We start from the raw sequence: 144179 nt of genomic DNA on the forward strand, positions 1-144179 counted from the left end.
TAAGAAATATTTCCCCATCTTAAAGTCACAAAGATATTCTCCTGTATTTTCCTTCTTAAAAACACAAAGATATTCTCCTATATTTTCTTCCATTAGCTATATGATTTTCCCTTTCATAATCAGGAGTATACTGGACTTTAATTTTGTAATCAATATGAAATAGGAACCCAAGTTTATTTTTTTCTTCATATCAAAAACCTGGCTTTGACCACAGAGTTCTTGCCTTTGTTTGCAATCCTTAATCTTTTTTTTTTTTTTTTTTTGAGACGGAGTCTTTCTCTGTCCCCCAGGCTGGAGTGCAGTGGCGCGATCTCGGCTCACCGCAACCTCCACCTCCTGGGTTCACGCCATTCTCCTGCCTCAGTCTCCCGAGTAGCTGGGAATACAGGCGCCCGCCAACACGCCCGGCTAATTTTTTGTGTTTTTAGTAGAGACGGGGTTGCACCGTGTTAGCCAGGATGGTCTCGATCTCCTGACCTCGTGATCCGCCCGCCTCAGCCTCCCAAAGTGCTGGGATTACAGGCTTGAGCCACCGCGCCCGGCTTGCAATCCTTAATCTTAACTAAGAACTCATTATCTACCATGCACCTTTGCATTTTCTCTGTTAGTTAATATTTTCCACTGCTTGGCTTCTCTTTTTTGTCCTTGTGCTAAAGGAAGATACTGTCTGAACTAAGGTATTAAAAGGCACAGGATGATATCAGGACCCTGCTGTCACAGAGAATAGGTTTCTTGCAATTCAGGAGTGTGCAGCCTGCCAATTTTCAGTTAGCACCTGTGCCTCCTATATAGTCAGTGGAACATGTGCCATCTCAACACATGGGGATCAGCAAGGAGACAAACATTATGCATGTGGGTGAAGACCAGTTCTTAGCTTTTGTTCTTCGTGTTGTACTTGTTTTTATAAATCTAGACTTGGTTTTTAGATAAAGAAAATGACATTCTTACAGAGCCAAAAAGGAAATTCAAGAGTTGCCTTATTTTGGATTATTTGAATATTTTTGTTATCTCTTTTATCTCTATTATTGGCTTATTACCTAAAATTATTTGTTGGTGTTGCTTTCAGATTTGTGGTGTCTATTTTTAACTTATCATGATCTACCTCCAAGTAACATAGCACTCTACATATGTCATGAAAACACTGCAACAGTAGGCTTATATTTTCCCCGTAAGATTTTTTTTTTTTTTTTTTTTTTTGAGATAGAGTCTCGCTCTATCACCAGGCTACAGTGCAGTGGCATGATAGCTCACTGCAACCTCTACCTCCCGGGTTCAAGCAATTCTCCTGCCTCAGCCTCCTGAGTAGCTAGGACTACAGGCACATGCCACAATGCCCAGCTAATTTTTGTAGTTTTAGTAGAGACAGGGTTTCACCATGTTGGTCAGGATGGTCTCGATCTCTTGACCTCATGATCCACCTGCTTCGGCCTCCCAAAGTGCTGGAATTACATGCGTGAGCCACTACGTCCGGCCTTCCCCACAAATCTTTGTGCTATTATCATACATTTTACCTCTAAATATGTTATGTAGAAGTTGTAAACCCCACAATATAGTTTTTGGTTTTGCTCTAAGCAGTAAATGTTCTGATATAGAGAAAATGCTTTTTCTGCTTTTAACCACATATTTACCATTTCCAGTGCTTATCACTCTTTGGCATAGATCCATGTTTCCACAAGGATCATTTTCTTCTGAAGGACTTCCTTTAACATATCTGGTAATAGAGGCCTACTAATGTTTTTTAGCTCTTGTATGTGTCTGAGAAAGTCTTTATTTTTCAAAGACATTTTCACTGGCTATGCAATTCTGTTTTTCAGTACTTTAATGATGTTTCCCTGCTGTTGTTTGGCTTCCACTGTTTCTGATGAGAAATATGCTGTCATTCTTATCTTTATTTCCTATATTACATAATATGTCTTTTTCTTTGGCTGCTTTGAGAAATATCTAATGTAAATGACAAGTTGATGGGTGCAGCAAACCAACAAGGCACATGTATACCTACGTAACAAACCTCTGCGTTGTGAACACGTACCCTAGAACTTAAAGTATAATAAAAATAAAAGATATAAATATAAAATAAAAAAATAAAATGTTCTTATTTCATTTTTAAAGCAATTTTATTATGATATGCTGTGGTATAGTTTCCTAATGTTTCTTGTGCTTGGAGTTTATTGAATTTCTTGGTTCTTTAAATTTATAGCTTTCATCAAATTTGAAAAATTTTAAACTTTTGTTTATTTAAACATTTTCATCTTCCTTCTCCCAAGTTTTAGGACTCCTATTATTATCTGTATGTTATGTGGTTTGACGTTTCCCCATAGCTGTATGATTCTCTGTTTGTTTGTTTTGTGTGTGTGTGTGTGTGTGTGTGTGCGCGCGCGCGCACGCATGCTCCATATTGGATAGTTTCTATTGTCTTATCATCGGTTTCACTACTCTGTCTTCTGCAGGGTCTAATATGTGGTTAATTTCATTTCTTGTATTTCTTAATTTCATAAAGTATAGTTTTATATTTAGAATTGAAAATGAGTCTTTCAAAAACACTCTTCATGTCCCAGACCTTTTGCTACCTTCTTGTAGTCTACATCTAAGTATTGTTTAACTGCTTATTTTTCCAATTCCTTGCATGACTGGCTATTTTTTAAATGAATGTCATATATTGTGAATTTTAACTTGATGGATCCTGGATATTTTTGTGTATCTCTAAAATTTTTTAGCTTTGTTATTGGGCACAGCTAAGTTACTTATAAACAGCTTTGACCCTTTCCTTTTCAGGACTGTTTTTGGTTTTATTAGGCAAAACCAGAGCAGCCTTAATTCAAGGATTAATTTTGATCCCATTACTCTTCTACATACTCTTCTTGATGTTCCATGAATTATGAGAATTGTTTACTCTCTTTGATTGGAATACAAACTATAACTATTCCTGGCCATATGTGAGATCTGAAGGGTTGTTCCTTTTCTTCATTTTGGTAGTTTTGTTTCATCATGGTTAGTTTTCATACACACATTTGCTGATTAATACTCAGCTAAATAGCCAAAGGGATTCTTCTGCATATATCTAGAGACTTACCGTGGAAATGTCTGGATACTTTCCCCTGAGAATTCTACCCTGTTAGCCTGCTTGAGTTCCTATTTGTCTGCTCAACTCTGGCAGACAATCAGGCTCCACCTGGTGTCCCTTTCCCTGAGCTGCAGCCTAAAATCTCCAACCTTTCAGGAATCTGGGGAAGTTATAGGGCTTGTTTGCATCTCCTTTCTCAAAGAACATGTGCTGCCAGACAACCAACCGTTAAAATTGTTGTTTGATGTATTTTCTTTCCTACTTCTTGTTATTGTCGCAGCTAGAAGGTAGATCTGATCCATATTCCTGCATTGTGACCAAAAATTACAACAATAATCTGAGTTACTAACAGTATACATCGATCTCACCCCAGAGTAAGATGGGGAGCTGAACTAAGCTTTCAGCATATTGACAGGAGGCATGAACGCCCTTCTATCCAATAACTCGTATTGAAATACTGCCCTACAAACACAAAGAAATAACCAGGCTATGAGTGGAGAAAAAAGGAATCATAACAGTGCTTTTAAGCTATAAAAGTGTGGCCTCTAAATCCACAATACCCATATGGCATTGCATTATTAGTGCAAGGTAAGTACAGTTCAAGGTAGAAACAATTTGTATGTATAATGATGAATATTTGGTAATCACAGACAGAACAATGCACTAGGACAATAAATCAAATATAAGCCTGTATGATTCTGAAAAGAGCCTGAAAACTTGGTTGTATTATAGGGAGACTTGACAAAAATACAAAGACATGAGGAGATTTTAACACATTTCTATAAAATTATGAAAAAAACCCCAAATTAATAAGTGTGAACAATACAAGTACCAATGGACATATAGAGTGCTTACAGCCCATAAGAAAGAGTTAACATTATTTTCACGCATGTGTATATGAAACATACATACAATTTTTGGGGGGCTGAACCACAAAGATAGTATGAATAAATTTCAAAAATTAGCGTCTCATATATACTTTTTTTGAACACAGTCAATAAAAAAGTACTTTTGGAAATAAATTTGTAAAGTCAATTGTTTATGAATTAAAGAAGAAATCACAGTAGAGATTTAAAATAGTTTATGTGAGATATTAATTTTTGAAAAAAATTCTTGATGTAGTTAAAACAATACTTACAGACTACAATTTATATGTTTTAAAAGTAGATGAAAGTGTTCAATTTTATAAGCAAGAGGAAATAATTATATCAACTCATAATTATATCAACTCAAATTTTACTGTTTATATAGTAAAATAAAACTAAAATTTAAAAACTAAAATAAAACATATATTTGACATGATCATCAAGACAAAAACCAACGTTAAGTAAAAGATACACATCTCTGGTAAGATTGAGCAAAAAGGAAAAGGAAAAGCAAAATAAACAATAATAAGAATGAAAAATTGATGCAACTATAGTCATAACAGATCAACTTTAAATCATAAAGACAGTATGAAATAGACAATCATTAAAAAAAGTTACTACAATAATAGTCACACACACCCCGACAGCCACACCCATTGATCATATTTGTATGTAATTTAAACACCTAAAGTAAAAAGATGTGAATTTATTATAAGATATTGAATTAAAATAAATGCAGGAGTCAATAGGATTACGCAAACAAAGGGAAAGTAGGAGAGAAAGGGAAGCACTTAAAATTTGAATGCCAGCTAACAAAAGTAGAAGAAATTTGTAATATCTAATGCAATAGTAATTGATTCAGGCAAGAATCATCAATAAATGATAAAGCCATTGAGAATATATTCTGGTGGGGAGGAGGCTATTTACCCCATCTCAAATATCACCCTGCAGATTACTTTTTAATTGCAGTGGGAAATATGTACACTGACATCATATAGATCACTTTCTTAAACAAGTGATGTAACTTCACCAACTGAAGGAGAGTCTGACATTATTTGACTCTCATGCAAATAAAAAACCAAATAGTTCAAAGCATTATTTATGTATTCTTCCCATAAATGTTTAGCCTAAATTTAACCATGAGAAGGGTAAATACTGAATTTGAAATATTTTACAAAATAAATTAGAATATTATTTTCTAAAAATTCAATTTTTCAAAAAGCAAAGGAAGGAAGAACTCATAAATTCATTGGGACCCTTCTGTATTAAAGAAGACTAACGAGTCAATAACAATGCATGAATCTTCATTATCATATCTTGGATCATAAAAGAAATCAGTTTTATCTTAGACACAATTGAAAATATTGCATATGAGCCCCATATTATATGATATGCAATTATCATTGCCTTTATGGGTATGACAATGGCATTGCAGTCAGGTAGAGGAATGCCCTTTTTCTAAGAACATTTTGAAATATATAGCTGAGAAATGTCATAATACTTGCAATGTATTTTCAGATAGTTTTGGAGAGAAATGGACTGAGTGAGACAAAGAGAGAGAGTGAGAGCACAAATCTATGGCAAAATGTTAACAATTGAAACTAGTTGAAGGGTTTGTAGGTGATCTTTGCAATACTGCTGCAATCTCCTTATCAATTTGGAAATTTTCCATATAAAAAGTTGGTAAGGAGGGGCTTTGTCAAGTCCAGATGGTATTACAAACAAGTTTTATTGAATCTTTAAGAATTTTGAGTGAGAAAATATTTTCAGAAATAAAGTTTCCATACTAATTTTATAATGTGAGCATAATCTTGAAACTCTACTAGATCAGGACAGTTTTAGAAATTCAAATTTTAGTATACTACTATCAACATAGATACAAAAATGATATTTGATAAAACATTGTGAAATTACAACCAATAGTCCAATAAAAAATAGTATACTATGACCAAGTAGGGTGTATCCCAAATGGACAATAATATTTTAACAGTAAAAAATTGATTGATCTATTTATCAAATTAATAGATTAGAGAAAAACCTTGTAATCAACTAAAATTTCCAGAATATTTTTACAATATCGATCTAAACAGCAGGTAAAATGAATGAATTAGATCTGTATACATCTTTATGGGAATATCCCTGAAACATAATACTGAGTGCACCAATCAATTGGAGAATGATACTTATCCTATGATACACTTGTGTGAAATTCAAAAATAAAGAAAAATCTATATTATGTTATCTGATAGATATATTCACAACAAATATATACAAAAAGAATGTTGAGAGTATATTCCCTAAATAAAATATTATAATGGCTTCCTATAACTCCTAAGATTAATATCAGATTCTTTACTACAGGCTCTAGGAATCTGCATCATCTGATTTTCGCTGACATTTCTAGAATGGTCAAATATTAATCTTCTTCTAGCTCTCTGCTCCAGCCTCACCTGACTTCTTCATTCATACACTCGAATGTGTCTTGTCACAACTCACAATTGAGACTTTGCATATGTCATTTCCTCTTTCTGGAGTATTTTAGCTCTATTCTTCCTCCTAAATAACTTATCTTTCAGCTCTCATCCCATATTCAGGAGACACGAGGTCAAATTCCATCATTTTTCTTTATAACATTTCATACCATTCTTTTCCTTTTCTTTTTTTGGAAACAGGGTCTTGCTCTGTCTCCCAGACTGGAATGCAGTGGCACAATCATAGCTCAACCTCCTGGGCTAAAACAATCCTCCCACCTCAGCCTCCTGAGTAGTTAGGACTTCAGGTGCATGCCACCATGCCTGGCTAATTAAAAAATAAAAAAATCATAGAGACAGAGTCTTGCTCTGTTGCCCAGGCTGGTCTCAAAGTCCTGGGCTCAAGCAATCCTCCTGCCTTGGCCTCCTAAAGTATTGAAATTACAGGCATGAGCCACCGCACCCAGCCTCTATTCCTTCCTTTGAGAGCACTATATCAGTTGTTATTTCTCACTGACTTACGAGGTTTTGTGATTAGTATCTATCCTCCCATTAGGCTTGTTCTCCCCACATAAAATCAGAGATGACATCTATTTTGCTAAGCATCATATCCCTAGTACCTTGCACAGTTCTTGACACATTAAAGGTGCCTACCAAATATTTACTAAATTAGTGAATGAATTGGCAAAGTCGTTTCTTTCGTAGGATTCTCTTATTTTGATCATGATCCTGTTGAAATAGCCTTCTCTTGATAATTCCACACTTTCATTTATCTTTTCCCTGTGACTAATGCAGTTTGATGTGGTTTGGGCATCTCTACTTGAGTGACAGGATATAGATACTATGATTGAGAGTATCCTCTAGAAGTATGGGCATTGAAGCATTTAAGACCAGAGGAAGGGATATGCTAATCTTGGCAATATATGTCAATATATGTTAAGAAATTACATTGAAGAGTTAATAAATTAAATTGTATTAAGAAGTAGAATATTTAACAGAAAATATCCCTGCAACAAAAATTAGAATTTAAATATGCATTTCTCCATGCCCATATTATTTATGAGCATATAATCATCACTTTTCCAGGCGTAAAAATGGCTTCAGTGTTATTGCATGAATATGGATCCACATACACACACAAAATGAACTTTTAAAATATTACCAAGAACCTTACACACACCATCTTCATCTGTGTAATAGTCCTTCAGAGGAAGGTATACATTACTATTACAATGTTTACAAATGAGTAAATTACGGGGCAGAGGAGTTGAAAAACTTTCCCCAGGTTATACAGCAGCAGAGTCAAAAATAAAATCCACATCTGTATGACTACTGAGCCCTAGTTTGGTATACTGCAAGCCAAGGATATGAAAGTTTTGCTGAAATTAATGAGGCTGGAATTGTATATGTCATGTTTTAATCTAAGTCAGTGTTTCTTCAAATTTGATGCTGCTCTGTGAAAGATTCCAAAATCAAACAAGTTTTAGATATGCTGCATGTCATATTCAATAGTCCTCCCTTATTTGTGGTTTCAGTTACCTGTGGTCCTCAGTGATCTGAAAAGATTACATGAAAAATTCCAGAAATAAACAACTCACAGGTTTTAAATTGTGTGCTGTTCTGAGTAGCATGATGAAATCTCATCCCATCCCTTTGTCTAGTGTATTCATGCTGTGTTAGTCATTTTGTAGCTAGCTGGTTTGGTTATCAGAACTTGTCACAGTATGTCAGTGCTTATGTTCAAGTAACACTTCTTTTACTTAATAATGGCCCGAAAGCAAAAGGATGCTGGCTATTTGGATACGGCAAAGAGAACACATAAAGCACTTTCTTTAATGAAAAAGTGAAAGTTCTGTATAAATAAGGAAATTTAAAAAATCGTATGCTGTGGTTGCAACCTATGATGAGAATGACTCTGCTATCCGTGAAATTGTGAAGAAGGAAAAAATAATTCATGCATAGCATATATTGTGTTAGTACTATCAGTGGTTTCAGGCATCCACTGGGGATCTTGGAATGTATCTCTCATGGACAAGTGGAAACTACTTTACTCAAAAAGTTCTGAAATAGCTTTTTTTATTGCTTAACCCAGCACTTCTAAAAACATACCTGAACAGGGAAGCTATTCTTGGAAACTGTTCCAGGCTAGAGGGAACTATAAAGTTTTTTCTTCATTTTTTTTTCTAATGCAAACCTGTGTCCTAGGAAGACAAGTTTTTGTTGTTGTTGTCGTTGTTGTTATTTCAATAGGTTTTTGGGGAACAGATGGTGTTTGGTTATACGAATAAATTCTTTAGCGGTGATTTCTGAGATTTTGGTGCACCCATCTCCTGAGCAGTGTACACTGTACCCAAAGTGTAGCACAATTTTGATAGCACTCCCTGTCCTTTCTCACCTCATGCTTCTGCTCAGGCTGTTCTTTTGGCCTGGAAGACCTATGTCCTCTTTGTGATATGTGGTAAATTCTTATTTACACACTAGTTTAAATGTCACATCATCTGTGAAGCCATCTATTAACCCTTCAATCGCATGCCCATATATACACAATAAGCACTAATGAGCTCTAATGTCATAAAATAATGTGAAAGATCCCTCACCTTTAAAGAGCATCTCCTATGTTTAAACCCAGCTCTAAACATTGCAAATTTCATTTCTCATTTAATACTTACAACAATTACGTATTATTATCTTATTTCCCTCCAGTTCACATATCAGTTCTCAGATTCTCTTTCCAGGAAACTCCTCTAAGGAGATGGTTACGTTGCCTGATTCACTCCTTTCCTCAACTTTTGCTTGAATACATTCAACTAGGCTTGCCCCACCATTCACCAAAGCTTTTCCTGTCTAACATACCAACAGCCGCTACATTAATGAATTCAGACAGAGTATCAGTCCTCATTTATTTGAATTATCAGCAGCATTTGACAAAGTTGGTCCCTTTTTAGAAGTTCAAACCCATTCTTCACTTTTCTTTCAGGATGCTGTACATTTCTGGTTTGCTTTGTACATCACTGGCAAATTTTTTTATGGTCTACTTTGCCGGTTCTTCTCATCTTTACAACTTCTATATGTTGTCCTGCCCCAGCCTTTGGCAGTAATTCCATTGGTGATTTCATCAAATTTCATGTTGGGCATTATGGCTAAGAGGACAGGGCTTTGCACCAGGCTGTCTGGCTTTCAATTGCAGCTCATCTAGTTTGTTTGATGTGTAACCATGGGCTAGTGATCTATCTCTACCTTTCTATGTCTACCTCTATTTTACCTCATCAGTAAAAGTAGGGATTATAGCAGTACCTCAGTCATAGAACTATTGTCACATTACATGATGTAATGTTTGTAAAGAGCATAGAATAATGTCCAGCACTATATGTTTTTGCTGATATTATCTATAATCTAATGACTCATAAAACCTATCTAGCTGGGATTTCTGCTACAAACTTGTGAATCATATATCAAACTACCTATACAATGTCTCTACTTGGAAGTCTAATATATATCTCAAATTTATTATATATAGAATGGAAAGTCTTATCATCACTCTTAAACCAGACATGCTTAGTAAATGGCAACTGCATCCAGTTGCATATGCAAAAAGACTCAGATGCTTCCTTGATTCCTTTCTCTCAGACCATCCCTCCATCTGTCAAATCTAGATTGTTCTGACTTCAGGTTTTCCAGAATCTTGCTACTTCTCACCTCAACCATTCTAATCCAAACCCCCAGGATCCCTCATCTCAATAATTGTACTAGCTTAGTGCTCTTCTGTGGACTATATCCAACACAGCAGACTGGTTATTTTAAAATATAAGTCAGCTCGTATCTCTCCTCTGCTTCTAGGCTTCTGTGACTTTTTACCTCACTGGTTAAAATCTGGAATTCTTACACTGGTTTATAAGAATTTACCTAATCTGTCCCATCACTCCCTTAATCTCTCTAATCTCGTCTACAAGTTTCACTTCTTGAAGTCCACTCTCACTGCTCTGGCCCCCTCACAGGTCCTGTGGGAATCTAGAGGTGGTCTTCTCTCAGCCTCCTTGTGCTTGCCATTCCTCTGTCTAGTGTGTTATTTTCTAAGGCACCTGCGTGTGTGTGTGTCTTATTCTTTCAGATCTTTACTTAAAATTCACCTTCCCAAGGTCTTTGCCTACTCTATTGAAAATTGCAACTCCACTCTACGACGGCCCCCTTTTCTCCTTATTTTTTTCTCTGGAGCCCAGAATGATCTAGCACAATATGGTTTTTATTCGCTTTTTGTTTTTTCAACTCTTCCTTCCAGAACATAAGCTCAATGAGGGGAGGAATTTTTATTTCATCTGTTCACTGCATATCTCTGGTATTAGAACCTCCAGCACATATTAGGCACTTAAGCAATAGTCATAGAATGAATTACTTCCTTCTCATAAGGGATAAAGAAAGTGAAGCTCATAGAGACAAATCATTTTCCTTGACTATCCAAAATTTACCCAAGGATCCAAAGTCAAAGCACAGAATTAGAAGACACAGGTCAGCATCTAGGCTACACATACAGAAGGAATAAGTAATTCATAGAAGATAATAATAGAATAGCCAAATGCATACTCTTCTTCTCACTAGAAGGGATTTCCCTGAGAATAGGAGCAGTTTTAGTCATCTTTATAACCTGGCACCTAATATAGTGTGGGAATCACAGAAGCAGCGGTGTGCTGGAGCCAGCTCCCCAAGCTCAGAAGAGTGGGTTGTATGCTCTCTTCCAATCCCGCTTTTTGTGACATATGTTGGTAGCTTGGAATTGGCCTTACTGAGAATACTTACACCACGGAAATTAGCAAACAAGTCAGGGCTTATTAAATATTTACCTGAAAAGCACTGCAAAGAAGATAGTTAAAAAGATATATATTGCTGTATGAGTGAATGAATCTTGAGTAAAATGTATAAGGTAGATATTATAGTCCGAGGCATCTTTTAGCATACAGGTGCTGTAGATAAGGTGAAAAGGTCAAAACTGTTGATCGATAACTTTCAATGAACATTACAAAAACAAACAATAACAAATAAAATCTTTGATATAGAATATAGTTCAATTTCTTACTCCATAAGCTCTATTTAGCTAGAGCTCTCTGTCTTACCTATGGGATAATAAAAAATAAGGCTAATATTTCCTCCTAAGTATAGTATCCCACATAATGTATATTCATTTTGTATTTTATCTTTATGTGTCCATGAATATACATAATTTTTCCACTAGACAAGTCCTTCTTAAATATTTTTAAATCACCATTTATTTTAAGAAAGTCACCTTCATATAAAAAGGTAAAGATATAAAAAATATGCATACAATTTCCAGAGGAGCACAGATCTTCAAAATACCATTCCACCCTTGCTCCCACCCCAACAAATAGGCTCCAGGTTAAGAACTCTGCACTTGAAGTAGAGGATCCTAGGGGCAGGCTATTTGTCTAAGTTATTGCCTATTCCCAGCATGTGTCTGACATACTGACACTTAAAAAAAGAAAATAAAGAAAAAAAAAAGAAGACTTGCAGATTGAATAAATGGATGGAATGAATAGTTATTTTAGTTGTTTCTTAGATCTTCTCTTTCCCTAAACACCTCCAATTTTGTCAACTACTTTTTATAAAGCATGATTTTCAAAACCTACAACTTCTGGATCTCCCTCCTCTGATACTCAATGTTCTTGATTTTGGAGAAAGTCAAACTATTGCCTCATTCCCCCAAACTCAAATACAGAGTTATTGTTATAGTTTATGATTCAACTAATGTTCCAGGCAACATTTCTTTAATCACTCACGATCCACAGTGATCTTTCATTTAGCTAAAACTCTAGATTCTTTTCACCTAAAAGACTAGAGCTAGCTCCTTCTATCATTCTATTGCCCTAGTGGACTTTTAAATTTTACTCTCTATTTTTACCATTAAATTCCATTGTCAGTTTCAACCACTGTTCTAGCCTGTGAAGCTCTTTGGAAATGACATAACATAGTTGTCAAAACTCCCAGTTAGAGTCATTCCCAAATGTATTCAATATGTCTTATGTGTCATCAAATAGTTCACTAAAAATTACTTTAAGAATAATAGAAGCCAGGGACCTCCTGCAGTTTTACAGTGAGCCATTAATCAATATTGTTTGGTAGGAAAGATCTATCACCTACAGATTCAGCAAACTACTTAGCTATTCAACCCACATTTATTCATCCTATCCACAAGGAAATCTTAGGAAATTTCAAATGTGCTGTTGAAATCCAGGGGATTTAGATGAGGCATGGTACAGTCTGTTATTGTAACTTTTCCCTGAGATACTGTTGTATACACCTCCTTTGTGCTTTCATAAAATTTTGTGCATGTCTCTATCATAGTCTTTACCACAATGTACCCTGATTTTCTTTTGCATCTGTCTTCTCGAGCACTGTGAAGTCCTTGGAGAATTAATCTGTGCCTCCTTTATCTCTGTATTATCAGAACTTTATGTGTAGTAGTTAATAAATATTTGTCAAACAGATGAGTAAATAATAGGAGTCTCATATTGTACCTTAGGATGTGAAAATCTGTATAAAATTCATAATTTTCTCTGGACTTATTCTAGGAAGCAAATCACTAAAGATGATTCACAACAATTTGGGAGAATAGAGGAGCCAGTTCATTTCTTTGTGCCTCACTTACAACATTCTTACTATTTTAACTTTATGCACATATGGAATGTGTGACTTGGTTTTATAACAGAAAGACAATTTTATCCTTCTTAAGCTAAAACTGTACATGCTATTATGATTATTTCTGTTTTCCTCCTTTTAAGCTAAAACCGTACACGCTATTATGATTATTTCAGTTTTCCTCCTTTATATGTAATCTTTTGCATTTCTTTCTAAAAGGTCAGAAACAGTATCTCATTAACACTTCAGAAAAAATAGTTGCCAATGTTTCCATTCATAGACCTCATACTTGGAGTGTCTCCTTTAAACCTATATGAAAATGATAAAATGCCACAAAATCACAGTGTTCCTGAATATGTATGCACTCTTGTATATAAAATTTACTTCAGACTTTCTGGTGCTTGCCTGATAGTAATAAATTTATTAGTGTATTTAGAATATAAAATGTCATCATTTTATGCCTGCCTTTTGACGGCCAGACACTCATCAATTTTTTTCCAAAGCCAGATTTCTATAAGGAGACACTCATTGATAAAATATCCAGTGTTCCTGTACAGAGGTTGAGTAATTAGTTTCTACCACAGACTGGAAACCTCAATGTATGGAGAACAAAATAACCTTGTACATTATGCGCAATCTTTATTAATTGAACTTTAAGCTCGCCCTTGAGATTTTTACGCAATCTGCAACAAAAAGGTCAATGGAATGGCAATGAATCTTATTGTATTTATTAGTTCATTTTGCAAATGCTAACATTGGGTGAGAATTGATTCAATTTATCTGTGATCTAATACCAAAGGACTATTCATTTAGATTTACTTGGAAAATAATATACCCAAGGGAAATCAGAAGGAACATTTGCAATAGCAATGGTCGTACTAGAGGTTGACCATGATTCTCATTTCACACCATTTCTTAAAATTATCAAAAAGTGTCTTCAAATGAATTATTACTTTGAATTTAACACGCACACACACCCACACACACACAGATATATAATATTTAAAATGCTGTTCTAGGCTCCTAGGGTACAACATAAATAAAATAGTCAATGTCCTCAAAAAACTCACAATCTAATGAGAAAACAGAAATTTGAGAATTCATTCATTATAGTACAAGGTAAAGCAAAGGAAACACTTTGATGTCAATATGAAATTATCTATGGGAGTACAGACGATTTAAAGATGAAACTTTATAAAGTGAGAAAGATTTCACTTATGTCTTAGATGATTAGCAGAATTTCACAAGTTTTAATGGAGATATTAAGCAAAATCCCAAATATGGACAAGAACTCTGGAAATAGCTAAAGAAATTTACAATTATGGGAAGTGGAGAACAGAGCTGTATGACTGAGATATGGTGAGGAGTGATGATCGATAAGCCAAGAAATAAAGACGCGGGTTAGAATTTGAAGAACTGCCTTTCTTTTCCATGTTAAGTTGTCAGGTAGTGAGGTACTACTGAACAGTTTGACCTTTGGAATGGGTTGAGTTAAACCTGAGTGTCTATGTTTTAGAAAGTTATCATTTGTGACAACACACCGGTGTAAAATCTGTAGTTTTCTTAATATATGTGAAGATACTCTTGGCTGTGACAATGGATTAAAAGGAAGGGAAAGATAAATTAAAAGTTAGAATTAGGACTTACTGTTTGAATGAAAATGGAAGTTTAGGAGGCATCAGGATTAAAGATGGCATCAGGATTTCTACTTAGTACTATTGAATACATGTGTAATCAAGTGTGAATTATTAAACAAAACTAGATACTTCATATCTGATTATGTAATTACTATTTAATATTTTTAACCTAAGTGTTCTTAATTCTGCAAAGAATTCTAAATTTAAAATGCCTAAGTAATCTTTTTCAGTTCATGCAAATATAAATGTGTGGGCATGTTTGTGTGGGTGTCTTGTTTTACTGAAATGTCTTCAAGAATAATGTTTTAGGGAAAAAAAATATTAAGAACATAAAAATGGGCCAGGCACGGTGGCTCATGCCTGTAATCCCAGCACCAAGGCAGGTGGATCACCTGAGATCAGGAGTTCAAGATCAGCCTGGCCAACAAGATGAAATCCCATCTCTACTAAAAATACAAAAACTTAGCTGGGTGTGGTGGGGGGGTGCCTCTAATCCCAGCTACTCAGGAGGCTGAGGCAGGAGAATCACTTGAACCTGGGAGGTGAAGGTTGCAGTGAGCCAAGATGGCACTCCTGCACTCCAGCCTGGTCAAACAAGAGTGAAATTGTCTTAAAAAAGAAAAAAGACATAAAAATGTACATTTTATTACATGTTCAATTATTTCATTAAGGAGATCACAAGTTTCCTCCTTGAGGAGACAGGGAAGTCTTCATTCTTTTACATACTCCAATTCTGGAGACAAGATTTCATTCCATTGCCCAGGCTGGAGTGCAGTGGTGCAATCACAGCTCACTGCAACCTTGACCTCTTGGGCTCCAGCTATTCTCCCACCTCAGCCTCCTTGGTAGCTGGAATGACAGGCATGCACCACTATGCCCAGCGCTTTTTTTTTTTTTTTTTTTTTTGTACTAGAGACAAGGTCTTGCTATGCTGCACAGGCTCACATTCTCCCTTTCTACCTGGTCAGTGTCACCAGGAATTTATATCATTTTATCCTATGATGATTAGAAAATGTTTATATATGAAGATATATTTAATAGTTATTTATTTCATTTGATATCACATATGGATATGTATGCACGTGTGTGTAAAAATATGTGTGTAAAGTCTCAAAAAATAACCTGTGGGTATTTCAATAAAACTTTCCTGATTGGTCATGACAATTGCATGCAGATAAAAACTTTCTAATAGCACGTCTTCACATAGAAGTAGGTAACAATGTTGTTGAGAAATCGTTATTTCTTAAAAATTATGTGCACTAATGTAAATGTTCATATGTAGATGTAGGTATTTAAAAGATGGCATATATTATAAACATATTTATTACAATGACAAGTAGGAACAATATATCAGAAATTTTACATATAAATACAGCACAAAATTTACCTGAGTTTTAAAAAAAACGATTATTAGGTCATTGCCATTAATTTAAAATAATAATTATGTTTTGTTTTTTACTGAGATAATTTTCTAATTTTTACTTCCCTTTCCTTTTATTTGAGTCCTTGGATATGTAATTGCCTTGATTTTTTTTTTGGCCAATAAAATTTTCATGTCAGGTGCTTCTCTAAGAGGTGTTATAAATTTTTTCTCTCAAAGCTGACCCAAAGGGGCCATGAGTTCACTTTTGAGACACACTTTGCTACAAGACAGTCATCTTATCTTAGAGTTGTATGTGTAAACTGCCTTAAGCCTATAACTTTACTTATAATCACATATGATTCATTGGATTTGAAGTTCAAGCCTCTTAATTTTCTTTTTTTAATCAGCTTTTTCGGGTTGAAAATCCTAAGCTCTAGATGTAGTTGAGTTTGATACCCACATCAAATATCATGTAGAAATTGTGTGTTTTCCCCCTATATACCTAATTTGAAAAGAAAATATCTTCCCGTTACACCAGAGAGAATAGTTTAAACTTAGTTTCCTCTCATGCATCATGCTACACTGGAATGTGTGACATGCTGTGCCAATAGACATTACATATGGAAACAGAAGAGAACTTTGAAGAGCTGACAGAAGGCTAGAGTGACTAAAGCAGACTGTACAAAGCCAAGAGAGTAGTAGGCAGGTCCAGACTTCCTTGGTCTTGGGCTATTGGAAAAGAGCAGTCAGAAATAGACTTTAAGGACTTCAACATCAGCTAAGTGAATAAGGAATGGCCAAATGCTTGAATGGGAAGTAGGGGAGGAGACCAGTGAATATTTCAACAATATTATCATGCAACAGCATTATTTAAGATCATTTTAAGTTCAGTCAGGGCAAATACACACACACACACACAAACATATACGTGTGTGTGTATATGCATATGTATGTATTTTCTAGACACTTTCCTTCTTCCTTTTTGCCCTAAATTTCCATCTCTCAGGTGAACAGAATTCTTATTCTGCCTTCTTTATATGCAAGAACTCAACACTATAGCATCCCACTGTTACCTCAACTACTCTCCTTACCCAAATTAAAGTTAAATCTATGAGGAGTGTGTTAATTTCCTAGGGCTGCCATAATAAATGACCACAAACTGGGTGGCTTCAAACAACAAACATTTATTCTTTCACAATTCTGGAGGCTGGAAGCCCAAACTGAAGGTATCAATAGTGTCAGGCTTTCTCAAATGGCTCCAAAAAGAATGCTTTCTTGCTCCATCTTCTGGTGGTTGCTAGCAAGTTTCTTGGTTTGTGGCAGCGTAACTTCAATCTCTGCTTCTTCTTTAATAGACTTCTTTCTGTGAGTCTGTGTATCTCCAAAGCTCTCTCATATCACCAGTTATTGGATTTAGGGCCTAACCCTCTCCTGTGTGATTTTCATCTTTTTTCTTTCCATCTTTTCTTTATTGAGGTATATTTGATGGATGAAAATTTTATAAATAAGATATACAGAATGCTTTTGATATACATATAGGTTGTAAAATAATTACTATATTAAAGTTAATTGGTGGTTCCATCTTAACTTGATTGTATTGGCAAATGATGTATTTCCCAATAAGGTCCCATTCACAGGTACCAGGGATTAAGACTTCAACATGTCTTTTAGGGGTGCCATAATTCAGTGCACAACAGGGGGCTAATCTCAGCTAAGTGTTTAGAAGGACAACCACATTATCTGATTAAATCGATTTACATAAAAGTCAGAATAACACTGCCTTTCTAAGGAAGAAGTTTATAAAACAAATGTACTGAATAATGTACACACTGTTAAGGGTAAGAGCATTCCTGGTACCTGCTTTCTCTCCAGAGCTTTCAACTCTCCACCTTCAGTAAACTCAAGGCCAAGGTTATATTTCTCTACCCATTTGCCAGAGTAGATCAACTATGAAATGAAAAGGATACTTAAGCAGAAAATTTAGGTTGTGTATTTTATTTCCTTTTTCTTTAGTAATATTTTCACTCTTAGAGTATTTTAATATTATTTGACCAAATTATATGAAAAATGGCTTGATGCTTTATTTTAATTTTCCCATGTTAAGACGAATTGAGATCTGCATATTTGCCATACATGGTCCATATATGAAGGATAGATATAAAATATATGAAGGACATTGATGAAAAATGTTGGCAGTAGAAAACTACCCAAGTGTAAATTATTTATTTTTGTTTTGTTTATTTATTTCTTTGAGACGGAGTCTCACTCTGTCGCCCAGACTGGAGTGCAGTGGCACGATCTCGGCTCACCGCAATTTCCACCTCCCGGGTTCACGCCATTCTCCTGCCTCAGCCTCCCGAGTAGCTGGGATTACAGGCGCCCACCACCATGCCCGGCACATTTTTTTGTATTTTTAGTAGAGATGGAGTTTCACCATCTTGCTCAGGCTGATCTTGAATTCCTGACCTTGTGATCCACCCGCCTCGGCCTCCCAAAGTACCAGGATTACAGGCATGAGCCACCATGCCTGGCCACACAAGTATAAATTATTTTGTGTAGTTTTCTACACAAAATAGAAGGCAGGTACAGATTTTTTGGCAGGTACAGATTTTATTTTTTCCAAAATACATTCTAAGTGTGTATTAGAAGAACAAATAAGAACAAAGATAAAGAGTCATCTAGAGGCTTCATATCAGGCAATCTGGGTTCTTCTGTGCTTACTTAGAGTCAGATTTATTCACAGTGGTGGAATGCTCACGCCTCTAAGGAGTAAGTTCAGAAGAATGTGGTACGTTTATTTAGGCTATTAAAATCGTGAAATTCAAGTTTTAAAATGATTCAAAAGGAGATAAATCTGTTTTAAAACAAAATGCATTTCTTTGTATGCAGTGAGTCAGAGTACTGCTTTGTGGTAAATTGCCCTATGTTCTGAACAATATAATGTATTTCATTTTTTAATAACTCAGTTTATTTGTAAACCATGTAGTATTAACACATAGCTCAAACTATTGTATTTAATATAGAAATTGCAGTTAAAATTGGAGTGGACTCTTTTTTCTTTCCCAGAACATTAATTGTTTGAGGAGAATTTAACAAGAAATTCTGATTTTTAAAAATCCCTCATCAGTGTAAGCACACCTTTACAAATAAAAATCATATTATTCTAAATTAAATTGCCATGGCATAAAATAGCCACTTAATATTTTTGCTAGGAATAGTATGTCTTCTTTGTTGATCACAAAAAACATACCATGCTAAATTTTATCATTTGATTATTGATTTCCCAAGAGCCCTTTGTCTAAATGAAAAGCTGTGTCTTAAGTTTTCTAATTAAAATTTATAGTGATAGAATTATTTTTCATGCAGTTAATTTATACTCAAGAAAACTTTTAATAGTTATTTAAATAATGATAAGTTTCTATAGTCTTTTTTTCTTCAGTTGTTTTGAACACTCTGGAGCTGATCTGTTATTTTTCACAGCATGGTCCCCAAATATCTGCAACAAATTCCTCTAAAAATTAGGAAAATTGTTACATGTGGAAATTCAGGATCTTACCCATACCTATTATCAGCATCTCTGGAAATATACTTCATAAATATCTGTTTCTAATATGCCATTAGATGATTCTTATGCCTCTTAAATTTTAAGAACCCAGTGTTAAAGAGAACAAACCAGTGTATCCTAACCTTTCCAACATTAGTGATCTCTAGGCTTTGTAGTACACTGGGATAACCTGTTCAATGAATGTCAGCTTCTTGTAGAAGTCATCCAGTGGTCAGGAAAGAGAGAAAGCCTGAACTGCCTCTTACTACCCCTAGAGTTCTGGAGTTCTGAGAGCCTGACTGAAGATAGCAGGCAGCATGTATGGAGCTATATCAATGAGAGTGAGCCCAAGATAAATCATCACAATCAATCAACCCTTCCTTCCTTCCTTCCTTCCCTCCTTCCCTCCCTCATCTTCTTAATGCTTTCTCTATTTTTGTCAGAAGAATGGGGAGAGAGGGTTGTTGGGAGAAGAGCAACAGCATATCAAAACCCTGCTTTATCTTATCTTGACCTCATTTAACATTCTTAAAAACATGTGCTTTTGAAAGGAAGTATTCAATTTTTTTCTTGTTATTGCCATAGACAAAAAATTAATAAAGAGTAAGAAGTGTTACCAACTGTCTGTCCCTGGCCTACTTTCCCAATCCCAGTTCCAAGAGGCAAGTCCTTCTTGGTGGGTGTGACTGATGGTAGATAAAAGTGTTATACAATCTTTGTCTGACTGTACCTCTTATCTCCTATCTTCAGATCCTTCTTCCTGGGAGGATTTTAACACCTAAGATGAGGAATTAAAACACCATCTGAATAAGTATGAACTGCATTGCAGTCTTTGGGAGCAACACCCAGAACTTAGCCCAAATCTTATTCTGTCCATCAGAAGCTCCCAGGCTGCTGACTGGTCTGTCTCTCCCAGGCCTGTTACAAGAAAAGTCAGGGCTTATCATGCATCGGTTTAATTATTCCAAGACCCTCTTAGAGCTAGAGAAATGAAGAGATGGAGTGCTTAAACTTGATTGATTTGATTGAAAGACACAAAGTATCAAAACATTTTTCAGACATATGTCTCAGTGAAATTAAAAAATAAAAAAATTCATTTTGGTCTAAACCAGAATTTGGTAAACTATAGCACTTTATGTATGTCTGCCTTCATATTACAAAAGCAGAGTGGAGCAGATGCAACATAAATTGTATAATATATGGGTACCTATAGGACATCTTTGACTTTGCCTCCTGGCCTGCAATGTCTAAAATGTTTACCATATGGATCTCTAGTGCATAGCTTTGCTAACCTCTGGTCTAAATCAAAACATTCATGATTTATTTTCTCCAGCATCTGAAGGCAAAATATGCATCCACTGTATTCCATAAAAAATTATTCATACATGTTTTAAAACTTGCATATTTTATTTTCATATCACCTAACATAAGACAACCATAAATGTGTAGGAACAACAGCCTTAGCCCCAACAACTACAACAGCACCTATCATAATAGGGATTCCATAAATGTTTTGATTAAATAAGTCTTTAAAAATATATGTACATTCTGCATTGTATTTATGATATACTGTCTCTCTATTTTAGAATAAATTTCATTTTCTCCAATCTTTGAGTAAAATAGATGCTTTAGGAAGAATGTACAATGAGGTTTCTAGTACTGCTTAAAGCTCAGGGGAAGAAGCTCAAGAATTTGTCCTAAAGTGTGCAAGTTTTAAAAGAACAAAGCAGCTTTCCCTTCCCCGAAATACATGTTGAAAATATTTCCATTGATAAAATATATGTATAAATTTGGACAAACCTATTTCAAACATCTAGTATAACAATTACTAATCTTTATTCCAAGCGTAAGTGTATTTTAAGTTCTTAAGACATTGATGTTTGTCAATGGTCCTAGGCATTACTAATTCTGTCGCCTGCAGCAACTCACCACGTAGAACAGACTATATCATTCAAGGCTAGCCTTCTACAGAACATTCAACCCTGTTCAACTCATGAGGATCTACATCCTATTCACTTTAACTACAGAGTCAAGACAGATCTTTCAAGGCAGCTAAGTGAGAGAGCAGGAATGAGAAGAAAGCACAACCCTTGAAAGAGTTCAGATAATGAAAATAAACAAGAGCTGTAGAAGCAAGTACAAATCATGCACGTCTCTCATGGCCACTCCTTTTTTTTTGGTCAGATAATGCAAAGATATGGACCTGGGGAGATGACCTTTAAATTGTCTAGCCCAGAATTTGTTCCACAATAAAATACTTAATAAATGTTCATTATTTCCCTCCCTTCTTCTCATTCATTCTCACTTGGCTTTGTTCTTTTCAGTCTAGGATTCTTATTCATATTTCTACCTAATGTAAAGAGCCAACCAACATTTTTTGGACTGCAAGGGGGAAAATTTTCTTTTCCATGTACATTTATGAAAAAGGAATTCTTTAGAGCCAAATCATCCCATGTTGTATGCAAGAGGCAGACATACCACACCAAGAATGGGCCTCTGGAATCAATCTGTCTGGGTTCCAGTCCAGCTGTACCACTTACAAGCTGAATGACCTTGGACAAATTGCTTAACCTCTCTGTGCATCACATTTCTCATCTCTAAAACTGGAATAGTACTACTTCATAAGCTGGTTGACAGGACTGAATGAGAACATATATGCATAGAACCCTTAAAATTGTGCCTGTATACAGTGAACACTCTTTTATCACTAGGTGTTATTATTACTAGCGTTAATGAGAATCAAGCTCTCAGCATGACCCAGGGGCTCTCCAGCTCACCTCCACTGCCCTGTGCATGTCTTCCATTACACTCTCTACCACTCTGTTCCACAGAGGCTATATTACTTTTTAGTCCCAAAATGATATTATCCTTGTTATGCTTATCTTTGCTCGTGCTGCGGTGCCTCGCTGTTATTCAGCATTAACTTTGCATAGCCTATTTTCCATTAAGCTTCCACCTTGTAAAATAGAATGCCACTACATTGTACCCAAAGCCAGACACACACACACAGTCCATTTGTACACAGACAGTTAATTTCTCTTTTTCCCCTTCCACTTCTAGACTGTGAAGATTTCAAGGGCAGAGAGAGAGTGTTAGGAACCCTTATGGCCATAACCCCTAGCAACTCTCTGTTACACAGAAGACATTAGAAAATGTATGTTGAGTTAAAAAAAGCTTAAAGGCCCAGTCATAAAATTTTGATTTCATAAAATTCTACTTAAAGTACAGCCACAGGATTTGGCTCCATGACCTCTTTTGGCAGCAACGCTCACTTATTATCATAAACAGCACATAGTACTTGTCATTATTTTTCAAAATTCAATGTCCTTTAATCTCATCTGGTCAGCTGAATTAAGAAGTTTGCTTCTATTAATAGAATTCAGTTTTCAATATATCTGATGTGTTTCTAACAACACCATTCAGAGTTCTCTGAAGCTTCTTTTTAAATAAATAATGCTCCATTTGGCCATTTCTTTGTTCTTTTATATTTATAGATTGTATAGTGTTTTTCTTAATCATTTGCACTATCTTTAATTCAACAGCAACTGAAAACAATTATATAAAACTAGTGTGTCTCCATATTTTTCACCTTTGGTGAATTTTTCCCCAAATTTACTAAAGTATCTTGCATAAAGATCTAAATTTTATTATTTAAACTGACCCTTCTCTACAAAAAAATTATTCAACAATGATTCAAAAATGATGACTCAATGATGCATTTGTGTTTGTGAAATGACCATACTAATTAATTGGATTTAATACTTTATTCAAATATATCAAATGTATTCCAAATCCAAACACTTATTTCCACCAAACCTAACAACCACCATTGTCTCTCAATTCAAGGACAGTAATAACCTTTGAACTGGCTACTGCTTCCAGGCTTGACCCTCTATTGTCAACAGGACAGTTGAAGTGATCATTTAAAATTGTATTCAGATCATGCTAGTTCCAAGCCAAAACCCTCTTGTATCCATTGCACTATAAAGTCTAACTCTTTACAATGGCCTTTGAGGTCCATCAAGACCTGCTGCTGCCTGGCTATCTTACCCTCCCCTCACACCCACCCCACCCACAGTGCTCTGGGTAACTATAGCTACAGGTATACTGGGGTGTTTTTCTTTTTTGTTTGAACAAGCAGTGCTTGTTACTGTCCTGGGCCTTTGCACTTTGTGTCTACTCTCCTTGTAATGCTAGATCTTGAATATAAGGCTGAGTCATTGTCTTCAACTCACACAAGACCTCCTTCATGAAACCTTCCTTTTCTGGCTGCTTCTCTTCAGTGGGCCTTTCCAGTCCCACTCAGGTGCTGGCACCTCTCAGTCAGTTGTTTCTCAGCTCTGTCTCTTCTAATGGCCTTGCTAATTCAGCCTGCTCTTGATCTTGGTGCTCAGATTCCTCAGAGTCTCTACTACTTTTCTCTTATGACACCTGGTTAAAGCTGTGAGCCTCATAAACCTTTTTGGCAGAGCCATTTTGCTCATAGACGGCCCATTTATCCCCCTGAACTTATTATCCATATTGCATGATAGCTAAAGGAAACTTGAGATTGCAAAGTGAGTCTGTCATGCCACAGGGCCTCCTTGACTGCTACTTGGGATCCACATGTTAGCCTGGGATTACTCTGCACAGTAATGTCCTCCAAAACTTGAAAACAAAAACCCTGAGCATCCCCTCAACTTAATTAAGAATTTCGAAAGACATATCCCCTAGAGGATTGGCCTTGAGAAGCTGGGAAGAAAAAACAAGAGCTGTGGCAGCCACTTTTCTCTACCACTGTGCTCTTTCTCTCCACCTATTCTGGCATTTCTCAAAAGAATGCCTGAAGGCTTTTTTCCTATTGTGCATTTTTGAAGGGTATCATTCTGTTGCCAAGGCTGGAGTGCAGTGGCATGACCATCTATAACCTTAAACTCCTGGGCTCAAGCAATCTTCCCACATCAGCTTCCTGAGTAGCTGGGACTATAGGTATGCACAAATGTGCCTATGTTTAAAAAAATTTTTTTTTTATAAAAACAGGGTCTAATTATGTTAGTCAAACTGGTCTCAAACTTCTGCCCTTAAGAGGTCCTCCTGCCTGGGCCTCCCAAAGTACTGGGATTACAGGCATGAGCGACTGTGCTTGGCCTGTTCTTTCTACATGATTTGAAACTCCTTTATACAAAATTCCGTGCAAACCCAGTCATTTATGTTTGTTGACAAACATCGAGATGAAAAGTAAAAACACTTAGTGAATCATCTTAATGTTTCATCTTTAAGTTACTAAGCATCTGGGTCTTAGCAAGACATCTAAATAATAAACTAACCCATCAAGGAGGAAGAAACTGAAGGGCTTTCTAAAGACTGATGTTAAACTGTACATTATGTGGGAGTTTAAGTCCCTTTGTAGGTCACTCAGGACTTGCTTTATGAATCTGGGTGCTCCTGTGGGACTGTAAACTAGTTCAACCATTGTGGAAGTCAGTGTGGCGATTCCTCAGGGATCTAGAACTAGAAATATCATTTGACCCAGACATCCCATTACTGGGTATATACCCAAAGGACTATAAATCATGCTGCTATAAAGACACATGCACACGTATGTTTATTGCAGCACTATTCACAATAGCAAAGACTTGGAACCAACCCAAATGTCCAACAACGACAGACTGGATTAAGAAAATGTGGCACATGTACACCATGGAATACTATGCAGCCATAAAAAATGATGAGTTCATGTCCTTTGTAGGGACATGGATGAAACTGGAAAACATCATTGTCATTAAACTATCGCAAGGACAAAAAACCAAACACCGCATGTTCTCACTCATAGGTGGGAATTGAACAATGAGAAATCATGGACACAGGAAGGGGAACATCACGCTCCGGGGACTGTTGTGGGGTGGGGGGAGGGGGGAGGGACAGCATTAGGAGATATATCTAATGCTAAATGACGAGTTAATGGGTGCAGCAAACCAACATGGCACTTGGATACATATGTAACAAACCTGCACATTGTGCACATGTACCCTAAAACCTAAAGTATAATAATAAAATAAATAAATAAATAAATAAAAACTATACATTAAAATAATGCTTTAAATAACAGAAATTGAGTGTCTTTTTCCCACCTCTACCCCATGGCAGGCAGATGCCTTACCATTGTAGGAAGAAAGACATGTAGAAAAACAAAAGAGAAAAATGTACTATCATTATTTGACTGGCTTGGACACAAATATAGGGAATGGAGAAAATGATTTTCTCCCTACACATAATAGAAAAAGGGAGATAGAGATAATAAAAAGTAAGTTCAAATAAAACATTATCAACAAAAGTAATCAAAAGAGTAGCTCAATTACTTAAGTGTGATTTATTCAGCACGCTGAGCCATTAAATTATAACCATGATTTGGGAAACACACACACACACACACACACACACACACATAAATCTGAGTTACCAAATAGATAAAATAACTCAGGCCACTTCCTGGCCCTCATTATTTGCTCTCATTCTAGAAATAATTCTAAATCCTTGATTTTTCTGACTTCTCAGCCAAGGTCTTTTTGAAAGCATCAAATCAGATGTTGGATGGTAAAAACAAAAACAAGAAAACACTGGTACAATGAAGGCAAATGTTGTGACAGCAAATAGTAATATATACATGTATATATGACAGATGTTTGGGAGCCAATTTATATGGATGTCTATGCCTCTTCTCTAGTTTTTATTTAGTGATTATTTTGATCTTTTATGTGCAGAATTATAACCAATACACTGCATACTTTATATGCAATATTGTGTTTGTGGTTTTACTCATTTAACAATCCTAAGACAGCTACACACAGTTTCGACAAATAAATTAATTTTCTCTATATAGCATTTTATTATTTTTTCTAATTGGGACCTCTAATAGTATTGAAAGTAGATAGTTAAGCAGAATAGTCTTACAGACAACATCCGGAAGCCATGTGCAAGTGAAGATTGTAATAATAAAGAGGAGACACTTTGAAGTTAGGTTTGGATTTGACCCACAGCTACAATACCTTCCAGATTCTTAATATGTACCAGTTGTCTGAGTTATCAGAACCTTTTAAAATGAGAAAAGTAAAACCTACCTTACAATAATGCTTTCATAATTATATGACAATCATACACACCCACAAAAACACTAAACAAATGTTACAAAATATAGACAAATTTCTTCATTTACAATGTCTTATACATTTGAAAAAAAAGAACAGTTAGGTGATATTTGACTTTTTAAAGACAAGACAGATCCATTTCTTCATGTTTGTATTATCTTTAAACGTGTTTGAATCCAATATCAAAGTATAAGGGGGAAAAGGTACTAAATTCAGTGAAAATTAAATCATTTTTCTTTCAAGCATAGTCCAAGGCTATGTGGAAATCCACAAAGAAATCAGATTGAATTTTGTTTTAAAATCTACTGCTTTAGGAAAGAAAAATGCAAGTGTTTGAGGGACATAAAATCAGAACAAAACGTGTTGGTGTGTGCGCGCAAGTGTGTGTGCATGGGTGTATGTAATGAGAACAAGATACTTAACAAGTATGTTTGGTTAGTGCTAAGTGTAAGAAGCCCCTTGGGTCTGTTCTATAGCAAAAATGCATTTTTTTGACAGAGGATAAGCTTATATAACATACTTCTGGTGGTATTATCTTAAAGAGAAAACTGAATCTGCCCTTTATAATACTTTAAGTTATTCCATAGTTTAAAGATAATTGTTCTTGATTGGGCAAAACATCCAAATAATAGCATTTACCTCTGTTTATACTAATCATGTATGTTGGCTGACATATATCACCATTAAAATGACAGATGTTTAGGCAAATCATCGAATTATTTGATCTTTATTTTTCTAAGCATTCAGATAGCTGTATACATCCAGAGGATTTAGCAACTTCTTTTGTTAGTTTGTTTTTTTTGTGCCATGGGCACAATTTATTCTGTAAATGGGAAACTTTAAATATATTTAATTATCAAGATATACTCACTTTCTTAGAGTTTCAACTATAACCTAGAGCATTCATTCTTTTTAATGATATTTCCCTTATTATATATTGTAACCATTTAAGCTATTCAATAACATTTTTTTTTTGAGACAGAGTCTTGCTCTGTCACTGAGCCTGGAGTGCGGTGGTATGATCTCGGCTCATTGCAACCTCCATTTCCCAGGTTCAAGCGATTATCCTGCCTCAGCCTCCCCAGTAGCTGGGATTACAGGTGGCTGCTACCATACCCAGCTAATTTTTTTATTTTTAGTAGAGGCAGGATTTCACCATATTGGCCAGGCTGGTCTTGAACTCCTGACCTCAAGTGATTCACCCGTCTTGGCCTCCCAAAGTGCTGGGATTACAGGCATGAGCCACTGCACCTGGCCATCAATAACATTTTTCTAAAATTTAACAGAAATCACAAATAGATATCAGCAAAGAACACAATAATACAGAAAGATTTATCTTTTTATCATGCATTATTTCTTTTAGATTTCTTTTAGATTTCTTTTGGTTATCTAGCTACATATATGTAGTACATCCAGTGCATTTAACTAACATACTTCTTTATTTCTCTTTCTCATCAGGTTTAGAATGTAATAACTCAAGGATTTGATAATACAGTGAAGTAGTATAACAACTGTCTATGTGCTTCCCATGATATGTTCTCTATATTGTAAGTATATATTTACTTTCTCAATCTAGCTTGATTGTGGGAGAAATGTGTTCAATTAGAACTTATAGATGACTTATATTGTTTCAGAAAATTTTGAACTAAAACTCATCCAAGTTACAGAATTATTTCAAAAGGTTAGCTTCTATGAGGAGATCTTTTGTAAACTTAGTTTTAACATTCTATCAAAGTTAAACTTTAAAATAATTTTCTGTCATGGTAGGTAGGATAATATATCCATCATGTCTAATCATATTTTAAAATAAATCTTACAGTTAATAATCTTAAAATTTCTATACTTTTTGTTTTCTAGAAAAAAGTAAATAAATATTAGACATGGAAAATTTTATGTTCTCAATATAATTTGCAATCTAATTTTAAATTTAGGTCAATTTCTTTTTATATTAGTTATCTTTTGAACATGGGTTTTAATTCGGGGTAGATAATGCCTATACCAATAAATCATTCTTATACATGAATATAAGAATATATTGACTATATATATTCATATATATGTAATTTATTTAATAAGTTAAATAAAAAAGGAAAGTGGTCTTTGCACAGATGTGAACCTCTTACTGTTCATTTCACGTGATTAAAAAATAACGAAGGAGGTAGAATTCTGGGATACTGTGCTTTGTTTTTGAGTTAAGAAATACTACAAAGCAATAAGTGTTACTCATGTCAGTGAGAAAGAAATAAAACAGCCCAATCTCTTTTCCTTGGATCAAAGCAAGCTATGAACTGGAGCCCATCATGAATCTGCAGTGTCCCTACAATTTAAGGCATATTTAGGGCGTCAGGAGATGCTGTTCCTTAACAACACCTAATACCGTCAGACCTAGAACCCCTTCTCAAGCTTTACTCTCTATTCTCTTCAGCCCTTGTTTTGCTGAAGCTCCTGTCTGAGGATATAAAGCTGTCAGAGAATTGGAGGTGGTGGTGGATAGGTTATTAACATCCCTGTTTCAGAACTCTGAGTGCATTGTGACACAAAATATGATTTAATACATATTTTATAGCAGTGCTATCTAATAAAACTATAATGTGAACTGCATATGTTATTTAAATTTTTCTCATGGCCACTTTTTTAAAAAGTGAAAAGAATCAGGTGAAATGAGTCTTAATGATATAGTTTATTTATTTAGCCCCGTACATTCCAAATATAGTTATTTTAACATATGACTAATGTAAAGAAAAGAATGAGACAATTTGCATTCTTTTTTCACACTAAGTCCTTGAAATCCAGTGTGTACTTATAGCAAATCTCAATGCAGATACTAAAGTTTTGTTGAATATACTTGATCTATACTTAGACTTCATAAAATTTACAGTTGAAAAAGTAGATTCACAAACCCAAATTGTCCTACAAATATTTAAAAGTGTTCCAATAACTAAATCAAGTGTCAGTTTTTAAATTTGAATTGATAATCATCTCCTCAATGACACTAGCTGTATTTCAAGTGCTCAGCTGTCTCATGTGGCTGGTAGCTTCCATACTGGAAACTCTGCTCCAGGAGACCACTGATATAATGCTTCGGTTCTGCTACCTAATGAATTTTGAAGGCCAACTTCAGACCACATCAAAGGAGCATATGACTTTAAAATTTCAATGACAGAAAAAGTCAAACCCTAAACTTATTACTTAAAATGGAGTTTTACAGAACCCCATGTTTATGAGAAATTATAGAGAAGAAAATATACCAAATGTGTAATTCTAAGCTATATACATGTTGGAATTTGGGGGCTTTTTATTTGCTTCCGTGTACTTGCTTTGTTGTAACTAAAGCAATTTGCTGATCACAGCCCTCCCCATTACAATGAGTAAATCAATAAAAAAAAAAAATCTAACATTCAAAAAAATTGTTCCATCAAACACATTCTTAAAAGAATGAAAATATAGGCATCAGACTTGTAAATCATGTATCTGATAAAAGATTTGTATCCATAATATATAAAAAACTCTTAAAACTTAATAAGAAAATAAATCTAATTTTCCTGGTAAAATATCTAAGCTTTACCAAAGAAGATGTATGGATGACTAATAAGAATATGAGGAGATGTTCACTAAGGAGATACAAATGAAAACCACAATAAGGTGCCAGAACATACCTGTTAAAAATGGATAAATGAATTAAAAATCTAACAGTATCAAATATTCATATGCATGCAGAGCCACAGAGACTCTCATTCATTACTATTGGCAATTCAAAATGGTACAGTCACTTTGGAATGTACAAGTTTCCTATGAAGTTAAATGCTTACTTAATGTATGATCCAGTGATCCCATTCCTAAGTATTTACCCAAGTGAATTGAAAAACATTTTTTGATGCAAAAAAAAAATATGGGAATATTTACAGAAACTTTGATTTCAATTGCCAAAATGTAGAAATAACTAATATGTTGTCTTCAGCTGGTAAATGAATGAACAGACTGTGGTAAATCTATAAAAGGGAATACTATTCAAATATTTTTAAAAGAGAATTATTGATTTATGCATATCATGGATGAACATTTTAGTGCATCTTGCTAAGTGAAAGAAGGGAGGCCCAAATGACTACATATTTAAGATATATAATTCAATGTATCTTAAATTCTGAAAAAGCCAAAACATAGAGATGGGAAGCAGATCAATGGTTGCCCAAGTTAGAGATATATTGAGTTGGAGTTATAAGAGGGCTGACTGCAAAATCATTAATTACATGAGGAAATTTTAAAGGTGATGGAACTGTCCGTGGTGCTGGAAAAATTACCGTGCTCATCAAAACCCATAGAACTCTACAACACAATGAGTAAATTCTGCAGCATGCACATTAAAAAAAAAAAGAAAGAAAACAAATAGGATGCAATATCCCAAAATGGGGTGGAAACAGTGACAAGTGAACCTAACCATCTTACAAATGTAATATATAAGCTTACTAACGGTGATGCAGTCAAAGGATCTAGCCTATATTTTGGAAAACAGTATTTTGGAAGGAAAAAATCTGCAAAGGATGAGGCTAACTATAAAAAGAACTATACATAGACATTGTATTTTAGTTGATTTTTTTCAAAGGAGTGCAGGTTAGCAATTATGAAAGTACTTTGCATGTGCATTAGGGTGGAATGCATAAGTAAATAAATTATAGATATTGGGAGATAGGTTTCACATTGCTAGAGAGAGAAGTTATAATCAGCAAAGACAGATGGCTAAAATTAACCTTGCATTGCTAGATTAGAGATGTAGATATTAATTTGTGAATCTATTTTTATTTTAAAATACATAGATACAGAAATGGGTCTACACACATAACATTTATTAGCTCTATCTACTGAAAAGCTTTAGAAGCAGTGATACCACATTAGCAATTAGCATGCCTCATGCCCAAATTTTAGTTTCATGCTCAGAGTTTAGAGGTTTCTGTGTATACATCATAATGCTTCAATCTTAGAATGAGCATGGAATGTAGGAAACTCAAATAGCATGCTTTATTTAAACACAAGAAAAGTCTCTGAGAGTTTAAGTGACTTGACTGGAATCAGCAGTTTGTAAAGGATAGAGCATCTACATAGAAAAATCTTACCTCTTAAGGTAATCTTAACTTTTGTACCACATCAAGAAGTCTACACTACATGGAAATATTCTTATTTGTTAAATTATTTGTTTTTAATTTCCAGAAATAATCAAGCTCTTTCTCTTAATTTTAATAAAATTCTGGCAATTTTATATCATTAAAAAACAGTTATTCACATTTAAATTCAAAATTTTTACCTGAAATGTCTGCTTCCTGTTGAGCTTCAAAGTCCCATCTAGAGTCCAGGCACGGTGGCTCACTCCTGTAATCCCATCACATTGGGAGGCAGAGGCAAGCAAATCACTTGAGGTCAAGTGTTCAAGACCAGCCTGGCCAACACAATGAAAACCCATCTCTACTGAAAATACAAAAATCAGCTGGTGTGGTGGTGCACACCTGTAGTCCCAGCTACTGGGAAGGCTGAGGCAGGAGAATCGCTTGAGCACGGGAGTTGGAGGTTGCAGTGAGCCAAGATTGCACCACTGCAGTCCAGCCTGGGCAATAGAATAAGAGTCTGTCTCAAAAAAACAAAACAAAACAAAACCAGAAAGTCCTACTAGACTGGGAAATCATTATTGCTAATTTATTTCTGTTATATTGGACACACATACGCTTTCACTTTAAGGAAATCCTGTGCAAGAACTAAAAAAAAGAACTACAAAATATAGTCATGCACTGCATAACATTGCAGACAATGATTGACCACATATACAACAGTTGTCCCATTAGATTATAATAGAGCTAAACAATTCTTATCTCCTAGTAACTTTGTAGCCATCAGAACTTAGTAGCACACAACTCACATGTTTGTGATGATGCCGGTGTAAACAAACCTATTGCACTTCCAGTTGTATAAAAGTGTAGTACATACTGTACAATTACATAAGGTACATAACAATGTTAATAAACAATTATGTTATAATTTATGTATTTACTATATTTTATCATTATTTAGAGTGTACATCTACTTATTTAAAGAACTTAATTATTAAACAGCCTCAGGCAGGTCTTTCAGGAGGTATTCCAGAAGAGGAGATTGTTATTATAGGAGATGACAGCTCCATGAACTTTATTGCCCCTGAAGACCTTCCAGTGAGACAAGATATGGAGGTAGAAGACAGTGATATTAATGATCTTCACCCTGTGTAGACCTAGGCTAATGTGTGGGTTTGTATCTTAGTTTTTACAAAATAAAAAAGGTAAAATAAAAAACAAAAATATTTAAAAATAGGAAAAAACATATAGAATAAGGATTAAAGAAATTATTTTGTACAGCTATGCAATGTGTTTGTGTTTTAAGCGTGTTATTATGAAAACACTCAAAGACTTAAAAATATTTTTAAGTCTATAAAGTAAAAAAGTTACAATAAGTTAACATTAAATTATTGAAGACAGAAAAATCTTTTTATAGGTTTAATATAGCATTTGTACAGTGTTTATAAAGTCTACCGTAGTGTACAGTAATGTCCTAGGCTTTCACATTCACTCACCACTCACTCACTGACTCACCTGGTGCAACTTCCAGTCCTGCAAGCTCCATTCACGGTAAGTGCTTTATACAGGTGTACGATTTTTTTATCTTTTATACTGTATTTTTACTGTACCTTTTCTATGTTTAGATATGCAAATGCCATTGTGTTAAAATTTCCTAAAGCATTCAGTATAGTAACATGCTATAAGTTTGTAGCCTAGAAACAATAGCTTAAATGTGTAACAGGCAATACCATCTAGGTTTGTGTAAGTCTGCTCTCTGATGTTTGCACAACAATGAAATCACCTAACATCACATTTCTCAGAACATATTCCCATCTTTAAGTGACACATGACTGTACATAAAGTGTTTTTTACTGCAAAATAATTATGTCTCACAAAAGCATTCATCATGTATTTTCTTAAATAACAATCTTCCCTGCTGCAATTTTGTTAGATTTATACATAGTATCTCAGAGGAAATAAAGTCATTTTATAAAGCCAAGCTAATCTGTGATCCTTTCCTTTAATACCTTCATCACTATGCCCATCTGCTGCAATTTTTCTAAGTAAGTGTGATCTCATAATCCACACAGTTTTAATATGAAGAAAATTTATAGCATACTCTTACTAATCAATAAATCAAGCTTTCTCCCTATTGCTTTCCAATCACAATGATGACTTCTAAGGGAGCTTATTTTATTAGGTAATTTGAAAATACTTTACTAGGCTATTTGAGGAGCTTCTTGAATATGAGGGGATTATTAACAATAAAAGAAGATACACCCAATAGAGAAACAATTTCTATACCTTCAGATAATAGTATAGTAGGTATAGGAGGCAAATGCAAAATCAGTGTGATCCATTATATATTTAACCCTCATTTGTTATCTGTTACAATGCATAAACATGTTTTGAAAAGATTATCAAATCTATTTGAATTTTCTACCATATTTAATGTTCAGAATTCTCATTATTTTATTTTTTCTGATTTAAAGTCCTTCTACCATAGTAAAAATCTATTTTATTTGTTTTGTTTGCTTGTTTTGTTTTTGTTTAAAAGACTATTCAGAAGAGTTCCTTTTTATAAGACCACCTTTTTTTTTTTGAGACAGAGTCTATGTTGCCCAGACCGGAGTGCAGTGGCGCGATCTCAGCCCAATGCAAACTCCGCCTCCCGGGTTCATGCCATTCTCCTGCCTCAGCATCCCCAGTAGCTGGGACTACAGGCGCCCGCCACCACGCCCGGCTATTTTTTTTTAATTTTTTTTATTTTAGTAGAGATGGGGTTTCACCATGTTAGCTAGGATGGTCTCAATCTCCTGACCTCGTGATCCGCCCTCCTCGGCCTCCCAAAGTGCTGAGATTACAGGCGTGAGCCACCGTGGCTGGCTGGCCAAGACCACCTTTTTTTTTTGTACTAAGACTTTCTACTATTCTGCCTGGTGAATAACAGGTACTTGAAATATTTGCGGTTTTGACTTCTAAACAAAATAACATTAAGCACTTTTTTTTTCAGTTAATTTTAGGAGTAATTAGGGTAGCCTGGAAGAAATCACGTATGGGAGATGCTCCAGAGCTCCACTGTTTGTGATGACCATTCAATATGCAACATAAAATGAGTCTTGGTGGTGTCTCAAATCTTTCTCCTCCACAAGGAGAAGTAGATGGAGTATAGATGGATGCATGGGTGGATAGAGTAGGACAAATAGATGGAAAAATAGTTGGATTGTTCTCACACAGACCGTCCAATATCTTCCATACCATGGACAGTGTTTTATCCTTACTTGTTTCTAGGAACTAAGAAACATAGATGGTAATACAGAATCCTATGGAACTCCAATGATTTCAGAGAAAATTGAGGATACAGTATTTTCACCCTCTGCACCCAGAAGAATTTACTGCTTTATTTTGGTAACTAAAAAATTAACAATAATTTACTTTTGCCTTGATAGTAGGGTCAAAATCAATGTCTATGGAAGACTACCTATAATAGTGACTACTTTAATCCTTTTCTCTTTTTATCCCTTATAATGATATATCCTTACTTTCAATATGCAGATATAAACAGTTCTAAGTATATGCTTCAAATTACATGCTCTGGGGAAAGAATTAGTCAACAAAGATGTCAAGAAAATCTGAATTTATTATTTTCTTTTTTTTTTTTTTTTTGAGACGGAGTCTTGCTCTGTCGCTCAGGCTGGAGTGCAGTGGCACAATCTCGGCTCACTGCAAGCTCCGCCTCCCGGGTTCACGCCATTCTCCTGCCTCAGCCTCTCTGAGTAGCTGGGACTACAGGCGCCCGCCACCACACCCGGCTAATTTTTTGTATTTTTAGTAGAGACGGGGTTTCACCGTGGTCTCGATCTTTTGACCTCGTGATCCGCCCGCCTCGGCCTCCCAAAGTGCTGGGATTACAAGCGTGAGCCACCGCGCCTGGCGAATTTATTATTTTCAAATTGTTCTTAAGTTTTATTTTTAGAGACTATCATTTCCCTATAGCTACTCTACAAAGAGACAAGAAAACACTTCACAGTGAAGTAACCCCCCTAGGAAAAACACTGTGGAGTGAATATTTATGTTATCAAGTAGTTAGAATAAGTAGAGGCAGATAAAAATACCCTAAACTTTTATTTAAAACCATGCATATTAACCCTGTGGGCTTTCTTGCTATCCTTATAAAGTCAATTATCACTCTGTAGGTTTTTGAATTTTAATTTCAGTTTATTTTAAACTATGTTGTATTTCTTCATATTAAAAAATTAATCTTCTCTTTTACTTTGTATGTTCCATCATTCCTTTTTAATTCATGTCATTTTGTACTCTAAACACAGTAGGATGCTAATTTAAAATTTGTGACCTTAAATTCATGTCGTTAAAATCCCCCAAATGAATATAGTGATTCATCCACTTTTATGTTTGAAATATAATCTGCCTTAAAATAAATCTCTATGTTGCTAAAAGGTAAAACCTAGTATATGCCTTTTGATTTTATGAGAGCACAAGATCAAATCTTCATTATACTCAGAGCTTACACTGAAGATGGAAAGCTGCTTTATATGATAAAGTGAGAGAAACTTATCAGTAAGTCTTCAAGGAGGAGAAGATGAGATGTGCTGGGTAGCCAAAAGAATTTTAGTAAAGTGATGATCTGTGTTCAATATTAGCTTGTGCACTTTGCTATGACATAACAGCTCTCCATCTAAAACTTCTGCTAACATTGCATGTTCCTTATATGACATTTTAGGGGAAATTAAAGAGACTCAGTTTCACATCCAGGTCAAAGCAATCAGAAAAAGGAACATTTATGGTAGATAACACATGAATAGAATTTGGAAATCTCTAGTGCAGAAGTCCAGGACCCTAAGTAATCAGGAGTTTCTAGAACCCCTTTAATTCTCAGAAATCTTGTGGGGCATTGGAATTTCCAATACAATATTGGATGGGTGGCTGGAACTCTCAAATGCAGAAACTACACTTTAGGTTACTTTTCTTATTACACAAACATTAAAGCAATATTTAAAAGGTCAATCCACTCATAATCCAACCACCACAGAAATTCACAGAATTATTTGCCTATGTTTCCTTTTATTTCGAATCCATATGTACACATAATTTTACATGGTATAGTTATAATTTTGTTTTGATTTTGTAATCAGTGTCAAATCATAAATATTTTAACATGTTTATTTGTTGTAGGTGCCTTTATAATGACTGTTTGCCTAACCCTTTTCTTATCTTGGGTATTAGAGTGTACTTGAGTTTTCATATACATAAATAACACTTCATTTTAAATATTTGTCAAATATTTTGCTTTCATCAAATAAAAAATGGAAATAAAAACAAGCTTATGGCCGGGCACGGTGGCTCACGCCTGTAATCCCGGCACTTTGGGAGGCCGAGGCGGGTGGATCACGAGGTCAGGAGATCGAGACCATCCTGCCTAACACGGTGAAACCCGGTCTCTACTAAAAATACAAAAAAATAGCTGGGCGTGGATAGCCAGGCATGGTGGCGGGCGCCTGTAGTCCCAGCCACTCGGGAGGCTGAGGCAGGAGAATGGCGTGAACCCAGAAGGCGGAGCTTGCAGTGAGCCGAGATCGCGCCACTCCACGCCCGCCTGGGAGACAGCCGCGAGACTCCGTCTCAAAAACAAAACAAAACAAAACAAAGCTTATATTGTAGAGCTGTTGTGAGGATTAAATGCAAAAAAACGCATAACAAAGATTATGCATAGTGTCAGTCTGGACCAATTTCTAGAAATCTAATTATTGACGCAAAGGATATGACTATATATTCTTTCTGAGGCTGTTGAATGAATTACTAACTTCTAGAGTATTCAGCTGGCAAAAGAATAAAAATTGGCTGTCAATATCTTAAACAAAAAAACCCAGTGCTGAAGTGATCACTTATTTTAAAAAGGGCAAAATATAATTTTCAAGCACAGTCTCTCAGAGCAGAGAAGGGCTTTGAGGAAGAGTGTAATTCAGTTACTGGTTGACTTCCGGAGGCATAAGTGTATTGATGTCATTTGTAGAAATATGGTTCTTCAGGTGAGAATTCCTTTGATTAATCAACTTCCATAAGTGTGTTCTTCGAAGTGAGTCTTTTTCTGATTAACTGACTTTAGGAAGTTAGGATTATAACTAGTTGGTTGACTTGCAAATGCATGCTCACTGAGATGCACAGCCATTAATTCTTCAACTTTGTGTGAAATCAGTTCCGATAGTTTCTGGAACTGTCATTGATTAAGCAGTTTTAAAACCACTTCTGGTGACTACTTGCTCCCATAGCTACAGAAAAATATCAATCACTTCCTAGGAGTGTGGGGACATTTTATTCTCAAGCTATAGTTGAAATAACTTATGAGAAAAAAATCACAGAGGAAATGATGGAAAATGCCAAGGGCTTTTCATAAGAAGAGGGGGAAATAACTAGAAATTTGTTTTTAAAACAATCTTCTTCTGCTGGAGAAATACTATGTCAGTATCCAACAGTGAAACAGATGTGGAAAGGTAGTATCCATTGAAAAGAGGAGTAGAACTAGGATGGAAAGGTAAGTACATTTTACGTAAGTTAGTTAAATTGTTAAAGAAAACTTATTTCCTATTTTATTGTCAAGAAATTATATAATTATACATTTTGTGGGATCACAAATGTATATTTATTAAACTTTTTAGTTCATAAGGCTGCTTTTCTTTTTTCTTTTTTTTTTTTTTTTTGAGACGGAGTTTGGCTCTGTCGCCCAGGCTGGAGTGCAGTGGCACAATCTCAGCTCACTGCAAGCTCCGCCTCCCGGGTTCACGCCATTCTCCTGCCTCAGTCTACCAAGTAGCTGGAACTAAAGGCGCCCGCCACCACGCCTGGCTAATTTTTCTATTTTTAGTAGAGACAGGGTTTCACCGTGTTAGCCAGGATTGTCTCGATCTCCTGACCTTATGATCAGCCCGCCTCGGCCTCCCAAAGTGCTGGGATTACAGGCGTGAGCCACTGCGCCTGACCGAGGCTGCTTTTCTCTAAATCCATACTTACGTAGATTACTTGATAATCTTTATTTTTTATTTTTTGTTTCTTTTTTTTGCACTTTCTCTCTCTTTAATATAAATTGTGTTCTTACTTGCTGATATTCCATTCTCGAATGGCTTCTAGTCTCCTCTCAGAAGGCTGACCCTGCCAGTTCTAAATTTTTTTCTGACTCTCATCCTCCTGAATTTTGCTCTCCTCCATAGTCAACAATTTTGTACGCCTCCTTTTCTTTTTTTAAATGACATTCAGTTTCTGAAATATTGGCTTCTCTCATTATACTTCCACCCCCATTCTTCTACCATGCAAAAAATAGCTCTTCTTCTCTCTTCTTTTGGCTAAACTTTCCAAAAAGATGTATAATTTTTTATTTTTGAGAAATGTGTTAGTTACATACGTCCTGGTTAACTCATTCCAAATGATGTCTCTATCTTGCATTCTGTCTTACTGTTCTACAACCTATTCCAGCACCATCAACAGATGACTCATTTCAGCCTGACCTCATGAAAAGAGCTTGCATTCTAGGTTCAGACAGAATAACAAGAGACTCCTATTTTTACCATTTGCTGGCTGATGTAATCTTACATGAATAATTTAAGCTACAGGGGTCTCACCTCCTTTATCTGTAAAATAGGAATTCTAGTACATGGGATGGTAATGATGATGTAAAGAAATCATGTATAGAAAACATATAAATAGCATACTCTTTCTACCCAGGAGGAGCTACATAATTGTTAAATCTTGTGTTTATTTCTTATTATGTCTTACTATGTTGACTGTTCTTCCAAATTGCATAACCAAAAGATCCATGAGGCCTAATGTCAAAAGCTCAATGTCTTTGTCATGTTATGAGGCAAGTCAGTTTATCTCATCTTGTTCATTTAGGGATAAGAATACTTCCTTCTCTACCTGAATTACATTGTGGCAATGGCAAATTGATATGTGATATTGATTACAGAAGTACTTAATCATTACAATAACAATAACTGTTAGCATTTTAAAATCTGGTATTTTCTTTATGTAAGTCACTGTGTCGGCACTTAATAAATGTAAGCTCAGTCTTTACAATTATCTAACAGGGATTAATATTATTTCTAATGTTTATGTGAGGAAACTACAGCTCGGAAAGATGAAGTAGTTGGGTCAAGGATACATAGGTGGGAGGGAACAGGGCTAGAATTGAAGTCTTCTGGACCTCCACCTGCACCCTCAGAGCCCCATGCAACAGTGAATGATCAAATGCATTCAGTTTCCTTTCATTAAAAATGCTCCTTGGCCACTACTTGAACCATGATCCATTACTACCCAGCTCATTTTCAAAGTCTCCTGTTAACTCTCCTAAAAGCATTTTAGAGCTAGATCCTGCCTTCGTTTATTTTCATTATAGCTGCTTTCTTTTCTGTGTCATTAATTCATGCTTCTCTTTTGTAATTTTCCTGTCAGGTTAGCCACCAAGTGCTCTAGGGAATTAAAAACACATGCACACAATATTTAAGCTTTTCAGTGAGTGAAGGTTGACCTCAGTTCCTGTTTTTCCTCCCTCTTTGTGCTGTCTTCAGGGTTGATGTGCCTCCCTCCTCTTCTACCCCCAACAGTGTGTAAGCCTCTCTCATGTCGGCGCAGGTTAAAACTCATCCACAGCCTCTGGATGTTTCATTAGTCTGTTTTACATTGCTATAAAGGAATGCCTGAGATAGGGTAATTGATGGTACACGAACCATGGCACCAGTATCTGCTCAGCTTCTGGTGAGGTCTCAGGAAGCTTTTACTCATGGAGGAAGGCAAGGAGAGCCAGTGTGTCACATGGCAAAAGAGGGAGCAAGCAAGAAGAAAGAGTGCTGGGCTGTTTTAAACAACCAGCTCTAGAGCAAGAAGTCACACATTACTGCCAGGAAGGCACCAAACAGTTCATGAGAGATCTGCCCTGATGACCAAAACACCTCCCTTCAGGCCCCACCTCCAACAAGATGTCATTCTTTGCTTCCTTAAAGTTCTTAGGTCTTCAAAGCACTCACTCAACAAAGCAGAGAAGTATTTATACCATAGTTATGCTATTGTGTAGATCCAGGACATATTGCAAATTATCAACTACATGCAATGTGTTGTTAGGCTTCAGTGCATTTTAAAGCAAAGGATTCTCTGCCTCTGCTTCAGACTAAGAGATTGAGTTGGTCTTTACATACACAGGTTTGTAAATTCAAACTACACTTTAATTCATGTTATTTATTATTATAAACATACTTATTTCACCTAAATACATTCAATGGAGGTAGAGGCAATATCATTTCTGTATTCTTTAACTTCCCTGTAGAGATTATAGCATGGCCAGGCAGTGAATGAGAAATATAAAGTGATGATTAAAATGGAAATGAGCCATCTGTAATAATATTAAATAATTGAGCAGAAAATTTCAATCTAAGTGTCCAGTATTATCAACCAAAATAATTCATGGAAAACTTATTAAGAATGGTTTCAGGTTATTATTGGTCTGACGATTAATAATTTCTTTTGTTAAAAACTACTGTTTTTTTAAACATTTATTTGAGGTTCAGGGGTACACGTGCAGATTTGTTAGACAGGTAAATTGCATGTCTCAGGGGTTTGATGGACAGATTATTTCTTTACCTAAGTAATAAGCATAGTATCCAATAGGTAGTTTTTCAATCCTCACCCTCCTCCTATCTTCCACCCTCAAGTAGGCCCCAGTGGCTGGCTGTTGTTCCCTTCTTTGTGTACACGTGTACTCAATGTTTAGCTCCCACTTATAAGTGAGAATACATGATACTTAGTTTCTTGTTTTTGCATTAGTTTCTTAGGACAATAGCTTTCAGTTCCATCCATGTTGCTGCAAAGGATATAATCTCATTCTTTTTTATGGCTGCATAGTATTCCATGTTGCATATGTACCACATTTTCTTTATCCATTCTATCATTGATGGGCTTTTAGGTTTATTCCGTGTCTTTGCTATTGTGAATAGTGCTGCAGTGAACATATGTGTGCATGTATCTTTGTGGTAGAATTATTTATCTTTCTTTAGTTATATATCCAATAATGGGATTGCTGGGCTTAATGGTAATTTTAAGTTCTTTGAGAAATCCCCAAACTGCTTTCAATAATGGCTAAACTAATTTACATTCGCATCAGCAGTGTATAATTGTTCTCCTTTCTCCTCAACCTTGTCAGCATCTGTTATTTTTTGACTTTTTAATAGCAGCCATTCTGATTGGTATGAGATGGTACCTCATGGTGGTTTTAATTTGCATTTCTCTACTGTGATGTTGAGCATTTTTTCATGTGCTTATTGGCCATGTGTATGTCTTCTTTTGAAAAGTCTATGTTCATGTCCTTTGCCCACTTTTAAAGGGGTTGTTTATTTTTTGCCTGTTAATTTGTTTAAGTTCTTATAGATTCTGGATATTAGACCTTTATCAGATGAATACTTTTTAAATATTTTTCTCCTATTCTATAGATTTTATCTGTTTACTCTGTTGATAGTTTCTTTTGCTGTGTAGAAGCTCTTTATTTTAATTAGATTCCACTTGCCAATTTTTGAAACTACTCTTTTAAAAAAGAAAATTGTAAAGAGTTTTTAAGCCAAATTTAACAAGCAATAAACTTTTAAAATTAACAGATTCAACTACCTAATTATCAAAACTTCAGTATAGCAAAAAAAAGATACTATAAACAAAATTAATTTTGTTTTTAAATTTAAAAACCTGGGAGAAAATATTCCCCCCAAAATTAGACAAAGGCTTAATTTTGTAATATGTAAAGAGTGTTCACAAATTAATTATCCAAAATGCCATAATAAAAGAGGCAAATAAAGTATGAATAGTCATTTCACAAAGGAAATAAAAATTATCCCAATAAAGACAATAATGTCCAACCTTACCAATTAATGACCTGACAAACACAATTTTGTGGTCTAATGGGACATTTTTTCATTTGTACTGTATTAAATAGTTCATAACATTCATCATTATTAAGTGTTGTGGAAAATTTGATTCCAGGTGAAGCAAGTTGGGCCCTTTTGGATAACATACTGGTAATACTTAGAAAAATTTTAAAAACATATATTGTTTGACCCAGTAATTCTACCTGTGGTAATTTATTCATTAAAAACACTTGTATGCACCACTAAGAAGCCTTCATCAAAATGTTCATTGCAAATTTAGAATGACAAAGTATTAAAAATAATCAAAATGTCCATCAATAGGAGAAAAGTAAAATATATAATAATACATTCTTACCAATCAGTGCTAAGCAACCATTGAAAATAACTTGGTGAATATACAAAGACAGATTAAAATATCAAACTAAAGGGCCAGGCACAGTGGCCCACACCTGTAATTCCAGCACTTTGAAAGGCTGAGTAGGAAGGATCTCCCGAGCCCAGGAGTTCAAGATCAGCCTGCACAACATGGTGAAACATCTCCACAAAAAAATACAAATAGCCGCTGGGTGTGGTGGCTCACGCCTGTAATCCCAGCACTTTGGGAGGCCGAGGCTGATCACAAGGTCAGGAGATCGGGACTATCCTGGCTAACACGGTGAAACCCCGTCTCTACTAAAAATACAAAAAAAAAAAAAAAAACAAAAACAAAGAAAGAAATTAGCCAGGAGTGGTGGCAGGCGCCTGTAGTCCCAGCTACTTGAGAGGCTGAGGCAGCAGAATGGCATGAAACTGGGAGGTGGAGCTTGCAGTGAGCTGAGATCATGCCACTGCACTCCAGCCTGGGCGACAGAACGAGAGTCCGTCTCAAAAAAAAAAAAAATTACAAATAGCCAGGCATGGTGGCATGTGCCTGTGGTCTCAGCTATCCAGGAGGCAGAGGTGGGAGGTCACCTAAGCCCAGAAAGTTCGAGGATGAAGTAAGTTGCAATTGTGCCACTGCACTCCAACTTGGGTGACAGAGACCCTGTCTCAAAAAATAAAAATTAAAATTAAAACATCTTCAAACTATTCACTATAAAAAGCAATTCTCAGAATAAAATAAATAGAAGAGTCTCAATTTTCTCTTAAAAATCATATATATGTATAAATATATCTAAATATATACAAATGTGTATAAAGTTTTGAAAAAGTTCTAAAAAGATATATGACACACTGAAACAAAAGTGGTTACCTCTTGGGGAAGAGAATGGGTTGAAAGAGTGGCAATTGGTATTAATTTGGTATATGGTATTAAAATTTGGTATTATTTATTTTATATACACTTGAATTATTCACATTTTAATAATAAAAATATATTCTTCTATTACTTTTATACTTCTTATAAGTCACACAAATACAGGTAGTATAACTGAGGTAAGTAAATATTTTCAGAAAAGATTTGGTGAATTATCAGTCAATTAGTGATAGTGTTCTGAAGAGTGGGCATTTTTGAACATTTTTCCTGTTTCGCCTTGAATTTTTAAATTAAATTTCAAAAAAAATTAATTTTACCACACTTGTAGGGCTTAGCTTTCTTTGCCTAGAATCAAAATTTTACATAAATTAGACGTCAGTTGGAAACAAATAATCAGAACCTCCTCAATAAAACAACATTGGGAGGTGGGAGAGGGGGTATGAATCTCTGCATGGTTTTTGGGAGACAAATTTTTTAACTTTATATTTGAAAAGTACTTTTTATTTGACAAATAAAAAGAAAAAGAATCTTAGGCAAGGCAGTATGAGAAAAATTAATTTTAAAAATAAATTTTAAAAAGGAAGTTAAAATTTGACTTTCTCTGCTATGAGAGATAGTTGTTATGTAATTTTATAAATATTATAAGAAACTTAACATGTCTTCACGTATTAAATAAGATGGAGTAAAAATGAAACCTGGTGTGAATGCTAACGTCACATTAATAATGCCATTAGTTATATTCTCTCCCCACCTTCATCTTGAATTTCTCAGTAACACAATAACATGGGCTCCATTTACTGCTTGAAAAATTAAATAAACTCCCATCCTTTTTTGAAAATATCTCTCTAAAAAGCAGAGACATTGTTCTTGGACGTTAAAGAAATTCTGTAGATTAACTGCAATTCATGAGCCTGAGTGAAACTTTCAAGCACTTTAATTGTTGCTACAATTATGAATATCCAACCTCTTTTTACATATTATTTTTAAAGGATACAAAAGCAATTCTTTTTCCTCCTTTAAGATAATACAGTAAAATTTGTTTTCTTTGACACAATTTTAATTGAACTACATACACATGTTTTCCAACTTAGTGTGGCAATAGAAAAAGTGATCATCATTCTTCTGACTCATTCTAAAATTCTTACAGTGTGCGAGGAAACTCTTGGAGCTTTGCTTTTCTCTTTACTGTGGCAGTGCAAACTTGTTGCTTGCTACTCTGCAGCCATTTCTGAACTCAAATTATTTTAGAAATTCTTCAAAATTTAACATTTTCTCCTGATCCTTTTAGAGGAATCAGTATACCATAGTGGTCGTCCCTGCTCATAAAACTGAGTTAATAATATTACCACCTACACTGCTGGTTTGAGAATGACACAAGATGTTGTGTATTTGTTATGTGCAGGACCCAGTACCTGGCTTGTATGGAGGAGCCCTTTCTAAACAAGTACTGCTAGCATTATTTTTTCTTCTATGACTTCCTATTTCTCTTTTACTCTAAATTATCATCACAATAGGCTATATATTACTTATTTTCCAAAATAAATGTTATCATAACCACCTGCATGAAGAAAAGTGAAAAAAATAGAACGTATTATGAATGACTATTTCTGAAAATTCAACTATCTAACATTGTACAAATAACACCTTGAAGAGTAGCTTGATTTTTCTCATTTTCAACTTATTTTTTCTTTCCTTCTCTTTCCATATTTATATTGTAAGTGGTTGCCAGCACTGACCAATGCAGTTATCCAGACTACAAATGTAGTGTTGTCATACTCCTCCAAGCACACACATACACACGAACACACACAGCTTTGTTTCAAATCATTGTTAACCTTAATCATAATTGTTTAAACAAAAGGAGGAATGCAGGCTACAAATCCCTATCTCTGAGAAGAAAGTTTTAGAGGCAGCTTATTTGCATTCTACTGCTTCCAGACCTTCAGAGGAAATATGGGCTTGTTCCATAACCTCAGAATGCTTTAGGGAATCCCAGCTTCCACATTCATTCAGTGATTCCTCTGGGAGTCATTCTCATAAGTACCCGAAAGAAATTGAGATTGAGAAAAGATTTCCTATAACTTTGCAGACATTATAGAAACCAAAAGAAGTATCCTTTTTTTCTTCACCTGGTATACAACAAATTTCTTCCCTCTTCTCAAACAAGTAAATCATTTCTCTAATATGTGGAGAGGAATTAGGGAAGGGGAGGTGATCTAAAATTTACTAAATTGCCTAAAACATGTCAGTAAATTACAAGAGTTATTTTTCCTATCATCACAGTTCTATGAAGAGGATATTATAGTCTTCATTTCTCATATGAACAAGTCTCAGAGAAGTTAAAGATTTTCCTGAGTCCCAGCATGAAATGCAGAAGATGCAAACGGTGCCATTTATCAATTGCATTTCTTCCTGTCTCCCTACAAAGTTCCCATGTTACCCATGATACATTGTGTTTTCTCATCCTAACATTTACATCACTAGATATTGGAACAAATTCAAAAGTTTTTTTTTTTATATTATTTGCTTTTTTAAAATAAATGCTAATACTTCATGGGAGATAAGAATTCTTTTCCGCTCCATGAAACTTTTTATTAGTACTCAACATCATTCCAGAAAACTGACTGAAAAACAAAGGTTGAAAGAACATATATGGCTGCTGTTCCATTTCTAAAGTTTCTAAAAGCCTTTATAAGCTGCTCCTGAAAATGAGCAAAATGTCAGTATTTCTGCCGCCAGTGAAACGCATCCTCTCTGGTTTCAGCTGCAGGTTATTCATTACTGTGTGTAAGCATGCATTCCACAGCAGAATCATGAGGGTTTGGATAACAAAGGAAGGTTAATTAGACTGTACATAATATAGAGGAATATTTTTCTTCACAAAAAAGCTGAAAATTGTCCGTGGACTAACACCAAAAGAGAAAGGGTGACAGTTTTGGGGGACTTGTTAGCACTAAGCTACATACATTTTGCCAGACATTTACAGGTACTCAACTTTATTATGTTTTGTTATGTTCTGTTTCTGGTGGCTTAGACACACTCATTTTCTATATGAGAAAATATTTTATGATGTGTTTTGATATACTGTAATGGAATTTGTGCTAAAATGTAGAAAGCGTATAACAGTTCCTATAAGCTTTCTTAAAACATTTATGAAGTATAATTGCCCAAGCAAAAAACTATTTGCAGACTTTTAGTCTAACATTCAAAGCAAATACACAAAAAACACATTATTCTGTTCACTTCAGAGGACTTTATGTATCTATAGCCATTTATTTATTTATTTATTATTTCAATAGGTTTGGGGGGAACAGGCGGTGTTTGGTTACATGGATATGTCCTTTAGTGGTGATTTCTGAGATCTTGGTGCACCCATCACCTGAGCAGTGCATGCTGTATCCAATGTGTAGTCTTTTATCCCTCATCCCCCTTCCACCCTTTCCCTGGAGTCCCCAGAGCACTTTTTAAAAAAGAATAATAATAATAATAATAATATTCTTGTCTTTTAGGGAAGGTGTGGACCATTTGTATGTGTGTGCACTGGGCAATAAAATAAAATGTATTTCTTACTGCGGGTCTAAACTAAATGTCATTGCCAAAAAAAGAAAAAAATAGCTCTAGAGAGGTGGAACTTTTAAGAAACTTTTCCACAACCAGAAGCCACTTCTGTGGTGCTTCACTTACATCACTGAAAGCAGCTAGGAGTAGAATACAAGGATGAAGTAAAACCAAAAAAACGAAAACAGTAGAGAAATCATGGCGAACATCTGAGTAATCAATTGGTTATTATTTTTTGAATAATAAGACAGATCTTATAATTCAGCTAATAAATACTGGGTTCAGACCTCAGCTCTACAACTGGTTGGTTAAGGAACTCTGACCAAAATTATTTAACCACACTAGGCTCCACATTCTCATCTATAAAATGAGGATGAAACTACCCTCTGTCTCCTCAGGCAGTTAACTAAATTAAGGTGTGTAATTCATACATTGAACTTACTGCCCCACATGGAATAAATTTTCAGTAATTGTAAACTATTCAGTTAACACCTCTACTGGAGGGATCACAAAGTGTTAATTTACAGACGAACCTAAAGTGTTTTTGTTTTGCATGTTTGTATAGTATACTTTGCTAAAATTACTTGCTAAATTAGTAGTCTCTCAAGTAAATAATAAATTTTGCTTTTTATCTTCAAAGATATATCATTTATTTGTAAGGTCTTATGGTTTTCTAACTATTGAATGAGGATAGTTTCACTTTGTTTAATGTTTTACTATAGGATGTTAATAGTTAAATTAAGTAGGCATAATATTTTTAATGATTTCAAAGAGATATCCTTAAGTACTTCTTTTTTAGACTCCTAAGTATAGAAGCCCACAAAATATGATAACAAGGTTTTTAGACACGTGAGTTTGGGAATGAGTCAAATGAGAAAAATAAAGAGAAGATATGTGAACGAATAGAAAAAAATAATAAAATAGTTTTCTATTATAGAATTAATACATGTTCATTATAAAAATGTAGGTAATAGCAAAAGATAAATAGAACAATACTATTATTTAGATGTACATGTTTCAAATGCATTTGCTGTGCACATATACAGCTAATAACATTTTTTTCACAAAATGAAATCATACATTACATAATTTTATAACTTCCTTTTGTCCTGTGACTATATCATGGATGTTTTCTATGTCAACACATATAAGTCAATAATACTGTTTTTAAGAGCAGTATACTATTCCATTCTTTGTTTGGACCATAATTTTTTAACCAATTACTTATTCAGGAACATTTATCTAATATCTGATATTTAGAAATTGCAAACAATGCTCTTGTTTTATAAAACTCTGTGTCCTTCTCCAAATATTTCAATATGATAAATTTCTCCTTCAGTTCATAAAAGTAATCACCAATTACTGAATGCTATTTGACAATTATAGTGTTAAAAATTTTATATACACTACTTCATGAGATTATTACAATAATTATTACAATAATCTCATGAAACAGATACATCATTAACTACATTTTACCAAATAGGGCAACTGAAAATTAATAAATTTGAATAATTTGCCAAAAGTCCACAGAAAGCAGGAATTATAACCAGGAACAACTGATTCCAAAACTCATGTGTATAATGACTGCAATATACTACTTCTCTCGTGTAGTATAGTTTGAATATTTTAATTTTTTATAGTCTTAGTTAGTTTCCAGATAATTTAAATTATTTTTTGATGAATAATCAAAATTCTACTTTGCAGGACCAACTTCAATGTATTTGTCCTTGGTCCTCCATGAATTGTCTAATATGTAACCTTGTCAAGTAACTGCATGACACATTCAAATTACATGGCTGGCATTTCAAAAAGGTGCAGGTTGCTGTATTGCTACAAATATTCATTGCAAAGTTAAGGACTAATATGTTGTTGGAAAGAAAATTACTCTATCAATGACTTTATTGAATGTCACATAATATGAAGGGGAGACAATGTGAAAGATAAATTATCATGAGTATTATGATGATATTTTTTCTCTACAATATTACAAAAGCTGAGGTGTGTATAGTATAATCAAATGTTAGTATATGTACAGTACATACTTTTTTATATACACACACATACATGAGGGACATTTGGTTCGCCAAAAATTTGTGCCAATAGAGATATTTCGTTAGTTACTGCTTATTATTTCGAACCATATTGTAGCCTCAGACAATGTCCCATTGGAATTAGAAATGAATGAGCACCACTTATTGGGCCCAAGGGAAAGGTATTAAAGAGGGAATGGCAAGGTTTGCATCTTAGTGCCAATACTCAAACTGCTTTAGGCTGGAAACCAGTTAGCCAGCCAATTTAATCATTATTCACCATGATTCAACATAAAAGGAAATAATGAGCATTGGGAATATAATAATATTATGGATGCTAAGTATACTGCATAGAGACATGCACAGCAAATGCAAAACTGCCAGTTGCCGGAAAAAAAAGGTACCAGGGGAGAGAGAAGTGGGAGGGGAGTTGCTGTTCAATGGGTATAAAGTTTCTGTTATAGAAGATGAATGAGTTCTAAATATTTGGTGTACAACATTGTGCTAATAGTGAACAAATACTGTATTGTGTACTTAAAAATTTGATAAAGGTTAGATCTTATTACATGTTCTTACCACAATTTTTTTAAAATGTAAAGTAGAAGGAAAGGTATTTTTGAAATAAGAAAGTGGGAAACAAACATTTCTTTCCAAGACCAATACTGTCATCTCTGTGATTTCAAGTGGCTTTCTCAAGCAGCACATCTTAGTGATATATTCGATATCTAGTATAGCCTAAATCAATTACCCATTGCCAAAGAAATGACTTTTCTGAGATGAAGGTAATAGAATTCCTTAACAAGAGCAAAAGGAAATCATGTAAAAGAACTGATGGCTTATAGATTGATTTTTTCTAATCCTTAATTATTGTCTTTATCTCCTACTTGCCTAAGAAATATATTGATGGGGTATCAGTGGGCATATTTTAAAATCACATCCATATATTGCATTAGATAATTAAGAAATGCATTTGAGGAAAATGTCACCAAGAGTAATTAGAAAGTCATTTGTCTTAACTTCCTCATACTTGAGTGAGTAGAATCATTTAACCTTTTAGCTTCGAGCATGATATGTTGATATGTGATGCGGCACCAGAAGTTGGATTCAATGAGAAATATCTCAGTATTCAAAACTATCCAAAGAGATTCTGAATGCTTCCTGAAAATCTTGACAGATACTATTAAAAGTTTTGACTTAATTTTACTAAGAAATGAACTCATTATGCTTGGGTCAGATATAAACAGCATCATCCTTCTTGCAGTTATGAACTAATTTATGTTTATTATATTTTATCTTTATATTTTAATTATAATAAACATTTTAATGTACCTAACATTGGCAATCCTTTTGAATACTATGTATCCATTGCATGATCAGCAGATACAGAAAGACTTACATCATGCTTACGAATATCTTCTTCACAGCACCATTTGTATGTTATCATAATGTTTTTATGCACAGAAGAGAGCAAATTATATTCCAAAGAAATGTAGTCATAAGTGTGGTAAAGCTCTGTGTTTGAGAGGGTAGCAGCATTGTGGGATTTAAAACAATAGCACAAAAAAAAAAAAATAATTGCGAGGCTACTCTCAAACCAAATGCCATTCTCAAACAAATTTCACAAATAATAAATTTCATATAACTTTTAGAATCCCTTATGAATATCAACTTTTAATGACTTATGAATCAGACTTGATATTTACAGTATGCAGACTGCATTCCCCCAAATAGAATAGGATATGAGAAAATGGAAACCTTTGCACAGAGTTTTTAAATCTTTGGCATTTACCTTTTCTTGTCTTCTATATACATATCGAATAAAAATTTAGATTCATGGTTATCTGAGATCTATCAGCAAATATTTATCAAGAACTTATTAATTCCAGGCATATTGTGAGGTGCTGTAGGACATGGAAACCATGAGACACAACAGTGAAGTGTTTTAAAAAGCAAAAGAATGGGAGCCTACCAAAAGAAAAAAATATGAGCCAACCAAAAGAGCCCCCAGTGGCCAATTTTGAGTAACACATAATGGAGTAATTTGATAAACAAAATAAATATTGCACTATTATATTATACTCCAGTGTAGAGAATGAATATCCATGAGTGCATAGTTATATAAATAAGTGATTAAATACATAAACAAGGGAGAAAGGCAGATGTGTCATACAGAAGAATTCCCAACAATTTATGTGGATACTTCACCCTCAAGGAGAAGAAGCATAAATTCCAAGTCCATAATTGTGAGCTGCACATAATAACCTCCTCCCAAATAGTACAGCATAGAAATGGAGAAAAAGAGGAACTTTACGTGGAGAAACTTGATAAACATTGCCTCAGCAAGGTGTTAACAGTTAACATCAAGAGTGGTAAGTTGTATTAATAGCCAATAATAACTTGATATGATGTGATGAGAATGACATTTCACCTCTTTTTTTCTAGCAACATAAAACAGAGGGAAAAAGAAAAACTAAGAAAATAAGTAAAAAAGAAAATATGAATAAAATATTGGGTTTAGTGAATAATAATATATTAATATTGACTCATTAGTTTTGATGAAAGAACCATAGTAATAAAAGAAGTTAAAAATAGAGGGAACTGGATTTGGAATATACAACTTTCTCTACTCTCATTGTAAATTTCCTGGGCATCTAAAACTGTTCTGAAATTAAGAGTTTATTTAAAATTATATATTAAGGGATACCTGAAGGTTTAGTCTAAGAGGACATATGGAGCATCCCACTTATGACTAAAAGAAGGCAAACCTGTCTCTATGTGCTCATAACTGCTCATCTGTTGAATTGCTGGATTGTTCCCTGTTTATTATTTTGATGGACATTGTACATACTCTCCCACATTCATATTGCTTCCTTCAGTGACAAGCTACTAAAAGGCATAAACCCTAGTTCTGAGTTACTCATGCCCTCTCTTGATTAAAAAATAGGGCAGCAATGGTTTTCCAGTACAGAGCTGGGTTTTCTAAATTTTTGGAGAAAATGACTTTGTAAACAAAAGTCTTTGGATGAATGAGTCAGGATGATCTTAGCAAAGGTGAAGGGCAATTTTTGCTTGATTTTTATTTTGTACTCTTTCTTTTATGCACTTCTATTTTTTTTCTTTGTTTTGTTGTAAAAATAGATCAGGATGCTGACAAAGAAAAATTATGGCTTTCCAAAAAAGGATATGTGCAGGAATATTCTTGAATAAAAGAGCACAAGCACCTATGTATTCCTTGCTTTTTTTTTTTTTTGACACTTTAATTTTGCAAGGAAAGTGAAATTAAAAATGGCACTTCTTCATGCAAAAAAGAGAGCAAAAGCTCTTAGCACAGATGGTTAGCAACAAGGTTGAGGACACAATTAACAGTCTGAAATTATATCATTGTATAGTCTGTCAGCAACTTCGAAGCTGGGCAGCAGCATCCAGGACTGAATTGGCTTTATTAATAAGGCATCCTTTCATTTCCTTTCTGTCTCTTATGTCACTTGTCACCATAACAGATTTTTTTAAGTATCTGCAAGTGAATTTGATCCCAAAAGCTTATCTTTTCTGCAGCATGTTTATTTCTTTTAAAATAGAAGTTTCTCTTAAACTTCTACTTAAACTTAGTATGGAGCTTTCAGGTAAAACTCTCAAACAAAGTGTTTGACACCAGCAAGGCAGAGATCACCCTTTTGGAAAAACATATCAACTACTTATTGATTGCCTTAAATACAGATAATGCAAATCTCAATTTAATCTCCATGTTTTTAAAAAATGACCAGCAGATAGAAATTAACATTACAGGTGTATATTAGTCCATTTTCATACTGCTATGAAGAAATACCAGAGACTGGGTAATTTATAAGGAGAAAGCAAGTTAGTTACTTCCTAGATAAAAAGGGGGTATAGGCATTGTGTAAATATACCTGTTCCAAGTGGGAGAAAATGGCCAAAATGAAGGGCCTGCAGGCCCCATGCAATTCTGAAATTCGACAGGGCAGTCAAATCTTAAAACTTCAAAAGACCTCCTTTGACTCCATGTCTGAAATCCAGGTCATGCTGATGCAAGAGGTGGGTTCCCACAGTCTTGGGCAGCTCTGCCCCTGTGTCTTTGCAGGGTACAGAACCCCTGCTGGCTGTTTTCATGCTCTGGTGTTGAGTGCCTGCAGTTTTTCCAGCCACGCAGGGCAAGCTGTTCCTGTATCTATCATTCTGCAGTCTGGAGAACGGTGGCCTCCTTCTCACAGCTCCACTAGGCAGTGCCCCAGTGGGGACACTTTGTGGGGGTTCTCAACCCACATTTTCCTTCTGCATCATCCTAGCAGAGGTTCTCCACGATGCTCTGCCCCTGCAGCAAACTTCTGCCTGGACATCCAGGCATTTCCACACATCCTCTGAAATCTAGTTGGAGGTTCCCAACCCTCAATTCTTGACTTCTGTGCATCCACAGGCTCAACATCGTGTGTAAGCTGCCAAGGTTTGGAGCTTGCACCCTCTGAAGCAACAGCCTGAGCTGTACAGTGGCCCCTTTTAACCATGGCTGGAGCTGAAGCAGCTGAGACGCAGGGGGCACCATGTCCCGAGGCTGCATAGAGCGGGGCCCCCGTGCATGTGATTGGGGGGCGGCTGCTGTGAAGGTCTCTGACATGCCCTGAAGACATTTTGTCCATTGTCTTGGTGATTAATATTTGGCTTCTCATTACTTATGCAAATTTATGCAGCTAGCTTGAATTTCTACCCCCAAAATGGGGTTTTCTTTTCTATCCCATTATCAGGCTGCAAATTTTTCAAACTTTTATGCTCTACTTCCTCTTTCATGCTTTGCCACCTAGAAATTTCTTCCTCCAGATACCCTAAATTATCTCTCTTAAGTTCAAAGTTTCACAGATCTGTAGGGCAGGGGAAAAATACTGCCAGTATCTTTGCATAGCAAGAGAGACCTTTACTCCAGTTCCCAACAAGTTCCTCATCTCCATCTGAGACCACCTCAGCCTGGACTTTATTGTCCATGTCACTATTCAGCATTTTGGTCAAAGCCATTTAAGTCTCTAGGAAGTCTCAAACTTTCCCACATCTTACTGTCTTCTGAGCCTTCCAAGTCTATAGGATGTTACAAACTTTCCAACATCTTCCTGTCTTCTTCTGAGACCTCCAAACTATCCAACCTCTGCCTGTTACCCAGTTCCAAAGTCGCTTCCACATTTTCAGGTATCTTTACAGCAGCACCTCACTAACCGGTACCAATTTACTGTATTAGTCCTTTTTCATACTGCTGTGAAGAAATACCTGAGACTGGATAATTCATAAAGAAAAAGAGATTTAATTGACTTACAGTTCCACATGGATGGAGAGGCGTTACAAACATGGCAGAAGGTGAAGGAGGAGCAAAGGTACATCTTACATGGTGGCAGGCAAAAGAATGTATGCAAGAGAACTACCTTTTATAAAACCATCAGATCTCATGAGACTTATTTTCTGTTACAAGAACAACACAGGAAAACCCATCCTTATGATTCAATTACCTCAATTACCTCCTACTGCATCCCCCCAATGACATGCTGAGATTATGATCTACTCTTACCACTGAGAATATTCATATTCTTCAATCATAACGTTCAAATATCTAAAGTATGTCATGCATTACATACCTAAAATCTTCACAGAAATGCAGTAACATTTGTATGATAAACATTTGTTTTATGTTATATTGACCTTAGAACTAGGTAATGAATAAAACAAACACTCCAGTTTCTGGGTTGTAAAGATGAGTTTTGATAGAATATTCAATTTTTGCTAAATATAGCCAGACATGGGATTGTTTTCATTTCTTTGACTAAAATTAATGAGATTATTGAAATTATCTCAAAGACATTATGTTTGTGACAAGTTATCTGTAACACATTATGGAAGCTATCCTTTAATGATAAGTTTCTTCTGAAATGTATTTGTATTACTGTTTTTTTTACTTTTACAATATTAATCTTAATGATAAAATCTAGACAGAATATATAGGCTTTTGTATCATTTTTCCAAAGTTTGGAATACTACTAGTTATCAGAGATTTTTATTAACTATTCCATGAATAAAGAAAAAGCATTCCATGATCAAATAAGTTTCAGAAATGTTTCCTATTACAGTCCTCTCTGTATCTTTCTATTAGCACACAGAATGTTCTGGTAAGTCCTGTAAAAAAGACTCTGAATCAGGTGGGATGCAGGAGAATGAAAAGCCTCAAGGGAGAATGAGGAAATTAAAGCAAGAAAGTGGAGGAGTCCAGGGGGATCAGAGAAGCTGGGGTTTAGGTCAAAAGAGAGGAAGGCGTAGCAGCATAGCAGGGTAAGGCTGAACAGAAAGGAGAGGGCAGATATTCACAGACGCTTGCACTTTGTGTAATGAGCTAGAACAGTGGGAATAGGAAACATAATGAATTAACTCACTTCAAAATTTTAAAGAGAACTCAAGAATTATGTTGCAAGTTGAGAATCCAGGGATTGTGGGAGATCTGGGGAATGTGACAGTGATAAGCCAGTCCTTGCTAGGATTTATCCCACTGGCATGCTACTAATTCTCCAGATTCTGGCTGTTGCCTTTGAGATTTTCCTAGCTAAGGCTTGCCTACTTTTCTTGACTACAGTTTATAATTTCTCTCTTCTTGTCTGCTGTGTACCCATCTTCCAATTCTAATTTTATCTCTTCTCCATTTTACATCCCAGCCCTCTGAAGTGATTACTTAGTCCAAACACACCTATAAAATATATGTATATTAGTGAAAATATATTTTAATGGCAGAGTCAGGAGTAAGACCAACACCTTACACACTGGGATGTTTTGCTCGTGAATATTGCTAAGAAACTGTACAATTCTTTTTAAATCTAATAATTTCAGAGGTTGAACAGGGTATAGAAATATGGCAAAGAAAATCAATCCCATTTAAATATTCTAGTCCCAAGGCAAATTTCTAGGTCCTGAAGTTCATCAGTACCGCTGCTTCTTGTATTAACAAATGATAAGTGATACTAAAGATAAGGGTAATCTCATATCTTGAGAAATACTCAATTTTATTCCTTCTGGCTATACATGGAAAAAAAAAATAAAGCACAATCCAGTTATGAATACTGGTCCCGGCCAGCAGAGGTCTGGGCTATGTCAATGTCAGATCTAAAGTAGTAATTGGAGAGACAAAGCTGGTGCATCTTGCCAAAAGTGAACAAGACGCCAAATACCAGAAGATCTATAAAAGAAGAAAATGATCAGAATCAGGACAGACTTCGATGAAGTGCTATTCAAAGATTCATCATTAACTAAGATAGCACAAGTAGGTGAATCTGATCCTACATCAGAGGCTGTCTCTTCACTCTCTTTTGTGTGTGTCCCACCCGCACCTGAGAAGTTCATTTTTTTCTGTATGCAGGTCTATTACGAGGTCAGTATTGCAGGTTGTTAATAAAATTTTCAGAGAGAAATAGCTAATAGAAGGATCATGATATATTATTTTGTTTAGGCATGCTCAAAAATATTTTTTAAATTATAAGGAGTAGTATTTACATACAAACACTTTTTGACACTGTATTTTTTGCTAATAGAGATTTCTTATTTTTTGTTTTTTTTAGAAAATTCTTATAAAACAAGTTGTATTTCACAAGATTGCACAGAAACAAAATATTAAATATTAAATATTAAACTCCATTATTAACATAATGATAAGTTTCTTATCTTCTTTACAATTTCCTATCCTGATGACTATCCTCCTCAGTCTTTTTTTTTAAATTTTATTATTATTATACTTTAAGTTTTAGGGTACATGTGCACAACATGCAGGTTTGTTACATATGTATACATGTGCCATGTTGGTGTGCTGCACCCATTAACTCATCATTTAGCATTAGGTATATCTCCTAATGCTATCCCTCCCTCCTCCTTCCACCCCACAACAGTCCCTGGTGTGTGATGTTCCCCTTCCTGTGTCCATGTGTTCTCATTGTCCAATTCTCACCTATGAGTGAGAACATGCAGTGCTTGGTTTTTTGTCCTTGTGATAGTTTACTGAGAATGATGGTTTCCAGCTTCATCCATGTCCCTACAAAGGACATGAACTCATCTTTTTTATGGCTGCATAGTATTCCATGTTGTATATGTGACACATTTTTTTAATCCAGTCGATCGTTGTTGGACTTTTAGGTTGGTTCCAAGTCTTTGCTATTGTGAATAGTGCCGCTATAAACATATGTGTGCATGTGTCTTTATAGCAACACGATTTATAATCCTTTGGGTATATACCCAGTAATGGGATGGCTGGGTCAAATGGTATTTCTAGTTCTAGATCCCTAAGGAATCGCCACACTGACTTCCACAATGGTTGAACTAGTTTACAGTCCCACTAACAGTGTGAAATTGTTCCTATTTCTCCACATCCTCTCCAGCACCTGTTGTTTCCTGACTTTTTAATGATTGCCATTCTAACTGGTGTGAGATGGTATCTCATTGTGGTTTTGATTTGCATTTCTCTGATGGCCAGTGATGATGGGCATTTTTTCATGTGTCTTTTGGCTGCATAAATGTCTTCTTTTGAGAAGTGTCTGTTCATATCCTTTGCCCACTTTCTGATGGGGTTGTTTGTTTCTTTCTTGTAAGTTTGTTTGAGTTCATTGTAGATTCTGGATATTAGCCCTTTGTCAGCTGAGTAGGTTGCAAAAATTTTCTCCCATTCTGTAGGTTTCCTGTTCACTCTGATGGTAGTTTCTTCTGCTGTGCAGAGGCTCTTCAGTTTAATTAGATCCCATTTGTCAATTTTAGCTTTTATTGTCATTGCTTTTGGTGTTTTAGACATGAAGTCCTTGCCCATGCCTATATCCTGAATGGTATTGCCTAGGTTTTCTTCTAGGGTTTTTATGGTTTTAGGTCTAACATGTAAGTCTTTAATCCATCTTGAATTAATTTTTGTATAAGGTGTAAGGAAGGGATTCAGTTTCAGCTTTCTGCATATGGCTAGCCAGTTTTCCCAGCACCATTTATTAAATAGGGAATCCTTTCCCCATTGCTTGTTTTTGTCAGATTTGTCAAAGATCAGATAGTTGTAGATATGTGGCACTATTTCTGAGGGCTCTGTTCTGTCCCATTGGTCTATATCTCTGTTTTGGTACCAATACCACGCTGTTTGGGTTACTGTAACCTTGTAGTATAGTTTGAAGTCAGGTAGTGTGATGCCTCTAGCTTTGTTCTTTTGGCTTAGCATTGACTTGGCAATGCAGGCTCTTTTTTTGGTTCCATATGAACTTTAAAGTAGTTTTTTCCAATTCTGTGAAGAAAGTCATTGGTAGCTTGATGGGGATGGCATTGAATCTATAAATTACCTTGGGCAGTATGGCCATTTTCACGATATTGATTCTTCCTACCCATGAGCATGGAATGTTCTTTCATTTGTTTGTATCCTCTTTTATTTCATTGAGCAGTGGTTTGTAGTTCTCCTTGAAGAGGTCCTTCACATCCCTCGTAAGTTGGATTCCTAGGCATTGTATTCTCTCTGAAGCAATTGTGAATGGGAGTTCACTGGTGATTTGGCTCTCTGTTTGTCTGTTATTGGTGTATAAGAATGCTTGTGATTTTTGTACATTGATTTTGTATCCTGAGACTTTGCTGAAGTTGCTTATCAGCTTGAGGAGATTTTGGGCTGAGATGACGGGGTTTTCTAGATATACAATCATGTCATCTGCAGACAGGGACAATTTGACTTCTTCTTTTCCTAATTTAATACCCTTTATTTCCTTCTCCTGCCTAATTTCCCTGGCCAGAATTTCCAACACTATGTTGAATAGGAGTGGTGAGAGAGGGCATCCCTGTCATGTGCCTGTTTTCAAAGGGAATGCTTCCAGTTTTTGTGCATTCAGTATGATATTGAAAGAGTGTAGTTATAGTGGAGAATATACATAGGATTATCAAGATTTTATTATAATTATAAAATAAAGTCATAGCAACATACAATTTTAAAAACTATTTTTACATAGATTATACCATGTTATCTTCATAAAAGCCTGTGGTTTTGATAAGGTAGATATTTTGTCTACATTTCAGAAATAAAGAGAAATAAAATCTTAGTGAACTTTAGAGTTGCTGTGGTCTGAATGTTTGCAGCCCTCTCAAAATTCCTATGTTGAAAACCTAATCACCAATGCTATAGAATTAGGTAGAAGAGGTGATTAGGTCAGCAGAGTGGAACCCTTGTTACTGGTATTAGAGCCCTTATAAAAGAAGCTCTAAAGAGCTGCCTCACCCCTTTCTGCCATGTGATGACAAAGTGAGAAGATGGCCCTAACCACATACCTAATCTGTTGGCACCTTGATCTTGGACTTCCCTGCTTCCAAAATAATGAGACATAAATTTTTGTTGTTTCTAAGACATTCAGTTTATGGTGTTTGTTACACAGTCCAAAAGGACTAAGACAAGAATTTTTTGCTTAGTGGCATAACTCATCAATGTCATGGCTAGAAATGAAGCCAAGAGAATTTTAACTCCAAAGAATGTGTTCTTACCTACTATTTCTTTCAGATCAAATTCTCTGCATTCATATGGTTGCATGACCTTGGACGAGTTACTTAACCTCTCTATACCTTAGCTCTCTACCTGGAAAATGCTGATACTAACACCACTGGCCTTGTAAGTTTTGTGATAAGGATGAAATAATATAAGGAATCAGAAGCCTGGATCACACATGAATGCTATTCCTGTGTGATTCATTAATCACACATAAATGCTATGTGTGATGTTATTTCTTCTATGCAGTAGGAGGAAAAAATATTGAAAAGTTGGGGATTCCTTCACAGGCATTCATTCCATAAGAATTCATTGAGTCATTCATTATGTCATTCATTATGCCAGGCACTGTGGCAGGTCCTAAAAAACCCAGAGCATAAAGGTATAGCTCCTTGCTTCAAGTGATTTCTGGCCCAAGGAAGGCAAGTACTCATACAAACTATATTTGCCAAAAAGCATTTCAATCATTAAGAAAGAAACAGTGTTGCAGGCATCAAGCACAGTGGTGTTCAGGAAAGTTCTGGACGTTTAGAAACTATTTCCTAGAATGTGGCATTCCAGATAGAGAGGAATATGAGCAGAGGCAATGAATGGAATGAAACAGAAACCACCTTAGTGTGCTTAGAAAACCGTAAGCCTTTCAGTATGGCTAGAGAGTAAGGATGATAAGGACCCATAAGATAGAAACTAATAGTTAAATAAGGAGGTAATTTCTTAAAGCAGATAGTTCATATGGTTCCTTCCTTCATTCATTCCTTCTTTCCTTTTTTCCTTCCATCTTTCCTTTCTTTCATCTCCTCCTCCTTCTTTATCTCTCTCTCCTTTCCTCCCATCCCCTCCCTTTTCTCTTTTCCTTCTTCTTATTTTTAATATACCCTTTCCCCATATCTCAACCCCCAATTATCAGAAATACCACATCCTCAATGCATGTGTGTTAGGCACAGGGTCATTTGGAACTGTTTACTATCAGTATTTGTCCAATAAGATTATTTTAAAATATAAAATCGTTGGGTGGATTGAAATTTTAGATAAGATGGCTGAGTCACTGTTTGTTTGCACAAAGGTAAGTGGGAATGTACTACCCTGAAAGAAGCTAGGAGGGAGTCATATAACAGAAGATAGAGAAATGCCTATTTAAATAATTAAGCAGATTGCCCTTGCTTATTCCACACCACCCAACTGCTTTTAATTTTTACCACTTGGAAATGGTAACTCTGGTTGTGTACTTAGAAAGCCCCAATTCAGCAAGTGAAGAGATAAGTCTTCCCAGATAAAATAGTGAACTGTACCCCTTAATCCCTGTGCTCTTCCTCTCCAGACTGGCTCTCCTGTTTACCCTGCTCTTGTTCAGTACTCTCTCTTAGATATGTTTTCTCAACATGGAGCCTTCAGCTGCACACACACATATACGTAGAGTAATGCAAACTTGTTTATTATATCATCTGTGACTCCTGCTTTTGGGGGAAGTTAGTTTCTAAGTCCTTTTTCTTCCGTAGTGATTTTTTTTCCAGTTAGTTGAACGAATGATGGTATTTGTTTGCAGCTTCCAGTGTTGCCCATAAAGAAGAGTAGTTATTCATTTAGGGAAATTGCTTGATCAATGCTATGCAGGGCCATTATATCTTTTTTGTACTGATAGGAGAAAAGAGTGATATTCCAGATTGAAACAACTGGAAAAACAGATTGCTGAATTAGAAGTGAAGATATAATTAGATGCACCCTCCAATAATTGGATAGAATTGAAAGCACTTAAGTCTGTACATAATCAAATATTGCTTGGAAATACTACAGCATCCTCATTTTATGCTAAACAGATTTTTATGGAAGGGCAATAAAGGAGGAAATCTGCTTGCTAATTTGATTAAAAACACCATGGATCTCTGTGATTTCAGCTATTAGGATTCCAAATGGGAGGAGGCTAATTATAAAAGAAAATAAGAAATTGATTTCATCTTTAAGATCTATTATCAAACATTGCATAGTTTAAGTGGAATTATTCATAACAATTAAAGATGCACTTCAATAATTACTCTAAGAATTGATATATTCTTAGTTCCATTTTAAACTGAAAGGAATCTAAAGAAAAAACAACACTGCATCAGTATTTATGGGAGAGAGAGGTATTTTATTAACCACATAAGCCCATTTTACTGAAAAGAAAACAAACTGAAAGAATATCACTTGCTGAAAACTATCCTCAAACACAGATATGTAGTATCTCATAACTTAAGAACTGTATTCATTCTGTTTATAATATTTAATTTCTGTATTATATCATAGCTATTAGTAGACACATCCTTTTTGTCTTATTATTATTATTCTTTATTATTTATTTATTTATTTTTTTTGAGATGGAGTCTTGCTCTGTCACCCAGGCTGGAGTGCAGTGGCACGATCTTGGCTCACTGCAAGCTCCGTCTCCAGGGTTCACGCCATTCTCCTGCCTCAGCCTCCTGAGTAGCTGGGACTACAGGTGCCCGCTACCAATCCCAGATAATTTTTTTGTATTTTTAGTAGAAACGGAGTTCCACCATGTTAGCCAGGATGGTCTCGATCTCCTGACCGTGATCTACCCACCTCGGCCTCCCAAAGTACTTTTCTATCTACTTTATAGTTTAGTACACAGTCAATCCTGGAAAGTATATATTAATGATGCTGGTTACCTTTTAAATGCAAAATTTAAAATGTGGGCCTAATTTAAACGTAAAAATAAAAAATTTGCAAACTACAAAGGAAAATCTGAGGGGTTATATCTTTTTAGTCCAGTTTAAATGCCTGTACCTCCTAAGAACTGAATAATTTGGTAAGTTAAAAAAAAACTTTTTATTCATCATGCATATGATAAATGTTATTTGCTTTTCCTTTTTAGAACTACATTTAAAGAGAAATAAATTAATTCTGGAGTGCCACTTTGTTACAGAAAGAAGGCAAAGGGATAGCCCCAAATTTCTAGTTTGTGTATCTTCTCATTCTTTTCCATGTTACCATAAAACAATATCACTACTTGAGAAAGTTTTGTTTTATTGTAAAATGGTAAAATGCAGTTTAAATTTATTTCAAAGGACGAATCCAGGAGCCAGCTAAAGATGCTCAAGCCAAGGTTTTATTGCTGCTAATTGACAAGCCCAATTGTACAACACCAAATTTGGAACTGAAAATTCCCTGTCTTTGAATAGCTATAATTGAATCAAGCTTGCTTTAGCTCCTTTATTATATCATAATGAAATATAAAATACCTTACACACAAATGCTTCTCTTTCAGAAATTAAATAGAAAGCAAAGATTTAACAGGCCAAGAGTATCAATCAGTACAAACACAATTACCTTCACACATACAAGATAAAGCAACTCTCCACCTTTTTGTCATCCAATATCATAGTAGCACGATCTTTTCTCCCTACTTGTCTAATTTTTTTTTCTTTTCTTTTCTTTCTTTTTTCTTTTTTCTTTTTTTTTTTTGAGATGGAGTCTCACTCTGTCGCCCAGGCAGGAGTGCAGTGGCCTGATTTCGGCTCACTGCAACCTCCACCTTCTGGGTTCAAGCGATTCTCCTGCCTCAGCTTCCGAGTAGCTGGGATTACAGGCGCACCCTACCATACCGGCTAATTTTTGCATTTTTAGTGGGCGGAGTAGGGTGGGGTTTCACCATATTGGCCAGGCTGGTCTGGAACTCCTGACTTCAGGTGAGCCGCCTGCCTCAGCCGCCCAAAGTACTGGGATTATAGGCGTGAACCACCGCACCTAGCCCCAAATTTTCATTATCCTCATGTTTGTCCTAAAGCAAAAGAAAAAGATGAGCAACTGCGGAAAATAAAAACACCAACACTATTGGTGTGTTTTCTGAGAAAACTTAAGCTTCAGGACACTTATAACTGTAATTATTAAACCCAAAGAAAGAAGTAAGTCTTCTTGATATATCTAGAAGTAATGTGAACATTTGCCACTAGTAGGATCTAGAGTGAAGATTTCTTAACTCTTCATCCTTTCCGTGCTAATTGAATGATGAAGACCCCAGGAGTTTTTCAAAAAATCTCATACAGAGTGCTAACGCATCACTTGATGATGTCCAGCCATGATGGATTCAGGCTTGCATAAATAATCTGCAGGAGTTCTTTGAATATATCATAGCCACACTAGATAAAAGATGATCTGGGACTACGATATAGTTAATAGTTCAGAAAAAAAAAGTGCGTTTGATATGGTTCTACATCAGAGGTAAATGTGAAAGAACCACTGAACATGGGATAAAGAGTACCGAAGCGAAAATTAGTTTTAGAAATATTACAAAGCAAAGACTTTAAAAGAAACATTTATGTTGGAAAGAAAAAAAATGTTGAAACTGGGCAGCCTATGTGCAATTGAATGAAGTCCAGTCTTTCCTTAAAAACGCTTTCTAACACACCAAATATCTCACAAAGCTGATGGTAACTAAAAATCTTTCCAACTGTTTAGTGCAATAGACTTATCACTAAGCTAGGAACGTAAAAATCTAAGTTCTAGCTGATTTAATGATCTTGAGTAATTACCACTCAGGGTCTCAGATTCTAACCTACAGAATAGGAAATTGGGTCTAGAAAGATTGCCAAAGTCCCTCCTATCTCCACAACTATTTGATTCTAACAGCTCCATGGAGCTCTGGGGAATTTAATCATCAAGCAAGTCTCTCCATTAAGGTGGAAAATTAAAATGAGTGAGTACTCTGTAATGCATCAAAACAGATTCAGATTGCTGGCTTTTTCAAATTTACAGTTTCGCTTTCAGTAAAAATTACATGGTATAATCAGTCGAGCTGTGGAAATGTGCTCTGAAGGCTATTGATTCCTGAATTCTTGATACTTTCATTGACCCTATCAAAACACTTAAATGTTTCAAAGCCTGGAGTGGCCCTGGAGAAGTGCAAGTTGTAGCAATTTTGTACTGCCTGAGGTTTATATTACTCCAGATAGTATATATTTTGTAATAGGGTTGAAAAGACAGTAAAATTTTTAAAAAGTGGCCACTCCTATAGTAGTGTAAATACATGAAAATTTAACCAAATGTATTGTCTTTATTCTGAGTCTGTACATGCGCAGAAATCCCAGCAAAATGCTCTCTAGATAGTCTTATGTGACCCTGGCTTAAAATGTGGGCTGTTAGATTTTGAACTACTTGAGGCCAGGCACGGTGGTTCACACCTGTAATCCCAGCACTTTGGGAGGCTGAGATGGGCAGATCACCTGAGGTCAGGAGTTTGAGACCAGCTTGGCCAATATGATGAAACCTTGTCTCTAACTAAAAATGCAAAAATTAGCCAGGTGTGGTGGCATGTGCCTGTAATCCCAGCTACTCAGGAGGCTGAGGGAGGAGAATTGCTTGAACTCGGGAAGCAGAGGTTGCAATGAGCCGTGAGCCAAGATTGTGCCACTGCACCGCAGCCTGGGCAACACAGTGAGACTCCATCTCAAAAAAAAAAAAAAAAAAAAGATTTTGAACTACTTGAAAATAATAGACTGCTTTTATTATGTAAAGAGTCAGTATTCCATGCAATTTTGTTGAATTAAATTTAATTCTTCTATCACCAGAGAGCATTTTTTTTTAAGTGAGGAACATGATTACTAATTTATATGACGTAACCAAGTTTAAGGCAGAAAAAAAAAAGTCTCTATTAGAAACCACAGTGGAACATTTTGGGGATAAAATGAAAATATTAACTTAAGATTCATTCCTCCATCCCTTTTAGCCCAAATGAGTGAATAATTTTAAAACCTGAAACAAATGTTTTCTCAGTATAACCCTTCTAAAGAAGTACTGTAATTTCACTAAATCACAGAACTCCCATTGCCTTAGATCAGGTGTGTGTATATTATCAGCATCAAACAAAACTCAATTATTTGTAATTGTCAGCAGAGCTGGGAATAAACCTTATTGAAACATGAACATTGTGAGAGAAAACATATCTGTGCATTCCATCAAAAGCAAGCATTTCTTTGCCTGAAGTTTTAAAAATTGTCCTATTTATAATTATTGTGGATATATAATAGTTGTACATATTTATGTATATGTGATGTTTGGATACAGTATACAGTGTGTAATGATCAAATCAGGGTAATTGAGGTATCCATCACCTTAAGCTTTTATCATTTCTTTGTGTTAGGAACATTTCAATTCCAGTCTTTTAGTTATTTTGAAATATACAATAAGTTATTGTTAACTATAGTCACCCTATTGTGCCACCAAACACTAGATTTTACTCTATCTAATTGTATTTTTGTACTCATTAACCCTCCCCTCTTTACCCCCCTTCTCCATTACCCTTCCCAGCCTGTGGTAACCATCATTCTATTCTCTATAATTTGTAATAGTTATACTTCTAGAGCAAAAGAGAAACTCTGCCTACCTGGGTCTTGATTATCTTAGGAGGGATAAATCATGTCCAAGAATAGAATACAAAAAGAGAAAATGGTGTCAGTAGTATGGTGTTATACTGGTGTGCTATACTAAGTGGTGTCAGTTTCAGGTAAAATGACATTAGAATTCAGAAGGAGGGAGTGATTCCAGCTGGAGCAATTAGGAATCAGGGAAGTCATTGTAAACGAAGTGGCATTTTTGATAGACCTGGACTTTAAAATATGGAAATTAGTGCAGAGCATGATGAATCCAGCATTCCAAGGAAAAAGCAAAAGGAGAAGGAGGTGTGAGGCACCAACTGAAAAGAGGACTTGATCTTCCTGAGCCTCTAGTGTGTGAAAGAGAACAATGGGCTGTGAGGGGCTAGATGGTGCAAAGCTTTGGAGGCCTGATGTGCACTTTAATCATCAGGCTTGGACCAGGTATAGAGGGTTTTAAGAAGGAGAATGAGAGAACCAGAGCTGTGCTTTTGGAGATTTATTCTGGCAGCAGTGTGTAGGATGGATTGAAGGAGGTGATGCCAGCTCAGGCTCAACAATTCCTTAAAGGGGAGAAAAGGCACAGTTGCAGTAGAGACTAACCCACGTGCCACTGAAAATTGCCCTGTGTTCCATCTGCAGCACCAATTTGAAGACTGTCCACCTCTTTCCGGAATACCATGGATTTGTGAACAGTTAAAACCTATTACATGAGCTGTGTGGAGCTGACCTGATAGGGATAATTATAATAAAAGGTTTATCTCATTCCCTAGGACTGGGGGTAAGGGCGATATAACACTCTAACCCTCCTACTTTGTTCCTGTTTTAGCTTTTGAAGTTTTATAATAGCAAGTTACTTGATTTGTCTTGAGATTTGAGCTGTATCACTGATATAAGCTTTCTAATTATCTTTATCAACGTGGCTACAGAAAGGAAAAGTGTGATTCCACAATTTAGATTTGCAGATACCAAATAGAATGCTAATTGATACTTTGGAAATATGATTTTCAAACTTAGCAGAGTGGGTAACAGCAAGAAAAATGTTTTCACCTGAAGTCATTTTGAAGGCTAAAATACATGTTAAATTTAAACTAAAAGGAAAAGTGAGGAGAACCCTGCTTGAGGCTTTAATTCTTTGATTAAACTTGATAGTGGGTTATCTTTAGGGTAACTTCTACTTCAATATGAGCCTCATTCCATGGGCCATGCCATTATAATTATGTATAATAGAATTTATTTTCCAAAATACATTACCATATCTGAAGGAGATAATCACATTGTAACAGAGAGAAATGAAAATCTGTCAAAGAGAATGAAGAAATTATACTTGTCTTTCTTGTCCTTGGTGCCTAAAGTGAAATGAAATTGTTTTCCTGTTATCAGGCCAAGTGCAGACACACTTTAACAGACCAGCCTTCTTTAAAGATTTTATCAGGTAGAGACATCAGTTCTGCCTTCCTCCTTGCTTCAGGGCACTGCAAATGGCTTCAGAGCACATCTATATGCTAGTTCACTGGAAGGAATCGTTGTTCCAAAGTTTTGCAGAACGAAACTCCCCTAAATTCTCAAGAGACCAGTTACACAAAGCTGTGAGCTGAGTTTTGTTATATTCAGATTCACTATCCATATCTCTCATGAGCTTTGAGTTTCAGCTAGGATATTTTGAACCTAAGGAATATTTTACCCTTTCTCTTTCTCCAGGAAGCAACGATCCAGTATAAAAGGAGTTATATGATCAAGACATAACTGTCAGCTTTGAAACTATTTTAATCGCCAGAGCCTGCTTCTTACCATTAAACAATTTCTCAAGCTCCATAATTTGGGATAGAAAAAAATGGCAATCTTGAAGAAATATCAGCAAGGACATTAGAGAGATGAAGTAGAGAAGCATTCAAAATGGGATCAGAGGATGCATCTATTCACAGGTCCACTTGATGCCAGGGCTTGTAGGAAAAAATTTAGAGATATATTTAGTGCCATTGAAACTGTTCCCATTTTTACATAGGGAGAGATCAGCATTATATTTTGAGAAACCATAGAGAAGGAGCCTGTCTTTTAAAGTCTGGTGCTACCCAGGATTCTGTCTTTGATCATAGGCTCATCTAATGGGTCATATCTTACTCTGTCATAGTTTTTACCTATTACACGCTGTATATGCTGGTAACATCCAAGTCTAAAAATTCAGCCCAGACATAATCCCTGAGGTTCAGATTTGAAGATTTGTGTAATGACCTAGATTTATATGTGGATATCACTCCCACAGGCATCTGGCACCCACCCTGTCTTCTAGAGTACCCTGTCCCCTCTCATAGCACTCCTTGTATTGAATCCTAAGCGCTTATGGCACTGCCTATCTCTCCCACTGGACCAAAAGCACCGGGAAGGTCAGGGTGAGGTCTGTTTTGTTCATAATTAAAAGCCTTTCTCCTGGTACACGGTAACTGCTCAATAAATATTTTTTGAATAAATGAATCATTGGAGTGGGGCCTGAAAAATTCTGGATAATTATAATTTTATAAAATATCCTTTTAACACAATCTGCTCTCCAGCCACTGCCATTTAAGATAAAGGGACTGCATTAGGACTTACTTAAGTGCCTGTCTACTTAGGGTCACAGCACACTGATTCGTTATGTAGTCATTTTGGACTATGATTTGTTGTATGACTTTGCCTATGAATATTCTGCCAGGTACAAATAATTTAATATGATTGACCATTCAGTTGATAAAGTTGTAAATAGATAATTATTGCTTTTTGGAAGAAAGTTGCTAAAAATGCATATATATTCAAAGCAATACCTGAGAAGCATAACATAAAAAGCGTTTGCATTCCCACGAACACGGTTCAGTGAAAGCTGAGCTTTGCCTCACAGAGGATAGGCAAACTGCATCTGGGAACCTTCTGGGAAAACTATAGAAATCCAATTAGGAACAGTCCTAAATGGACTCCGAATGTTTAGGTATGATAGAGAAACCAGTAATTCTTCTCATCAGTAAAAGTAATGAAGTGCCTTTAAAAAAGCCCTTCCATTTCTCCTGCTTAATAAGTAGATATAAAATTGGGGTACTTACAAAAAGTATTTAATTGTCATAGGTAATTGGCAAGATAAATTTTTAAGAATCCAAATTTGGTAAAGAAATACATATAAACAACTTTTGAAGAGCATCAAAAATTGAAGAGCATATCAGACCATCTGGGACTGTATTCCCTTCATCTCATCTGGGGTGTGCTCTGTGCCCCTCCCTGAGCCAGCTGCTTCATTGTTCCCTATCCTCTTGTCCTTAAAATCACAAAAGGACATTACACATTAACTGATGCCTTGCACTAATTTATATTTGGGGGATATTGGAAAAACTAACATTTCTTCTAAGTGTGCAGGATTCTCTTGAGTAGACAATGTGAGAAAAAGTTATAAATACTTTTCAGGTCTCTTCCCAAGTATGAAATTGAGAAATAGCCTGAAAAATCAGAGTCAGACTGATTTTGGTTAGAAAATACAAATCCTATGATTTCTGCTACAATGGTATCTGAATCAAGATAATGACCATTAAGTCTCAGACCTTTACAAAGGTCTTCAGTCAGGCGAGACAAAAACATTAATTTGTTAAATGAGACCACGGGAAATACTACCAACTTCCTGAGGTCTCTCATTTATCACTTTGTCATGAATCTCACTTCTCCAGTTTCCTTATGGTTTTCAATTATGGATGCTAGAATCACTGCTGTCATTTAAAAAAATAGAATGTCTTTATTTCTTTATACCATTTGCATTTTAATTTCCTGCCCCTTTCAGAGACATTTCTTTTGCTAAGTAATGGCCAGCAGCCAATCTCAATCTGGAGAGGAAATGATTAAAATCTTAATTCTCCTGGAGGGGGAGCTACTATATTTATCTTTTGTTTCTGGATTTGATCATCAGACTGTATGTTTCTGCCACATTAACCTCATTTTAGCAGTAGTTTTCAATATGAGTGAGAGGAAAAAGTAGAAGAGATGTTTTCAATCCAATGGTTAATCTGTTTGACACAACATTTGCTTCCTCATGATGGGTGGTGGTAGTTTATATTACTCTTTAAATCAGAGCTCAACACATGTTTTATAGTATCAAATTAATAATATTCATTGTGCTCCTTAAAGTTGGATATTAGCAAAAGTGATAGAAATACATGAGCAAAGAGTAGCAAAATCATTTTCACAAATGGTGATCTGTTAATGTTGAGTTTTTAGTTCTTCTTATTCCCTTTAGTCATTTATATAGTCAAATTATCTGGTCTAATTTTATTTTTAAAAATTATGATTTTTCTTAGATTCCAACAGTAATATAAAAGGAAACAAACAGTATTTGGTTACTTTTTACTTGTTAGTTGAAAATTATAAGGTATAAAAGTAAACATGTTTTTACTTTTTTGTAAAGTAAGTGTGTGAGACAGAATGTACATCTTAAACTCTCTTAAGGAAAGTAAATTTATTAATTTAAGAGTTCAGAGGTTAGTGGACTCTGGGTATAGTCTGATCAAGTCACTCAATTTTTTACAATTCTATTGGCTCTTTTTTATTCCATGAAAAGCTTTATTCTGTGACTTAACTTTTTTCGTGCCTGCAAACAGTGATTGCATTTGTAAGTATCACATCTTCCTATAATATTGTCCAATTATAAAAAGAATGTCTTAGATTAAGTAAAAAGATAACTACCTTTTTCCCAATAGTCAAAAATTTTTGGCTTCATCTTGTTTGAACGAAAGTATTTCATGTGAACACTTCTGAACCAATCAATGTAACTGACAACTCCTGTATATGCAGATTGGAAGACAGGCATAGGCAGTGGATTAGGTTTCATGGACTGGGGTCAGTCCTTCAAAGTGCTTGCTGCTGTGCAATAGGAGAGGAGCACAGCACATGCTGAGGAGGCAATGACAGTCCCTGCAGTTACCCAAACTTTCTTAACATTTCAGTTGGCTCTCAAATCACAAAAGCATTCTCTCTAGCATACAGAAAAATGACCCCCAATCAGCAGAACAAAGATTCTCTCAATTCTACAGCAGTCAAGGTTTACTTCCCTATAATGCCTGCCTTTTTTTGAATGCTCTTAGCAAGCTTTATAGCAATTTTAAAATCTGATTCTTTGAAATCCAGAAAGTTACTAATTGGGAGTTAGAAGGGGTAAAAAAACTCTCAGTGTCAAAAGATTTATTGTAAAAGATCTTTCTTGTCTTTTTGGGAGGGGAGAGAGTGTTATGGTCTGAAATGTGTTCTCAAATTCATGTCGAAGTCCCAATCTCCAGTATGTTTTTGGAGATAAGGTCTTTAAAGAAGTGATTAGGTTAAAATAAGGCCTTTAGTGTTTGGTCCTAATCTAAAATGACTGATGTCCCTACAAGAAAAGCAAGAGCTGGAGATCAAGACCATCCTAGCCACCATGGTGAAACCCCGTCTCTACTAAAAATACAAAAAATTAACCAGGCATGGTGGCAGGCGCCTGTAGTCCCAGCTGCGCGGGAGGCTGAGGCAGGAGAATGGCATGAACCTGGGAGGTGGAGCTTGCAGTGAGCCGAGATCGCGCCACTGCACTCCAGCGTGGGCGACATAGTGAGACTCCATCTAAAAAAAAAAAAAAGAAAGAAAGAAAAAGAAAAGAAAGAAAAGCAAGAGCTACCAGAGGTGAGAGAACACAAAGGAATGACCAAGTGAAGGGGCAGCAATAGGGCAGCCATCTGCAAGCCAAGAAAGAGTTTCAGAAGGACCCAACTCTCCTGACCTCTTGATCTTGGACTTCCAGCCTCTAGAACTGTGAGGAAATACATTTCTGCTGCTTAATCTACCCAGTTTGTGGTATTTTGTTATGGCATCCCTAGCAAACTAATACAGAACGGTGGTTTGTTTGCTTTTTGTTAACTTTTCTTTTGGAGGTTATAAAACCAACTGCTTCTTCCAACATTTTAATTTAGGGTTTTGTTGCAGTAGGAGACTTGATTTCATAGAAGTAATAGTTATTTTGCTGATGTTCAAAGGATGCTTCTGGTACTTGGTGAGGTTGATGCATTTCTCTTCACCAGTGAAGTCTAATGATACAGGAAAGTTTTCAAATCTCACACTGGTCCCAGTAATTTTCCTTCCAAATGGCAAATACTTTGAGGATGACAGCTGTGAGCCAGTGCAACTATCACCATGGTCTCTTTCTAATTTTTTTGTTGGTGTTTATGAACACAACTTTTCCCCTTGGAGCCTTTGGTTCATTCCTGGTGATGAAGGATTTTATCTCCTTAGCTTATCCAGGTCTGGGTTCTTGTCTTGTCTCATGACCAGGAAAAATCAGGCACGTGGACACTCAAAGAGTGAGTGGAGTAAAGTTTATTAAGTGAAAAGGAAAGCTCTCAGCAAAAAGTGGCGTCCTGAAAGCAGGTTGCCAGTTGCCCTTCACAGTACAAGGGCTTCTATATATATAAGCTGATGGAGCTGGGTTCCCTATTTGTATAAGGCATAAATTCCAGGTGGCTCTGCCCCATTCCCCCTAGCGTGCATGTGGACCCTTAATCTTCTCCGAGCTCATTAATCCGCTCTCAGATAAGAAACTTGCTCTGTTCTTTTAATGATCAAGTATTCTGGGGAGACTTAAAGAATCTCCAACCATCTCTTCCACTTCCATAATATTAGATTTGTTGCTTCATCACCCAAATTGCCCATGACTTTCTTCTATACCATAAATGACTAAAATTGAAACTCTCCCTTCTTTTTCCTGAATCAACCTCTTAGGCTTGAATCCTCAGAACTTTAACATCATTTGTTAAATTATTTTTAAGCACTTGCTTGCAAATTATCTGCTGCATCTGTGTTGTTGATGGGATTGATGTTGATCAATGTAAAGGTAAAGGTCAGTGTTCAGGTAAATGACATTGTAAACATTATAGTAACCACTAATATTTTCTTCAGAACATCATATTGTGAAAGTGCTATTTAAAAGTCATCATTGTTGAGGCCTTATCTAATTATCTTTTCTACTAATGCTTCTTTTATTAGGGATTCTTAAAGACTGGATAATATAATTGATATTTACAAGTAAAATTTTCGAGTTAGAGAAAATAAAGAGCTACAGAAATCATATTTTTACAAACGTATTCCTTTCATTTGCATCATATCATTAAGCAAAAATGAGCCTGTCTCTAAAGAAAAGACAGGAGTAGATTTGAAGACAAGTGATTTTTGAATCAACAGAGAAAAAAATGTTGATCCCATCAACAACAGGGATGCAGGGATTGATGTTGATCCCTCTGAATGATGATATACTATTAAGTTGAGCCAAAGAAAAAAAAAATTAAGAGCATCTTTTCTCTATAACTTCCTTCCAAAAATCAAACAATGAAATAAGACATGAGAAATTAGAACATAAATTATTAAGATGGGTTCTACAAGACAAAATGTATTGGTAGACCTATATGTCTGAAAAAGGATTTAAAAATGTGTAATTTGTAGAAATATCTCCCCAAATAAGCTTTCAGAACCAGGCTAATTACACTGACTAAATCTTTTTGACTTGTTTTCTTTCACTCATATAAGGTCTGCCTATGGTGTCTCAAAGCCCCCTTCATGCTTTAAACTGTTTCTGCTGGAGCCAGGATCCAAGTTCCATTCATTTATCTCCCATTTTAGTCCTTAGAATGGTATTTAATAACTGTTAAACGTGATTGAACGAATCAAGCATTATAATTTTATATATGAGTCTTATATCAACAGGATTCTAAACACATTGATTATTTTAGCAGTAGATGTAATAAATTGTCTTGATAAACTGCAGCACTGATCCATGCTTTATTAGTGATAAAGTTAACCATGTCAACTTTTAGTTATGGCCACAGCTACTTTCTGCTATTCTACTTTATATTCATTGATTATACCTTGAATATAATTTTACATTAGCTTAAATTTATATTATCAAAGAAACAAGAAATTAATTCGGCTGAGAGATAAAATCAGAAGATAGAAAAATTATCAGGACACTTGTTAGTTACATTAAGATAAAAGGTTTTAGACTTTTGCCCATACAGACATTTTGATTGAACTTTTAAAAATACTGCCATTCCCTGTGTTTCCAACTTAAAGATGGCTCAAAGCTTAAACCACTAATTTAATTTTTGGCACACTGAATAAAAACTGGGAATTCCGAAATCTGTGTCAATGATGGTATTGTGGCTCTGATGAAGAGTCAGGGGAAAGAGTGGGGAGGAAACTGTGAGTAAAGTTCTCGAATGCCCAATCCTTTCAGCACCTCATAATTTGTGCTGATGAAAAATACCACAGTTATGCTGCCCGAGTTTGCAGAATAAATGGCTTTGATTTCCATTACTAACCGTGTTTCTATTTGAATAACAAAGACTTGCTTTAACTGATTTGTAGAATAGTCACTCTGGTCAATCCGGTGAAACAATTGGTAAGTGTAGTTGACATAATATGTGTGAACGCTTTTTAAAAAGTAAGTGCTATAAAGACTCAAGGCATTATTTATTAAATTGTCATATATAATGATAAACTTATCCAACTTGAAGATTCATTAAATTGTTCCAAATAAGTCAAAAAATGTGGAAAAGTGAAGCTAATAATAGATATTGATGACTTTCACAAATTCACTATCCTAGATAACTAGCTCTTATCTGTGGAAATAGGCTTTGGTGATGACATGGAAAAATGAAAATGCAGATCTATGTATGAATTCATTTTGATTAAAATATAATCTTTTTACAAAGCAAAATTATCACATTTGGATTTTTCTCTACTATTGCTTATTATGTACTTAAAGTAGTAGAAATAACAATAATGAGAAGGTGCTAATGATTAAGAGAGAGAGTATGGGTGATGGAGAAAAATAATGAAAGACAATATTCTGTTTTTAAACTATGATTTTGAAAAGGTGAATTGTAATTACTGGATAACCTCCATCTATTTCTATAGGGTAAATTAAGACAGGTTATATTCCTTAGTAGAGGAAAATCTAGATTCGTTTTGTAACACCAGAGTAGAAACAGTAATTGGCACAAGACCAAGCTCAAGGAAAAGACTTTACAGCTAGAAATTTGCTATCATCTGAATGTTTATATCTGCACCAAATTTATATGTCAAAACTTAATCCCAAATGTGATGATATGAAGAGGTGGGGTCATTGGTGGGTGATTAGATCATGAGTACAGAGCTCTCATGGATGGGTTAAGTGCCCTTATAAAACAGGCTCAAGGAATACCATTGGCCCCTTTCACCATAAGCGGATACAGCTAGAAGATGTCCTCTGTGAGGAACAGGCACTCCCCAGACACCAAATCTGTCAGCACCTTAATCTTGGACTTCCCAGCCTTCAGAGCTGTGAGAAATAAATATTTGTTGTTTATAAGCCACACAGTTTATTGTATGTTGTTGTAACAGCCTGACTGGACTAAGACAGAAACATAGATACAGATAAATATAGATATAGGTAGAGACAGATAGATGATAGATAGATAGATAGATAGATAGATAGATAGATAGATAGATAACCAAGTTGATTTTGACATTTTTTGAAAAATATAAATGGTTTCAATGTTAGAAGTGACTGCCTGAATGCGGATGTGAATATCTACAGACCATACAAATACTTACGGGATCTAAGATACAGTTTCACACCTTTAACTATCCTCTGAATTTACATTTTCTGTTCAATAAAAGCTGTATTATGCATTATGTAGATATTTAAATCAGTACCTATAACTTCTGCATTATTAATATGTGAATGCCAGATATCCAAAAAAATACACCCCCTTCACTTTGCCTTTTACCATGGGATGTGAAAAAGTGATAATCACCATTCCAAGAATTTGTACTAGTGGATTTTGACTTCATTCCTCTTTGTATTTCATTTTGGGAAATTTCTAATGACATATCTTCAAACTCATTGATTCTTTCCTTATCTGTGTCCAGTCTACTGATGAACCCATCAAAGGCATTTTTGCATTTCTGTTACAGTGGTTTTGATCTTTACCATTTCCTCTTTATTCCTTCTTAGCACTTTCATTTTTCTGCTTGAATTTTTCATCTATTCTTGCATGTTTTCCATAGAGCCCTTAACATATTCATCATTGTTATTTTAAGTTCTGTCTGTTAATTCCAAAATCTGTGTCATATCTGAGTCTAGTTCTGATGCGTGATTTTTCTCTTCAAAACATGTTATTTTGTTGTTGCTTTTTAGCATTCTTCTTATTTTTATTGAAATTTTTACTTGAGATATAATAATTGTACATATTTATGAAATACAGCATAATATTTCAGTAGGTATGTCACATGTCAAATCAGGGTAATTAGCATATCTATCACTTCAAATGCACACTCATAATTTCCTTGTGTTGGAAACATTCAAGATCCTCTCTTCTAGCTATTGGAAAATACACTAAATTATTGTTACCTATAGTTAAACTACAGACCACAAATGCCAGAACTTATACTTCCCCATTTAACTGTAACCTTACCCTTTCCAGTCTCTAGTCACTACTATTCTACTCCTTTGTAATTTTTTGTTGAAAGCCAGATGTAGTGTATCAGTTGATATGAACTGAAGTAAATAGGCCCTAAAAATAATCTAACTCCTAGCCAGACTAACATAAAACCACACATTAATGTTTAATGATTGTTATAGTAGTATATGTCAGAGACCAACATTAACTAGTGTCCTCGTTTTGTCTCCACTGTTGTTTTTGTGCTTCCTTAACAATTCTTCCTTAAATAGAGCCTACATCTGGCACTCTTTCCGTTGTAATTCACTGCTATCATACTGGAGCCCTTTTGGTCTGCCATTAAGGTATAGGTGGTAGAGAGGTATTCTTTAATCTTATGATTAGGTCATTCAGGAAGGCTAGAAGATGTTAGGGAATGCCCTTCCTGTAGGCCAGATAAGGCTGAGGTAAAGTCTTTTCCCTTGTAGTGGAGGCCTTTGTCATGGAGATTGCTCCAGGTGTATTTCACAAAGGTTATTTTCCTCTCCCTCTCTCAGAGCCTGGAGAGGATTTTGGCTCTTCATTCTGAGATTCATTTGGAAATCCCAAGAAAATGTGAGAGGTCCTCCAAGACTGCATCCTTTACAAGTTTCTCACTCTCATGCTAGTTCACAATCAGCTTCAACAATTCATGAATGTTACTAATTTAAATGTTCCTACCAGTTTCTGGCTCAAAGAAAAGTGATTAATTACAAGTTCTTCTTCTGCTTCCTTGTTTCAAAGATAGCAGTAACTACTTCCAAGCACTTTTTTTTTTTTTGAAAACGAGAGTCTTGCTATGTTTACCAGTGTTAAAGCAAACTAAATATGGCCTGAGAAGGACTCCATACTTCTATATTTGAGTTCTTGCAGATGAACTGTAACCTAGCTTAATAGGCAGACAAGATTGAAAATCTAACTTAAGAGTATGTGCCTGTAACAGTAGCTGAGCTGAGCCTTGGCCAATCCCAGTGGCCATACTTCAACCACTTGCTAAGTGTTCAAACTGTGTTCAAATAAGGCAAATGCCAAACTGTAACCAATCCAGCTGTTTCTGTACCTCACCGCCGATTTCCTTTTTTTGTCTATAAATTACCACGAAGCATCCCTGGAGTCTCACTCAATCTGCTGTGATTCTGGGGGTTGCCTGATTTGTGAATCGTTCATTGCTCAATTAAACTCCTTTAAATTTAATTTGGCTGAAGTTTCTCTTTTAACACCAGACCTCAAGTATTCCTCCCTTTTCAGCCTCTTGAGTAGCTAGGATTACAGGCACAAGCCACTGTGCCTAGCTAAGCACTTTACATTTTGTAGCTAAAACCAGAATTTCCATATGTGGCTATTTAAATTTAAATTGTAAACCAAAAAGTACCTGAGACAAATCTTGATCAATTTAGGAGTTTATTTTGCCAAGGTTAATGACATGCCTGTGACACAACCTCAGGAGATCCTGACAACATATGCCCAAGGTGGTCAGGCTACAGTTTGGCTTTATACATTTTAGGGAGACATATGACATCAATCAATACATGTAAAATGTGCATTGGTTCAGGATGCAGAACCGCAGTGCAACTCTACGTTGGGGATGGGGGTTGGCCCTCCAGGTCTTAGGTGTATTCAAAGATTTTCTGATTAGCAATTGGATGAAAGAGTTTCTCTAAAGACCTGGAATCAATAGAAGGGAGTTTCTGGGTTAAGATAAACAGTTTTGGAGATCAAGGTTCTTTTTATTTTATTTATTTTTTTTTTTGAGACGGAGTGTCGCTCTTTCGCCCAGGCCAGAGTGCAGTGGTGCTATCTCAGCTCACTGCAACCTCTGCCTCCTGGGTTCATGCCATTCTCCTGCCTCAGCTTCCCGAGTAGCTGGGACTACAGGCTCCAGCCACGGCTCCCGGCTAATTTTTTGTATTTTTAGTAGAGACGGGGTTTCACCGTGTTAGCCAGGATGGTCTCGATCTCCCGACCTCGTGATCCGCCTGCCTCGGCCTCCCAAAGTGCTGGGATTGCAGGCGTGAGCCACATTATTCCAGGTAGCAGGCTTCAGAAAGAATAGACTGTAAAAGCTTCTTATCAGACCTGAAGAGTCTACTCTGTCAGTCTTAAGATCTTGGTTTTAATGTTAATGTTGGTCAGCTATGCCCAAATTCCAAAGAAAGGAAGGCAAAATAAGGCATGTCTGACCACTCATTCCCATCATGGCCTGAACTAGTGTTTCGGGTTTATTTTAGAATGTCCTTGGCCAAGAGGAGGGATCCATTCAGTTGGTTGGGGGCGCTTAGAATTTCATTTTTGGTTTGCAAAACTATGTAAAGTTAAGTAAAATTTAAAAGTTTGTTTCTTGGTCACACCAGCCATATTTCAGATGTTCAATAGCCATGTATGGCTAGTGGTTTCTGTATGAGACAGCACCCATGTAGAACATTTCCATCATCACAGGAATTTCTATTAGTCAGAGATGGTCTAGAGGAATTCTCTAAAGAAATCTCATGGGGCAACTAGAATCACAAGACAAAATGGGTCAGTATAAAGTAAGATCTTTTAGAATGATGTAAATCTTTGTCTCAGATTCATTAAATGATGAGAGAAAATTCACAATAGAGGATAACTAAAGAGTTGACTCACAGGCCGGGAGTGGTGGTTCATACCTGTAATCCCAGCACTTTGGGAGGCCGAGGCCAGTGGATCACCTGAGGTCGGGAGAGTTTGAGACCAGCCTGACAAACATGGAGAAACCCCGTCTCTACTAAAAATACAAAATCAGCCAGTCGTGATGGTGGGCACCTGTAATCCCAGCTACTCGGGAGGCTGAGGCAGGGGAATTGCTTGAACCAGGGAGGTGGAGGTTGCAGTGAGCCAAGATTGCACCACTGCACTCCAGCATGGGTAACAGAGTGAGACTCCATCTAAAAAAAAAAAAAGAGTCGATTCACAATAGTCTTCAGTTATAAAGATAAAAAGTGATCTCTACTTTATTATAGCAATTAGCCCTAGGTAAAAAAAAAAAAAAAAGACCCAACCCAATGCAAAGACCTTTATATTTTCATAATATAGCTAAAGCCAAACTTGGATTTTCTGCAAGTGACTGTCACTTGTGGATTTAAAACTGAGTCTCGCTCTGTCATCTGTCACCCAGGCTGGAATGCAGTGGTGTGATCTCGGCTCACTGCAAACTCCACCTCCCAGGCTCAAGCGATTCTTGTTCCTCAGCCTCCCAAGCAGCTGGGATTACAGGTGCACACCACCATGCCTGGTTAATTTTTGTAATTTTAGTTGAGACGGAGTTTTGCCATGCTGCCCAGGCTGGTCTTGAACTCTTGACCTCAAGTGATCCACCAGCCTCGACCTCCCAAAGTGCTGGGATTACAGGTGTGAGGCACCACGCTCGGCCTTGTTTTTATATTATTCTGTATATTTTTCCTGTCAGACAAAAGTCTGAGAATTAGCTACTAAAATTCTAGCTTCGGCTTGTGGTTTTGAGTGTGTAAAAAAATTCCCCAAGGACGTATGGTGATTCAGCCCCAGGAATTATTTAGAAATTAATTTCAAAAGCATATAATCCAGAATAAAAGTAAAAATTTTTAAAAGAAAAGAGGGAGAGAGAGCACACACACAATTCACTTGCTTCAGAAACAATAAAAAAAAAAGAAAATGAGATCTTCTGTACTTTTAATATTAAAGAATGTCATATAAGTGACAGGCTTAATGGCTGAAATCTTTCAGGTAATTATACTGCCAGGACAGTTAAATATGATAACGTAATGTTAGACCTGAGAAGCATAGTAATGTTAGCATAATCTGTACATTGTCAGTTGTTCAAACATTATCCTACTAGTGTAATACAGCAGTTAAAAATATCTTTTTATTTTTTTCTTAATAATGTTATATATAACTGTATTTAGAAATGCCAATATGCTGCTCTGAGTTCCTCACAGGAGCCACAAGTTTTTACTTTGAACAATCTGTTTTTTAAATTAAAGGTTAAAATTAGAGGTTTATCATTTTGCCTTTGATCTTTTACTTTTATCAGAAAGTAAGCACCATTAATTCTGGAATGCCATTGGTTGAAGAAAATAAAATGTTTCCTATACTTTTTAAAAAATGTGATATTTGGACAAAATATGATACTTAATAGTAAGAGGCAATAAATGTACGTTGCACTACATAGTTGCCCCTCAGTATCCCTTGGGGCTTGGTTTAAGGATCTCCCACTGATATAAAAATCTATGCATGCTCAAGAGTCGGATGTAAAATGGTGTAGTTTTTGTCATTGCATACATTGTACTATTTGTATATAACCCCTGCACATCCTCCCATACTCTTTAAATCATCTCTAGATTATTTATCATACCCAACACCATGTAAATGCTATGTGAATAGTTGTCATACTGCATCATTTAGGGAATAATGATAAGGAAAAAAAGTTTGTAGATGTTCAGTACAGATGCATTTTTTAAAAAATACTCTTAATCCACCGTCAGTTGAATCCATGGATGCAAAACCATGGATACAGAGGGTTGACTGTACATTAACATTGTAACTTTTTACTCTCTGATTAAATGTTTTCATTACTGAGACTTCCTAAAATAAATTTCTGAAAATGTAAAATGGTTATTTTAAGTTTGAGAGAAGCAATGTAATTAAGAATAATTTAAAGCCTATTTCTGGGACTGGAAGTTATTGAATGTGATCCTTAATCCCTAATAAGCAACTATGTATCTTCAAATATTGAAAAGTGAAAATAATAGTAAAGATCTTGAAAATGTCTAAATCAAATGCCTGGGCCAATCTGATGGCAAATATGTGTAGAAATCAATAAAGCCAATAATGAGCAAAGATGCAAACAACAGTAATATCGTAAGATCTCCCTCCACTTGCAGCATCACAAGGTGGAGGGGTAATATGGAAATTGCAAATATAGCTAATGTTTATTAATCATTTACATGTACCAGGCACCAAACTAATTATTCATTCATTCACTCAACAAATATTTATGAAGCACTTACTGTGTGCCAGAAAATGTCTAGACATGTGGGACACTTCAGATGAGCAAAGCAGACAAGGATTTCTGTCCTCTTGTAGTTTCTATTTTAGTAGAAGCCACATAAATAAGTAAATAATGATGTCAAAAGCACTAAGGATAATAAAAAGAGTAGAGTAAGGAATTCAGAGGGTGCCAAGTAAAGGAGAGTAGTTGCAACTTGAAATCTGTGGGCCTCATTGAGAAGGTAACTTTTGAACAAAAGTGTGGGAGAGAAGAGTGCTCCAGGTAGAGACAATAGCTTGAACGTGACCTAGGGTGGAGAGTGCTACTGTGCTCAAGATGCTACATGGAAGCCACTGTGGCCATAAAGGAGTGGCCAGGGAATTGGAGGAAAAGAGAATGAAGAAGAAGAGGTCAGAGAAGTCACTGAAGGCGAGACTATAAATATAAGTTGAAGATAGAGCCAACTGTATTTCCTGCTAATTGGATACACATGTAAGAGAAGGAGTGGAGTCCACCATATATCCCAAGATTATAGTTTGAGCAACTGAAAGGATGAAATTGCCATCAGATAAGATAGAGAAAGAAACAAGTGGAGAAGACTGGGTAGAACATTGAATTTCAATTTTTCTTTTATCTGAAAATAAATTTGAGATTTGATGAGCTTTATTTGAGGATTTTTCATGAATTTGAGATGTCTGTGGGAAATCCAAATGCAAGGATCAAGTAGGCATCTTGATATATGAGTCTAGAGTTCAGGAGTGATGTGCTCTGGAGATACATAATTGGTAACTTTGCACATATATGTGTAACAAAATTGGGTATGTGAACCAGGTACTAAGCTCTGGGACACTTGAACCTTGACTGATAAAGAAGAATGGGAGTTACCAAGAATGGAGCAGAGAAAGAGTGACCAGAAAGGGAGAAAACTAAGAGAAGGTGATATCTTGACCTAAGAGCACAAAGTTTATGAAGGACAAGGGAAGAAAGCAATCGCATCAAACACCGTTCATAAGTAAAAGAAGAGTGAATAAGATGAAGACTGAGAATTGAACATTAAACTTGGAAATAGAAGAGTTTCATGAAGTAGCAAGGGAAAATGGCTGATTAGAAGGTATGTAATAGGAATAGAAGTAGAAAAAGTGAAGAAAGTGAACATGTAGACAATTAGTTCAGAGTTTTGCTACAAAGTGAAATACAAGAGTGAATCAGTAGATGGCAGGGAAGAGGAGTCAAGAGAAGTTTGATGACTTATTTTAAGATGAGAGATGTCTTTGTATTGTGATGGGAATAATCCCATAGAAAGTGAAAAAAATAAATGATAACAGAAGGGAGCTCAATATTTTTTAATAGTCAAGAGGTGATGGGACTTACTGTACAAATCAAGGGATTGGCTCTCATAGGAATAAAGCTTATCCTATCTATGGCAACAGGCAGGAAATCATGGCATATGGGTACAGATGCTGCTAGGTCTGAACAGAAGGGAGTAGAAGCATGTATGTGGAATAAAAGTGGGTTGATGTTCTGTTCTTTACATATATCATCAGCAGTCAACATGCCCAGCAACTGGGGAAACCAGTGAGTACCAACGCCCTGAAGGAGGGAGCTGGGTGATGCCCTACAGTATCCACTACAGTGACTTACCAAGTAGTGAGTAACTAATCTGCTGATGGGCAATTTAATATTGCCTACAGAAATTCTGATGAATATGAAGCAAATACGCTGATTTTAATTCTAACTTCAAAGTAAGCTGGGCTGATGATTTCAGCTGTATTTTACATTCATTTCCCAATTAAATACAGTAAAATAATGTCATTATCATGGAGGATAAGGTTATTTGAGAGTTCAGTGAAATCTTGCAAATAAAGAACTCAGCATAGTTATGGCACATAGTAAGTACTCAATGAATCTCAGGTATAAGTTAAATGAAACAGTCATAATTCTCAGAAAGTAACTATTTTTCATTATTGCTAGGTGTAGAGGGAGTGGTTTTGTTGCTGATAGTGTTTTGTTTTTGTATTCGGGGAGGTATCGACTGAAGATCAGAATTAGACATCTCTCAGGAAAAAGTTTTATTTATTGGAGACGTGCATAATCATTTTAAACGTAAGTCTTTTGCTCTTTAGGTTTTTTAAAATTAAAGAACTATTCTAAAGCACTTCATTCGGCATTATAATTAAGCCTTTGTTTCTCTCTTATTCGAATCTCTTTTAAATGCTCTGTGTTTACCAAATTTCTCTCTTTTGCTCCTTAAAATTGTTTATTATTTTGACTCATTTGGCGAAATTTAAAGAAATAATTTTTCTCCTTTTGAAAAGAAAGGTAAATTAATTTCTTATGGCAAAGATGAGTGAGAGGTTAATTTTGCCAACCAAAGAAATTTGGAGAAAACTTGAGTGAGTGATTTCTTTCATTAGCCTGTGAACAGGTTATTTATTTCACATGTAATTATAAAACAAATAATTCTGACTTAATGAAATAAAACTAACCCTGAAAACAAATAGGACTCATTTGCAGTTCTAACTGAATTAGATACTGAAAAATGCTTGCATTCTGATATGTTTTGAAAAGTCTAATGAAATTATAAATATAATATTTCAGAGAAGGAAACGTGCATAGACAGCATAACAAGAAGCTCAAATTCACTTTGCCATTTGAAACTTTTCTTATCTGTAAGTTAGTGATGCGAAATAATTCAGGAAAATTGAGTTTCAACCCAAATCTTATGAGGTTGCTAAGTATATGTAGTTCATAACGTGCACAGTAGGTCAAATCAATATTGTGATCCTTAGAGTTAAATATTTTATTGGATAAATGCAGAAACCCAAGTTTGACTCTAACAGAAGTTTAAAATAAGTTATAAATAAGATTTAATGTTAATAGCAGGGATTTATTCTAACCATAAACTGAAAAAAATACCCATATTAATAAGTTAGGATTATGTACAACAATATATCAAAATTAAACTGGCCTTTTCTTTTCTTTCGAAAGAATAGCCAATGAACTAGTTAGAGCTAGTTAAACCAGAATAAAATCCCTTTCACACACACACACACACACACACACACAATTGAATAGTAATAAAATAAGAAAATAATGTTACTGACACTTAGAATCATTGCCTTCTAGGTTGAAAACAATGGTTTTCCTGTGATATCTTTATAAGTTAATACAAATCAATAAAGTATATAATAATGACAAAAGAGCCACTGTCCTGGTATTAGAAAGAAATATCGTTTTCTAACTCTCCATTCATACAACACATTTTAAACCCTGGAGAATGGGACATTTGGGGATTGTGCTCTGAGTCAAGCAGAAATTCAAAGAAAATTCCAGTGGTAAAACAAACTGTCCCACTTTCTCTAAGTTACTCATTACAGTGATTTAGTACAAAAATGAAGTAACTGTCTACTCTTTTGAGTACAACATGTAGTTCACTCATTCTGCTTTTTTCTCCCTTTCTTTCCCTACATTCTCACTGTTTCAGCTGTAGTACTTTTGAAAGCAGGGTCTGAGACAAAGACTTGATTGCCAGTCATTTGGAGGAGCATGCAATCCTAAGAAACAGAAGTGCAGAACAGGGCAAGTGAAAATGAAAAGGAGCAATAACTGATTCCAGAATGCATTTTCAAGTTGGCAACCAAACAGGTGACTGAGACTCAAGCCCATGGCACATTCTGAGGAGGCTTCAGAGCTGTTTTCTTGGAGGATGAAAGATGAAAGCATTTATCTGTCAGTTCCAACCCTCATTTGGATAAGACTGACTCCTCAGACATTAACTGCCCTGCTCTTTTGGGTTGCTCATGCATGAGTACATTGCAGGAGCTCAATAATGTTCTTTACTCAAGGCAGTAAGCAGTTGGTTTGTCACCCAAGAAAAGGCACTGTTGGGTTCCAACTGCCACAGCTAGTGGAGGGCTGAATGGAGGCTGTCACACCACATAAGCAGGGGCTGGAGTTCCCAGTAAGGCTTAGAGAATGGTGAAATGGGACACAATAGTTGTCTGAGACTCTCTTCCTCCTCTTGTAATCTAGACTCCTTCAAGCTCCTCCACTTATGGCTCACAAACATTTTGCTTTTGTTGCTGCTCTGTGCATACCAAGGTGATTTTATCTCAATGCATGACTCTTATTTTTCTGGAGCAGGATAAAAACAAAATAGTGATATCTTTAACCTTAAGTATGTAAAAATTCGAAACAGCAGCTTTAGAAAAAGCCCATGCAGCAAACCTTTGAATCCTCCTACCTTATTCAAGACTTTCCATCACCTCATGGGATTTCTACTCTTGGTTCCCTTCATTCATCCTAACCCTAACCCTTAAGTTAGTCAAGTGTCCTGAAACAACATCCTACCCCCATCTTGAAATACCTAGCAGAATAAAGAATTTGTCTAATATGTAAGACCTTTTATGGTTCACTGCTATTTGACAATTCTTATGGTAGAATGTATTTCCTCCAAACATCAGTGTCTTAGTTCAGGCTGCTGTAACAAATTGTCATAGACTGGGGCACTTAAACAACAGAAATTTATTTCTAAGAGTTCCAGGGGCTGGAAGTTCAAGATCAGGGTGTGAGCTTGGTCAGGTTCTGCTGAAGGATCTCTTCTGTTTGTATCCTCACATAGTGGAAAGAGTTCTGTGGGATCCTTATCACAAGGCACTAATTCTATTTATGGGAGAGGGGGCTTCATTCTCAGGACCTAATGAATTCCCCAAATCCTGACCTCCTAATACCAAAATACTGGGGGTCAGGATTTCAACATATAAATTTGGGAGAGTGGGACACAAACATTCAGTCCATTGTAATCTGCGTGAGCTAACTTGAATGAAAGATTTCTTTTAACATTTTTGTTGGAAACATTGCCATTTACAACCACATACATTTTTCATATCATTTTATTCTTGCTGAAATGCTTAGTAATGATTCTACATGGGTCTGAATACGATTTCACGTGATCGTTGTTATATCTTTTTGGAAAGCATCACTACCACAATGAGAGATGTTTAGTTTATTAGATACTTGATCCCTGTAAATTTTTGCCCCTTTCTTGAAAATTAGGGTCTTAGTAGAGTGTGGGTTTCTACATCATACCACCAGTGTTTAGAGATTGCAGCCAAAAGTCAAGACAAGGAGGAAAGGAAGCCCGTTATTGAAAAAAAACTGGACAAACACTAAAAGTTTAAGGCTGACAAGTAGCAGCAAACAAGCAGGTTCTTCATCAAAACAAAAGATTGTCTGTACAATACATTGATAAACATGCACAAAATTCTCATTTGTCCAAAAATTCTCATTTGTCCAACTTTGGAGGACAAAATTAAGAGATAGGATTCTCAGTCTTGAAGGGAGCACTGTATATTCTGAGGACATAAGATAGCCATGTACAAACATTTACATAATATGGAATTAGGTGTGAGGGTTCCCTGTACCACTGAAAAAAATTTAAAAACAGAAACATTTTTATAAGGCTGGAGTCAAAATGAATGGTTTTATGGATTTAGAGGAGGACTTGTAGAAAATGGGAGGTTTGCATTTGGACTGGTGGAAAAGGCCAGAAAATGCATTTTTTGTGAGGAATAGTACATGAGTAATTACACGGACACACATTATTCTGTCCAGTCACAATGGCATTTTTCCATTTCCCTAAATTCCTCTCTGCTGATTTTTCTTCAGATATTTGAGGTGCTGGCTCCCACTTGTCATTTAAGTCTTGCCTTAAGAATGCCTGTGTCATCTTACTTATGTAGACTCTAGTCTCTCTGTAGAATTATGCCTTATTTTATTTTCCTCTAAGGACTTGCCTTAACTGATTTTGTCTTACTTTCTTGTGTTTATTTTGTCTGCCATTCTCCACTAAAATGTTAGCTACACGAGAGAAGAGAACTTTTCCATCTTCTTTATCTGCTGTTCAACAGCAATTTGAACAGTACTCAACATAAAGTTCACAACTAATCATATTTCTTGGATAAGTTGAAGAATGTATCACACATCATCATATGACCTTGCCTCTTCCATGGCAAGAATTGGGCCTTCAGTATGTTATTTTCTCAGTCTCTCTATTAACTAGAGGTTTCCTTGATTCATGTTCTTGCTTCGTTTAAAATCTATTCAGCAACAAAAATGAAAAAACTGGTGACTATTTTATTAGATAAAATATTCTTACATCTGTCTTATAAAGGTATGAATTTGGCAAGATGAAACATCTGATCTTTTATATTTACAATATGATAAATATGATAATTCAAAATGTATTATGGACATTTAAAAGAAAAATCACAGAAATTTTCTTTTGTTTTCTCTAATACTGTCTATCTCTTAAGATCTGCTGCTGTCTTCTTACAGCATTGCTACAGGAGTTTTGAGTTTTAAATTAAATGTGATAGCCATATTGTTATCATTACAATTTTCGATTAAAAAACCATCTTGCATAACAAAATAGTTAATAATTTATTTGTGTTGATTGTTGTTTAGTTTTTATAAAAAGGAATGTGAAATTTTATTATATGAATCAAGATTAAGAGAAATACAAGAAGTATTTAGGACTTCTAAAATGAGGAATTTGCTCCCCTGGTTGAGAGAGGAAATATGCAATCCTGTGGCCCAGTAATTCCCTCATGGGTTTTCCAGTCACAGACCACTTCAAGCCCTGCCTTAAAAATCCACAAGCAACACATTAAAGAGATGTGATTAAATAAATGCAAACTTTTCCCCACTCCTGTAAAAGGACTCAAAATTAATGTCCTAACAATTCCAGCTTTGTATGTAAGGGCAGCACATTATTATAGAGATGTTAAAGAAACTTAGATTATTATTGAAGAAATGTGAACTGAGGATTATTAATAACTGTTTTCAAGCCTATAAAAAGTGCTGTAAAAATGGTTGACCAGATGTTTTCCATCTACGTGGGGACAGAATCAAATTGAATGAAGGCAAATTATAATAAGAAAGAAGTAAATTACACCTAAAAAAAAAAGCATCCCCACTGGATAAGATTATAGATTTGCACAGTCATCTTTCACCAGTTAAGTATAGCAATACTTGCAGGCAGAGAATGAAGAGACAATACCTACCAGGATTTTTCTTCTGGCAGAAATAGACACAGGGGTCTCTAAATAAGAGGCTCACTATTACCACGATAACAAAATACACACATTATGGTCTTGTTTGCCCCCAGTTCATCGTTGTGCTTTTCTTTGGAACCAGGAAAATAAACAATAAACTGAACTGAGAAAGTGTGACTAGGTTAGAAAGGTTGACGAAGATGGAAATAAATGAAGGAAGATAAGAATGCACAGTTAGAAAGTAAACAATAGTAAACTCAAAGACTTTTTCAATACACACCAGTTCTGAAGTCCTAAACTGATGACCTAGAAAACATCACAAACCAAAGCTCCTTGAAATTCAATGCAATCCATTTCCATATATGTGCGTTTAGAAAAAATCATCAGATTCTAAAGCATTCATCTATTCCAAAGGGGTGGCTGACTTCAAAAAGTTTCAAGATCTTAGACTAAACATTGCTGTGGACTAAATAATTGTGTTGCTATTCCGATCACGATTTTACCTTAATAATTAGGCATTAGCTAGATTGAAGACTTTTTTTTTTCTTTTTTTTTCCTGGAGCTGGACTGAGAAAATGTCCTCAGCAAGATATCAAGTGTCTTTCATTGACTATTTAAAGCTAAAGGAATATCTTGTGGCTCCCAGTTACCGGACATTACAGTTTAGGAGAGAAATCTTGGAGCTCATTAAAGAGAAAGAAACAGTGCTTCTCCAAGTCCATGGCCCCGTCACCTGGTTCTCCTTCCCAGATAGAACATTTAGCTCTGTCTTTATTGAGTAAAGGTAAGGCATTGTATTTTTGTTTCCTATCTGTCTCATTCCATCTTTTGTCTCAATAAAATACATCCCCAATACTACATTGTCTGCTAATAAATGTGTAAGCTATATGGTCACTTTGAAAGAAACAGAAAAATTAATGGTCTCGATGCTAAATATATAAATCTAAAATAGCAAATATTGTACCTATTCTGTGGCTAGCTGTGATACTTATGTAAATACAAATGCCATGGGGCACCTAGTTTATGTAGATTTAACAGACATGTACATTGAAAATATAGAGTTTCTTGTTTAAAACTACTCTGGCCTTCTACCTGAGCCTCAAATATTATGAAAAAATAAATAAATGAATGCATATTACACTTTAAAATAAATTTTACCTGGTGCTATAAACCAGCGATTACAAACTTTCTATAGAGGACCAGAGAGCAAATATTTTAGGCTTTGTGGGCCATTCAGTCTGTAATGGTTAATTTTAGATGTCAACTTAATGAGATTAAGGGGTACCCAGATAGATGGTAAAGTATTGTTTCTGGGGATGTCTGTTTTGAGGGTGTTTTCAGAAGAGACTTGCTTTTGATCAGTGGATTCAGTGAGGAAGATCTGCTCTCACCAATGTGACTGGGTACTAACAAATTTGCTGAGGGCCCAGACAGGACAAAAAGCAGAGGAAAGAAGAATTCACTCTCTCTCTCTCCCTTCTGGAGCTGAGACATTCAGCTTCTCCTGCTCTTGGACATCAGAACTCCAGGATCTCCACCCTTCAGACGCCAGGGCTTGCGCCAGTTCCCTCTCTACCGTCTGCCTTGGACCGAGAGTTACATGGTCCACTCCCTGGTTCTCAGGCTTTGCACTTGGACTGAGCCACACTATTGGTTTCCTTGGTTCTCCAGCTTGTGGACCTCATACTGTGGGATTTCAGCCCCCCATAATCACATAAGCCAACTCCTCTAGTTAATCCCCTCCTATTTATATCTATCTCTCTATATTTATAAAATATGTATTTGAAATATTTTATATCATATAATATATAATGATATATAATATACAAGTTATATTTATATATATCCTATTGGTTCTGTTTCTATGGGAAACCCTAATACATAGTCTATGTTGCAACTACTCAACTCTGTCATTGTAGCACAAAAGCAGTCATAGACAATACATAAAAGGGTGAGTTTGGCTGTTTTCCAGTAAAATATTATTTAAAAATTAGGCGGTAGCTGAATTTGGCCACCAGGCATATAGTTTGCTGACTGTAGATTTAAACAATCCCTTTGGGAAATTTTGCTTTTTCATTCGTCCAGATATTCTCTCCTTTCACCTATTTTTCTTGCTCAGTTGAAATTCAAGAGAATGAGTAGAGGCATCGTCTCATCTGCTAACCTCACGGCCACGCTTCCTGGCTCCTTGCTTCTGGCTTGCCCTGCTGGCTTTGGTTCTGAGGCCGGGATAATTTGTAACCTCGGACTCTCCAGGAAGGGCACTCTGTGGAACTGCCTGGCTGTCTTGGTTCTCCTCAGCTCCTTTGGTGCTATGACTTTTCAGGGGTCTGGCTGTGACTGCCGCTTAGTTCTAGGCTCTGCAGGTCCCACAGCCACTTCATCACATTATGGCAATCCCCTCTGACAAGCTTCCCAGCCACATCTACATCCCACCCATACTATACATAAAACAAGGGCAATTTGGAGAACTGTCTCAAGATCTTAGGTGTCCGACTATACTGTTGGCTGTCCCCATGGTTTGCGAGAGGCCGCTTCTATCTCTTTTAAATATTACCCTAAATTATGTGATACTCCTCACTTAAGTCAAAGCCCAGAGAACTTCCCTCAATCCTAAATATTGATATGTTTGAAAGCATTAAAAATTTTTTTCTCTAAAAACAATTGAGTTTGTATCTTTTACTATATGTCAGAAGCCGAAAATTACAGTCTTCTTTCTCTTCTTAGTCCTTCTTTAATAAATCTGAATTTACTTATCCTACCCACCCCCAAGGTAAAATAGATGACAGTCCAGCTAGGATAAAGGTCATGCATTGAGAAAGTTCAGAAAGGAAAATAATGTAGTTACATGTTACGTTAAATTTCCCCTACAACAGTCCTCCTGGATAGGTATTGTTATACTCATCTAGAAATGAAAAAAATTAAGGTTCACAGAATTTGCTAAGTAAAGCTTGACCAGCTACTATATAAAAAAGCAGAAAACCTATCTGTTTCTGACTACACTCCTAATTCTCATTCAACCACAGTTCCTGGAAGACAGGAAGTTAATTCCTGGTAAAGAGCATGGTTTGTGTTTCAGCCCCAAATAAACGAACTTCTCTCCACCTTTGCATGGAATCACTGGGATTAAATGAGGTAAATATAGTAACAGCTATCTTTCATCTAGCCCCTGGGTGAGCTAGGCAGTTTCTAAACATTTAGATATATTATCTCATTTAATTCTCAAAACAATCCTATAAGGTATTAAAATTATTATCATTTTTTTTTACTTAATGTTACTAAGGTCCTCAATATAGAGTTTGCCACATAGTAAATGTTTAGTAAGAACCGGTTATTCTTAAAATTATTACTCTTCCATTAGAATTACACCAACCAAGAATATTTATACGGACATCTTTTTCCCCAGAGCAGAAGCAGTCTTTGATAGGCAGCCTTTGTTTGCTCATAGGGTGAGGAACTCCCATTCTTAAAAGGACTAAAAGAGCATCACACTTAAGAACAAATTCTGGGATCCACCTACACTGCCATTCTCCTCAGCTCCCGTGATGCCAGACCTTGCTGGATGCAGAGGCCCAGAACATAATGGCTGTGTTGGAAGCAGGAAAAAGACAGGAAAGGATGTGTACCAGGATGGCCAAGACAAGCCACTGGGTCAATTCAATATCCAGGCAAGACTTTTCCCTTTTGAATTTACATTTGTTTAAGTTTTAATCCTAACCCACTTGATGAATTCAATTTGGACTTTTTCCATTTTGAATTCTTAATATCACAACTGTATTTCCTCATTTTATGAAAAGGGGAGACACTGTATTATGGAAAATGTCTTGGCCCAGAAGCTAATATATGTGGTTTGTCGTTTCTATTGTGTCACTAAATATGTGATATTAGCACTAATCGAAATTTTATGTATCTATTTGAAAACACAATCAAGCTATATAATAAGGCTATAAGACTAGATGTTCATAAAGATATCTCCCAGAGAAAAATTGTCTTTTAAATATTTTCTATTATCCTCGGCATAAATGCTGATGAGTCTCTTCGTCTTTAGTCAACGTAAGACTTGAAATTGTTTCCATTGGCAACCACCTCACAATTATTAGTTAAAGAGAAACCAGCTCTAGGCTTTGAATAATCCATCATTTTTAGAATTATTTATGGGTTTCAATTCCTCATTTGATTTTCTTTTTAACTGAAATATCAATGGAAGGAATATGAAATGTAGTATCTAAGGATCTTCTTTATCTATCATTATGTTAATCATTTAATATAATAAACACAGAGATATCCATTTCCCATCTCCCTTTTGCACTATGCCAATGTTTGCTTCACATCAGCATTCACTATCTGCAATTCATAAAATCACATGGTGAAAAAATATGTTCTTTTGCTTTAAGGATCTCATTAATACTTTGATTTCACAGTTATCAACCACAAAAATAAAACACCTTTTGTAATTTCTCTCATTTTGGGATTTCTAAAGATTCTGGGTCTTATTTTATACCGCAAGGAGCAGAAACCTCATTCTCTCAATGCAATGAAATTGTTATAGCTGTAAATTTATAGTTATTGGGATCTTAGGTATAGTCATCCCGTATTGTATATGACCATAGAAGATTTGTCCTTCTTCATTCCAAACAAACCAAGAAAAAAACTATCACGTTAGAATGTTTGATTGAACTTTCATGCATTCATTATTTATATTTATTTGTTCAATACGTATTTACTCATTTAGTAGATATTTATGTCTCCCATGTACCAGAAATTGTGCTAAGTACAAAGAATAGAAAGTCAAAATAAATTTGGTTCATGCCTCCATGGAGCTTATGGTTTAATAGGGGAGAAACACAGGCAAATCAATTATAGTGTCATTATAATGCAAGTGCTATGTCAAAGAGATGCACAGCAGCTATGGGAGCACAGAGGAGGAGCATCTTTCTTATTAAGACAAAATCTTTCAAAGGTATTTATTATTCAACAGAATTTATATGTTACTTTAACAATTTTTTTTGCTTATGCATTAAGAGGGATACTATTCAAAACACTATGTTACATAAATACATGAACTTAAAAATAATTAGTGAACATTTGTTATATGCAAAGTTTTGGTTAAGTTACCTTGCTGGCTGAAAGAAAAGATGGAATTCTTATACATAAGAACAATAAAAATTAAGAAAATGATAATGAGTGAAAATCATTTATTCCCAAAGAGAACACCTGAAAAAAAAATCTGTCTTCAGAAATTGAAGGTCAAAGAGGGGCAAAGTACATCAGAGAAAATGAGTTTCTTAATCTCGTACAGCCAGATTTGTCTACTGAACATACAGCTTATGACACAATAATTGTGCAGTAATTACTCTAAAAGATGAGACAAAATCAAGTTAAAATGGAGCAAATTGCCTTTTGCATTGTGGCCAATGACAATTAGTGACACATTCATGCTGTAAAATACCACTTTCTTTTTGTGAGAGGTGACCTATTGCTCGATGGTTAAGTAATTAGGTTACTTCTTGGAAAATCTTCTGCAATCCTGTCTCTCAGAGGAAATGCAAAGTTTATTATTGCTACTGCTTTGGTGGCAATTTCATATTCAATAATGAAACAAGTATACATCTTAAGTCATGCATGTGTAAGTGCAACAATTATTCCTGGTCATATTTACTGAGTGCTATGTCCAGGGACTGTCCCAGGTTATTTACATGTATCAATTCATTTTACATGCACAAATCTAGCATAGTAGTATTTTTCTCAGTTTTTAGATGAATAACTGAGACATGGAAGGTTGGGGATGTTGCCCAAAAGTTTCATAGAGAGCCAGATGTAGATCCATGATTTGAAACCAGGCATGCTGTGTACAGAGTAAGTGTTGTCAGACAGAATAATGTGCCATGTGCCCCACATAGTCCAGAAACCAGTGGATGGTCTTCCTGTTTACATTTTTTAAGTGTAAGTGAATTGTTTTTTGGTTTTATTATTTTTAATTAACATATAATAATGTACATATTTATGGAGTACAGTGTGATATTTTAACACATGCATACTTTTGTATCAATTCACCAACCTTTGGCTATCCCCCTGCCACCAACACTCTCCTACCTCTAGTAACCACTATTCTGCTCTCTGCTTCTGTAAGAACAACTTTCTTAGCTTCTACATATGAATGAGAACATACAGTATTTATCTTTTGGTGCCCAACTTATGTCACTTAATGTCTTCCAAGCTCAGAATTTGTTCTCTTCTATGGCTAAACAGTATTCTATTGTGTATATTTTCTTTATCCATTCATTTGTTGATGGACACTTAGGTTAATTCTATATCTTGGTTATTGTAAATAAAAATGAAATTTTTCTTGATGACTTAAGCAAATGCTTCCAACTTACTGTTAAGTAAAAGAAAAAAAAAGAAAAGCAGGAGAAAAGAGATCTTTACCTACTGGTTCTCATTACTGTTTTTAAAAATAACATACAGAGTTAGTCATTGAAGCTAGATAGGTAAATATATAGTTAAGATAATGAAATAGATCTATACAGTAAAGACTAGAAATTGTTATTAATTCTGTGAGTTGAAGTATAGACTGCTTTCATTTACTTATGTGTGTATTTTCAAAATTGTATACAATAAACATTAAGGTAATATAAAAATCACATTGTCATATCAGACTCACTTCAGTGAGAGATTGTGTCCAGTATCAAGCTTTACCTGTAGTTTAAGGATCCAATCAATGAAGAGGCAAGAAGAGATCTGAAACATCCTGCTAGCCTCCACAGCCCTCTTTTTCACATTAGACACATCACATCTCTGGTTGAGAATAATAGAAGTCTACAATGTCACCTCACCCAATAGGAGGCATTTATGTTATAAAGCATCTCCATTTTATTTTTTTCTTCATAGTTCTTTTTTAAATTTTTTTTCATAGGTTATTGGGGGAACAGGTGGTGTTTGGTTACATGAGTAAGTTATTTAGTGATGATTTGTGAGATTTTGGTGCACAAATCACCAAGCAGTATACACTGTACCCTATTTGTAGTCTTTTATCCCTCATCCCTTCCCTCCCTTTCCCCCTGAGTACCCAAAGTCCATTGTGTCATTCATATGCCTTTGCATCCTCATTTCTTAGCTCCCATTTATGAGTGAGAACATACAATGTTTGGTTTTCCACTCCTGAGTTACTTCACTAAGAATAATAGTCTCAAATCTCATCTAGGTTTCTGCGGATGCCATTATTTTATTCCTTTTTATGGCTGAGTAGTATTCCATCGTATATATAACCCACAGTTTCTTTACTCACTCCTTGATTGATGGGCATTTAGGCTGGTTCCACATTTTTGCAATTGTGAATTGTGCTACTATAAACATTCATGTACAAGTATCTTTTTCATATAACAACTACTTTTTTCTGGATAGATACCCAGTAGTGGGATTGCTGGATCAAATGGTAGTCCTACTTTTAGTTCTTTAAGGAATCTCCACACTGTTTTCCATAGTGGTTGTACTAGTTTACATTCCCACCAGCACTGTAGAAGTGTTTCCTGTTCACCGCATCCACACCAACATCTATTAGTTTTTGATTTTTTGATTATGGACATTCTTGCAGGAGTAAGGGTATCACGTTGTGGTTTTGATTTGCATTTCCTTGATTATTAGTGATGTTGAGCATTTTTTCATATGTTTATTGGCCATTTGTATATCTTCTTTTGAGAATTATCTAGTAATGTCCTTAGCCCACTTTTTGATGGAATTGTTTTTTTCTTGCTAATTTCTTTGAGTTCATTGTAGATCCTGTATATTTGTCCTTTGTCAGATGTATAGATTGTGAAGATGTTCGTTCATTCTGTGGGTTGTCTGTTTACTCTGCTGACTATTCCTTTTCCCATGCAAAAGGTCTTCAATTTAATTAAGTCCCAGCTATTTATCTTTGGTTTTATTGCATTTGCTTTTGGGTTCTCGGTCATGAAATCCTTGACTAAGCCAACGTCTAGAGGTCTTTTCTGATGTTATCTTCTTGAATTTTTATAGTTTCAGGTCTTAGATTTAAGTCCTTGATTCATCTTGAACTCAGGTTTAAGCCCTTGATCCATCTTGTGTACAGCAAGAGATGAGGATCCAGTTTTATTCTCCTAACTGTGGCTAGCCAATTATCCCAGCAACACTTGTGGAATACGGTGTCCTTTCCCCACTTTATGTTTTTGTTTGCTTTGTCGAAGATCAGTTGGCTTGTAAGTATTTCGGTTTATTTCTGGGTTCTCTATTCTGTTCCCTTGGTCTATGTGCCTACTTTTAAACAAGTATCAGGCTGTTTTGGTGACTATTGCCTTATAGTATAGTTTGAAATCAGGTAATGTGATGCCTCCAGATTTGTTCTTTTTGCTTAGTCTTGCTTCGGCTATGCGGACTCTTTTTTGGATTCATATGAATTTTAGGATTGTTTTTTCTAGTTCTGTGAAGAATAATAGCGGCATTTTGATGGGAATTGCATTGAATTTTTAAATTGCTTTTGGCAGTATGGTCATTTTCACAATATTGATTCTACCCATCCATGAGCACGGGATGTGTTTCCATTTGTTTGTGTCGTCTATGATTTCTTTCAGCAGTGTTTTGTAGTTTTCCTTGTAGAGGTATTTCACCTCCTTGGTTAGGTATATTCCTAAGTATTTCATTTTTTTATTTTTTGGCAGCTATTGTAAAGGTGTTGAGTTCTTGATTTGATTCTTAGATTGGTCATTGTTGGTGTATAGGAGAGCTACTGACTTGTGTACATTAATTTTGCATCTGGAAACTTTGATGAATTCTTTTATCAGTTTTAGAAGCTTTCTGGAGGAGTCTTTAGGGTTTTCTAGGTATGTAATCATATAACCAGCAAACAGTGACAGGTGGACTTCCTCTTTACCGATTTAGATGCCCCTTATTTCTTTCTCCTGTCTGATTGGTCTGAGACTTCCAGTACTATATTGAGGAGAAGTGGTGAGAGTGGGCATCCTTGTCTTGTTCCAGTTCTCAGAGAGAATGCTTTCAATTTTTCCCTATTCAGTATTACGTTGGCTGTGGATTTGTCATAGATGGCTTTTATTACATTGTGGTATGTCCCCTCTATGTTGATTTTGTTGAGAGTTTTAACCATAAAGGGATGCTAGATTTTGTGGAATGCTTTTTCTGTGTCTTTTGAGATGATCATGTGACTTTTGTTTTTAATTCTGTTTATGTGTTGTATCACAGTTATTAACTTGCATATGTTAAACCATCCCTGCATCCCTGTTATGAAACCTACTTGATTATGGTGGAGTATCTTTTTGCTATGCTATTGGATTCAGTTAGCTAATATTTTGTTAAGGAATTTTGCATCTATGTTCTTCAGGGATATCGGGCTATAGTTTTCTTTTTTTGTTATGTCCTTTCCTGTTTTGGGGATTAGGGTGATACTGGCTTCATAGAATGATCTAGGGAGGATTCCCTCTTTCTCTATCTTGTGGAATAGTCTCAATAGGATTGGTGCCAATTCTTCTTTTCATGTCTGGTAGATTTCAGCTATGACTCCATCTGGTCCTGGACTTTGTTTTGTTGTTGGTAATTTTTTATTATTACCATTTCAATCTCACTGCTTGTTTTTGGTCTGTTCAGGGTATCTAATTCTTCCTGATTTAAGCTAGGAGGGTTGTATCTTTACAGGAATTTATCCATCTCCTCTAGCTTTTCTAGTTTATGCATGTAAAGAAGTTCCTAGTAGCTTTGAATGATCTTTTGTATTTCTGTGGTGTAAGTTGTAATATCTCTCATTTTGTTTCTGATTGAGCTCATTTGGATTTTTCTTTCTTCTTGGTTAATCTTGCTAATGGTCTATCAATTTTATTTATCTTTTCAAAGAACCAGCTTTTTGTTTTATATATCTTTTGTTTTTTTTTTATTGGTTTGTTTGTTTGTCTGTTTCAATTTCTTTTAGTTCTGCTCTGATCTTGGTTATTTCCTTTCTTCTTCTGGGTTTGGGTTTGGTTTGTTATTGTTGCTCTAGTTCCTTGAGGTGTGACCTTAGATTGTTTGTGCTCTTCAGATTTTTCAATGTAGGCGTTTAGAGCTATGAACTTTCCCCTTAATGCTGCCTTTGCTGTATCCCAGAGGTTTTGATACATTGTGTCACTATTGTCATTCAGTTCAAACAATTTTTAAATTTCCATCTTGATTTCATTGTTGACCTGATGATTATTCAGGAGCAGGTTATTTAATTTCTATTTATTTGCATGGTTTTGAAGGTTCCTTCTGGAGTTGATTTCCAGTTTTATTCTGCTGTGGTCTGAGAGAGAAGCATCTGTGTTTTATACTTAAGATTGTTGTACAGCTTATGTGACATTCCCTAGCGAGCCATGTCTCATAAATCCATCAAAGTTTAGGTTTGTTTACAGTAAGCAATTCTAAATCAAGAACACCTTTCTCAAAGTAGCTCATAGATAAAAATGCTTTTTTTTAAGCAAACATTCTTAGTCTGTTGCCCTGGGGACCCAGTTGTTATGTTTACAAGGAGATTAGACCAGGCCACCAATCTTCCTTCCCCACTCCCCAGGGAAATCCCCTGATAAACAGAAGGAGTCACAGGCTAGCTGCTTTAACTCCTTCCTCCTCAACAATACTTTTTAGAATTTTTCTTTTTAACAGAAGGAATGAAAGAGGGGAAAAACACTCAAGCCATCGTGTTTGCTTTAAATTGGAGGAAAGCAAGACCAACATCATTTATAATAGTAAATCGTTCATTATAATAATCCAGAAAAATGATATAAGCCTAAACAATGAAGTAACAATAGGAAGGAGAGAGGGAGTGAGATTTAATAAATACCACAGCATTTCAATGGACTCAATATAGTATTTGACTAGATGTAGGATTTAGGGAGTTGAAGATATAAATAATGATTTCCAGTCAGCGCCTTAGGCAGGTATATGAATAATGTGGCTATTTATGGCCACAGAGAAAACAGAGGAGCAATGTGTGGGAAGATGGAGGTTCTTTAATAGAAGATAAGAGAACTCTGATTTTATTTAAACTCTGATAGAAAACAACCAGTGAAAACATAGAAATGGATGATGCAGCAAAAATATAGAATAATCTACGGAATGAGGTAACTTTACCCATTTAGATTTCAGAATTTAATGAGGAGGGACCAGTCTTAGATATGAGGACAGATGTCTTTTCCACTCTGGTGGGAGGGAAAAAAGCAAGAATGTTCTCTTTGATGTATTCTTTTCTAGTGGCCTCCATTTTCTCTATTGTGTTCACAAAATACGGAACTTTCTTCTGAGTATTTAGTAACTTGGTAAACTAAATATTCACAAGATTGTTTATTAGGAATGAAATCAGAGCAAAATATAAGATGACCCTTGAGGATGTTCCTTTCAGACTATGGAGAAAGGAATTGAGCCGAATAAATTTCCTGATATATGAAAAATCCTCTCCTCCAAGGTTCGAGAAATTTGTCTCTCTGAGATTAGTGATTTCTCTTTCTTGGATATTTACTTCTAAACTCTGCCTTTCCACCTTTTTTCTAATAACATCATTTTCCAAAAAGTATGTTAATTAGTTCATTTTCAGATTACTCAGATGCAAGTTGATTAAACTTGCTTTTTTTTTCTAAAAATCTCTTTACTTTTATCAAAATCTACACTTTTATCATATTATTTCTTAGGCTGTTGACATCTTTGTGGCTTAATTTTTTCTATTTCGGTTCTTACTAGTTTGTTCTCTTATTGTAAATTGAACTTGAAGTTTCAGGGCTCCTAATTAACCACAGTGATACATTTTTATTTAATCCCAGCAAAACTGGTGCTAATTAGTTTCCCATGAGCTCAAAAGATGATCAGCCTGCAAAATTTGGTCTGATGCAGAAACTGTTGTCATAGCAATGCCCCATCTAAGGTAACACTCTCTCTTTGACTCCTGCAGCCTTCTTCTTAGTATGTTAACGTCCCTGATATGCATGATGGTGTTTGTTTTGTAACTGTGTATTAGGGTTCTCAGAGAAACAGAACCAACAGGAAAGAGATTTATCATATATATAGAATACATATAAAAGAGATTTATCTGTATAGAAAGAGATTTATTATAAGGTATTGGCTCACATGATTATGAAAGCTAAACAGTTTCACAATCTGCTGTCTGCAACCTGGTAGTGGTTTGAAGGCCTGCAACCCAGACAACCAATGGTGTCAATTCCATTTCAGATCTAAGGACTAAGAACCAGGAAACCTGACGACAGAAGATCCATGCTCCAGTTCAACCAGTAAGGCAGACAGCAAGTTCAGCCTTTCTCTATCTTTTTGCTTTATTAAGGCCCTAAAATGGGTTGAATGATGTCTACCCACATTAGGGAGGGCTATCTGCTCTCCACCAATTTAAATGCTAATCTTTTCCAGAAACACTCTCACAGACACACCCAGAAAGAATGTTTAACCATTTATCCAGGCATCCCATGGCCCAAGCAAGTTAGCACATAAAATTAACCATCACAAACTGGAAGAGCAAGAATTTTATGTAAACATAACAGCAAAAGATTAGACCAGGTTACCAGCCTAGCCTAATGTTAGAAAAAAGGGTGTAGGAAAGATTCAAGGAGGATAAAGCAGTTGGTTTCCCATGGATTCTCCACCCTGCCCTGTGAACTGGACTAAAGCCTCTATCATTAGCAGATAGAGGACCAGAAATTAAGGGAAATGTTCTGGAAGAGATGCTGTGAGTGTTTCAGTGAATTCAAAGCCACTGAAACCAGCAACAGTTTGATTCAGATAGTCAGTTTTCCAACTGCAACATGAAGCCAGACTGGCAACTGCAGTTAGAGGTCAAGGAACCACTGAATTTGGGATTCTGGGCCCACACATCCAATAGGGAGGAGCAGAAGTGAGCTTGCATCAGACAGATTCTCAGACTAGTGGCAGCCAAATGATAAAGGGCAAGTAGGGTGGGTGCAGACTGTAATTGCTAGAAAAGTTTGGAATCCATATAAAACTCCTGTGGTCTTTTACAGAAATGACTGGGGAAAGAAGAGAAATTTCCAGTGGTAAGATCAACGAAGGATCAAATTATCACAATATAGTCAGTAAATGTCTGACCTTATACAGTAGCTTGATGAGATCCAGGGAATTTGGATTATAAAAATTTACAGAGAGGGAATTCTTTGTTTTAAGTAATTAAAATAAATATTTAAAAAATATCAACTGACGGTGTTGTATGGAAAACTCTGGGACATAAGTGAAATGTTTACTTACATTCTTCCTTATCTCTCCCCTTATTGTTTTTAGGCAACTTTGTTCTTTGAGGTTAGTTAATTTTCAACGCTGACTCAACAAAGCAGCACATAAGGAATTTATCTGAAAGAGAATGTGGCTAGGAGGGGATACAACTATCACAGAGGCCTTGGATCAGCAATTAATGCATCGTTAATCCTTGATGTTCCTTGAATTTCTTCATAAGCACCCCAATAATAAAACAAATCTAGACTCCTTCACTGTTCTGATTCACCTTTCTACACTCTCCTGATGGCACGTGACCACTGTTCCTGGCCATTGGCTTCCAGAAAGAGAACAGACAGGGAAGTGTTGGTGAATCTAGTTTGTTCTAATTAACAATGACTCCAGGGAAATATATATCATAAAATAAATTTTTATTCATATAATTCATAGAAGTCTTTGCAATTGTTAATTGGAATATTCATTTTCTCTCTCTTTCGTGTGTGTGTGTGTGTGTGTGTGTATGTATATAAATAATTTTTAGAGATGGGAACTGACTTGTTGCCCAGGCTAGAGTGCAGTGGCACGATAGTAGCTCACTGCAGCCTCGAACTCCTGGGTTCAAGCAATTTTCCTGTCTCAGCCTCCTGAGTAGCAAGCAATCCTGCCTTGGCCTTCCAAAGTGCTGGGATTACAGGCATGAGCCACTGTACTCAGTTGTCAACATTTATTCTTAAAGCAATACGTGTGATCTGAGGCAGAAAGATGTACACCAATTTCCTCATCTGGAATAATTGATGTAATTCTAACCCGTATTTCATCTGGTCGTGAGATTTAAAGGAATTATTACCTGCAAAATGCTTGGAACATAGAAAGAAATATATATATATGTGTGTGTGTGTGTGTGTGTGCGCGCGCGTGTGTGTGTGTGCTTAAACACATGCACATATATTTTTCATTTAACAAATGTATATTATTTGATATATATATATATGTTTGTTAAATGAACAGTAAGAAATATATTTTTCCTGAAGATTAAATGGTAAAATTTATATAAAAATCATAGTCTCGTGGTTTAAACATTGGAAATGCTGAATGATTGTTAGCTCTTTGGTCAGTCATAAAACATACGTTGAGAGCAAGCATATGACAAGTATGATTTAGGCACTAGGGATTGGAATCTGAGTAAAAACACCCAATCTTTGCCTCATGAGCCTAGTTACAATTGAACAGAGATGACAACATTAATCATATACTCACACAAATCTGGGTAAACTTGATACTGTGCCAAATGCTGTGCAAAAATGACACATGGTACTATAAAATGTGTACTCGGTGTTTTGATTTAGTGTGTTGGGGAAGGTTGGGAGGCTGTCGGGGGAAGGTTGGGGAGACTGTCAGGAACTTTTCACAAGCTACTGCCAGTAGAACTGAGAGCTGAAAAGTGAAAAGGTATGTATCAGTAAAGAGAGGAGGGAATCTGCTCCAGGGAGAGGTGAGGGCTGGTGGAGCAGCTCTGTGAGAGGGACAAGCATGGTAACGGAGGGAATGCAACATTGGCATGTGCTGAGGCTGGTGACAAAAGCTGTGTCCCCATCATCCAGGGCTCCTTAAGCTAAATGAAGACTTTTAATATTTTTTTATCTTATAAGCAATTGGAATTCATCAATGGCCCTAAAACAGAATGGTAATATGTGATCTGCGGTTTGAAACATCATGCTATTGGAGGAATCCCCAAATTTTAGTGTACATCTAACGTTGACAGTGGGGTGTTAAAGTCTCCCATTATTATTGTGTGGGAGTCTAAGTCTCTTTATAGGTCTCTAAGGACTTGCTTTATGAATCCGGGTGCTCCTGTGTTGGGTGCATATATATTTAGGATAGTTAGCTCTTCTTGTTGAATTGATTCCTTTACCATTATGTAATGGCCTTCTTTGTCTCTTTTGATCTTTGTTGGTTTAAAGTCTATTTTATCAGAGACTAGGATTACAACCCCTGCCTTTTTTTGTTTTCCATTTGCTTGGTAGATCTTCCTCCATCCCTTTATTTTGAGCCTATGTGTGTCTCTGCAAGTGAGATGGGTTTCCTGAATACAGCACACTGATGGGTCCTGACTCTCTTTATCCAATTTACCAGTCTGTGCCTTTTAATTGGAGCATTTAGCCCATTTACATTAAAGGTTAATATTGTTATGTGTATATTTGAGCCTGCCATTATGTTGTTAGCTGGTTATTTTGCTCACTAGTTGATGCAGTTTCTTCCTAGCATCAATGGTCTTTACAATTTGGCATGTTTTTGCAGTGGTTGGTACCAGTTGTTCTTTTCCATGTTTAGTGCTTCCTTCAGGAGCTCTTTTAGGGCAGGCCTGGTGGTGACAAAATCTCTCAGCATTTGCTTGTCTATAAAGGATTTTATTTCTCTTTCACTTATGAAGCTTAGTTTGGCTGGATATGAAATTCTGGGTTGAAAATTCTTTTCTTTAAGAATGTTGAATATTGGCCCCCACTCTCTTCTGGCTTGTAGAGTTTCTGCTGAGAGATCTGCTGTTAGTCTGATGGGCTTCGTTTTGTGGGTAACCCGACCTTTCTCTCTGGCTGCCCTTAACATTTTTTCCTTCATTTCAACTTTGGTGAATCTGACAATTATGTGTCTTGGAGTTGCTCTTCTCGAGGAGTATCTTTGTGGCGTTCTCTGTATTTCCTGAATTTGAATGTTGGCCTGCCTTGCTAGATTGGGGAAGTTCTGGATAATATCCTGCAGATTGTTTTCCATCTTGGTTCCATTCTCCCTGTCACTTTCAGGTATACCAATCAGACGTAGATTTGGTCTTTTCACATAGTCCCAAATTTCTTGGAGGCTTTGTTGGTTTCTTTTCATTCTTTTTTCTTTAAACTTCTCACTTCATTTCATTGATTTGATCTTCAATCACTGATGATACCCTTTCTTCCAGTTGATCTAATCGGCTACTGAAGCTTGTGCATGCATCACATAGTTCTCGTGCCATGGTTTTCACCTCCATCAGGTCATTTAAGGACTTCTCTACACTGGTTATTCTAGTTAGCCATTCATCTAATCTTTTTTCAAGGCTTTTAGCTTCTTTGTGATGGGTTCAAACTTCCTCCTTTAGCTCAGAGAAGTTTGATCATCTGAAGCCTTCTTCTCTCAACTTGTCAAAGTCATTCTCTATCCAGCTTTGTTCTGTTGCTGATGAGGAGCTGCGTTCCTTTGGAGGGGGAGAGGCACTCTGATTTTTAGAATTTTCAGCTTTTCTGCTCTGTTTTTTCCCCATCTTTGTGGTTTTATCTACCTTTGGTCTTTGATGATGGTGACATACAGATGGGGTTTTGGTGTGGATGTCCTTTCTGTTTTCCATCTAACAGTCAGGACCCTCAGCTGCAGGCCTGTTGGAGTTTGCTGGAGGTCCACTCCAGACCCTGTTTGCATGGGTATCAGCAGTGGAAGCTGCAGAACAGCGAATACTGCTGAACAGCAAATGTTGCTGCCTGATCATTCCTCTGGAAGCTTCATCTCAGAGGGGTACCTAGCCATGTGAGGTGTCAGTCTGCCCCTACTGGGGGATGCCTCCCAGCTAGGCTACTCAGGGATCAGGGACCCACTTGAGGAGGCAGTCTGTCTGTTCTCAGATCTCGAACTCTGTGTTAGGAGAACCGCTACTCTCTTCAAAGCTGTCAGACAGGGACATTTAAGTCTGCAGAGGTTTCTGCTGCATTGGTTCAGCTATGCCCTGCCCCCAGAGGTGGAGACTACAGAGGCAGGCAGGCCTCTTTGAGCTGCAGTGAGCTCCACCTAGTTTGAGCTTCCCAGCTGCTTTTTTTACCTAGTCAAACCTCAGCAATGGTGGGTGCCCCTCCCCCAGCCTCACTGCCACCTTGCAGTTCGATCTCAGACTGCTGTGCTAGCAATGAGTGAGGCTCTGTGAGCATGGGACCCTCCGAGCCAGGTGCGGGATATAATCTCCTGGTGTGCCATTTGCTAAGACCTTTGGAAAAGTGCCGTATTAGGGTGGGAGTGACCTGATTTTCCAGATGCCATTTGTCACAGCTTCCCTTGGCCAGGAAAGGGAATTCCCTGACCCCTCGTGCTTCCCGGATGAGGCAATGCCTCGCCCTGCTTTGGCTCATGCTTGGTGGGCTGCACTCACTGTCCTACACCCACTGTCCGACAAGCCCCAGTGAAATGAACCCAGTACCTCAGTTGGAAATGCAGAAATCACCCATCTTCTGCATCGCTCACACTGGGAGCTGTAGATTGGAGCTGTTCCTATTTGGCCATCTTGGAACCGCCCCTTGGCCATCTTGGAACCACCCCAGATGAAAGAGACAGAAAGTTAAAAAGGATATCCAGGAATTGAACTCAGCTCTGCACCAAGCAGACCTAATAGACATCTACAGAACTCTCCACCCCAAGTCAACAGAATATACATTCTTCTCAGCACCACATCACATTATTCAAAAATTGACCACATAGTTGGAAGTAAAGCACTCCTCAGCAAATGTAAAAGAACAGAAATTATAACAAACTGTTTCTCAGACCACGGTGCAATCAAACTACAACTCAGGATTAAGAAACTCACTCAAAACCTCTCAACTACACGGAAACTGAAAAATCTGCTCCTGAATGACTACTGGGTACATAACAAAATGAAGGCAGAAATAAAAATATTCTTTGAAACCAATGAGAACAAACACACAACATACCAGAGTCTCTGGGACACATTTAAAGCAGTGTGTAGAGGAAAATTTATAGCACTAAATGCCCACAAGAGAAAGCAGGAAAGATCTCAAATTGACACCCTAACATCACAATTAAAAGAACTAGAAAAGCCAGAGCAAACACATTCAAAAGCTAGCAGAAGGCAAGAAATAACTAAGATCAGAGCAGAACTGAAGGAGATAGAGACACAAGAAACCCTTCAAAAAATCAATGAATCCAGGAGCTGGTTTTTTGAAAAGATCAACAAAATTGATAGACCACCAGCAAGACTAATAAAGAAGAAAAGAGAGAAGAATCAAATAGATGCAATAAAAAATGATAAAGGGAATATCACCACTGATCCCACAGAAATACAATCTACCATCAGAGAATATTATAAACACCTCTATGCAAATAAACTAGAAAATCTAGAAGAAATGAATAAATTCCTGGACACATACACCCTCCCAAGACTAAACCAGGAAGAAGTGGAATCCTGAATACACCAATAACAGGCTCTGAAATTGAGGCAATAATTAATAGCCTGACAACCAAAAAAAAGTCCAGGACCAGCAGGATTCACAGCCAAATTCTACCAGAGGTACAAGGAGGAGCTGGTACCATTCCTTCTGCGACTATTCCAATCAATAGAAAAAGAGGGAATCCTCCCTAACTCATTTTATTTTGGTATCATCCTGATACCAAGGCCTGGCAGAGACACAACAAAAAAAGAACATCGATGCAAAAATCCTCAATAAAATACTGGCAAACTGAATCCAGCATCACATCAAAAAGCTTATCCAACATGACCAAGTGGGCTTCATCCCTGGGATGCAAGGCCAGTTCAACATATGCAAACCAATAAACATAATACAGCATATAAACATAACCAAAGACAAAAACCACATGATTATCTCAATAGATGCAGAAAAGGCCTTTGACAAAATTCAACAACCCTTCATGCTAAAAACTCTCAATAAATTAGGTATTGATGGGATGTATCTCAAAATGATAAGAGCTATTTATGACAACCCCACAGCCAATATCATACTGAATGGGCAAAAACTGGAAGCATTCTCTTTGAAAACTGGCACAAGACAGGGATGCCCTCTCTCACCACTCCTATTCAACATAGTGTTGGAAGTTCTGGTCAGGGCAATCAGGCAGGAGAAAGAAATAAAGGATATTCAGTTAGGAAAAGAGGAAGTCAAATTGTCCCTGTTTGCAGATGACATGATTGTATATTTAGAAAACCCCATCGTCTCAGCCCAAAATCTCCTTAAGCTGATAAGCAACTTCAGCAAAGTCTCAGGATACAAAATCAATGTGCAAAAATCACAAGCATTCCTATACACCAATAACAGACAAACAGAGAGCTAAATCATGAGTGAACTCCCATTCACAATTGCTTCAAAGAGAATAAAATACCTAGGAATCCCACTTACAAGGGATGTGAAGGATCTCTTCAAGGACAACTACAAACCACTGCTCAACAAAATAAAAGAGGACACAAACAAATGGAAGAACATTCTATGTTCATGGACAGGAAGAATCAATATCATGAAAATAGCCATACTGCCCAAGGTAATTTATAGATTCAATGCCATCCCCATCAAGCTACCAATGACTTTCTTCACAGAATTGGAAAAAACTACTTTAAAGTTCATATGGAACCAAAAAACAGCCTGCATTGCCAAGTCAATTCTAAGCCAAAAGAACAAAGCTGGAGGCATCACACTACCTGACTTCAAACTATACTACAAGGTTACAGTAACCCAAACAGCATGGTACTGGTACTAAAACAAAGATATAGACCAATGGAACAGAACAGAGCCCTCAGAAATAATACCACACGTCTCCAACCATCTGATCTTTGACAAACCTGACAAAAACAAGCAATGGGGAAAGGATTCCCTATTTAATAAATGGTACTGGGAAAACTGTCTAGCCATATGTAGAAAATTTAATTCAAGATGGATTAAAGACTTAAATGTTTACACCTTATACAAAATTTAATTCCTTACACCTTATACAAAATTTAATTCAAGATGGATTAAAGACTTAAATGTTAGACCTAAAACCATAAAAACGCTAGAAGAAAACCTAGGCAATACCATTCAGGACATAGGCATGGGCAAGGACTTCATGTCTAAAACACCAAAAGCCATGGCAACAAAAGCCAAAATAGACAAATGGGATCTAATTAAACTAAAGAGCTTCTGCACAGCAAAAGAAGCTACCATCAGAGTGAACGGGCAACCTAAAAAATGGGAGAAAATTTTTGCAACCTACTCATCTGACAAAGGGCTAATATCCAGAATCTACAGTGAAGTCAAACAAATTTACAAGAAAAAAACAAACAACCCCATCAATAAGTGGGTGAAGTATATGAACAGACAATTCTCAAAAGAAGACATTTATGCAGCCAACAGACACATGAAAAAATGCTCATTATCACTGGCCATCAGAGAAATGCAAATTAAAACCACAATGAGATACCATCTCACACCAGTTAGAATGGCCATCATTAAAAAGTCAGGAAACAACAAGTGCTGGAGAGGATGTGGAGAAATAGGAACACTTTTACACTATTGGTGGGACTGTAAACTAGTTCAACCATTGTGGAAGTCAGTGTGGCGATTCCTCAAGGATCTACAACTGGAAATACCATTTGACCTGGCAATCCCATTACTGGGTTTATACCCAAAGGACTATAAATCATGCTGCTATAAAGACACATGCACATGTATGTTTATTGTGGCACTATTCACAATAGCAAAGACTTGGAACCAACCCAAATGTCCATCAATGATAGACTGGATTAAGAGAATGCAGCACATATACACCATGGAATACTATGCAGCCATAAAAAGGATGAGTTCATGTCCTTTGTAGGGACATGGATGAAGCTGGAAACCATCATTCTCAGTGAACTATCACAAGGACGAAAAAGCAAACACTGCATGTTTTCACTCATAGGTGGGAATTGAACAATGAGAACACTTGGACACAGGAAGGGGAACATCACACACCAGGGCCTGTAGTGGTGTTGGGGGAGGGGGGAGGGATAGCATTAGGAGATATACCTAATGTAAATGATGAGTTAATGTGTGCAGCACACCAACATGGCACATGTATACATATGTAACAAACCTGCACATTGTGCACATGTACTGTAAAACTTAAAGTATAATAATAATAAAAAAATTTAGTGTACATCAGAACCAATTGGAGGGCTCTCCAAAGCATGTTGCTAGGCCTCTTTCCAAAGTTTCTGATTTCATATGTCTGGGTTCCGGGGGGAGAATTTGCCTTTCTAACAGGATCCCAGATGTTGCTGATGATGCTGGTCTAGAGCCATCCTTTGAGGACTAGTAATCTACTGTACTGTGAACAAATTGAAAGGATCAAAAGGAGCACTAGGTGGACCACTTAGAAAGAAATGTCAGTCTTCCATACTAGAATTGATAGACATTTGACCTAGGGAAATGGAGAGAAGTCTACTAATGTAAGGAATATTTAGGAGGTAAAATTGGTAGGAGTTGGTGCTAGGTTAGGTGTGGATATGAAGGACAAGAAGATGTCAAGATGTCACTGGGTTAGTTGCCCTACCTTATCATCTGGAATGAAGACATTCTCATTTATAAAGTCCAAAAGGCTAGTAATATATCAGCCCAAAATGAGAGTTTTGGATTTTTTATTTTTTTTTAAATCTGTTGGCTGCAAGGGACTAAACCTGACAATAATCACAGAAGTGCTGGTGCTGAGAGCTAAGTTATAAAAGACTGCTGGTCTCAAAGGGTGCCAGAAAGCTTGTTCTGAAAAAATGCCAGCAAGGCACCTCCTGGCCCTGTCTGTGGTATTTCCCAAGGGCATGTGGAGCATGAGCCAGGTTACGCTTGGGCTCTGTGTCAGATCGCATGGCTCTAGCCACAGCTGAAGCCAGTAAATAGAGCTTCTAAAGTTAATAAAGACAGTGATGAAGGACTAGTGATTGAGTAGAGAGGAGAGAGAGCAGATGAAAGATCAAACTAAAAGAGGCTAATCCCTGAATTCATAAAGAAAATTTCAAAGAGAGAGACTATAGAAGGTACCCAAAATAAAGAAATTTGCAGTACAGGAAAAGCGGCAGTTGGCAGCTCTCTTGCCAGTAGAAACAAATGTCTGAGGCAAAAATGAAAGAAGAAAAAAGAATTTTAAAAAGACATGCGTTGGACTGTCTAAAGACAAACCCACTGCAGAAATGAATCAGGGACTTATTATTACCAGAGAGAGTTCTGAGGAATATTTAGGAAAAATGTTGGTGATCAAAACGGGTGTCATTTGGTGGCAACTTCCTCAGGGCTTGAGGAAATAAAACAAAGGCTTACCCTTGGAAATACCAGAGATTATATCTAAGGATCTTTGAGAAAGGTTCACAAACACAAATTTTATAGCATTCCAGAGATCAACCAGTGTCTTCATGCCAAGTAAATGGCATTTTTCCCAAAGGCAAGAGGCATTTGGCTCAGAATTTAATGGAGAAAATTGTGGGAACACAGAGGAGGAATGCCCATTAGAGAGATTCAATAGAATTTGAAGTTTCAAGGGCATTTTTGAAAGCGCAGTGATGAACATATAAAGTTTTATAGGACTTTGAGACAGAATATAATTTGGTGTATAATTGATGAGTGTAAAGCTTTTGTTTTTAATCTTGCACGTGTTCTTAGCATAAAAACTGTAGGCAGGAGTAAAAGCAAAATAAAACAATAACCAAAAAAACCTAAAAAGAAAAGATAAGCCACCCAATTTAAATTATAAGCATTCACTGTAGTATTCAGATTTTTGCAGAATCCTGTACTAATACTATGATAGTGACGATCACAATGATTATATGAGCAAATTATTCTTTGAACCTGCATAAACAGATTACTAATAGTTGAGAATCAGATAACACAAATGGCTTATATAAAATAAAGAGATTTATTTGTAGTTTTGAGAATTTACATATAGTGTTGTTGTGGGGTGTTTTGGCTTATTTGAAAATATAGATAATTATGGATATATTTTGAAGGATTCAAGATACATACTTTGGATCCTGGAATATTAGGGGAAGAAGAAGGGGAAGCGATTGCCAGTGTGGGAGTAGAGAGGTGGTTATCTCTTTCCTCCCCATCGTAAGGGTCATGGCCAACACCCCTCTAACAAAGACAGATTAATAGAAGAATAGTCTAATATAATAGATGGATTAATTAAAAAATTAATAACAGCATAATAAATTTATTTGATCATAGCTTTATGCTACATGGGAGCCTTCAGAATTAAGACTCGAAGACTTAAGGTGAACTATTCATTTATATGCTTGGGATTAATGAAGAATGGACAGTCATATAGAAATGTGATTGGGCAAAAATGATCTGATTTAATAATTATAAACAAAGGAGGGACGGGCGCAGTGGCTCACGCCTGTAACCCTGGCACTTTGGGAGGCTGAGGCAGGCAGATCATGAGGTCAGGAGATCGAGATCATCCCAGCCAACATGGTGAAACCCTATCTCTACTAAAAATACAAAAATTAGCTGGTCGTGGTAGTGTGTACCTGTAATCCCAGCTACTTGGGAGGCTGAGGCAGGAGAATCATTTGAATCCGGGAGGCAGAGGTTACAGTGAGCTGACATCACACCACTGCACTCCACCCTGGTGACAGAGTGAGACTCCGTCTCAATAAAATAAAATAAAATAAAATAAAATAAAATAAAGGGGAGAAACCCAGCAAGACCAGTCTGTTAAGATTCTTCTTGGCTTCTCTTTAGCATTCCTTCCTTCTGGTAAGAGGCAGGATCTTCTCTGGAATGCAGGTCTTATGACCTACAATCAAACAAGGTAGGTCAGAAAATTTCTTCATGGCTAGTTCTTACACAGAAAGATGGGTGAAAGTCGTAGTAATATTTTTAGGTTTTATTAGTGGCCTTGGAGGAAAACGGTTCTTGTTTCTATGAGTGCCTTGGGAAAGAGGGATTCTAGTTTCTACAGCTTGCTTTAGGAGATAATGAGTGTGAAAGACAGGAGAGCAGTAGAAAGTCAGACAGAAACTTTGTTTCTGAAGCTGCTTCTGAGGCCTTTGCTAACTTTAATTCACCCTTCAATTTGTCAGTGATTCATTTCTTGTCTTTGGGGTTGGTATGAATTTATCTTGAAGATCCTCAGGTTGATCTAAAGTTCTGTTCAAATGGTCTATGTATTTCACATATTTTTACCAGCTATCAAAAAGTCTTTTTAGGAATGGTTTGATAGTACACACACACACACACACACACAATAGTAAATGTACTATACGGTGACTGTCAAATGTGCTGACCCAACAACTCCTAATGGCATAAGGGAAAATCTCTTCCAACCCCACCATCCTGCTAATGAGGGATAGGGGAGGTGGGTTGAAGAGGTAGCTAGTGCTGCAATCTGGGAATAATGCCCCACATGACAAGTTACAAGTTCAGCTATCCTGTTCCATCTCCACATTTTAAGCAAGTATTGAACTTTGTTCTATAGTATGCTCCTGTTTCTTTCCATTTAAAATAAGGATTCAATACCTACCTCCACCAAAAATCAAAACTTATAGTAGGACTGCCTCTCCTTGAGGGAGCCTCCTGTTCTCCTTAGTTACACATTTTTCTCCCTAATACCTTGATATGTATCTGTGGTTTGAGAATTACAACTCTAATCTTTTTCTATTTCAAGGTATCTTCCATTCTTTAACATTCAGTAGAGTGTTCTTAAAGAACGACTGGAGGTAATCTCTTAACAGAAAATTGAATCATGCATACCAAGTCTTGTTAAGCAGCACTTTTAACTGAGATTCCGTTATTTTTGATGGTAAAGTCTTTAAGTTACATTCTCTCATCGTACTTGAAACTACTAAAAATAATTGAAAAGGTTATAATTATTCTATTTACTGTTACAATTTGCTTTGTGCTATACGTTTGTTGCTATCTCTGGTGAGCTATAGTTACACTGCTGCAGGTGTTTTTAAAATAGGTTGTATTGATTACCAGTATAAGACATGTTGAGTATCCAACTGAATTTTAGTTACGAGGAATAGGTGAAAAGGATTCTGTCAAGGAGATGTCAATTTGGCCCCAAGAGGCAAACTTTTTTGACAGTTCTGTACAAAGTAGGGGTTACTGAGTAACTGCCCCTATTATTTAGTAATTGACCCTGACAGCAGTGAAAAATGGAGGCGGGGGGTGGGTGGTGAGCAGAGAGTTAACAAGGATAACCTCAAGTTATATAAAACATCCAGGAAGCATGAAAACGAAACCACAGAGTAGAAGGAACATCGTTTCTGTCTAGTGACCAATTCCTCGTTTGGCGAATAAAAGAGAGAGAGAGAGATTGAGACACGGAACTAAAATGTTGTGGATAGATGCTAACTTTGAGACAAAACAAAGAGAGGCAAAACTGGGAGATTTTGCTCTTCTAGTGGTAGAAATAGCCATGTGCCAATTTTAATGGGAGCTGTTCCATAGAGAGCTCCATGCTAAATGCACAGAGGAAGAAACAAAGTACATATTCATTCATTCACATTTGGCTCGTTTTTGTATATCTGGTTACCTACTAAGCATAGTACTTGTACATAGTTGAGATGCAGCAATTCACCCATTCATTCACATGAGATATACAGCATTTATTAAGCATCTACTACATTCTGATGATAAAGATACAGCAGTGAAGAAAACAAAGCCCCTCACAAAGCTTACATTCTTGTATCACTAAAATGATTGCATATTCTGGCTGCAACCTGGGGAATCAGTGATCTAAAATGTTAATTATCAAGTGCCCAGATTCTAAAGCCAAGTGGTCTGGGCTTGAAAAGTATTCTGTGACATTAACTCTCTGTGTGGTTTTGGACAAGTTACTTAATCATTTTGGGCCTCATTTCTTTATCAATAAAATGGGGATATAATGAGTTAATACGTTAGTGTGCGTGTATAAGTTAATATAAGTGCTCAGATCAGTGTTTGACACTAATAAGTGCCATATATATGTGTCAGATATCCTTGTTAAAAGAAATTAATCTAAATTTAACTCATGGTTAAATAGTTCTTAATTGCAGAATAAAAGGTAGAGACCAGGGAAATCAAGACAACTAAACTTGAGATACCAAAAGCAAATGGATGTTTCATGTTTGTATTATTTGTTCAAAGTAGATTATACAAGGAAAGAGAGAGCACAATCCAGTAGTTAAGCCAGTTACTTGTATCTGTGGCCTGCAATTTCCTCATCTGTGAAGGAATGAGAAAAGATGTCCTTTTTAGGGGTTCTAGAAGGATTAAAGGAAATGATGTGTGTAAAATGCTTGGCACAAGGCCTGGCTAAGGGTGAGCATTTATTAAATGGTGGCTACTTCAGTTGTAACCTGATTATATTGAACTGACATCATTTATTTAATAGTTTTTGCCATTGCATTTCAGTTCAAAAAGGATTTAAGGAAACTTTCAATCAGAGTATTTCTAAAAACCATTAAACATTGGTCTCACAGGAAGAAAACACTGCAACAGTCAGTCAAATCACGCATATTAAAAGTTAATGTTTTTCCAATGAAAAGAGACCCTTCCAGTAAGGTTTTTCAGTCTGTAAATTCTGGAGTCTAGATGGAATTGAGAGATTGTCCAGTTAAATTTATACTTAGGATCAAACGCAACTAAACTTCCATAAACTTACTCTTGAATCACATCAAGATCTATTTCTAATACTTATTATTACTAAATTTTTGTATTTTTGCATCTGTGTTCATAAGCACAAATGACTTTTTAAAAAACAATGTCATATCTTGTTTAGTAACAAGATTATAATTGACCTCATGAGTTAAGCTTCTTTCTTAATTTTTGTATTTTCTAAAATAATTTTAAAAAAAGGTGGATGGTATTCCCAATTTATTGAATTGTTGATATTATTGGAAAACCATTTAGACCTAGTATTTGCCTTTAGTTGTTGTTGTTTATGAATTCCATTTCTTTAATTGTTATCTGTTGAATCAGAATTTTTTTTTTACAAATATTGGTATTTCTGTATTTGTACAAAAATACAACTATTTAGTCATATTTCAAATTTTTCAACATAAAATTACTCAAAATAGTTACTTCAGTTTTTATCTATGCTAAATCAACAATTATTTTCTATTTTGATATTACATTTGAATTTCTTTTTTCTTCATTATTCTTACCTAAAGTTTGAGTATTTTCAAATGTTGTGACATTACTACTCATTTCAAATTTCTGGACCTTACCTTAACATTTTTCCTTCTTTTTTTTTTAGCATTATACCATTTTTCTGTGTCTAGCTTCTTGAGTTGACCGATTTATTAATTTTCTGAAATGTGTGCAAATCTATAATTTCCTTCTGTTTAAATATACAACAAAATTTGGCATGTAGAATCTTCAATGTCATTTAATTCTGAATAACTGAAATTTCCTTCATAATTCTTTCCTGATTTTCTCTGTATTCCAAGGATTGATTAATAATTTAGCTCCTAGACATATTTGATATATACTTTTGTTTTCATTTTCTTATTGACTGTAGAACTGAAACCAACTTTGACAGGAAGCTGCAATCTTTGATTCCAATAACGTAGTTCTGAGAGTGATCTAGAATGCAGTGTCCAAAATCTTTGGACTCATAGTTACGCTTTGCTACTCAGAGAGTCTCATATGCTTTAAGAAAAACTACATAGCAAAAGACTGTGCTTTTTCTAATGTTCACATATATTTAGGTAATTAAATGAAGGATAATTTCTCCTCTTTTTTGGAAGGAAACATCTAATGTTTCTATCCTAGTTTCTATCAAAATTTCAAAATACCTTAATGAGTCTGAAATTTATAGGCCATATTATTTTCATAAGAGAAACAACATGAATTTCAAATGATCCGTGAGAATTTTATCAAGAAACACTTTTTGCAAATATATTTTTGCCTTCATAGCCATAAAGAGGCATGAATGCCAAAGAGAAAAAACTTGAAGACACTTTTTTCTTAAAAAAAAAAAAAAAAAAAAGCCTTCACTCATCTTTTTAGCCACAATCTGCTAAAATTCATGAGATCAAAGTTGTTCTTCATGAAATATAGCCCTTTTTTGAGAATTTGTTTATGTTTATTTTTATAATACCAATATCATCTTAATACAAAGAAAAACTTTTTTAAAGCCCTTATGCTACACAAGTGAGAATGTTGTTCCAATGCGAATAGAACATTTGATTATTACATCTTGGTAGATATTGGATGTACTAACAAATTATTAAAAGTAAACAAAGAAAACTGTAAGAAAATATATAAATAAAAACAAAACACGGTGAGTTTTGAATTTATAAAATTTGGCTGAGTGTACTTGTTTTTTAAAAATGTATCAAATCAATAGATGCCATTTTTTTGCCAGATGATTATACTAATGCATTTGCAAACTGTGAAGGTAAATTTATAACGAGAAAACCAAAAACATAACGTTTTTAAAAACAGTTTAGTTTTCTATTGAATTCCATCTGAACCTCAAAGTTATGGTACAGTCTCAATCTGCAAGTAAATAAGTGATTATACCAACTGGGAGATGTTCACAAATCTGATGTGGTTACAAAATACTAAAAATTTTAGTTATGGCTTTAGCAATGACAGTCTAGGTTGTGCCACTTTTCTACAAGCAAATAAAAGTAGAACAGTTAAGGATAGCATGGAAAAAAATGTTACTTGGTTTGAAGATATGCTGGTACTTTTAGAAGAGTTTTCGGGAAGCTTCCTTTTGAAAGCTGTTTCTTGGCTTTGAGGAAAGTTCTGCTTCTCTCAATGGTTTGATAACACTGAAAAGGAAAACACAGTTGATTACTACCTGTGTATCTCATATTTATGATTTTAAATATATCTCAAATACATTTATGATTATCTCTTCATTCCCACCCCTACCTCCCCTTCTGTCTTTCTCTGTTTCATAGGAAAAATTATGACATCAACATCCAAAGGAATTCTTCGCCCATTTTTAATTGTCTGCATTATCCTGGGCTGTTTCATGGCATGTCTTCTCATTTACATCAAACCTACCAACAGCTGGATCTTCAGTCCAATGGAATCAGCCAGCTCTGTGCTGAAAATGAAAAACTTCTTCTCCACCAAAACTGATTATTTTAATGAAACTACTATTCTGGTGTGGGTGTGGCCATTTGGGCAGACCTTTGACCTTACATCCTGCCAAGCAATGTTCAACATCCAAGGATGCCACCTCACAACGGACCGTTCACTGTACAACAAATCCCATGCAGTTCTGATCCATCACCGAGACATCAGTTGGGATCTGACAAATTTACCTCAGCAAGCTAGGCCACCCTTCCAGAAATGGATTTGGATGAATTTGGAATCACCAACTCACACTCCCCAAAAGAGTGGCATTGAGCACTTGTTTAACCTGACTCTGACTTACCGCCGTGACTCAGATATCCAAGTGCCTTATGGCTTCTTGACGGTGAGCACAAATCCCTTCGTGTTTGAAGTGCCAAGCAAAGAGAAGTTAGTGTGCTGGGTTGTGAGTAACTGGAACCCTGAGCATGCCAGGGTCAAGTATTACAATGAGCTAAGCAAAAGCATTGAAATCCATACCTATGGGCAAGCATTTGGAGAATATGTCAATGATAAAAATTTGATTCCTACCATATCTACTTGTAAATTTTATCTTTCCTTTGAAAATTCAATCCACAAGGATTACATCACGGAAAAGCTCTACAATGCTTTTCTGGCTGGCTCTGTACCTGTTGTTCTGGGACCATCTAGGGAAAACTATGAGAATTATATTCCAGCAGATTCATTCATTCATGTGGAAGATTATAACTCTCCCAGTGAGCTAGCGAAGTATCTGAAGGAAGTCGACAGAAACAATAAGTTATACCTTAGTTACTTTAACTGGAGGAAGGATTTCACTGTAAATCTTCCACGATTTTGGGAGTCACATGCATGCTTGGCTTGCGATCATGTGAAAAGGCATCAAGAATATAAGTCTGTTGGTAATTTAGAGAAATGGTTTTGGAATTAAAATTTTTCATCACTTGCACACTTGATAAATATTTTGATGAGATATCATCCAAGTATTGAGGATAAGAAGAGATGCAACATACTACTTTTGTGTCACAATTTATTTTTATCACCCTCTCTAGGGTAACATGTATATTCTGGTGGAGATTTTTAAAAGCTCAGCATGAGCAATCATTCCATTCAGTTTTAAATTATCCTGTATATACCTAATTATGTGCACTGGAGAGTAATTTATTCTTCATTATCATTTGTAAACATTGTTTTTTCACATTTTTGTAGTTGTCCATAATGTAAGCTTGTGGTTTGATTATTGTTTCTACACTGATCAGCTGTTTAATCTATTTGGGAAATGAAGATGCACATCTTAAAGTATGAAAAATTTTCACTAAGTATTACAATGTCTAGTTCCAACTTTGCATACTATAACAAAGGAAGAACATGTTGCGATTGAATTCTAACCTCTTTGACTCCGAAGTTGAACGAAGTGTATAACTGTCTCTATTTGATCTATTTTTTTACCTGTTTATCACATTTGTGAAGGTGAAATTATTCATGGAGTGAATAAGAAAGGCATGAAGCAGAACTGTTCTATTCAGGAAGCTATTAGACTTCTCATTTATTTTCATTAAGCTGATTTGCAGCTACTTATTCTCATGGTCTTAAATTAAATTATTCAAGTATTTTTAAATATCCAATTTGTTGTGATTTTCAGCACCTGGGAAGTAATCCCAATAAAACTTTAGAAAATCTAAGACAGTTCTCTTTCTGCTATTGATAACACTCATTGTCATAATAAAACAAATAATTTCCTCAAATTACAAAGAAAAATGATACCTATAAATATATTTATAAATGGTGTCATTTATGAACGTTTAATTACGTATCAATTTAAGATTTTTTTCTGAAGCCCTAATATTTAAAACAGTCTTATTTTACCATATGGATATAAGATTTGGCTCATAATGATGAGCCCTATCATTTAATTTGAGTTCTATCATTTAAGAGAGCCTAAATAAAATTATCATCAAGGTATTAAATATAAGATGTTAAATATAATAAAGTGGGGATATATGGAAAACACACAGTGTTAGCACAGAGTAAGATCTCAATTCACATTTGTTGGATGAATAAATAAATGCAATTGAATTCACAGAAAAATGATTGTTTCAAGGAAGTGATAGTTCTACTTTAGAAGTACTAATTGGAGATGACTTTTATATCCCATTTTAGTAATTATTCATACACAGCACATATGACCATGATGTTCAGGCCTTTACAGAACCAAAATAAACCTACCATTACATGAAAATTTTGAAGAGTATATTCCTGAACTTGCAGCTGCCTATAGCATTCTCCTCCATAAGGCTAGAGAAGAGGAGAGCTGGATATAAGCAGAGACCGTAGGTGAAAAAAGATGGGCCATTAAGGATTCCTCAAGGAAGGCATTCCTCAAAATAATCTTTAGTGCCTTTATTCCATTCAGGCCAATAATCCATCCAAAAATTAAAATGTTCTGAGGACATCCATTTGGGTCTATTTGTGACTTATTCCTATTACAAACTGACATCAGCAAAATTCAAAAAGAATTCAGTAAAAAGGGCGTAGATCCAGCTATCCAGACTATCTTGTGAGAGAATAAGCTCACCCCAGCACCAGAAAGATTTGAGCAGAGGGAGTATTCCTGTAATGAATAGAGGATTGTTTGATTCTCAGGTATTTTTCTTAAGTCAAGATTGAATGCAGTGTCAGACACTGCCTTAACACCCACAGAGATAAGATGAACAAGGTACTATCACTGCCTAAAATGAGCTTACAATTAAGTGGACAGACATATAAAAGCTTCCTTTCAATTAAGCCTGAGACTGTTTATATGCATGTGCTACTCTGAATGAAGTTTGTATGGGTCAATGCTGATTTAATGGGGAAAAAAAGTAGCAAATTTCCCCAATTTCTTAGCTGTTTGACATGTTCTGAGCTGCAAACTTTGTCAACTCTTTTGACCCAACATATTATTCTCTCCATATTATCTCTTCTAACCACAATGCATTAAGAAATAATATTTTTATGTGGATGTCCTCCTCAATAAGTAAAGATCTCCATCCATATTTAATTAATTGGTAAGACAGTCAAATTCATACATTTACATTTACTTTGTCAAATTTTTTGGTCTATAAAAACCAATTTGGTTTGCTGTTGATTATACAAAGCAATAATTATGCCTGGAATTAAATTGTGGACACAAAAAAGGGAACAGACCATTTAAAATGTTTTATTTCAAAATATCGAAAAGCTATTACCTTCAATACTCTAAATATTTAAATATTAATTATTGTAGACACCAATAAGAATAAATAAATGTTAATCATTATAGACCTTACTAATAAGAATATATACTGAATTGTCCACATCCAGAGTATTACACCCTGAATAAGAAAGACATGAGAGCCTGACAGTCATATATATTATGACAGCCATATATCTGGCAATATGAGGTAGAAACTGAAAAAAAAATCATCTTAGTGGGAAACAAACACATGCTTAAAATTTTTATATTTACTGTAAAACTCCTGATAATCTTAGATTGTGCAGAAATGTTTTTTATTTTGAGGGGCTTAGAAAGCTCAGAGCATTTGATGTGTAAAGCAACAGAATATTTAGGAATTATTTGCGGAGCCTTTAAATTCTTGCCTCCAATTGGAGGTTGAATATTAAAAGAATAGGAAACTATGCCTCTGATGTTTTTTTGTCAGCCTATTTTTAAACTAGATTCCATGAGTCTTAAGGTAATCACCTAGAATTTTTTTTTTGCATGAATTAAAGTTACCACAAATTTCAGGTCCTTATCTTATGACTGTGTTTGATCATATCGTTGAGTTCCCTTGAACTCTGATCTCATTTTGGGAAACTTCTTAACCATTACAATCGAGCTGTTAAATATAACAAACATCAGAATCTAAAGGATAAGCACAGTGCCTAATGTACAGGAGGGTCATATCAAATACTTGTTGAATAAATAAATGAATGTGATAAGGGGTCCTGTAAAATATTTTTTAAGAGTAGTGACAGTGTTTTTTGGTACCAATTGGAGATGATATTTTATATTTATTTTATTAGTCAGTTTGTCGCCTGGATGCAAAAGGAAGGCATTTTAACTCCTTTCTATCTTACCACATTGTAAAGCATCAAAAGAAGTAACATCGCAAGGAAGATTAGAAAGGATTTGGATCACGTTAACATTCTATGCAAATATTAGTAACATATCAACTGTTTCTAATAGGAAAGAAAATTAGTATTTAAGGAGAGTATAAAGTGCAAGCACTGTGAAGGGAATATATCTACTACCAAACCACATGGAGAGAAATATAGTCTCTCTCCTAACTTCATTCCATTGTATTGCAATCAGTCAATTAAGATGATTTTTTTTTCTGGATGTCTCATCTAGAGATTTTGTAGCATTTTGCAAATGGGTATGCTTCACTACTACCCAAAGTGTTCTTCCCTTTAGTAATTCATATTGAATGTATCCATATTCATATGCATTTTATAAAACAGTTAACAGAATCTAAATAAGATATAGCCTGCTAAATCTGGAATACGAGTGCTACCCTAGGTTATTAGTCCAACAAACTAATTTTGAGAAAGCCACTTAACCTCTCTGGACCTTGTTTATAAGCTTTCTTCTAGCACTATTACTCTTATCTAAGATCGAAATTGATATATGCATGAAATTCCTAAAGGAATTTCAATGTTCATCTCAAAGTAATTTTTTAGAATATTCCATACAGATTTCCTTCTCATTTCTCTGTGTAGATATTTAAAGTAGGAAATTGATTATTTAAACTAACATATGGAAAGAACCTAATCCAGAGCTTGGAATATAGAAAGTGCTCAATTAACTGACATCCCTCCTGTATTTCCTCCCTCCCCTTAATTGTCTATGACTTTTGAACTCACTACTCACTGACACCTTAATCGCTTGCAGAAAAATCAATAATATTTTGGGCATTATTTTGAAATATTTTAGAGTTTTCTGTACTATTCAAACTCTTATTACAAAAATCTAAAGACATTTATTGATGCAAAAAATTTAGGGAGTCACTGGAAATACCTAAGGCAATCCCAAGCTAACAATAAAATAGCATAATTTTAAGTAAGCTGGATTGAGTTCATTTAGAACATTTAGTTATTTTTTAACTCATAGTTAACATATGTCCATGCATTTGATTTACTTTAAAAATATTTTATTTAAAAATAACCTCTCCAACACCAGTTGCTTTCTGTCGGTTTTACTCAAAGCACGCTCCCTAGGTCACCTGACCTAGAATCACCAGAAGTGTTAACAATACCGATTTCTGGGCTTTGAGCCATGAAATTAGAATTTCTTCAAAAAATCCATGCCCCGCCGCCACCCAAAAAAAGAACATGCTTTTAATACATTTCCAAAATTATTCTGTTTCTGCTATAATTGGTGAACCATCCTGTCCTAAACTAGCAGTTCTCAAACATGCATATGCCTTTGAAACTTCCTAGATCATCTGCATAAAAATCATTTGAAATATTGTTAATAATACACAGCTTCTGAGTCTCTGGGTGTGAGAGGGGACCAGGAATCTTATTTTAAAAATCTCCCCAGATGGTTCTGGTGTCCTGCTAGCTTTGAGGTTTGCATCCCACCTGTTTAGATGGGAAGTATTCTATTAAATATGAGGTATTACCTTTCTTTAGTTCACCTAGAATCTTCTTAAATACATCGGTAAAGTGTTCTACTTCAAAATCCAAGACATTTTGTATGCCCAATTATTTCACACAAGAGCATGGAACTCTCCAGTCCTGTGATTTGGGGCAGGTTATTTATAGTCTCCAGACACTTTTTCCAGTTGCGAGTTGCTTAGGCAGTTCACGAACCTGAATGCACATTAGAACCATCTGGAGAGGCTTTAAAATTGCAGATGTCCAAACCCCACCTCCAGAGAGCTGATCTATTTAGTTTGAGGAAGAGCCCAGAAGTCTAACGGGTGTAAAGGCTCCACAGGTAATACTAATGTGGGCATACCTCAGGAAATCACCAGTTCCTGTCTTGGAGGAACTATTAGGAAAATAAAAGATTATATATCTTGAAAAAAAAATCTCGAATTTGCCTTCTAGCTTCTAACTGCATGTTTATATTTTGCAACAGGAAAGACTGGTCTAGACAATTACTAGGATACATGCTTCTGTGATCTGCTTTTCTATTGTATGTGTTTAAGAGACCACATTCTTGGGTTCGAAAGTCTCCTTGCCTGATAGAAAGGTAATTTGCAATTGAGATATGGCAAAGAATTGTAGCATCCAAATTTTCGACAACTACAGATTTAGAATTGAATCCAAGGTCTGCCATTCACTAGCTATGTGCAAGTTACTCAACTTGTCTTATCCTCAGATTTTGCAGCTGTAAAGCAGAGGTAGCATATTTCTGAGAAATTATATTCAGGTGACTAGATATGTGTTCAAGTGTTATCTTTTATTCTTATAAAAGATAATTGTGAGGAATCCAGGGCTATTTTCACAATTTTAATTCTAAAACTCTGAAGATGTTAAACAGGCAGCTTGTAGGAATCTGAAATTTTATACAAGCCGAAGGAACAACATTCAGCAAAACGGGAACAAATAAATACAGCATGGAAGCATATATTCGTGTTTCCCATAATTACTAAGTTATGGAAGGGGTGTGAGGAGCTGGCAGTGGTGGTGAATAGGCATTGTTTGCATTACTAAATATATATACCATTTCTTAAAATAATTGGAACTCAAGCAGGCCTAATTTTCTCTCCCTGTTATGAGCAATCAGCAAATTAGTAGTCAATTTAACTTATTATCAGTTGGTACAGCTCATGTCACAGAACAGGATAGCAAGAAGATTCTCAGAGATCATTTTCTGGTAAAGAAAAAGGCCTAGGAATATTTAACAGTTTGACTTAATCCATCACTTCAGCTGGTCCACTAGTTTTGACACAGGACTAGTCAATGATTTGTTAGGAAGTCTCCATCTACTTTTAAACTAATTTTTTAAAAAGCTAAAAGTTACTTTGAAAATGTTAGGGTATAACTTCAATAAACAGGAATATTTGTCTAGTGGTTCAGAAATAAAATAATTGTTAGCCAGACTGTGATTAAGGCTACCATCATTGCATAATAAATAGCTTTGACGTGAATAATCTCAATTGTTCAAGTGTACAATTTTAAAGCTGTACTGTGTTAGAACAAAAAAGTAGGCTCAAGGAAAATTTCTACTTTTCTATATGAAAAAGAGAATGATATTCAAAATAGTATTTTTAAGTAGTTTCTAATTGTGTTCCTTTAAAGAGCATTAGAAATGTCTGTTGTCAGTAACATTAGAAAACTTCAAAAACTGATTTATTTTTCTGAGTTCTCCGGAAACCAAACAATTTTGAATTAGTTGTGTCAGTAAAGTAAGTTATAGCTTGCTGGAATTTTATTGTGGAAAACAAATATAGGTTTTATCTGAAAAATTTTAAGTACCATTTCTACAGAAAGTTATGCTAACATGTTAACTTTCTACACATAGCTGCATTCCATTTTGATTAATGAGGGTTCAGGAAATAGAAAGGCAGGCTCTGCAGAAGCAGTATCCAAAGACTAAATTAACAACCCAGGACTACCACTCATTATGTGAGAAATATGGGCCAGAGTTACAATATCATATCTCCAGTCTCAGATTGGCCTCATTAGCCACCTTCAGTTCCTCAAATGAGATAATCCAAGGATAATGCCATCCTTGTCCAAGGTGAGATTGCCAGAGGATATGAGCTCATCTAGGGTGGAATACATGTCTCCAGGGACTGTAATGAGATCAGGCTTTTCACTGACTGGTTTTCTGCCTCAAGAGTGCTTAAGCAAATGAAGACCATCTGATTGTCTATGTAAAACTGGAAGTAGTCTACTTTTTGATAAAAGATAATCTATCTTGAATATTTCATATATGATTTTAAAATAATTAATCAAAAAAAGACTATCATATTTGAGAACATGATTTTACTTAGAAGGGAAAAAAAGAACTTTCAGCTTGTAGATGCTCTACATTCAAATCAGTGAAAGCTCTAACAGGAAGTTAGAAGTCTAACAGGCTCTCTGTCATTGGAAATGGAGATGAGGAAAGAAATTATGGAAATAATGATGCCTTTTTATCCTTAAATAAAAATGCAAATCTTTAGAGCTATCATCATTATGGTAGCTTTCAAAACAATATATATTCACGTGCTTAAAAGAAAGGTTGGGTTTGGTAGGAATCAGGGTTAAGGGAGTAATTGTGACAATATAAAAATGGCATTGTTATAGAATCCCTAAAAGGCAAATAATGTATGAGATGAAGGTAGGAAGTAATGTATGCTTGCAGAAATGCAACTGGTCAAAATTACTTGAATGAAATTGTTGAGATTAAACATCTTCATTATAATAATATGTCTTATTCTGATTCCAAGACAATATGAATGTAGAGAAGAGATTTTTAAATGGAAAAAGTAAAGAGCTAACAAGTCTGTACCTAGATTCAAGTTCACAAAGCGGCAAAAAGGAGAAAAGTGTCAACGAGAAACAAGAAGAGGAGTAGTAAACTAAGGATCAAAGCTCAAGTTCCAGTTTCCACAATCTACTGTATAATTCACTAACATTTCTGGGCCATAGATTTTTAATCTGTAAAAGGAGTGTGGTGGACTGTACATTAGAAGTACCTAAGAAGCTCTTAATAAATCTTGATGAATTGGTTAGAAATTCCAATTTAATTAGCCTGGCACAGTGCACAAACTGCCATATATTCGTGCAGATTTTTTCTTCTTTTCTTACTGCTCCTTTCCACGTGGCTATGTCACTACAAGGGGTGGGGAAGAAGTTAACGTGTAATTGCTTCAGGAGCTCTGATTAAAAGGTTGCTGAAGCAAAACACTGCAGTGAAGTTCTGAAAATGAAGAGTTAGGACTTTACATGATTTCTCTTGCCTCATTCCCTCAAGAATGCACATATAGACACACATATGCCAATATCTTTTTTATGTAGTTCAAGTATAACTTTGAATAAAATGACTTACATTCAAGGAAGGTCAAAACTATTATTCTGAAACAAATGTGACAATTCTAGCCAATATGTGAATTGTAAGGGTCAGTAATCCATAAACTATTTGGATAGTAATTGTATGTTTTATTAATGTGATGTAATTTTGCACTATTGTATTGTCATATTTAATCAAACTCTTAAAAATACCCTGAAACATAATGCCAAATGTACAGTTTATAGGTTCATGTTATTTCTGATAAGAATTTAATTGCATTGTGCTAATAGTTGTTTATTGCTATTAACTTTCTGTGTATGTATTATTGCGATGCAGACCCAATAGGGTTATTTTAAGCACACTAATTAGTCATCTGGATTTTTATAGATAAAATCACACATTGATCAGAAATCATTTTTCTACTTATTTTTTTGTAGAGTATTTTTCCACACTTGAAAAAAACATGATTATTTTATATCAAACATCAACTTTTCTTTAAATCTTATTTTAGTAGCTAATGCATGTTTGAAATAAGATGTGTTAGAAATTATATGACTATATTAAGGTTGTGTTTATATTAGGTGAAAAATTGCATGCAATTGGTGAATCATGCAGCTTTGGGGACATTTACACTGCCACTCACACACAGGCTCTGTCTCAATCCGTATGCATGATTCACGTCCTTTCAAAAGTCCCTTTTCAACATTTGGTAAAGTGAAAATATTATTCATAGTGCTAATGAGCCAATAAACAATGCTGCGTTTCTTTTTTCTAACTGTGCAGCATATTGTGGTAAATTTTCTCCCAAAACTTTATTTTTGGAGTTATTGTTGGCAATAAATACAACAAATTATTTGTTGGCAAGTGATACAATTTACTGTATAGCAACTCAATAGTATAAAGCATGAAGATGTGAAAATATCATCTTAACCAGTTTCATTCTATGAACATAATATCCTGGCAGCTTTTTCTATAACTGAGAACAGTATATCTTTTTATACACTGCCAAAATCAGTACTACTGCCAGTCACCTGAGGTCAGGTCTGCACAACACTAAATTCGGCAATAACATAGAACATCTAGGCAGTCTTGACAGTCAACCAGTGTAATCACTAGGGGAAGAAAAAGTAGGCCTACCCTTTTACTTATTAACTTTAGTAATAAAAATTGTATAAAAATATGAATGTTGGCTGCAGAGGAGCCTTTACATGCAGATAATTTGCAGCAGTCTTTGAAAATAACAAAAATTATTCCATTTAATGAAGGGTTTGTTTTGTTTAGCTTTTCTCTTTTATTCAGAAAACATACCTGTGCTTTTGAAAGGGCTTAATTTCAAACAGGTAATATGTGTGGATCAATCATCTCTCCTCCCATGAAATTAATCATTCACGGTAATATATTAAGGCTAGAACGTAGCTCTTAGTGACTTAAAACATGACAGTAAGCGTTTACACTGTTGGAAGGCAATTTCATTGCTATGTTATTAAAATGATGGGAATCCTATTTATACATTTATTTATTTATTTATTTACAGAAGATTGGTTCCTTCCAGTTCAATTTAACAGCTTCAATGAAGTTAGTATAATGATAAGAAAAATTGACTCTAGCTATTACTCCAAGTGAAAATCATGCAGCTGAGTCCTGCTGCATCCTGGGAGCAAAGCATTAATTCAAATGAGTAGTAGTCAGTCCTAGCACTGTAGAGGCCGACTTTACCAAACAAGATATTGTATGTGTGTGACATTCAGCTAACATTGATCTAGGCACTTAGTTTGCTACCACATTGTTCCCTTCATCGATTGAAACTGTAAATAACATAACACTTCAAGGCAGCTAAGCAAATATTTTAATAAGCCATGAAAGGCAAGATGCCAGAGAAAATCTGTATATTCAGCTATTTGGAGAACTCGTGTTTTCCACAAATTAAACTGGAGATGTCATTTGAAATTTTCTTCCCTTAAACATGCTGTCACAACATGGATTCCTTCTCATGGATGTCTTTCTAGGCTTATAAATAAATGGTGTGATTGCTATAATTTTGTGAAATTTTGTTCAGCAATTAATAGTGATTTCAGCAATATGTGCTAAGATTCCAAGGCAGAAATAAATGTATAAAGGATTTGAGCCTGTATGTGTAAAAAGAAACTCTCTCTTCAGTCATATTTCCTAAATTCAGTGTAAGTACCTCGCTGATTTAGCACTGGAGTTATTCCTTGAATGTGTAAATAATGATGTTCTATTCTGACCTAATGAATTCCTGTAATGTGAATATTTAAAATAAAAGAATTCAATTTAAATGTATACTAGCTAGTGCTGGTTATTTATAATTCTTACATACAAAATTATTCACTTGAGAAGATTCATTTTTACTTAGATGCAAATCTACATTCTATATATATTGAATTAAAATTTTAAAACTACATAAATATATTTTCCAGATTATACACTCATTACAAATATTGTATCAAAAGGGACAGTCAGTGTTCATATATAAAATGTTCCACATTACTTTGTTTCCTTACTCTTGCATTGCTTTAATGGATTCAGGGCTGCAATTAGGCCTGTTAATGATTTGGGCTTGTATGCACGGGGAATAGGAGAATCTATTCAACCTTCTCTATTCTGCCTTGATCTTAGCTTTGCAAATATCTCACCTTGCATTCTGAATTATCTGCTATTCTACATACTCTTTTGGTTGTTTATATTCAGGCCTATAGAATCAACAATTACCAATATGCTAAGATCCCAAGTGTTTATATCCAATTTCCTACTGTCATCTAACTTCCTGCAGATCCATTGACAGGGATAGCCCACCGTAAGGGAATGGAAACACCTAATTCCCTCTAAACTTTAATTCACTTAAGGGCACTATTATAAGTTATGTTGCCTAAGTCAAAAACTTAGAATTATCCTTAATTCTTCTTTTTCTTTTTCCCCACATTGAATTGACTATGAAATTTCTCTTAAATATGTCACTTTTCTTCTGATCCACTGCATGGCTTCATTTAGTCAATAGAGTCTTCAATATTTCTTACCTGGAGCAAAGCAATAACTTCTTAAAGTCTCAAAATCTACACTCAACACTGCCACCACTGGAAAAAAACAAAAACAAAAACAAACAAACAAACAAAAAAAACACACACAGAGGAAAGGTGATACAGAGATAACTCAGCTTAGAGTGTTGATTAACCAGTAGTTTTTCCCCAAAGTCACATAGTTATTAGGATTTTTCATTGGTTCCTCATAGTTCTTAGGATGAATTCTTTATCTGGGAGCAGACCATATACTGTCCTTTAACATTTGACCTCTATTAAATTTTCTAAGCTCTTTTTTGCTCCCTTGTATTACCCTATAACGTTTCCTCATCTGTGATACCTCTCACACCACCCAGAGCTCAGACAGCTTTTCTGCCCAGTAAATTCTCAGCATCCTTAAGATTATAGTCAAGGGTCATATTCATTATGATGCAAAATGCATTTCAGATGTAAAAGATATTTCAGATGTGTTCAAAGGCCAAGAGGCAAGTAAGGTTATTAGCAATATCCTGGAAGAAATGAGTTGTGAGACAGTCCTTGAAAGAATAATTTAGTTAAACAAGCAGAACATGTGAATAGACCTTCCAATGAAACATGAACAAGGTCTTGGGAACAGCATGCATTGAATAAATAAGGCTCATTTTAGTTGTACGTTCATGAAGAAGAATAGTGTTAGATAAGGCATTAGTGATTTAAAAATGAAAAGGTCAGAATATAGGGAGCTTGACACTCAAACTGATAAATGTAAACTAGGTTGGTTGATTTGAATTGAGTTAGTTTGATTTGATTCATACTGCTGCATGATTTAAAGTCACTGAATAATTATGGGCAGATGTATGGGTGTGTGCAAAGCCACAAAATGTATCCTTTTAAAACTCTAAATCATTAAAAAATGTAAACTAGCATCATAACATCTTATCCACCCTCATGGCCAGTTCCAAGGTGTTGCAGTGGACAATGTCTCCCTCTGGCTGAGAGAAACCATGTGATATCATGGCTCTAAGTGTTTGGGTTCTGAGGCTGGACTGCTCACATTCTACAGCTCTTCCACTTCCAGTGGTATGGCCTTGGGGAAATTATTTCACCCCTCTTCACCTTAATTTTCTTGTATGAAAAGAAGGAATAATGACACTTTCTCCTAAATGGTAAAGATTAAATGAGTTAATGCACATACATTATTTAGAACATTATCTGACACCGCAAGCACTTAATATTCAGCTATTATTTTAAAAGGAACACAAACATTTTTACAATACATCTTTTCTTCAGTTCCCCCAGTCACTATTAAATCATTGTCTTTTAACATATTTTTGTTGTTGTTGTTAAAAACATAGATCTTCAGGCCTAGCATGGTGGCATGTACCTGTGGTACTAACTACTCAGAAGGCTTAGGTAGGAGGATCGCTTGAGTCCAGGAGTTTGAGGTTGCACTAAGCTGTGATTATGGTGCCACTGCACTCCAGTCTTAATGATAGAGTGAGACCCAGTCACCCTGTCACTTTGTTTGTCAAACAAAACAAAACATAGATCTTCAAGTTACTGCTCTATTCTGTCTATTCTAGATAGAAGATGGTTTTCTTTCTTTTTTTTTTTTTTTTGAGACGGAGTCTCGCTCTTTTGCCCAGGCTGGAGTGTAGTGGCAGGATCTCGGCTCACTACAAGCTCCGCCTCCCGGATTCACGCCATTCTCCTGCCTCAGCCTCCCGAGTAGCTGGGACTACAGGCGCCCACCAAGACGCCCAGCTAATTTTTTGTATTTTTAGTAGAAACGGGGTTTCACCGTGTTAGCCAGGATGGTCTCGATCTCCTAACCTCGTGATCCACCCACCTCGGCCTCCCAAAGTGCTGGGATTACAGGCGTGAGCCACCATGCCTGGCCAGAAGGTGGTTTTCATCACAGAGAAGAGTCCTAGAACATGACTGGATGCTTCCTACAAACAGGAGGAATATAAATTTTTGATAGCCTACGCTCAGTAGTTAGGTACTCTGAAAAAAAAATTCCACACAGAACAGATTCTGATTTGGGAATTACGTTTGAAGTAAGCTGGCAATAGTGATAACTCAGAATTTCTCATATTGTAAGCAGTCCAACAACCTTTTTTGAGCATAGAACTGGCTTGAGAGAAACTGAAACTCCTTTCCAGATGGATGATGGAGTTTTGCCCTCCTTGTCTTTTGTTTTCAATCTATCTTATAATGTAAAAAGGATTTTTAAAAAATTGGAATACCTTTATCAACAGATAGGTTGCCATAATTCAGGAGGAAAATATGCCCAATTACCAAAAACCAGCAAGGACACAAATAGCTAGAATATACAATCAGGTAAAAGAGACCAAATAGATTATTCTTTAAGGTTCAGTGTCCATTTGGGATTGCCAGATTCTGTCAAAATGTTAAATATTATGCCCAAAAGCTAGAGGCAGACCTAAAACTCAGGATTTTAATTATTCAAAGCCAAATTATGTCAAGCCAAAATTCTAATTTTAGAGTATATGAGTTTAGAATTACAAGAAAATATTTGTATGGCCATTTGGCCATTTATTAAATCTGTCAACACATGGTATTTAGTATAGTAAATGACCATGTTTGCAAATGATCACTCAGACTGAACATTGCATCAAATGGTGTCCCTTAAGTCTATGTCCCAAATTATGGTAGTGCCAATGTTTTTGATCTTACTTATTTCTCCTTGCCCTCAACCTAATCATCTCCAGGCTCAAATGCCTTTACTACATGGCCTAGTTGAGCGTAGTGAAACAGGACAAACTAGAACTTGTGACCTAGAATTAGTTTTGCCAAGTGAAGCAGGGCAGGTACTAGAAAGGTACACCCAAGCTGTAGGTGCTAAAAGAAAGTTTATTCTAGAAAGTTAAGTATTAATGTGATTTCACAAGTTAGGGAAACAGGCAACAAATGATATTCCAGGGACAGACAAGTGATTAGAATAAGGTAGAAACGAGAAACAAATGCATATATTATATATATGTGAAATGCAGTAGCAAAAAAGGGTAGCAGAACATGGCATAGAAGGTAGGAGCAGATGTCAGGAAGAAGAGAAGGAGGGGAGAGGGAGTGGCTGGGATCCCATCCATCTGAGAGAAGGCTCACCAAGTACAGATGTGGATACTACAGACATATACGTTTTATATTCTGTGCTAAGTACACTTTAGGATGTCTATTTCTAAAAGATCACCTCAGTCCGGGTGCGGTGGCTCACGCCTATAGTCCCAGCACTTTGGGAGGCTGAGGCGGGTGTATCATTTGAGGTCAGGAGTTCAAGACCAGCCTGGCCAACATGGTGAGACCCCATCTCTACTAAAAATAGAAAAATTAGCTGGGCGTGGTGGCAGGTGCCTGTAATCCAATCTACTTGGGAAGCTGAGGTAGGAGAATCCTTTGAACCCAGGAGCTGGAGCTTGCAGTGAGCCAAGATTGTGCCACTGCACTCCATCCTGGGCAACAGAGTGAGACTCTGTCTCAAAATATGTAAATAAATAAACAAAATTTTTTAAAAAAAGATAGCCTGACTAAGCAAGAAAAAAAATTAAGAAGATAACTGTTTTCCTTACTTTTTGAGTAGGAAAAAGTACTCTTTTGATCCTTACTAGGATCAAAATAGCAATGATCATTTTAATGTAGAAATGAACTATAACCATAAAATCAAACTATATCTCTTCTGTGTGCATGTCTGTGTGTATGTGTGAATGTGTGTATGTGTCAGTTTAGAACTAAAATGACACAAGATAGGGCTAGTTTCTTAATTCAGTCTTTAAGAATTGCATTTCCACATTTTTTAATGTTTTAACTTTCCATTTTGTAAGAACTTAAGAATTATAAATAATTAAAAATTTTTGCAGGGTTCTGTTATAACCCTCATCCAAGTTTCCTTAACTATTAACATCTTGTCAATGTTAACATAGTATAAAGATCAAAAACAAAACGTTCGTACAATATCATTAACTAATCTATAGACATAACCTGAATTTTACCAATTGCCCCACAAATGGCATTTATCGGGATCAGGATCTAATCCAAGTTCACACATTGAATTTAGTTGTTATGTCTCCTTAATTTATTCCATTCTGAGACACTTCCTTTGTCTCTTATGACTGATACTTTTTAGAAGAGTACTAGCAAGTTATTTTGTAGAATATTACATTTTTTCTTTTTTTTTTTTACTGTACTTTAAGTTCTGGGATACATGTGCAGAACATGCAGGTTTGTTACATAGATATACTTGTGCCATGGTGGTTTGCTGCACTCATCAACCCATCATCTAGGTTTTAAAGCCCTGCAAAGATTGGGTATTTCTCCTAATGCTATCCCTCCCCTTGCCCTCCACTCCCCAACAGGCCCCAGTGTATGATGTTCTCCTCCCTGTGTCCATGTGTTCTCACTGTTCATCTCCCACTTATGAGTGAGAACATGCGGTGTTTGGTTTTCTGTGCATGTGTTAGTTTGTTGAGAATGATGGTTTCAAGTTTCATCCATGTCCCTGCAAAGGACATGAACTCATTCTTTTTTATAGCTGCACAGTATTTCATGATGTATATGTGCCACATTTTCTTTACCCAGTCTATCATTGATGGGCATTTGGGTTTGTTCCAAGTCTTTGCTATTGTCAATACTGCTGCAATAAACATACATGTGCATATGTCTTTATAGTAGAATAATTTATAATCCTTTGGGTATATACCCAGTAATGACATTGCTGGGTCAAATGGCATTTCTGGTTCTAGATCCTTGAGGAATTGCCATATTGTCTTCCACAATGGTTGAACTAATTTACACTGCCACCAACAGTGTAAAAGCATTCCTATTTAGCTTCTGCACAGCAAAAGAAACTATCATCAGAGTGAACAGGCAACCTACAGCATGGGAGAAAAATTTTGCAATCTATCCATCTGACAAAGGGCTAATGTCCAGAATCTACAAGGAACTTAAACAAATTTAAAAGAAAAAAATAATCAAACAACCCCATCAAAAAGTGGGCGAAGGACATGAACAGACACTTCTCAAAATAAGACATTTATGCAGCTAGCAAACATATGAAAAAAAGCTCATCATCACTGGTCATTAGAGAAATGCAAATCAAAACCACAATGAGATACTATCTCACGCCAGTTAGAATGGCGATCATTAAAAAGTCAGGAAACCACAGATGCTGAAGAGGATCCACATTTAAATTGTAAGGAATTTTACAACTTTACAGCTTGTAAAGTAGTCATTCAAATCTACTTATTTATTTATTTATTTATTTATTATAGGTGAGGTCTTGCTATTTTGCCCAGGCTGACCTTAAAACCTGGGCTCAAGGGGTCTTCCAACCTCAGCCTAATGAATAGCTGGAACTACAGGAGTATAGGACCATGCCTGGTCTCACTTAAGTCTACTTTCTAAAATGGTCAGTCAGCAAATGTTATATATTCAATCAGATCTAGAAATAAAAATGTTAACGTACTTCTCACCAGGTGTCTTAGAAAAACCGTAGAATCATTGTTTAGAGTTCCCAATGAATTAAGACACAATAAGATAATTTTCAACAAGTCTGAAACCTAAAATTCTCCAATATTGGCACCCTAGACCCTCAATAGTTACTTAATAACAGGAATTATGCAGATGAAAATCTTTATTCTACCTAAAAGGAGAATACATTGATTTTATGATACAACACTTATTTCACCTGAATTATTCAGAAAACTTTATACAGCTTTTTACAATTAATCACCTATGGATTCATGTTTGGATTATTTCATAAGAGATGCTTTATTTATAGTCACTTAATTTGATGGCAAAGTATTTCCAGTTTTGCTGGAAATGTGATTTCATGTGAGTTTTCTAACTCACAAAATTCACCTCAGAATCTTCTTATTTAATTTGTATCAATCAGTCAAAATTTTCTAATTATGTCCTTATGAGCCAAATCATTAATTTATTTATAAAATTTTAGAGTAAAATATTCACGATTTCATTAAAATAGTTAAGAAAGCACATTAATAATCTCTGTTGACAGTATCTTAGTTTTGTTACTAAAGTTATTTTCTGATTTCCAACTTTTATACATGATACATAAGTGTGTCATGTTTCTATATACACCTCTAAATAAAGGATTTTTAAAATTTTAATTTCTATGGGTCCGTAGTAAGTGTTATGTATTTACGGAATACATGAGCTATTTTGATAGAGGTATGCGATGTGTAATAATCACATCAAGGTAAATAGGGTATCCGTCACCTCAAGTATTTATCTTTTGTGTTACAAACAATCCAATTGTGTAGTTTTTTTTGGCGGGGGGGACGGAGTCTCGCTCTGTCACCCAGGCTGGAGTGCAGTGGCGCGATCTCAGCTCACTGTAAGCTCTGCCCCCTGGGTTCACGCCATTCTCCTGCCTCAGCCTCCGCAGTAGCTGGGACTACAGGCGCCCGCCACTACGCCCGGCTAATTTTTTGTGTTTTTAGTAAAGACGGGGTTTCACTGTGTTAGCCAGGATGGTCTCGATCTCCTGACCTCATGATCCGCCCACCTGAGCCTCCCAAAGTGCTGGGATTACAGGCGTGAGCCACTGCACCCGGCCAATTGTGTAATCTTTTAGTTATTTTTAATTGTACAATTAAATTATTTTTACTATAGTCACCCTGTTGTGCTAGCAAATACTAATTCTTATTCTTTCTATATTTTGTACCCATTAACCATCCCCACTTGCCCTCCCCAGACCCCTCCACTCTTCCTAGCCTCTGGTAACCATCCATGAGTTCAATTATTTTAATTTTTAGCTCCCACAAATAAGTGAGAATATGCAAAGTTTGTCTTATGTGCCTGGCTTATTTCATTTAACATAATGGTCTCCAGTTCCACCCATGTTTTTGCAAATAACAAGATCTCATTCTGTCTTATGGTTGAATAGTACTTCATTGTGTATATGTACCCCATTTTCTTTATCCATTCATCTGTCGATGAATGCTTAGGTTGCTTCCAAATCTTGGCTATTGTGGGCCTGGCATAGTGGCTCATGCCTATAATCCGAGCACTTTGGGAGGCCAAGGCAGATGGACTACTTGACCTCAGGAACTTGAGACCAGCCTGGGCAACATGACAAACCCCGTCTCTACCAAAGAAAATAATAATAATAAAATAAATAAATAAATAATAAAATAAAAATAAAAATAAATTAGCCAGGCATAGTGGTGAATGCCTGTAGTCCCAGCTACTCGAGAGGCTGAGGTGAGTGGATCAATTTCAGAGGTCGAGGCTGCAGTGGTAGGTCATCATGCCGCAGCACTCCAACCTGGGTGACAGAATGTGACCCCGTCTCAAAAAATAATAGATAAAGAAAAAACAAACTAATCTTGGCTATTGTGAATAGTGCTCTGACAAACATGGGGGTGCAGATATCTCTTCAGTATACTGATTTCCTTTCTTTTGGGTATATACCTAGCAAAGGGATCACAGAGTAGCTCTATTTTTTGTTTTTTGAGGAACCTCCAAAGCGTTCCCCATAGTAGTTGTACTAATTTACTTTCCCACCAACAGTGCGTGAGGGTTTCCTTTTCTCCATATCCTCATCAGCATTTGTTATTGCTGCTCTGTAGGAGTTACAATGCCTACAGAGTTGTTTGAATTTTTAATATATTCTGGTTTTTAATCCGTTGGCAGATGGGTGGTTTGCAAATATTTTCCCCCATTCTATGGATTGTCTCTTCACTTTGTTTCATTCACTGTGAAGAAACTTTTAACTTAACGTGATTCTATTTGTCCATTTTTGCTTTGGTTGCCTGTGCTTGTGGGGTAAAGATCCCCTTTTTTTAAAACTAAAACCATTTGTTTAATCCAGCTATAAGAAATCTCAAGTTTATATTGATTTATTGATCTCTACTTTTGAAATTTGAGAAGAATTTGAGGTTTTACCAAGTTCTTTTGTTGTAATAAAATTTGTGATTGAGGTATTTCTGAAAAAAATGCTAACAAGATAAATCAAGATGAGCTAAAATAAGCCAAAACAGGGCTTAATGAGTGTATTCTTAAGTGGCTTAGAGAACTCAAGGTGCCAGGCCTTCTGAGAGTCCTGGACTTGGAACAGGGAAGCCTGCAGGAATCTCCACAGTGCTCTACGGTTGTGGGTATCACTTATGTGAACAAGTGTGGATTTCTGCACATCTGTTTTGATGTGTGGGTTGGTGTGTGTGCGTGTGCACGTGCACATGCGTAATTGTGTGTATCTGTGTTGTGTGTGGGTGAGGAGTGTTAACCACTTTTTCTCATCTTCATGCCTTATTCTTCTCTCTGGACATAGAATTGTTATGTTTCTCAATGTACATAAGGGTAGATGAAAACTCAGCTCCGCAATTCTGAGTTTACAACTTGCTTCCAGTCACATATGGGCATTAGCTGTTTCCTGCTTAGGTCAGTTATCTTTCCCCCAGGTAAGTACTCAGAGACAGGAAGTAATTTATCTGGGCCGACTTCTTTCTATTGGCTACTGCATCAAAATCTCTGTAACAGTCCTCCCAAAGCTTGTATACCACAGTGATACCAATAGTTCTTTCTCCAAAATAAATAAATAAATCCTGGTCATACATAAATGATTATAATAGTAAATATAGACTGAGGGTTTTCAGAGGGCAAGGTTGTATTCTAAGTACGTTACAAGTATTATTTCATTTAATCCTCATAACACTACAGTTCCAGCATTACCTCGTTTTTCCCCAACCAAAAAGTTGGAAAATTCACCCAACTTTACACAGCTACAAAGTGTGAGAGCTGGAATGTGAGAGCAGGGCATCTGGCTCCAGGACCTCAATGCTCAACCACTTAACTCTACTGTTTGGAAACATTGGATTAAATGAGGTTGAACCAATATCTCATTAATTGATTAATTTCTGCTGTAGGATTTCTTACAGCCTTTAATATGTTATAGTAAATTATGACTTTACAAGAGCAGGATATACCATAAAGTTTCCAAAACTTACATAATCATTTTTAAAATCATTTTTATTTTTATGGACTACTGTAAGGCACTAGTAGATGATTCCTTCTCAAATATGGCTATAATTTGCTTTTATTTCTGAGTTAATAAAACAATACATAAAAAAATTGTGTCATAAGGAAACCGGAACAAAAATTAAGTATATTTATTTTCAGGTTTAATTTTAATTAGTTATAGAATTCTCATAGATTCTAAAATTAATGAATATGTCAACATTGGCAGACAAAATCAAATTTTGTGCAAACAACCCAACTCCTAAAATTATTCAAAAAAAATCAAGAGTAAAGAAAGAAAGCAGCTCATTTTTCAGACAAATAACTGGAAGCAAAATCTTAACTAGTCCATCTATGGGACATAATGCTTCAAGAATTTGTAGTTCACAGAAATAGTAACTTAGGAAGGGTATAATTCAGTTAAATTCTTGGATGATAAATTTATAATGAATCCAAAATGGAATCCAAAGAAGCAGTTCCTTTCTAGAAGAAGTTTAGGAAAGACAATCAGTTTCCCCTCTCACAAAACAACAATTAACTCATGTAACAAACATTTACTTAGTCCCTGCTGGAAGCAGGGAACTCTCCTGTATTTTTAGAAGACCATATATGAATACAATGAATTTTGTCCTCACATCTTTCATGATATATCTTTATATATATATATAACTCACACACTCAGGGGAGAAACCGCAATCAAATGACAGAGAAATGCACACGAGATGATGAGGAGAGGCTTTAGAAAGTACATGGCATTTAAACTGGACAGGATGGACACGGCAGGTATTAGGACAAGAAATAAGTGAATTGTAAGGAAACGGAACACAACGACATGTAGAAAAGGTAAAATACAGGGCCAGGTACAGTGGCTCACACCTGTAATCTCAGCCCTTTGGAAAGCTGATGCGGGCGGATCACGAAGTCAAGAGATCGAGACCATCCTGTCCAATATGGTGAAACCCCGTCTCTACTAAAAATAATGGCCGGGCGCGGTGGCTCACGCTTGTAATCCCAGCACTTTGGGAGGCCGACGCGGGTGGATCACAAGGTCAGGAGATCGAGACCACGGTGAAACCCCGTCTCTACTAAAAATACAAAAAATTAGCCAGGCGCGGTGGCGGGTGCCTGTAGTCCGAGCTACTCCAGAGGCTGAGGCAGGAGAATGGTGTGAACCCAGGAGGCAGAGCTTGCAGTGAGCCAAGATCGCGCCACTGCACTCCAGCCTGGGCGACAGAGCGAGACTCCGTCTCAAAAAAAAAATAAATAAATAAAATACAAATACAAATACAAATACAAAAATTAGCTGGGCATGGTGCGCACCTGTATTCCCAGCTACTTGAGAGGCTGAGGCAGGAGAATTGCTTGAACCCTGGAGGCAGGTTTCAGTGAGCCAAGCATTCCAGCCTGGTGACAGAGTGGGCCTCTGTCAAAAAAAAGAAAGAAAGAGAAAGAGAAAGAAGGAAGGAAGGAAGGAAGGAAGGAAGGAAGGAAGGAAGGAAGGAAGGAAGGAAGGGTAAAATACAGAGAAGAAAAAGAAATAATTCAGTTTAACTATAGCTTTTTGTCTGTAAAATAATTTTTGCCTGAGAAGCAGTGAGATAGAGAGTTAGTGGAAACAAGTGTATTCCCTAGGGCAGAAAGTACCAAGTAAACAGTGCAATATCATGGTTATGAGCATGGGCTGCAAAGCCTGGAAAATGCCTTCCTGCTTCCAGTAGCAATGGTTCTCACTAGGAGTAATTTTGCTCCCCATGGGATATTTGGCAAATTCTGGAGACATTTTTAGTTGTCATAACTGTTTAATGTACTACTTAATATTTAATATTGTGGTAATTTAGAAGATTCAAAGTAATACTACATTTAACATTTAAGACAGTGACATTATAGCTACAACACACTGCTTACTGACATTTAAAGGAAAAAATATCATGACTTTCATTTCTGAAATCAATGGACTAAATGTTTCAGAAAAACTTTCCTGTTGAACATTAAGACACCGAATGAATTGTTAACGATCATCTTCTGAAAACAAATAGCTCGATGAAAAAGAATGAAAAGGCCAAGGCACTGGGAAGAATGTGAATCCAGTGATTTTAACATGACAATTGGGAATATTTTGCTCTGGGATATTATCTAATCATAATTGTTCACCATTAAAAGCTGAGCTGCTTTTTATTTCAGGGATTTTTAACATCACCACAAGTCTTGGGTGGCAAAAGTCAGCATTCAGAACCAATAAACAATGTAATCCTGCTACACTTCAGTCTGGTTTGAGGTGGGGTCCAAAGAGCCACATAGCAGTATGAGGAGGAAAGAAGGAACTGCTCTTGTACAGACTGCAGTCAGATCATCTGAGTAGAACAGGAAACCTCATGCTCAAAGCACAGTTTCAAGTTATGTGGTCTAATAGTGACCTCAGGTACCCAGTAGAAGCAATAAAAATCTTCTTTAAAGGATGGTAAGTCATCCTGAGCTCCTGATTATTTTCTATAAATTATGTTCTTGCGACATTGTCTATTATGCAAAAATAAACAGGTAGATGAGGAAACTAATTATGGGTGAAAAGCAAGTAAAATCACTTCTGAAAAGTCAACAGAAATAGATTCAAAAGATCCCTGAGTTGAGGACACAGAGTTGGTAGTCTGGAGAGGCAAAGGCAGCCAGTCATATTTGCAAAGCACAGTACCAAATAGCAGGAGAGACAGAGACAGAGCTGGAGACAGAGAGAGAGAAACTGAGAGAGAGAGAGAGAGAGAGAGACTGAGATCTGAAGGTCTGCAGAAGGTTCCCGTATTCAGCTCACTAATCAGTTGATGCTTTTTAAAACATGCATGTGGGGAAATTACCTGAGGCGAGGGAAAGAACAACCTCAAAGGATTCATGGGTACAGTCCTTGGAAATAATACAAGGCTGGGACTAGTTTGTGTTCCTACCAGTGAGTAAAGCAAAACCTTGAAATTAACAGGACTTTCAGTAAAGGATTCAAAATATATTGCCTTGGTAGGAGGAAATATTAGCCCTTGAGTACGGGCTGCTCTGATTCTGCCTGACAAAGCTTAAAAGCAATACTTAACAGAACAAAACCATTTCCAAGTACTTTAACTGTGTCCAAACCAAAGTTCAAAAATATTTACAGACTTAAAATGCATATATTATTCAACAAGATAAAATATTTAATGTCTGGCATCAAGTCAAAAATTAAATTCAAATTAAGTAGGAGAAAGTAAATAATAAAAATGACAGATACTAAAGAAAGAGAAAATGGAAAATTTATAGAGAAAATCAATAAAACCAAAAACTGATTCTTAGAAATGATTAATAAAATTGATCGATTTTTGGCTAGACTGGCCATGGAAAAGAGAAAGAAGACGTAAATTACCAACACCAGAAGTGAGAGAAGTTATAGGGCTATATATTCTAGAGGTATTAAAACGCTAATGAGGCCAGGCGCGGTGGCTCACGCTTGTAATCACAGCACTTTGAGAGGCCGAGGCGGGCGGATCACGAGGTCAAGAGATCGAGACCACGGTGAAACCCCGTCTCTACTAAAAATACAAAAAATTAGCCGGGCGTAGTGGCGGGCGCCTGTAGTCCCAGCTACTGGGAGAGGCTGAGGCAGGAGAATGGCGTGAACCCGGGAGGCGGAGCTTGCAGTGAGCCGAGATGGCGCCACTGCACTCCAGCCTGGGTGAGAGAGCGAGACTCTGTCTCAAAAAACAACAGCAACAAAAACAAACAAACAAACAAACAAAAACAAACAAAAAAAACGCTAATGAGGGAATATTATGGACAACTCTAACCCAATAAATTTGACAACTTAGATGAAATGGAAAAAATTTTCAAAGACAAACTACCAAGCCTCATTCAAAATAAAAAAATTATCTGAATAACCCAATATCTGTTTTCAAATTTTAAGTTTGTAATTTAAAATCTTCCCACAGAGACATTTCCAGGCCTGATGACTTGCTGGCAAACTAAACAAACATTTTCAGAAATTCGGGAGGGTACGTTTGTTGTCTTTAGTGCAATGATGGCTTCACAAGTGTATACATATATCAAAACTTATGAAATTATATACTGTAAATATACCTCAGTCATACCTCAATAATCTGTTTTAAAAGGTTTTTAAAAAGTGTGTTTCCAGTAAATACACAATGGACAATTCCCACAGGAATATGTCCAACATTTATTGAGAAAGTGCAAATAAAATAACATTGAAAAATTATTTTATACCTCTCACCAAATTTGAAAATATCAAATAAATGCTCAGAAAATTGTGATAAGAATGGTATATTTAGATACTACTGGTAGAATCATAAGCTTTTTTACCCATATGGAAAGTAATATGGAAATATATGTTCAGTAGTTTCTTGGAAATTGCAACTTTAATCAGAATGACATATAACGAAAACATTTGTTTTCTCATCTACATTATAACAAAAGTGCATTGAATGATACAACTTTATTCCAGGACCTGCTACATGTCCTTTTGCTTAAAGCAGTAGTATTCAAGAACCTATCAACAAAGTGAGGACTTACTATATTGTGGTAATGTATGAGATATATGTGTGTATGTGTGTGTGTATGTATCAGCTGTCATAAATAATTTGATACTTATGTTTCCAATAAACTTGCTTTTATCATATTGTAAGAAAATGATTTTAACTGGATCAAGATGTTTACTTCATTGTATAGAATATTTAAAAAACTGAAACATTCCAAATACTAAAGAGTAGAAGAGGCTTTATAAATCATGTTGCTGATACATTGTGAGACTCTTTGTACGTCAAAAAAAGAGTAAATGATCAAACAAGTGAAAACACAGATGTCGATATTATGCATATGTCATAACTACAACTATTTTTAAGTCTATGTTTTTGAATGAGTGAGACAACAAAGTCTGGATGTAATACTTCAAAATAAAAATAGTTTTGTTATGGTGGGGACAATATTGATGACTTTTTAAAAAAAATTGACGTTGTTACATTAGTTTTAATTAAAAAAAGGCACTTCACTTGATCTAAATGTTTCTTACAATGTAAATTCTCTCTCTTTCAAGTTACTAATTCTTAAAATACTTTTCTATTAGTGATAACTAATTTGTACTAATTTGTCTATATTCTTTTTTTCTCCTAATTTTATCAGAGAACTGAAGTATGGACCACAGTCATGGAATAGTGTGAAGCCCTAAAGTAGTTCATAACCTCATTAACATGACATTTATAGCTGAGCTAAGCGATCATGAATATGAATG

At 35.8% G+C, this 144179-nt stretch overlaps 1 protein-coding gene across 1 annotated transcript; it reads left to right on the plus strand.

The window, feature by feature from the left end:
* The first annotated feature begins 28175 nt into the window (after nucleotides 1-28175).
* On the plus strand, nucleotides 28176-121047 carry FUT9 (fucosyltransferase 9). Its single transcript, XM_032155520.2, has 2 exons — nucleotides 28176-28258; nucleotides 117787-121047. The coding sequence occupies exon 2, from the start codon at nucleotides 117795-117797 to the stop codon at nucleotides 118872-118874; it is 1080 nt and encodes a 359-aa protein (XP_032011411.1). The 5' UTR covers nucleotides 28176-28258; nucleotides 117787-117794; the 3' UTR covers nucleotides 118875-121047.
* The last annotated feature ends 23132 nt before the right edge of the window (nucleotides 121048-144179 follow it).

Source organism: Hylobates moloch, unplaced genomic scaffold (assembly GCF_009828535.3).
Source record: "Hylobates moloch isolate HMO894 unplaced genomic scaffold, HMol_V3 SCAFFOLD_2, whole genome shotgun sequence".
Classification (NCBI taxonomy): domain Eukaryota; kingdom Metazoa; phylum Chordata; class Mammalia; order Primates; family Hylobatidae; genus Hylobates; species Hylobates moloch.

Bases quoted from the DNA above. Each gene is read 5' to 3' on its own strand.
- FUT9 (XM_032155520.2), top strand. From the start codon at position 117,795: ATGACATCAACATCCAAAGGAATTCTTCGCCCATTTTTAATTGTCTGC.